Here is a 144,179-nt window from a genome sequence, read left to right on the forward strand (position 1 = left end):
TGTTGATCAAGTTATGTATCGTTGGCCCGCAGCCAATTAATTAACTTGTGTCTGAATTTAGGGTATGGTTGTTCAGTTCTGAGGTCGAGTGGTAACATGTTCCAGCAGTAAGCAGCTTTGACAGGAAAACAAGTTCCTCCCGTGGTTGAGCGCTTAAACCTAGGGGTCTCTAGTTTAAAGGTGTTAGCAGATCTTGTGGGTCGCCCGGAAATTTTCCTCGTGATTTTTTCCATAAGGTACGGGGGGCTAGGTTGTTCAGACATTTAGAGGTGAGGGAAGCTGTTTTGACTAGGATTCTAACTGTTATTTTTAGCCATTTAACCTCTTCCCTGAATTTGGCAACGTGCTCTCTATGAGGGATGTTTAGTGCTGCTCTCAGGGCATTGTTCTGCAGTCTTTGAATTTTGTCTGTGATGTATTTGTTGGCTCCTGAGTACAGGGCATTGCAATATTCTAACTTGGACATAATGAGAGCATTAGCTAGAGTATTGCAGCTAGCACTGGAGAGGTATGGTCTGGATGCGCGGATGAGTTTGCAGGTGTAAGTGGTGGAGGAGGCGAGGGAGTTGACCTGCTTCTTGAGAGTGAGGGAGGAGTCCAGATAGAATCCAAGGGTTTTAATCACAGGCATCACCTTGATAGGGTTGTTATCAATGTTGAAGGATGTGTAGTTTGGGCTGAGTTTTTAGATATTAGCTTCAGAGCCTAGGATTAGTGTCTCCGTTTTATCGTCATTCAGCCAGAGTCCATGTGAGGCCATCCATCCCTGAATGAGGGTGTATATCTTGTTCGCCAAGGCTGAGTCTGTCTCGTAGTCGCCCAAGAGGGGTATGAGGATCTGGGTGTTGTCTGCGTACTTCGTGTAGGTGACACCCAGTCTGTCCAACTTGTCAAACAAAGGCTTAGTGAAGATGTTGTACATGGTGGAGGTGACACAGGATCCTTGTGGGACACCACATGTTATTTTGATAGGGTCAGCAGAGTCTGAGGTGGAGAAGACTCGCATAGTACGGTTGGCTAAGACGGATTGGACCCAAGCTATGGCATCTCCAGTGAAGTTGGTGGCAGATTCGAGCTGGTTGCACCAAATCGAAAGCTGCTGACAAATCCAGTAGGAGGAGTAAGGCTGTTTTCCCATTATCCTTTAGTTCCTCAATTTGTTTCTTGAGGTCTAATAGTGCTGTTTCCGTACCGTGGAGTGGGCGGAAGCCAGATTGCTGTGAGCCAAGCAGGTGGTTAGCTTCCAGGTAGTCCTGGATTTGTATGTAGGCAGCTCTGTCTATGATTTTAAGAAGACATGGCACAGTGGTGATGGGTCTACAGTTGGTGGGGATAGTGGGGTCCAAAGTTTGTTTTTTCAGTAGTGAGAGGACCCAATATTCTTTGAGGTTGGTGGGTACCGTGTTAGATTTAAAGGAGGAGTTTATAAGCTTGGTAATGAAGAGAGCTAGATCCCTAGCTGCGTCCTTTACTATTTGTGCTGGGCAGGAGTCGCCCTTGCAATTTGACGGTTTGAGGGACAGTATTATTTTTTCTGTGTCGTTTATGGAGATGGTCTTGAATCTGAAGGGTGCGGTGAATTTATACTCCTGAGGTTGGGGTATTTGTTGGTCCGAAGGTGACAGTGTGGCCTTCTTTTTTGCAATTTTGTATTGAAGCAAGGACATTTTGTTAGAGAGGGCATTTTGTATGTTTGTGCACCAAGCTTTGTTTTTAGGGGCATTGTCTATAGGTTGAATAGGTTGAATAGGGGATTCCAGTTCACAGAAGATGGCAAATAACTCTTTAGTATTAGAGTTAGCTTTTGCGATCCTGTCGATGAAGGTGTTCTTAGTTTTTATTTTTTATTTTTTGAAAGATTTGGCGAATTCAGTTAGGTTATTTTTGTTGTTTTCAGTGTGTGAGTGGCGCCAGATAGATTGGAGCTTTCTTTTTTGTAATCTTAGAGATTTGAGGGGGGGCGTGAACCAGGCATTTAGTTGGGCTTCCTGTTTAGCTTTGCGCAGTTTGATTGGGGCAGTTGCGTCTAGTGCTTACTAAGGCGTCAGGGTTGTTACTTTCCAATCCAGATATGGCTGGGAGGAGGAGAGGGATAATATTTTCAGCAATCATATCCTTCTTGCTTCTAGTCAGGAGAGGGGGAACCATATTGTTGATTTTGGGGCTCAGGAGATCTAGTGTGGCGGAGAAAGTTATTAGATAATGATCAGTCCATGTTTGTGGAACGATATCTGTAATGCTGATATTCAGTTCAGATACCCAGTCGAGAGTCCTTCCTTTGACGTGGGTAGGGGAGAGGACTTTTTGATTAAGCCTGTGGTCGTTGATCAAGGCTGCAACTGATTCTGCATGTTTATTGTCAGTTTCATTAAAGCTGAGGTTAAAGTCTCCCAACAGTAGGGGTTGGGAGTGGTCTTTGGTGTTGTTCGCTATAAGGCTAGTTAGATCGTCTTCAAAGGTGTCTAGTGGCCCAGGAGCTCTACATATCAAATGGATTGAGAGTGTGCGATTATTAGAAAGGGGCATTTTGGCTGAGAGTGTTCCACAGGATGGGTAGGAGGCTGACGTGGCAAGTCTGATGGGAAGGGTGGATTTGAAGATAATGGCTAGTCCACCACCTCTGGCATTTGGCCTGTCGGCTTTGAGAATTTGGTAGTTATCAGGCACTGCTAGCATTAGTGTTGGTCCTGCAGCCTCGTGAAGCCAAGTGTCCATTATGGGCAGTAGGTCCAAGTTGTCATTGTTTAGAATGTCAGCAATTTCTGTGGCGTGTGCCACCACTGATCTTGCGTTAACAAGGGATCCTATTAGCCTCATAGAGTTATTGTGTTTAGTTGTTTGACAAGTTTTGGGTGGTATGGTATCTGGAGTTGTGCGAGTTTTAGTAGAGTTTTGAGCGCCGGTATAGGTGGGTTGCTTGACCAATCGAGACAGGTTTTTTGGCTGGGTCTTGGTACGTCTATTGGCATTATTCGGATGGTTGCTTACAGGTTCATAGATGCTGGACAGTCTGGACCTGAGTCTTAGGTTTCTATCCTTGGCCGGGCTAGTTTTGATAGTATTGGGATCAAGGTGACTTTGATAAGGCAGATAGGGGACATTTCTGTCTATGCCAAGAGCATCCTGTGTGCTGGCATTTAGGTATTTGGTTTGGGTCGCAGATACATACAGTATTATGTCTTAAACGCTGATGCCTAAGACACTATTGACTAGAGAGTGCAGTAAGCTAATATTCAATGCATTAAGTTGTAGAAATACAGTGAGGATGTTCAAACATGCTGGCATCTAAATTCGATTTTGGCGCAGGGGGTCCAAAAACACTAATGACTGGAGAGCACAAAAAAGGGCTAAGACACTAGTGACTAGGGGGTATAGTAAGCTAATATTCAATGCATTTAAATTGTAGAAAAACAGTGAGGATGTTCAAACATGCTGGCATCTAAATTCGATTTTAGCGCAAGGGGCCTAGAGCACTAATGACTGGAGAGCACAAAAAAGGGCTAAGACACTAGTGGCTAGGGAGTACAGTAAGCTAATATGCAATGCATTTAAATTGTAGAAAAACAGTGAGGATGTTCAAACATGCTGGCATCTAAATTCGATTTTGGCGCAGGGGAGCCAAAAACACTAATGACTGGAGAGCACAAAAAAGGGCTACGACACTAGTGACTAGGGAATATAGTAAGCTAATATTCGATGCATTTAAATTGTAGAAATACAGTGAGGATGTTCAAACATTCTGGCATCTAAATTCGATTTTCGCACAAGATGCCTAAAACACTAGTGACTGGAGAGTGACTAGCGGTGCACTAAGCTAGCATTCAGTGCATTTAGCTTGTGGAAGTGCAGTGAGGGTATGCATGCAACTGACATCTAGATTCGATTTAACACAAGAGGTCTATAGCAGAGTAGATATGCTCATAAACAAGTACAGATCAAACAAGGGCAAGGAACCGGCTCTGGTGGTGGCCGGAAGTGCTGAGCAAAGCGAGGTAGAGAGCCCAGCATCATGCGGAGCATAGTCTGTGGCTCGGGCAGATGACCTTAGCTGCGTGGAACTATCCGTGCATATGCGGACCAAGTAGACACATGTGAGTGGCATTAGGATAGCGCATGCATATGTACTTTGGGCGCTATGGCGCGCACAATGGGATTCAGCGGTGTGTGGAGTGTGCAGACCAAAGTGAAAAGAGGGTCGACATTACAGGCGGTCAGGCAACAGTTGTACAGTACGAGCAGAGTTCCTGGCAAGTAGCAAATGAGCAGGTAGTGACAGGCATGGACAGGGAGGCTGCCTTAGTGCATGCCTTCGTGCAGCTGGCTTGCGCCTTCCGGTCGTGGGTTGGCTGGGAAATGGAATTAGGCAGCCAATAGTGTGCGAGATGAAGCTCGCGTGCACTCGGCCAAGGGGAGGCATAGGCTAGAAAAGGCAGGCGGCCATCTTTGAATGGTGGCTTCTGGCGAAAACAACGTGGATAAGGATGGTTACATCTGGGTCACAGCAGCTCCTGGACTCAAGGGGGATATCACAGAGGCCGTCATGTGGAGTGCAGGCATTGCGCAAGCATCCGCAGATAATAAAGATATAAACGCAATTTTCGAGCATTGTGAACGCGAGCCAAGTGGCCTACCTTCAAACAGGAGGAAGCTCCTGCTTCACTCCCAGCTCCAGCACTGCTCGTGCAGTGGAGGGAGGAGTCCATGTTCCTCGGGGTGCCCTGTGCGAGTGAGCAGGCACAGGCATGGACAGGGAGGCTGCCTTAGTGCACGCCTACATGCTGCAGCTGGCTTGCGCCTTCCGGTCGTGGGTTGGCTGGGAAATGGAATTAGGCAGCCAATAGTGTGCGAGATGCAGCTCACGTGCACTCGGCCAAGGGGAAACAAAGGCTAGAAAAGGCGGGCAGCCATCTTTGAATAGTGGCTTCTGGCGAAAACAACGTGGATAAGGATCGTTACATCTGGGTCACAGCAGCTCCTGGACTCAAGGGGGATATCACAGAGGTCGTCATGTGGAGCGCAGGCATCGCGCAGTCATCCACAGATAATAAAGATATAAACGCAATTTTCGAGCGTTGTGAGCGGCGAGCCAAGTGGCCTACCTTCAAACAGGAGGAAGCTCCTGCTTCACTCCCAGCTCCAGCACTGTTCCTGCAGTGGAGGGAGGAGTCCCTGTTCCTCGGAGTGCTGTGTGCGAGTTCATGTCAACTGTTTTGGAAAAACTTAGTTTTGTTGCAAAACTTCATAATTTATTAGTAAATACCATAAAAACACATATTCTGCTTCATGCCATGTCCGCAATATGTTGCACGGCTGTGTGGCAATTTTCCGCCATTTGCACAAATAAGCAAAATAATCATGAACATGTATTTTACTAGGCACATTCCTAATTTTATCTTCCACCAGTTCGCCAACTCTTAAATCGGGGACATGTTCAGAGCAGCCAGGAACACCTTTTAGCTCGCCATTGCAATTCCCCAAGTCTCAGGTGGATTCATTGTATTTCAATAAAATGGCCTGGAAATAGCCTAAAAAAATGACACATCAATCAAGGAAGTACGACTTATGGACACTGAGAAAAATGCCTACGTGATAATAGTCCTTTTAAATGAATAGCAAATCTTCATGTTATGCAAATTGTAGCTCTCATGTCCTCCAGGCCATTGGCCTCTCTGGGCCAGTGTTTTGATTAGTCTCTTTGTTGTTTAAAGTGTAGGCTGCAGATCCAAAATACCTGGGATGCACCGGCCAACACAGCGATCCCCCACTGTAGACATCTGGCACACTGTTCTCTTATCTGAAGGGGATCACCTTTTTATCTGAAAAAATTCTATTTTCCGGTATTTTTTTTCCAAGTTCTGCCTTGATTGCAGCCCGTGTTTCCACACCACCTCACCATTAAAGTCATGCACCAGCTAGGGCCATTTGTTCTGCACTGAGCCCAGCCTTCAGAAACAGCAAGTCTGGGGAAACTTTTTTTTTAACACCCTTCAGGCAAGCCACATTGTATTGCAATTGTAAGCAGCTGGGATGCACAAGCCAGGCTTTCAGTGGGGGGGGAGTCCTTTGTGAAGCTGGACAGACGAAGGAACTGTTAGCATGCTCGTCATGCTGTATCTTTCGGCGATCTTTGATACAGTTGACTTTGAGACTCTCATTTTAAGGCTGTCATCTGTGGCACAGATCTCAGAAGAGGCCCTCAGATCGTTTGTGTCCTTTCTGTCTGATAGATCTCAGCAGGTGAAAATGTGAGATTTTCTCTCAGAGACTGCACCTGTTGAGTACGGCTACCACAAGGGTTCCCGCTATCGCTTCTGCTATTTAATATTGAAATCCAAACACTGATGAATATTTTTTCTGAATTTGGGTTGTCAACCACTCATATGCGGATGACACTCAAATGTATGTGCAACTTAATCAGCCTTTAGAAGCAGTGAATCTGGTTCTGTCTTCTGCCAGCTAGATTGAGAGATGTATGCTGGAGAATAAACTCCAGCTTAATCCCTTAAAAACAGGTTATGTGATGATTCCTGCCCCTCATGTCCCCAGCCCTCCAAGATGTCAGGCTGGAGCTAGGCCACGATCACCTACATGGCCCTCAAGGGCCTCTCCATCCCTCCAAAGAGACACTTTAAGTCAGATTTGGCGCTTGTGGCACCAGACTCACTCACTCCCATAGGATAACATTGGGGATTGGACTTGTAGTGCATTGATGGGGACAAGATGGATTCCCCCACATATTTCGGATCCCAGAACTGCATGTGCGGTCTAGTCTTTTGGGTGTGGTTCAGCCCAGAGACACCTGGGATACCCAGAGACTATTTAAGCCACACCCAGGCTGAGAAACATGCTTTGCGTTTTCTGCACCTGCAGCGTGACACTCACCGTGTTCGGATCGGTCTCCAGTAGGCCTGCATCTTTCTTCTGCGCTCAGCTCCTGCAAGAACAAGAACACCGTTAGGAACAGCCTTACCTTGCGGCGTTTCTGCCCATCATTCATCGCTCCTTCTGTTCTGCGGGCATCTTTGGTGGTGTCATTCCCATCCAGGCACTCCGCTTCCTAAGGAAAAGGGAAAAGAACAGAAAAAAGGCATTAGTAAGCATTCTGCAAATCTTCGCTTATTTTTAAATACTGTACGAGCTTCAAACGCTTACCTGAATCCCAGCTGCTCTGGGGGAACTCTGTCTCCGGAACTTCTCATCCATCTGCAAGAGGGTAAAGACACTCCAGGTTAGCGTGGAAACATCTAGAGGCGCCGCATACCGCGCTCACCACCGCATTTGTTCTTCATAACCGGTATCCATGCTGAGAACGTTGCGGCACCTAAAAGACACAGAAAAAGATCTCAGTTCAATACAAATACGAAAGGGGTGCATCGCGCATCACGCTCTCACTCACCTTCAGCGCTACTCATCTCAGCAGCACTCCGCCATCCCTGGACGCCGGCCATCATCCAAGGAAGGAAAGGAACAAAGTTAGAGAACTGTTCAAAAGACTCATTATACTTACCTGTCGGACTCTTGCCAGTGAAGTAACTAAGCAGCAACGAGCCTGCATCAATCAACGCGCCCCTGCACTGAAAGCAGGACGGATAGCACACTATCCAAGAAAACAAGGTGAGCTGTGGATCAAAGAGAAGGGTTGGACCCCGGCGAAGAAGGGGTTCAAGCACACAGAGATAATAGGGAGTTAAACTCTACTAATCCTGTGTTTCAGGCCCAGTCTCCAGTCGAATAGCATCCAGGGAAGGGTTTGAGGTTGTAAGAGGTCAGAACAGGCTGAGTGATGTCCCTGTGGATACCAGGTGAGCGTTATAGGTTATCATGCTGGGCCCAAAGAGATTGGCACGAAAGATGGTTCAGGACACCCTGCGCCCCTCTCTATTTGGTGTTCCTACCAGGAATTCAGACACAGTGAAGAACTTAGGCTGTATCTGACAGTCAAGTATGGACTGCAATTCACAGGTCAGCCAAATAGTTAAGTCAGTCCATTACCAACTGAGACTACTAAAACCAGTCATGTCTCTTATTGCAGAGAAGGATTGACCAACAGTGGTCGGAATACTTAACAAAGCTAGGCTCGACTACTGCAATGCCCTCCTTATGGGGGTTCAAACATTTCAAATAAAGAGACTTCAGGTAGCTCAAAATTCTGCTATCAGACTGATCTTTTCATTAAGAAGAAGAACTGAAATCTCTCAATATCGAAGGAAACTGCATTGGCTTCTGGTTTCCCAGAGAATTCTGTTCAAGGTGCTTTTTCTGTTGTTTAAGTTTATCAATGGGATGGCACCAGATTACTTAAATGCAAAGATCCAGCTGTATCGCCCGCAGCGATATTTGCGCTCACCGGATAAGCAGCTCTTGCAGGTCCAATTGGTTAGAACAACCACCTCGGGAGAGAGAGGGTTCTCTTCCTTTGGTCCCCGAGCTTGGAATGCTCTTCCTTTGGAGCCTCGATGTCTTGATTCCCTGATGATTTTTAGGAAACATCTTAAAACCCATCTGTTTCCCTAGTTTCTGGTCTCCTTTAACGTTAGCCTGTGCTACTGTCATACAGCCACAAATTGATTACGAGCATATCTGCGCTTAAATGCATTTTTGGCTGGACCCTCTGGGGTATGCGCGTTAAGCATTATAAGTCATCAAATCAAGTTTGCCAAGAGACCCACCATTTGTCCTTGGCTGAGAGGAGCTCACCTATTGCATTTCCTAACATCAGCCTTTATTCTCTGACACTTTTAATTATCTGCTGTTTGTTTTTATGCTGAAAATTGTCACAGTGCACCCCCTTTTGATGGGTGACCATTTCAGTGAAAATGCTGCATTCATGTCTCTGCCAGCAATGTGATGTTCTTTTCAAATATGAACTTGGATTACATTTTTGTTTTGGCTTTATCTGGATTTCAACAGCAGACAGACACCCACATAGTCTGCCTAAACAAGCCCATTTTCAGCGTGAAGGTTTCTGAATACTGGCAGGTCCTTTTCCCTGTGGGCCCTTCAGTTCTGTTGGTTGGGCGCTTTTATTACACCCCGCAGTCCCCCCGTTCATCCATGATTCTTTCATGGGGAAGAGCAGGGCAAAGTGGGGTTTTCATCCAAAGTCCCCTTTTGATCCTATCTTTTTCTTTCTGTTGGAGCCCATCCGGCTCATTTTCCTTCATTACAGAGTGGGCACTCCAGCCTCCCCTTCCGTCTTTGTGTTGGGGTGTAGCATGGCACCCCCTTTCTTCCTTCATTAGGGAGTGGGCACTCCAGCCTCCCCTTCCTGAGTTGGGGGTAGCATGGCACCCCCTTCTTCTTTCTTTCTGGGGTACCTAGGGTTCTCACCAGACCCCACTTTTGTATACAGGCTGGAAGTGAATAGAGTTAACTATCTAACAATTAGACAAAAAAGAGGCTCAGTACTTTTTACACAACATATTTCCCCAGAAGATGGATATAGCATTTGAGAGAAAATATAGTACATACCAATAAAGATAACATTTCAAGACTTCCAATCGAAAGAGAACAACATTACATAAAACTAGACACAACATTTGACAACATCAATTCAGCACATTTGTTTAACATTTCCAAGGAATATTAATTAAACTTCTCACCTGTTTTAATTCTCCATCCAAGGTTTTCACTCCTTGGATGGTTCCTCTGCTCGTCTTTCATATGGCTCGTCAATCAGACATAAAGCATGTCTTGGATGACAGCTTTTCAACTGATTGATTTGGACCCATATTTCTTCAGTCTGTTCTCCTTTTGGATTGCAGATCTTGTAGGCATCTACAATTTCAAAGGCACCACACCAAGAAGTAAGACATTTCTGCTCCTTGGCCCTAATTCTTTTGTAAATGGTACAGCTAAACTATATCACCTACTTCATACTCTTTCTTGGTGGTATTTAGATTATAATAGGTTTTCCTTCCTTCAGAGGACTTTTCTAAGTTGTTCTGGGCATAAGCAAAAGCATGCTGGAGGTGCTTCCTTAAATTTTTGATGTACTCATGAGAAGTGGACAGATTTATGAGTCTCTGCTACTAAGTTCTGTAGTGCAGATGCTGAGGTAACACCATTTTCCGTCTGGTCATGAGCTCAAATTGAGACATCTTTGTTGCAGAAGATGGTGTAGACCTAATAGCCATCAGGACAAGTGGTAGTCGGATGAGCCAACTGGGTACAGAATCTGCCACAATCTTCTTTAAAATACTCACAATTGTTTTGTTGTAGCTCACTACACTCACCACCCCCGCTTGAGGCCAGGCAGTAGGCAATGCAGAGTTTTCTTTTTACCCCTAGAATCTCCCACATCTTTGCAATCTCCTCACTGGTAAAATGGCTTAATCGGTCTGACTCAATCCTTTGCAGGAGGCCGAAACGAGAGAAGATTTGGTTGATCATTAGTGCCTCAGCTATCTCCGCCTTACAATTTGGGGCTGGAAGACACTCTACCCACTTTGTGAACAAGCATGTCACAGTCAACATGTACTTGGTTCCTCTAGAGGAGCAAATCACTGGCCCGGTAAAAAAGACTTGCAAATCTGAACAAGGCAGTGTCATTCTCCTTTTTTGTAGGGGAGCTCTTTGTGTGAGTGAACTAGTTTGAAATTGAGCACCTGTCATGCCTCCCCCATGGAAGGTATGGAATCGCTGGAGGTTCCACTAGTTTGCCGACACGTTTTCATCAAGTTGTGACTGAGCGGTCTAGTTTATTCTAAGATGGCCACCACCACTATATCCTATATCAAATGGATTCAGCCGGTGTGTTGCAACCTTCGACTGTTTGTCGGTTAGACGCTAGATTTGTTTCCATTCTAGGAGCTAATGCTCCTTTTCCTCACTTCCTCTTTGTTTTTCCTTGACTTGCTTCAAAGCGCTCTTTCCCGCCGTGAGTCCTACTTGCACACTCTCTCCTTCTGGCTCCCGTGTGCTCTCCCGATCATTCGGCCTCTCTCTCTCTCTCCCTGTCATTGGGCTCACCTTCCCAGGTCTCACCCCGGTAGCTCTGGCCCCGCATTTCTATCGCTCTGGATACTGGAATTCTCTGTTCCATCTCTTACCTCAATCCTTACCGTTCTCCATCATCTGCTCCTGCCTCAGTCCCGAAAACTCCATTGTTTTAAAGTCCGTTGGCTTCCAAAGGGAACCCTTTTGCATTCTAATTCTATTCTGGATGCTGCCATCTCCTGAAGCAATTCATAAATTTCATAAATTCATAAATCGCTTCATACACTTGATTGGAGTCCTCAGCTTGTCACTGGATTCTTACTTCCTTCAACCTCCAGGATACTAACAGGGTTTTTTCAGCCAGGAAGCTTTTTCCCTTTCAGTTGAGGGGCATGCTCCCGGAGAATCCTCGCTGTTGGGTGTTTCCCAAAACCCAGCAACGTGGCCTCCTGAGGAGAGCGCCCTTATTAACATGAGAAAAAGAAAGACAAGAAAGGAGAAGAAGATTAGAAGGAGAAAGAAGACCGAGACGCAAGACAGCTCCACAGAAGACCAACGTGAGAAGGAAGGAGGATGGAAGCATCAGGGTCTGACAGCACCCACAAGATAATGCTTTGGATAAGTGGCAACCTCGGGCAAGATTTCTAATGTCGTGTGAAACCCCCTATGACAGGCAGTGGCTGCATAATGGGCGTGTTTCAACATCAGGCTTTCGGAGTGAGATAGGTACCACTCACTGGTCACAGCCAGATAGGGGTCTCCTTACCAACAAACCGTCTTGGATCCAGAACATCTTGGACAACTTCATCAACACCCGGAGATCCTCTCTACTGGTACAATCCGACTCGGTTAGAGGAAAGCTCACGGGGTCTTCAATGTGTCGTTAATATTTCCCAATGATCAGGTCCTGTTTCTGTGCAGCGATCAAGTCTGCATATGGGATATTTTTGCCCGACTGTGCTGTTGAGAGTTTGCTATTAGCACAAGTCTGTGACCTGGTGACAGCGGCAATTTGGATTTCACCCAGCATGGATTTGGTTTCTATGAAATCCCCCTGCAGAGCTCCGGTTTTGGTAACACAACCTACACAGTTCTTTGGGAGTAACAAGTGCAGAAGGAGAAAATCACATGAATGACAAAAGAGACAAGTAAGCAGGCCACATAGGGGAGACGATAGCCTGTCTGGCCCTCAAGAAGAACACTCCTCTACACTCCCCTCTCTGGGCTATTCATTGACCACTCTCCCATTATTTTTTGCATCAAAATATCCTGGTCTGAAGAAATGTTTTTTAGGGATCCATATCTTTATACTCCTTTCAAGCATCCTGCTGTTTTTACATGCTAATCTGTAGTCCAGGTCATGAGCATGCATAGTCCACTTGGACTGCAATAAATCCATCTTCCCTCATTTCTTCTATGATTCTTTGGGTACAGGAACTTTGTTCTTTCAGGTGCATGACTACGGGCCTTTACAAAGTCTCTAATTTCTTCATCTGTAAGGTCTTTGTGCTTCCATTCTGGGTCCACATCAATCCTGATTTTCTTCCCTACGGCTTTCTTTGCTGTCTTCTTACATTGCAAGATTATTATTTTGTTCACACAAAATCCAAGCAATATCATCACTATCAGGGCTCAAAAGAAATTTGAAAATGTCTGCCATCCATTGTGGAATCCAAGAAAAAAGTGATCCAAACCAGCTATCATCAGCAATATCTTCCACTTCTTCTATCATCTGGCCATGGAGTTTCGTCAGCATGTCTACGGCCTCTGTCAAGGTTCCATTATCATCATTGTGAGAAGGTGTGAATGTACAACATGATTCTCCTATTTTTGCACAAATGTCTCCATTCATAGCTGTGGTCATGTCTAAGACATATCTATTCTGGAGAGTCATTGGTCGTATGGATCTCATTTCTTCTCTGATTGCATTGAATCCCTTTATAGTCGTATTGATTGTCTGCAGCAATTTCCATCTGGTTATCTGTAACCTTTTGGTATTTGCTCCAACCTGGATTTTTGGCATGAAGAACATTGTGAACACTGAAGAAATCTGGGTGAACAATCTATGCTTATAAGGAATAGTATGAAAAGCTTCTATTGATTTTGACAAAAAATAGTTCTCTCTCTTTATTCTCTTAATTGTTTCCATAGATCTCCTCTTCCTCGGGTGAGCATCGGCTTTCGGAAAGCTGTCAAGATTCAGATCATTCTTTAGAATCACTAATGCTGGAATATGGACAATCACCAGTGTTCATATTCCTCCCCAGTTTTTTGGTATTCTCATATATGCTTTGGATCCACAAGCCTAATAATAGTCGACGATGACTGCTGTACCTATCTTCATTCCTGGTGCCTCAACTATTCAATCACATTTCTTATTCTCTCCCATTTTCCTTGTTCCATTGTTTCTGAAACACAACTTTGCACTCTCCAATGGTACTATCTGCAAGGGGCCTCCTCTGTCTTCGACCCATGTCAGTAGTTTGGCAATTTTCAACCATAGTGATTTGCATCCCACTTGTGCATTCCAAACAGTCGATTCAGGAAGATTAGCTACCATCCAGGCTCTGCAGATAACTACTCCTTCTCCCCAACCATCTGGTGATAACACTTATCCCCAGACCTGCATCTGCCCTCTGTTCTTCCAGTGTTCAGTTTCTTTTGCAGATTTTCCTGGACTCTCTAATTTTTTGTTTACTTCCCATCTAATTCCAGCTCCTTTCATTCAATTTTTTTAAATATCTGATCACATGATTCTTCGTATGGGCTCTGTCCCTTTTCTTTGTGTCCTGGACATAGTCATCTTTGTCTGAATCTGTCCATTCACTTGCTCATTTGAAATATGCCATTCTTCCCATGAATCGGCCTCTTGTACTACAGAATGTTAGATGCAGTATGCAGTGTAAAGTCGGAACATCTATTTCAATGGCTATGAAGATTTCTGATTTTCCCATAATATATGGCAGCAGTGCATAAACAAAGCATTCGTCTTTTGACATTCTTGTTCCAACTTCTTTCATATGTTAATAGCATATGTTGTTCCCCAGGTGTGCTGTGCTGTCCAGGTAGTTGTTTATTTCGTAATTATCCCCTGGGAGGCTTCTTTTAAGTCTCATTGTTTTCTTGTAATTTTTCATCACTACATCTTGAAATGCATCAATGTAGCTCTTTCTGGTTGGAATGGGTGTAAGAACCTCCATCAATGCCCTTTGAATAGGAGACATTTCAAGCAGTCTCTCTATCCAATGGTCTTTTCCTAACTCTAGCAAGTGAAGGCCATATGGATTCTGCTATAATGTCCCCTTGTAATTTTTCTCTAACAGGTAACTTGGGTTTCTCTGCCCCTGGACTAGATAAATCTCCATGTGTTATCTGTGTAGATATCTATGACCTTCTTTGCATGTGAACGATTGTTAATAAAATCCATCTGTAGCTCAGGTAATTTGTCATCTTTCTTAGGGACAGGAATGACCACGTAGGGTCTGGGTTGCCTAGTATTTGCCACGTGCACAGTTTCTTTCGGCTCAGGAGAATGCACTAGAGTCTTAGCTCCATTTGTACCAATGTAAAGTGAGGTGCGGACAGTCAGTGAAAGCAGTACGATTATAAAGAAAATGCAATTATAGATCAAGCATATGTAGGTTATTTTGCAACATTAGCTTCTTGGACACCGTGAACGTCTGTTGTCATTCGGCATCACAATCTGACTGTTAAAGTTCCCCATTTTTATTGCATAAGGAAAGAAAAATGTTATTTTTTTTTAATATATCAACATTGTGAACAGCTTCTGAAAACCACTGTCTTTATTTAGTATTTCCGTCCTTGATTAGCTGGTTGTTTGCTGGATGGTCAGAGCAAACTCCCAAAGTATTCTTGAAATCAGTTTTTTAGCTAGATGGACTCGTGAAGGCTTCCTCACTAAAAAGAACACCATCTCAGTTAATCTAGGGGATCTGAACGATGTAGACCATGTCCCAATCGACACCTCTAACCTTCTTCAGTCCAGATGACATGCTGAACTTTTTATCAGCACAAACCAAAAAGTCTCCCCTTGATCAGTATTTCTCGATCTGTCCCTCGAAGGAAAAGTCCACATCATTCTATGATTTTGCACTGAATAAAAACTAAATTGGATGACAATACTCTCTAGGATTACATTTAAATTCACAGTGTTAATGGGATCTCTTAAAAACGTGAGTACATCAGTGTGCCTTCCAACAAGATGCGGGTACTCCTCGATCAGATGAAAAAACACCATGCTGATTAGTCTATTAGCGGCTTCAGTTGAGATGGGCATTTGTCCCTTCTTCACTGTACTCAGATAACTGCAATATTTGCTCAGCAATTACTATAAGAAACCTTCTTATAAGTGGACAATTTTTAGGATCACGCAGGAAATGAGGAATGTCAGTAGATCTCCCCAAGCTGAAAGGAAGTATGCGCAATACAAACTCGAAATAAGCCAAAACGAGCTGTGTAAGATCATTGCTTGAGATAACCATGGAGTAGTTCAAACAGGAACTCAGTATGAAAGGAATCAGGATAGTGCTTTCTTTTCCAGTTGTCAAAAAGACGCTGTTGCCCTGGCATATCCTTCTTTCCCTTTTCTAAAGTTTTTAACAAGCTATTGTGGCTTGGGTGCTACAGATCTTCCCTTGACTCTGCAACTGGTGTGCACAGTGTTTGAATAAGTTTCCTTCACCCTTTGTAAATTGCTAAAAGGAGTCTCCTGATCAAGCTACAGTCCAAAAAAACTTTAGTTTTCTATTTGTCAGCTTCTGCATCCTTTTTCCTTGTCATGGATCTTGTCTGCACGGGCTGTGGTTCTTCCCTGATGCTTGTACTTGCTTCATCGTGTAGAGGTGCGGACAGAAGGGTCTCTCCAGCAAAGATCGTGATGTCTCCCAAGAAAATCCAAGCTCGCCTACCCTGCACTTTGACAGCAGATGGCGTACCGTCTTCACAATGAACAGACCGTTGAAGCATGGTTCGTACTCACCTTTTTATTGTGAGGTTGCGGATCAGTATTGCATCTCCTGGGAACAGTTGTGGAACACATAGTTCTTCATGTTGCTTTGTTGAAGCATCTTCTTCTGTGTTCTGTACTGCCCAAAACTCTCCTCGTAGCTGCAGCTGGCTTGAAATGACAGAAATACTTGACGTCACACAATTCAAATAGTCACGTAATTCCAATCCTTACAGATCTGCAGTGGGCTGAGCATCATTTCTAACTCCGGTTGGAGGCATTAAAGGTGTTCTCATCTTTCTCCCTGTCACTATCTCATGGGGTGCGAGGTGGTGGTCAGAAACTGGTTGGTTCCTTAAAGCATATAACGCCAGTGGTAGGCAATGCAACCAGCCTTTTTTCAAGGTAAGCTTTAATTTGGCTATTCTTTCTTTAAGCAAACCATTGTGTCTCTCACATACCCCATTTCCCTGCGGATTATGCACAGATGAAAACTTGTGCTTTATACCAAGCAACAAGCTAATCTGCTCAAATATCTGATTTACAAAATGAGGGCCATTATTTGACCTCATTACCTCACATACTCCCATTTAGGAAATAATTCCCTCACTAGGAATTTGGCTGCACATGTGGAGTCTGGGTGTGTGCAGGGACCTGCTTCAATCCACCTTGAAAAGGGACAGACTACAACAATCATGTATCTATACCCATTACATACTTGCATCATATCGACATAGTCGATATGTAAATGCTCAAAAGGCCCATTGGGTCTTGGAACAACTCCCCTAACTGTGCGCAGTGTATGCCCAGCTGTGAACTTTTGTCACACAAGACAATTCACTATATAGAATGCAACATGCTCCAATAGATTCGGTATGAACCAATCCTCAGCAATTGTTGCAGCAAGATTCTCCGTCGTTATGTGCGTGAGGTGGTGTAGCTGTTCCGGCACCACCCTCAATAACGCTACAGGCATCACAGGTTTATCAGTGCTGTCTTGTCACCACAAGTCCTCAGACGGGTTTAAAGCTAACCTTAAGCTGTGAACCTCCTTGCGACTTCTGCGCCCTGATACCACCAGGTCTGGTGTGCAATACAAATCTATACACAAACAACCAAACAAAGAACACCCTCTTCACGCCCATAAATCTTTCTCATCTTGAAGTGCCTCCCTTGCATCGCCATTAATTAGGTTTTTGAAAAAGGATTGTACTGTTCAGACATATTCAACCTTGCAGTCATCTTCTCATTCACATCAGGTGTCTCAAATGTCATAATAGTTTTTGAATATACAGCTAATTTTGCTTCATCGTCTGCTACTTGATTCCGACGTGAAATAAAATCTGTCTTTGTGGTGTGAGCTGCGCATTTGACGACCGCAATGCTTACTGAGAGTTAAAGTGCTTTTAGAAGCCTGTCCAATAAGGATGCTTGTTGCACTGGCGTACTCTCCACTCGGAGGTAGCCCCTCCTCTTCCAGCGCACTAACCCTGCATGCACCGTTGATGTCACATAGGCGCAGTCACTATACACTGTTACTTCCTGGTCTGCATGTTTCTCGAGCGCAACAATCAGCGCCACTAATTCTGCAGCCTGAGCTGAAGAATGAGACAGTAGTCGAGCACTTACCATCTTTTGAAACTCCCCATTTGCCGTGTGTATTGCCACTGCAGCGCCTGTATAGCTTTGTCCATCCGTTTGATTGTTTCTCGAAAAACCGTCATTAAAAATAATTTCTCCACCTGCCAATACATTTTCTTTTATTTTTGGAATTTCATCATAGAACTCTTCAAAGTTTGCACAGTCATGCGCATGCTCATCTTCTGCTACTGGCTCAGCTATAAACATGGCTGGATTCACTATTCTGCATCAAACTGTTTTAATTGTTGGACTTGAAATGACTACCTCATAGGCGGAAGCCCTTTGAGAAATTAACTTGCCCTTCAGTTTTTCTAAAATGACAAAGAGTGCGTGCTCAACAAATAATGTCATAGAACATCCCATTACTATGCTTGCAGCTTTTTCTATGGCAAACGCGGCAGCAACCAAACTTTTTTTGCACGGAAAATGAACCCTCATTACCGGGTCTAAGAATCCACTATAGTACACAAGAGGCTTGTATCCCAGGGTGGTTCTTTGTGCAAGTACTGCTGTCATGACAGCACCGTCTGTGTGCGAGAACAAAAAGAATTCCTCTGCATAATTAGGAATCCCTAAAACTGTAGCTGTGCAAATTGCCTTTTTAATTCATCAAATCCTTCCTCCATTTCCTCAGTCCACACAATTTTCTATTGTGCTGCCTGTGCTTTCTTCAAAGCCTGTAATAAAGGCCTTATGTATGAACTGCAGTCCAAGACCCATGCTCTGATATAATTACATAGTCAGAAGTGACCTTCTTTGCCTCATGTGAAATTAATTGACCTATATAAAGCACTTCCAGTTGACAGTACTGTAACTTTATCTTGTCAACTTTATATCCTTTGTCAGCAAGTATGATCATTAGTCGAACAGAGTCACGCCTGCACTCTTCCTCTGAGGTGCTGCAAACCAAAATGTCATCTATATATTGTAACACAACCCTTTCTAACTCAATATTGCTTAAGTCCTTTTGAAGGACTCTATTAAAAATCAATGATAACTCATAATACCCTTGTGCTAACCTGGTGCTTTTCAGACGAGTTTGTCTGACGTAAATGACGTAAGGTCCTGCTAGTCTTTGTGCAATGGGATTGAGAAAAACACATTTTTTAAGTCAACGACAGTGAAATATCGTGACTCAACACGTATGCTAAATAAAATTGTCGAAAGGTTGGGAACTAACGGGAATTCTGCCTCTACAATTCTGGTTTATTGGTCTTAAATCTTGGATTAGACGCCACAACCCCCCTTACTTTTTTGATTGGATAAACTGCATTATTACATGTTGACTCTGACCTCACAAGGATGCCTTGATCCATCATGGTGGAAATCATCTTAAAAATACCTTCATCTGCCTCTTGATACATGGGATACTGGCGTGCTCGAGGTAAAATTGCTCCTGGTTTCAATTTAATTTTCACTTCCCCAACCCCCTTTAGTAAGCCTACATCATAGGGGCCGGTAGTCCATAATGAAGCTTGCACCTTTGCCATATCTTCGTCGAAGTACTCTGGACGCTTCTGTGCTAAGATCATCCTTTGAGGTACTTCTCATTTAATTGTTCTCACCCAATAAGTGATACTCATCTCAAATATCACCTCATCAGTTGGATGATCACCAAATAGCTCATCATCAGTGAGGTCAGTCACCCTATTTCCTTCCCCTTTGGCATTCACTGTTCACCATCTTCTAACATTGGGATCAGTTCCTTCAAGTAAGGCCACTTCTCCTTGCACTAGGGCTGCTTGTGTTTCTAAAGGAAAGATTCGCCCTTCTTCTTCATGCATAGGTATTTCTGGTCTAAACAGAAATTCATCAGGTATTCTCATGTCTCTATCTACTAGGCCTGGAAGCCACGTCAACAAAAGGTGTACTCCATAATAAAATACCTCTGGCTCTAAAGATATTGCTGTCATGGCTATCTGTCCTGAAAATGCCATGATGATTTCAAGCACATTTAAATAATGCATTCCCGGTGTTTAACATATTATACCTTTGTCAGTAAACAAGATCGTCATGTTCAATTTTGTCATCAAATCTCATCCCAGTATATTGACAGGTGTCTGCCTGGAATAGAGCAAAGGCACCTTCATATAGAATTCTCCAATAGAGACTGGTAGGACTTCTGTAAGAAGAACTCTGCTGGTAGCTCCTGTGAATCCCTGAGTGTTCATGGCATTGCCAGACATTGAACATTTTCCCTCTCATATGCATGAGCGAGTTGCCCCTGTGTCAACCAAAAACGAAAAAGCTTTGCCTCCTATATTGATGTCTATCCTTGGTTCCTCATTAGGATTCGGCGTCACTGATAGTATTGAACACATCAGATCTCCCAGTGAGCTGTCCTATTATGGGTATAGTCTCATTTCATTACTTATGAATGGATTCCCTCCATCAATAGTGACACCCCCTATTCTAGTATTTTTCTGTTGAAGCTGCATAGGTGACTGCTGCAACTCTCCTTGTGGTAGGTTAACCACTGCCTGCTGTGTTTGCACACTCTGCTGTGCTCTCGGCGCTTGCAGCTGCATTGTTTGATCCTGCGCAAATCCATCTCCGTTGTGCTGTGAATATGCAGGTGGATTTGACATCTCTCCTCTTAAAAACTGGCCATTTTGCACTACCCCTTGCCTTCTAAATATGCGAGCAAAGTGCCCTGTCATTCCACAGGTCCAACATATGGGCAGAGGTCTCTCAACCTGCCCATTTTGCATATTTTGAAACCCACCTTGATTGCTCTGGACATTTCCCTTATTTTTCTGCCAATTCCCTTGATTACTTTCCCACACTCGTCCTCGAAATCCTCTTCCTCGCGGAGCAAACCCATTACCTTGATCGAACTGCCTTTGATTATTCCCCATTGGAATGTTCACTATTTGTTGTGAATTAGAACTGTCTATACTACTCAACATCGCCCCTTCCATAGCATACTTAGATAATTTCTTCTGCACTAGCTTTGCCTCCTCTCCTTTGCGAGCATCGTCTTTCTTGTGATTCTTTTCTTGTAATAGTTTGCAGTATTGCGCAATGGTCAGTTAAATTTCCTACCATGGTTTTGCCTCTATCCCCACTAACCTCCTGAGCTGCTTTTGTAATGGCTCTGGCAGCCCTTGGCATAATATATGATAAAATACTGGAATAGATTACCCCCAAGATTTCTGAGTCTCCAAGGCCCAAGATTCCTGAAAATTTTGAATTTAAACTAACAGGTCATCCCCTTCCTTCATCTTTTTCGTCATAATTTTTTTTTGTATTATTTGATTTGGCTGAAAAATTCAACCTTTCAAAATTACAAGGCCGATTCATGGAATTAATGTGCGCTGAAATTTTCAGCGCAAGCGTGCGAAAGCGTGCGAATCACAGTGCCAGTGCGAAAATCGCAGCGAAACCCGCGCATAGCGATTCATGGAAGTCTGTGCGTGTGGAAATCCATGGATGTGCGCTGAAATCCTGTTCGGCGCACGCTAGCACACATGCCTTCAAACAGCGTGCGCTAAGCGCACAGCGAAAGCGCACATAGCGTGGCGCACACAACAAAAGTAGGCGTAACACGGGCGTGACACGCGGAATGGGGAACAACGCGTGAAAATGTGGGCGTCACGGGAGAAGTACAGGAGGCAAGTGCGCGGAACGCCCACACGCTCGCCTACAACACGTATTCATGGAATCGAATAGGGCAAACCAGCGCACGGGCAAAGATGCGCACAGGCCTAAACACGTCCGCCACACGAAGGCAGGCGGTAGCGTCCCTGCGCATGAAAAAAATGTGCGCTAACAAAAAGCACGTACATACAGCTATGATGAATGTCCCATTCTGTGTCCCTCTAGAACAAATGACATGCAAAGGGGTACGCGACAAACACGGACACTCGCTGTGTGAAAAATTGCGTGATCGTGTATTTTGGGGGTGCGCGGGAAGTTTCACACGCGATAGGCCTTGGGCGAGTGGGGTACGTTTATAACTGGGGTTCGCATGGAGTTTCACATGGCGATTGGCCCTGTGCGAGTGGGGAACGTGTATTTCTGGGGTTTGCGTGATGTTTCACATGCGATAGGCCTTGGGCGAGTGGGTTATGTGTATAACTGGGGTTCGTGTGGAGTTTCATACGCGATTGGATCCGAGTACGTGTATGTCTGGGGTGTGCGGGAAGTTTCACACGCGAAAGGGCCTGTGCGAGTGGGGTACGTGTATTTCTGGGGTGCGTGGGAAGTTTCACACGTGAAAGGGCCTGTGCGAGTGGGGTATGTGTATTTCTGGGGTACGCGTGGAGTTACACACGCGATAGGCCCTGTGCGAGTGGGGTACGTGAATAACTGGGGTCCTCCCATGTGTTCCCTCTACACCCTCCACGGCCCCTGCAGGCAGCCCACACCACAGGGGACTACCCTGCACCCCTGGTTATATCCCGCAGGCAGCCCATCCACCATGGGCATGCCCCCCAGCCAAGCCACATGTCACCTTGCACTACTGATCACCAAGCATGACCCCCTGCAACCCCACCCCCCAGCAGTGCAGAGCACCTGCCAGCAGGCCCCCACACAAGTCCCCCTGCACCCCCATCCCCCAGCAGTCAGGGGCAACTGCCAGCAGGCCCCCACACATGTCCGCCTGCACCCCCACCCCCCAGCAGTGCAGGGCACCTGCCAGCAGGCCCCCACTCATATCCCCCTGCACTCCCACCCCCCAGCAGTCAGGGGCACCTGCCAGCAGGCCCCCACTCATGTCCCACTCATGTTCCCCAGCACCCCCACCCCCCAGCAGTCAGGGGCACCTGCCAGCAGGCCCCCCACACATGTCCCCCAGCACCCCCACCCCCCAGCAGTCAGGGGCACCTGCCAGCAGGCCCCCACTCATGTCCCACACATGTCCCCCTGCACCCCCACCCCCCAGCAGTCACGGGCACCTGCCAGCAGGCCCCCACACATGTCCCCCTGCACCCCCACCCCCCAGCAGTGCAGGGCACCTGCCAGCAGGCCCCCGCTCATGTCCCACTCATGTCCGCCTGCACCCCCACCCCCCAGCAGTCAGGGGCACCTGCCAGCAGGCCCCCCACACATGTCCCCCAGCACCCCCACCCCCAGCAGTCAGGGGCACCTGCCAGCAGGCCCCCACTCATGTCCCACACATGTCCCCCTGCACCCCCACCCCCCAGCAGTCAGGGGCACCTGCCAGCAGGCCCCCCACACATGTCTCCCAGCACCCACACCCCCCAGCAGTCAGGGGCACCTGCCAGCAGGCCCCCACAAATGGTCCCCTCCGACAGGTCATCACACTCCAGACCCATGCCCCTCATGGCAACCCAAATCCCACCCCAGTCCAAACACCCCACATTGAATTCCCAAAGTCATGAAAGAAAATACATAACCAGCATGGCCATGAATCTATGTCCCTCAGACCCACGCAATGGTGACATATGACTGTGAAAAGATCAACATTGTGACATGCACAAAACAAATGAGATAAGACCACATCAGTAAAGTATATAATAAATGTGTATTCAATAATTAACCAAATTAATAAAAAAAAATCACACAATAATGGAAATAATGAAGAAAAAGCTGCATGTCCAAAATATTTAAAAAAAAATGTGTGAAACCAGAATCCAAATCAATCCAAAAGCAAATGGGTCCAAAGAGTCTGTCCGACCAACCAAATCCAAAGTGTAAAAATAAGACACATCCATTGCTCCATGGTAAAAATGAAACTTAAATGAAGTGAAATCCAGTGTAGAACTATATACAAAGTACAAATCCAGGGTCCATGAGCCCAACCATTGAAAGGAAACCTACAAAAACCCTACCTAATGAACAACTATATACAAAAAGGTGTGGCATTGTCCAAGCGCCCCAAATGAAATGAAAACCAAAAGGAAACCTAACACTAATTAACTATATACAATGGCAGCGGGCTAGTCCGACGGCTCACTTCCTGATTTCCCGGGCCAGGGCATCATCGAACTCCTGCTCGATGTACCGGAGGCGGTCCTCTTCTAAGGCCCTGAGGGTTCGCAGGGACGATGACACCCGGACCTCCAGGTCCCTGCGAATTGCCTCAAAGCATTCGGCCTTCCTCAGAGCCCTTTGGATGGAGTTCTCCCCCTGACCATCGTGAGTCGTGCCTCTTCCGCCCGCTGCCGCTCCACATCTATAGCATGGCCTAACCGCTGCCACACGGAAGACACTTCCCGTCCTGGGTCCTCCTGCCCTCCGTCCGATGCCTGCCCCTCCGATGTCAAAGGCCCCGAGCCATCATGGCTCCCACCTTGTTGCTGCTGTGCCTGTGCCCGTGCCCTGGCTCCTGCTGCCTGCACATCCTCCTCCTCCGGCTGGGGTGCAGTTGTTGAGGTGGGCACCCCTGCTGGACGTCCGACTCCCGACTGTGGCAGGGATGTGTCCTCCACCAGCCTGGCCGCATGGTCAGAGGCAGCTCCACAGGGTCCCCAGGTGATACATGGGTGGGAAGATGGCATGGAGGACGACTGGCGCATAGGGGGTGTAGGTGAGGAGGGGGTCAAAGCAAGATTAAGCAAACGGAGAAATCCGGCCTGGGTGACCTGTCCCAGTAGGCTGATGTGGTCAACGAGCCATTTGAGATGACGTGCAGTCTCCCCATGAAAAGATTGCAGGTCACCTCACATGTCCCGTTGACACAACGCCACCCCACCCAGGAAAGGCTCAACCCGGTTCCGGATAGCCACGTCCGCAGGGAGAGGAAGGCCAGTTGTAAGCAGATCCCCTCCCTGAAAACTGGTCTGGATGTAGGCATCCCTGCTGGTGCGGGATGATGCAGTCACAGGATCGGGGACAGGATTACACACAGGCACCTCCACAGCGGCCTGTGCTGCCTCCTGTCCCTGCCCCTGCACTGCACCACTGGCACCAGTGGAATCCCCACCTCCAGACCCCGTCTCTGTCCCTTACGCGGCCTCCTCCTCCACCAAACCCCCACCCAACCTTGATGACTCCGTGCCATCTTCTGCTGCCCCTTCTGCTGCCGAGGAGTCCAAATCCGATCTCCGCCTCTTGGACCTACCCTCAGCCGCTGCGGCCTGGGAGCGGCACCGGACTCCTCACTCCCTGACGAGATCACAACCTGGGAGGGGAGCCGGGCCTTGCTTCTCCGGCTGGTGGTGTGATCCCCGCCGCTGTGCTCCACAGCACGCTCTCCGGCCTCTTCATCAGTTGATGCTGCAGACAGGGAGAGATAGGAGACAGGCATCAGGACTCTGTACAATGGACTGATACACACATGCGAGTTGCACATGAGTGGCAGTGTCAAACTTCAAACATGGCATCACAATCCCCAACACACAGGCATGTCAACTCGCACACATGAGCAATTCCACAGCCATATGGCAACAGCCAGCACCATCCATACACATACAACAGCATGAACAGCCAAAGGTGAGCCAGACATCAAATGAAACACAGGGAGTGCACTAGACATGCACACACGCCACCACACTTACATGCATGTGTACACCTCCACCAACTGTCACAGTGATGAGATCGGCATCCATGTCACATCTGGCAATCAGTCTTCTACATATCAGTGTCCCAAGCATCCATGTTGCATCACTGTTGCATCCTTGTGAAATACACACACATGCACATGTACACGGTGCAGATACATGCTGCTGGAACCGACATCCATGTGTGACACCACAACCATGCCAACTTACATACACAGTCATTCAAACATGTGTGCTCACACATCTGCATTTGGCATGCAAGCTTACACACACATGCACCATCCATGTGTCTCACACATGAGAGGACTTGCATGTGTTAGCCTCACGGCCCTGTACATACACATCCATACATGGCCCTACAAAACCACATGTGCAACCTGCACACTACTGGCACACCACCATACGCACAGCTTGCAATCAGTATGCATGTACACTTACCGCTCGACTCCAGACGGGTCTGCATCTCAAGGACCTGGACATGGAGCGCTGGGGGTATGCGTTCCAGGACCCTCATTTGATGTTCCGACAGGTGCCCCCGGCGCCCCTTAGCATCCGCTGCCTTCAAGATGCGCCGGGCCTTGTTGAGGGTTCTGGACCTGAAGTCCTCCCAGCGCTTCTTGACATGTTGGAATTTGCAGACTGCCACCCCCTCCGAGTTGATGGCAGTCACAATGTCCGTCCAGATCCCGGTCCGTCCTTCCTTGTCGGCGTGCAACTTCTGAAGAGGGCATCATACTGCCCCAAGACTTGCTCCACCAGGACACCAACTTCGGTGGCAGTGAAGCTGGTGGCCCTCTAGCTCTCTGGCTGGGGCTTGCCAGTGGTCTCAGATGGTGGTGTGCCCAACATGGCAACCCCAGAGGCAGGTGTGGGTGGGCAACTGGGTCCTAAGGCTGGGCTATGGAGCGATGGTATCCCAGTCGGGAGTCTTCAGTTCCAGCAGGGGTGGTAACAGCAACTGCACCCCTGGCTGATGTGCAGGCAGCAATTAGCAGGGCACGTGGGCAGCAGGCAGGCAGCAGCAGATGGCAGGTGGGAGCGTGCTCGGGGCTCTTGGGGGCAGAAAATGGCCTTCAGGGCAGGAGCATGGTCTTCCGTGTGTTTTCGCGTGGCCAGCTTGATACGGAGTGATTTGGCACGTGACAAAAATTGCATGTCAGCGTGTAATTCGAGGAAAGGGCCTTAACGCTTGAGGGCGTCAGCACACGCACGAGATTCCATTGGACCAAAAGCCCTTAGCGCGTAAGCGCGTCTGTGACGTATCGCGCACGGGCGTTGCCCTGGCAGGGCTTGAAGATCCCACGTGGATTTCCGTTGCTCTGTATGTGCTTTTCGTGGGGTGCGGTGCGTGGGTTTTCCAGGCGTTGGGGTTCACACGCTATTACTTCACAGTGGGTGGGTGTTGGATACGCGTTCTTCTACACGCAAGGCAGATGGTGAGTGGTAGCCCGCTCGCTCGCCCAGGCCCAATCGCGTGTAAAACTTCCCACGCACCCCAGAAATACACATACCCCGCTCGGCCGAGGCCTATCGCGTGTGAACCGACAAGAAGTACAGATTTCACCCACTCGCTCTCCACGAAAAGCACGTACAAGAAAATGGTGTCCTACAGGTACCTTTTAAACCGGCCCACACGTACACTTCACTTACGCGTGTACACGCCCTTTCATCCAATTACACGTGATGCCACTCGGACGTGCAGTTTTTCCACATGTGCTCTGTCATCACGTGCTATGAGGGAAACGCTCGCGTGCGTAATGTAACTTACGCGCTTACGCGCTAAGGGCCTTTGGTCCAATGAATCACGTGCGTGTGCTGATGCACTTACCTACTAAGGCCCTTTCCTTGAATTACACGCTGACGTGCAATTTTTACACGTGCCAAATCACTCTGTATCAAGCTGGACACGCGAAAACACACGGAAGACCACGCTCCTGCCCTGAAGGGCATTTTCCTGCCCCCAAGACCCTTGAGCACGCTCCCACCTGCCATCTGCTGCTGCCTGCCTGCCTGCTGCCCACGTGCCCTGTTATTTGGTGCCGGCACATCAGCCATCTGCAGGGGTCCAGTTGCTCTGTCCACCCCTGCTGGAACAGAAGACTCCCGACTGGGATACCATCGCTCCACAGCCCAGCCCCAGGACCCAGTTGCCCACCCACGCCTGCCTCGGGGGTCGCCATGTCGGGGCAAACACCATCTGAGACCACTGCCGACCCCCAGCCAGAGGGGCAGAGGGCCACCAGCTTCAGTCAGAAGGAAGTTGGTGTCCTGGTGGAGCATGTCCTGGGGCATTATGATGCCCTCTTCGGAACATCATGCGCCAACAAGGAAGGACGGGATAGGATCTGGGACGACTTTGTGGTTGCCATCAACGCGGAGGGCGTGGCAACCCACAACATCAAGCAAGTCAAGAAGCGCTGGGAGGACTTGAGGTCCAGGACCCTCAACAAGGCCCGGCGCCTCGTGGAAGGGGGCCGGGGCAGCATGAGTACCATCCAGATGAGGGTCCTGGAACGCGTAGGCCCAGCACTCCACGCCCAGATCCTTCGGAGGCAGACCCGTCCGGAGTTGAGCGGTAAGTGGCCAAGCATTGCTGTGTGAGACAGGGCATGTTGCAGGGTGCTGGTTGTCTGATACTTGCCTGTATGTGTGACATAGGCCATGTACGTATGTGTGTGTGCAGGGACATCATGGTCATACATATGAGACCAGTAATGTGTGAACCACATGGTTGGTGCATGTGTTACAATGCAAAATGCAGAGCAGCATGGGGAATGCACACATTAATGCATGCCTGTCTCTGTTATTGGGCATGGATGGGGTGTGAGAGATGGGTGCTGCTGTCATGGACATGTATAGTGTCCATGTCTGTGTGTCTGACTTGCGTGTCTGTGACTTGGAAATGCCATGGATGCATGACACATGTCTGTGACAATGTTCAGATTCACTGATGCAGCCTACTCATCCTTGTATCCACTGTGTCTGGGATGTACGAGGCCAGATGGATGAAACTAGGGTGAAGTGTGTGCATGTGATAGGTATGACCCATGATGCATGTGAGATTCAAACCAGCATTGTATGTTTCAAGAATCCTTTGGACACGTACGCTAATGTTCATAGCATGCGCCATGCCTGTTACTGCATGTGTTTTGCCTGCACCGACCCATGTGTTGTGGAGGGACATGATGAAAGTGATGTTTGACAGTGCCACTCATCTGCTATTGCTTCCTGTCTAGGGGACCATTGTACAGTACCCTGATGTTTGTGTTCTATGTCTCCCTCTACACAGCGGCAAGTGATGAAGAGGGCGGAGACGACGCTGTGGAGCAAAGCGGCGGGGATGCCCCCACCGGCCGGCGACGCAAGGCCCAGTCACCCTCCCAGAATTTACCATCGTCCGGGAGTGAGGGGACTGGTGCTGCGTCTGCCACTACGGCTGCAACAGAAGGGGTGGGTGAGCTCCACAGGAGCTTGCAATGGCAGAAGACAGTGTGCAGCCATCCAGGTTGGTGGTTTCCACAGAGGAGGAGGAGGCCGCTACTGAGCCGCACATGGGGCCTGGTGGGGGTGGTACCACTGGTGCAAGTGGTGCAGGCCAGGGGCAGGAGGCAGCACAGGTCACCGCGGAGGGGCCTGTGCATGTCGCTGTCCCTGACCCTGTGACTGAACCAAAATGCACCAGCAGCGATGCCCTATCCCAGGCCCATCCGCAGGTAGGAGGGATGTCCATGTCATCTGACACTCCTCTACCTGCGGACGAGGGGACTCCTGGCCGTATGGAGAAGGTCCTGATTGGTGTCGCGTTGTGCACGCGTGACATTTGTGATGATGTGCGTGCTTCCCGGGTGTGCATGGTCGGGGGTTTTGTACATGTGTCAGCCACTCTGGCTGCCCTCTCCTCCTCTGTGGAGATTATGCGCCAGTCGTTCTCCATGCCGTCTTCTGGCCCAGATGCCACCAGGGCCCCCTGTGGACCTGCCCTGACCAACGCAGCCAGCTCGGTGGGGATCCCATCCCTGCCACAGTCGGGAGTCGGAGGTCCAGCAGGGGTGGACACCACAGTAACTGGACCCCAGCAGATGGAGGATGTGCCGGCATCATCGAGCAGGGCACGTGTACGACGGTGTCGGTGGATTCCATCAGCCTGGATGCCGTCGTGCTGGCAGAGGCAGTTGTGTCAGAGGCAGTGGCAGGCTCAACGTGGGAGGCATCATGGCTCGGGGCAATCTACATCAGAGGGGCAGGCATCGGCCGGAGGGCAGAAGGACCCTGGAATGGCAGTGTCTTCCGTGCGGCAGCGGTTGGGCCAGCAGATAGGTGCGGAGCCGTCGGTTGGCGGAGGAGGCACGGCTCACGATGGTCAGGGCGGAGAACTCCATGTGCAGGGCGCTAGGCGGGCTGAGTGCCTCAAGGGAATTCGCAGGCAGCTGGAGGTGGACATTATCCCTGCGAGACCTCGGGCCAGAGAACAGGCCCGCCTCCAAGACATTGAACAGGAGTTCGATGATGCCCTGGCCCATGACATCAACAAGTGAGCCATTGGACTTGCCCACCGCCATTGTATATAGTTCATTAGTGTTAAGTTTCATTTCTTTTTTCTTTCATTTGGGGCGCATGGACTATGCCCCACATTTTTGTATATAGTTAGTAATTAGGTAGGTTTCATTGTAGGTTTCATTTATGTCGTTGGGCTCATGGACCCTGGATTTGCTATTTGTACATAGATTTACAGTGGATTTTTCTCCTTCATCTTTATTTTTCTTCACCATGGACCAATGGATATTACGCTTTTCTTTCCCTTTGGATTTGCTTTGTTGGACAGTGACTTTGGACACATTTTCATTTGGATTAATTTGGATTCTCATTTTTTTTATTTATCATTTTTTGGGACATGCTGCATTTTCATTATTATTGGCATTATTGTGTGTTTTTATTTCATTCCCTTCATTTTGACTTGATTACATTTTTGTTTCTTACTCCAATGTGTGGTCTTCTCTCATTGGTTTCATGCATGTCACAATGTGGGTTTTCTAAGTTATGTGTTGCAATTGTGTGGGTCGGGCAGACTTGTACTCATGCGCATACTGCTTATTTGTGATCTATCATGTAATGGGGATTTCAATTTGGAGTGGATGTAAAGCTGGGTTGGGTGTTTGGACTGGGGTGCTGTGGGGTGGGATTTGTGTGGCCATAAGAGCCAGGGATCTGGATTGTGATGACGTGTTGGCTGGGGACATGTGTCAGGGCCTGTGTCAGGGCCTGCTGGCAGGTGCCTGTCAATGATGGGGACATGTGTGGGACATGTGTGGGGGCCTGCTGGCAGGTGCCCCTGACTGCTGGGGGGTGGGGGTGCAGGGGGACATGTGTGGGGGCCAGCTGGCAAGTGCCCTTCACTGATGGGTGGTGGGGGTGCAGGGGGACATGTGTGGGACATGTGCGGGGGCCTGCTGGCATGTGCCCTGCCCTGCTGGGGGGTGGGGGTGCAGGGGGACATGTGTGGGACATGTGTGGGGGCCTGCTGGCAGGTGCCCCTGACTGCTGGGGGGTGGGGTGCAGGGGGACATGTGTGGGGGCCTGCTGGCTGGTGCCATGCACTGCTGGGGGGTGGGGTGCATGGGGACATGTGTGGGACATGAGTGGGGGCCTGCTGGCAGGTGCCCCTGACTGCTGGGAGGTGGGGTGCAGGGGGACATGTGTGGGGGCCTGCTGGCAGGTGCCCCTGACTGCTGGGGGGTGGGTGCAGGGGGACATGTGTGAGACATGTGTGGGGGCCCGCTGGCAGGTGCCCCTCACTGCTGGGTGGTGGGGGTGCTGGGAGACATGAGTTTGTGATCATATTGCAACCTGACTGCTGGGGGTGGGGGTGCAGGGGGACATGTGTGGGACATGTGTGGGGGCCTGCTGGCAGGTGCCCCTCACTGCTGGGTGGTGGGGGTGCTGGGAGACATGAGTTTGTGATCATATTGCAAACTGACCGCTGGGGTGTGAGGGTGCAGGGGGACATGTGTGGGGGCCTGCTGGCAGGTGCCCTGCACTGCTAGGGGGTGGGGGTGCAGGGGGACATGTGTGGGATATGAGTGGGGGCCTGCTGGCAGGTGCCCCTCACTGATGGGTGGTGGGGGTGCTGGGAGACATGAGTTTGTGATCATATTGCAACGTGACATGTGGCTTGGTTGGGGGGCATGCCCATGGTGGATGGGCTGCCTGCGGGACATGACCAGGGGGGCAGGGTAGTCCCCTGTGGTGTGGGCTGCCTGCAGGGGCTGTGGAGGGGGTCGAGGGGACACCTGGGAGGACCCACACTGCCAATTCACGTGTAGGACTCCCCGCGCACCCCCAAAATATGCGTTCCCCGCTCTGACAGCAAAATCGCGTGTGAAATTTCATGCGCAGCCCAGTAATATACGTACCCTACTCCAATCGCGTCTGAAACTTCCTGCGCCCCCCTGAAATACACGTACACAGGCCAAAAATTGTGTGAAACTTCCCGCACACCCCTGAAATACACGTACCCAGCCCAATCGCGTGTGAAACTTCCCGCGCACCCCTGAAATACACGTACCCAGCCCTATCGCGTGTGAAACTTCCCGTGCACCCCTGAAATACACGTACCGAGGCCAATCGCATGTGAAACTTCCCGCGCACTCCTGAAATACACCTACCAAGCCCAATCACGTGTGAAACTTCCCGCGCACCACCGAAATACACGTACCCAGGCCAATTGCATGTGAAATTTCCTGCGCACCCCTGAAATACACGTACCCAGGCCAATTGTGTATGAAACTTCCCACACACCCCTGAAATACACGTACCCAGGCCAATCGCGTGTGAAACTTCCTGTGCACCCCTGAAATACACATACCCAGGCCAATCGCGTGTGAAACTTCCCGCGCACCCCTGAAATACATGTACCAAGCCCAATCGTGTGTGAAACTTCCCGCACACCCCCGAAATACACGTACCCAGGCCAATCGCGTGTGAAACTTCCCACGCACCCCTGAAATACACGTACCCATGCCAATCTCGTGTGAAACTTCCCGCGCACCCCTAAATACATGTACCCAGGCCAATCGCGTGTGAAACTTCCCGCGCACCCCTGAAATACAAGTACCCAGCCCAATCGTGTGTGAAACTTCCCGCGCACCCCTGAAATACATGTAGCCAGGCCAATCGCATGTGAAACTTCCCGTGCACCCCCGTAATACACGTACCCCACTTGCACAGGCCCTTTCGCGTGTGAAAGTTCCCGCAAACCCTGTAATACACGTACCCTGCTGAAATTGCGTGTGAAACTTCCCGCAAACCCCAGTAATACACGTACCCCACTCGCACAGGCCCTTTCGCGTGTGAAACTTCACGCGCACCCCAGTAATACACGTTCCCCGCTTGGCGTTTGCTGTTTGGCAGCCCTGTAAACTGGTCCGGGGTTAGCGCAGCCCTTTGCGCTGAATTGGGAATTTTGATAGCTTTTCCAAGCGCGAGGGCGTTCTTGGGGGCGTAACTGGCGCTGCTGCAGGGTGCTGTGCCACTCTGCGCCACGGCTGGTTTTGGAGGCTAAAATCCATGAATACGCTGTGCGCGGAAATCGATTTTAGCGCACGCGGCTGGCGCAGACATTCGCACGCGCACACTGTGCGCCAGCTTTGTGCGCCAGTTTTGTGTGAAATTCTATAAATTTTTTAGTTACAATATAATATAACACCAACAAATACAAAATAATGACATACAAAAGAATAAGAACAAATCATTCTGAAATCATTCTAAAAATTCTAAAAATATTAACCATAACAGAAACACTATTAAAACAATTGACATAAATCAATACTTAACTTCACTTCAATACTTCAATACTTCACTTGCATAACATATGATGTAAAAATCAATATAAGGTGATTTTCAAATGAGACCAATTCAATTAAAAAGCACTTATATGGTTGAAAGTTCTCATGTCTCATCTACATAACGAACATAAGGTAAAATTGTTTTTGTGAATTGAGTTAGTGCAATATGTATAACAGTTCTATTACTCGTGATTAGGGAACTCCAAATTTCATGAGGCGAACGCATGCATGAAAATTGCATTAAATTTCGAAAATAATGTTCTCGTAATCCAGTTAGGGCCGGGCATTCGCCTATTAAATGAGATAAAATCTCTAACTGCCTTTCATTGTTACAAAATCAACAGAATGCTTGAGTTTTAAGGATTATACCTCGTCTGACAAGAACTTGATTTGTCGGACACAGATTTAAACGTAATCTCAACATTTCAGAACAAACAAAAGCAGAGGGATATTTTAACAGGTTATATCCCATTTGTCTGAATTTCTTATGGGGGAACAGATTCAAATCAAAATCTACATAACCTGTACAGGTCTGCTGTGTTACAATCCAATCATAACGATACAATTGCATCTTAGCTTTGACAGAGTTGGTAAGCAGTAAATCAATTGATATGCCCGCATCAACAAGGGTGTTTTGAACAGTTGTAACCCATTTTTTTTTAAACTCATCTCTCAGTGAGCACATATAGGTCGCAACTGCGCCTAAAATGTTAGCTGACTGCAATCCTAATAAAAGCTTGCGATAAAGATTGCACAACTTCCAAAGTACTTGCCCAAACATAGAAATGAAACCTAGTTCATATATAAAGAACCAGATCGGGGTGCAAGTTGGAAGACAAAAGACTGCCCTCCAAAACCCTCCTTCCAAGCAATCCCAAAATTGTCTCGTTCTTGGCAACAAAGTTTCAGCACCATTTTTTTTTTGCGTGAAAAAAGTCACGATGTGTGCTGAGGTAAATTTACCGTACTTAAACAATATGATCTTAGCTTGAGATATCAATGTCATTGTTTTAGCTTTTATAGTGTCGTCAATGATCTGATTTGTACTCCATCCAGTAAACGGGAGACCTAAGTACTTCTAGTGGGGCACCACCTTTAGTGGTGTGTTATGCAGAGACCACTGATAGTTTGCCATTTTGGAATTCGACTTTCTTTGACAGATCGCTATTTGAGTTTTAATCACATTGATAGTCAAGTTATTCTTGATGACATAATCTGCTAATTTATTCAGCAATTCTTGTAGACTTTTCGGGGTCTGTGACACTAACACCAGGTCATCGGCATACAGAAGCCATATCATCTTTTGTCAGCCTAATTTCGGAGCGTCTGATACGGCATCTTGTAAGGATATACCTATATCCAATCAGAAAAGATTAAAAAAGGTTGATGACAATATACACCCTTGTTTTAAACCTCTTAGGGTCTTAATTTCAGCTGATAATAGGCCTTCAAGTGAGAGTCTAACTTGAATACTCATGTTAGTGTGAAGTTTCTTAATCACCGTTAAAAGCGAGGAAGGACACCCATATTTTTGTAATTTATGAAATAATAGAGTCCGATCTACCGAATCAAACACTATACGAAAGTCTACAAAAGCCATGTAAAGCGATTGACCGATGTCCAGGTATTTGGATTTTAACATGTTTAATATGATTAAATTTACAGATGTCCCCAACCCCGCCACGAAACCCGACTGAAAAGGGTCTCTCTTACACTCTTGGATGGTCCATAGATTTAGTTCTTGGAGTATTATACGGCTGTACAATTTGCCAGGGGCATCTAAAAGGGCAATGGGTCTATAGTTTGCTGGAAGACATTAATCGCCATTCTTATGGTAGGTACTATATAAGAATGTGTCCATGATGAGGGTATGTTTTGAGTAATACTCATTTGTTCAAAAATTTGAAAGAGAATTGAAGACCACATTTCCGGATAGTGTTAAAAGAGTTTGTTAGAGAGACCATCCGGGCCAGGAGCCCTCGAGTGACTAATTTTGTTAATAAAATAGAGTATATCAGTTTTCAAGATGTTAATATGAAAGGGGGTATCCATGCCAACTTCCGAATATGCCCCTGCATCTAATGGGAGGGCATAGATTTCAGAGTAGTGGTTAATCCAATCAGCTTCCGAGACACTATGTATTTGAGACATGGTCTGAGGAGGGGTTAAAGCATTGTTCAAGAAATTCCATATTTGAGCCGTGTTATGATCACGTGTAGCCTTTAGCATGGACTCCCCAGCCTGTTGGAGAAGTTTAGTGCAATGCCAGCGTCGCCAATTTCTATATGTTGTTTTGTCTTTCATGAGCGCAGCCGCTCTACTGGTCAACGGTAACTTCATTGCTTCACGTTTTTGTGAGCGAAAAGCAATTTTTCTATTTTAGCCTCCTCATTAAACGTATGATTCATTCGCACAACACGGGATTTACTTGTACTTCTTTGAACAAAACATTGCATAAAATTGCAATAAGGAATACCTATTGCTTGATAATTTGTTTGTGAATTTCATTATAGCTCCCATATCGGACATATCCGGATACAGTACTCAAAGTGCTTTCCAAACCCTTGCTCTAAAGTTATTAAATGTTGCCCCATCATGAGCGGTATTGACGGTAGTCACACCCAGGTACCCTGCCATTGTCCATATGTCATCACCTCTCTCACCAAGTATAGTGATAAACAACCCCTTAATATCCCCTATAGCCAACGTATATCCTCCTGTCATTTTTTCTAACTCATGTATCCAATTCCCAGCACCAGCCATTAATCCTGGAAGCTTACACCTTAAATTATCCTTGTCCATCTGGGGCCAAGGTATATACTGCGGCCTTGCCCCTCCCTTTGCTAACAGAGGAAACTGTGAAACCCTAAACTTGCATTCGTCCCCTTTGGCTACTTTGTTTAAAGTGAGGACAATGGTACCGTATTGCCTTCTACCTGGCAGTGATCTAAGCCTACTTACATATGGCGGTGGCGAGTCCCCCCTCACCATGGGAACGCCCCCTAGGTCGACCCTGCCATAACAAAGATATCGACGCTCGAGAGCTCGGAAGACCTGGATCCACCATCTAACTTCCTTTTCTATAGGAACACATCTTTCTGTATCATATGCGTCCTCTCTCTCTTCCCCATGGAAGATTTCCCTCTCGTTGTCTGACATTTCTTGTGCTCAACTCGTGCAACTTTTCTCTTCATCATCTCTATTCAAAGTCAATCTGTCTAGTGTCAGTTCTGTGTATTTTGTAGTACATGAGGCTTCCTACGTGTTGTACAATTGGGCACTCTCAAGATGATCATTTTTTCCCTTTCCTTTTAATTCTTTCTGCGCTTTCATTCCATGATATATCTTATCGAATGGTTCCCCAATACTTCTAGAATCAAACTCATCTTCTAGATCTGCTCTAGAAGGGCCTGGTAATGACTCATATTCTGGAAAGAATTTCTCTATATCTTCCCATGCCACTTCTGGATTAGGATGGCTTAATTACTTTTCCAGGCGATCAAAATCGTGTGCTCTCTGCCTTCTTTTGCGTTCCATATCATCGCCAAATTCTTACCACTGTCTTGCTTCCTCCCTTACCCTGTCCTCTCCTTTTTTCTTCATCTCCCTTCTTTCATTCACCCTTCATATCTCCTCCTCCTTTCGTCTCTGTATTCTTTTGTCCCTTAACCTTTGCTCTTCATCTTCCATTCTTTTTCTTTCTAACCTGTCCCACTCTCCGGTCTCTCTTTGTCTGTTAACGCGTATTCTCTGTTCTTCCGCCCTTTCTTGCTTTTTCACTTGTGCATTTTGATATAACTGTTCTCAATTCTGCCTATCTTTTCTTTTTGTCCCTTCATCTGTGCCTCTTTTCTCCCTTTCTTTATCTTTCTTATTTTGTTTGTCTCTATCCTCTCTTTGCCTTACGTCTTCCATGCTGTTACCATCAAATTTAAGAAAAATATGACCATGCACCCATTCATTCCGCAAGAGAGCTATCTCATCAGCCTTCTCCTTTTCTCCTTTCCATCTTTTTATTTCTCTTCCTATACCCAGGGATGTGCTTACTCGATTGCTTCTCTCCTTATTGCATCTCTCTTTGTCTCTCGGGACTTTAGAGATTATATTTTTCTCTGCATTCTTCTCTGGCCCTTCGTCACTACTTTGCGTAGGTGATTCGTAGTCTGGGTTACTATACCCTGTTTCTGCTTTAAGTTCTCTTAATGGGTATAATCCATTATCTTTCTTATTCTCATCTTCACTTCCAGCTGGGGAGGGCAGAGCAGAAGGCTCTTCACCTCCCTCTTGGCATATATTAAGTATCCATTCTGTAGGATGCGGGTCATCCCGCTTCTGTTGGTACATCTTCCAAAGTTCTAAACTTGCTAGTCTAATGTCTAGTTTCTTTCCTGTATATGCTGCATGCAAATATGTCGTCATGTGTTGCAGAACTACTTTCGATAATAACCCACCCTGCAGCCATGGCATAAACATGTTATCCGCAGTTCCTTTAACTCATTCCCGCACTGTAAGTTTAGGCGCATGTTTTGGCAATTGTTTGCAGAGATGCACAAGTGGAGTAACCTCCTCCATTCTTTCCCTCTTCACTTTTTCTTGTCAATCTCTTGTTTCATTTTTGCCACAGTTTTAATAACAACAATTAAAAAAAAATACACACAATATGAGCAAGCACCAATCTTCGCAAGCTCCAATCCTTTTTAGTCACAGTTGTATTACTTTAATCTTGCTAAAAAAACAACCATCATTTGTGTTTACAAAAACAATCAATATTGGTTTTCCCACTTTATTTCTTATTTATCATCAACCAAATGAAATCATGACGTCATTCATAAATACATAAACAGACAGACAGACTGACATACTTAACCGGTTTACATGTACTTCTCAAAGCCCTTCGTTGGGATCTGTCTTACCCCCTAAAAATGCTCAGTGCGGAGCTTAAATCAATCTCCTTGAGCCCGTCTTTAATCGGGCCCGTGTTCGAAGTCATCCACTACGGGATTTTATATTAAGATTTCTTCTATCGTTCTTTAAACCCTAGTTATGGGGCGTATTCTCTTTATCGCGGTTTCTCTCCCGATCTCTTACTGCTCAGCCACACTTGAGTCAATATTTATTCAATATTTTAACTCTTATTCTCACATTATGTTTATCCCACCTCCCTCTGTTACTTTTCCTTTTTCTCTTGTCACTTCCCTTTATTTACTACGCATGCATCAATTTGCCATTCTCCTCAGTTTCTACTCACCATTCGCATGTTCATCTTCCAGTTCTCGGGATCGCTGCCTTTGTTACCACCTCTTCAAACTGTCGATCGGTCAGCTGCTCGTAGAAGTGGGAGGGGATTTTATAGAAACTAAGGGTCCAGTCACACCTGACTTGCAAGTTATACTTTTTTACACTAACCTCAATCTATGGGGAGTCTCATGTCCTCTCAGCCAAATGGCAAAGCTTGTGCGATATTTCCGAAACTCTAAAGTTTACTTATGTCGATGGGTATTTTAAAGAACCATCCTCTGCTCCCAGCCCCTTTGATGAGTAGCAATTACCATAGAGATGAATGGGGATGCAGATTTTATTCATACATCAATAATCAAGATGACTCAGGTAGCTTGGCAAAAAGGAAGAACCTGTTTTAATATCAACGATCTAAAACAGAGAGTACAATGAACTTCAGCATCCGCTCAATCTTCTTACTCATGCTCTCTCTCGATATTAAAAATAAACAGAGGTTATATTGCGAAAATGTGTCATCAGTGACGTTCTAGCCTATGTCATCCTACGTGGCAAGCTACAAAACCCTATGGAGAAAAATGATGGGCTCTAAACTAATCTCTAAGTATAGGTACCATATCAGTATGGGACTGGGAAGGGAGGTGATAGGATACTTAACATCTGGTGAGGCAACTAAGTTTTTCCCTTAAAATGGCCACTATGAAAATCACTAAATACACAACGTCCCATTGGCTACAAAAACTATAGGACCCTTGATTACACAGTCCCCTACGATTGGTTGGCTTCTAAACCCCCTCAGTACTTTTCCACCTATGTCCAGTAGCGGGCAGGCTGAGCATCCAGGCTGAGCATCCAGGTGAAAGGGGGCTCATCTTGACCTCAGCTTCCTCCCAATTAGCAAATCAGTCCATCCGCACCTTACTGGTCTAGTGTCAATTAAGGTCTTGAAGTTCGGCCTTGGGTTTGTACTGTACTCTGAGAATTTTTAAGGAGGATAGGCACATGCTGCCCTCATGCGGAGGTGTGTCAACCTTGAACGTCCAATTTCATCTTCCACGTGACTGGACACCATGAAATCGGTTTTCTGTGTATTTAAAACATGATTTTTAATGAACCTCTGACGTTTGTTGTTTACTCTATTCCTTCTGATCAGGAAGCTTGTTCTTTCATACAATTTGTTTATCCAATGTCAGTTCATTCCAGTTTGATAAGACCATGGCTTCTTGGCACGTCCACCTCCTTCTGTTGAGATTCACTCGTCTGTTAATTCAATTTTGCTGTTTTTCCCTGCGACATAGAAATGAGACATCTTTGCTAATGTTCAGCACTGCTTTATAATGCGTAGTGGAATCACTCATAGTCCATTCATCCTTTTTAGAGGTATATGATTTGGCGCTTGCCGCAATCTTGAAACACTTGTGTAAAGGTGCGTTATAAATGCCATATCATATCATATCATATCATCTATTCACTACATAGCTAGCCTTTAAAATTACTTCATCTGCTTGTGTTTCTATCTTGCATCTGTACATGTTTAATCTAACTTGATATCTTCATTGTTTCTGCAACATAAGCCTTTTCGCCTTGCTCCCAAGATGACGCTTATCTTTGGTAATTTCCTGATGCCTTGTAGAATGTCTGCACTCCGTGATTTCTGCATCTCTTCTCTATACGTTAATTCAGCTCTGTATAACGTATATCTGTGACAAAAAACATTCTTTATCACTTGTTTCTTTTGTTCATTCTTTCTGCTTCTTCATGAGACTCATTCAAAGAACTGTTATATTTCTTTGTACTTAGATATGGCTTCTTTAGTGGGTACTGTGTCTCCTATATCTTCTTTGCTATGGGCACTCTTATGGGTACAGCACAGAGCCCTCGCTCTGCTCCTTGCTGATTCAACTGCTCTGTATATGTCACATATCATGGTTCCCACTCTATAGGCAACAAGGGCGAGGCTGTTGAAAAGGGGGTACTTGGCTCCTCCTCTACAGTTTCACAGCCTGTGATACAGGAATAATCAGGCTCTGGGGCCACAGAAATGCTGACATGGTCATCCAAGAATGAAACCTTCACAGATTCAACAAAGATTAACAAAATGTCCCCCTAATTAACAATCACCTCTTGCTCATCAAAGCCCATCTACTGGGAGGACTGATTCATCAGTTTGCACATACCATGAACTGTACATGCACCGTCTAATAGCCAACACAAAAAGGTGCCAAATATCACATCTCACCCTGCACCACAACGTTTGAAATTCTATTAAATGTGCATCAACACAACATGTGTGTACTGTTTGATCGCTGTCAGTGTTGTATGAGGATGTCATAACCATGTACTGTACTGCTCCATGTAATTGGTTTGCCATGAGTGGAAAATACACAGCTGCATGCACCGCATGTTCGTTCACTCATATGGCGAAAAGGGCATGGACATGAGATGTCTAAGTATTTGGGAATCAGGCACAATTTGTCCCTCGTTCCAACACATTACTTTTTTGCAACACAGATACAAATGGCTGTACGCCAGACAGAACAGTTACCAGTGCACGCACTGGCACTAGAAGCCAATGTCAGAGTAATACATGGACACATTGGAAGCACCGTGCCTCATTGCAGTGCACATGCAAATAAGTTAGCCGTTCAGCATTCTTTCAAAGCGGCAAAACATCTGACACAACAAGGCCTGTGCTGCAAAAAGCTGTGTACAGGGGTAGGAGGCCGAGCATGACCTTCAAGGAGCAGGCAGACAGAACTGTTGGCGTGCATTCACACCTGAACAGGTAAATCACTAACCTTGCTTTGCCATCAATACAACTCAGAATGCACAATGTAAACGCCAGAAATTGAGAATTAACTGTCAAGCATGGAAATAACAACCTGATGCCAGATACCGGTTACCTCTTCCAGGTCATACTTCACTCAGTGGTGGAAATGGAAAAATATTACTGGGGAAACAATCACCTCTTTGGAGGCGTGGGGCTGTGGGAAGTAGGGGTGGGGACAAGGGGCGTGGCCCCCAGCCAGGTTACGCAACAGTCTTCATAGAACCCAATCCTGACAATTTGCATAACAGCAAAGAGCATTATGGGAACAACACATTGGCCCTCATTACGACCCTGGCGGAAAGTGACTGACCGGACCGCCACAGCGTAAATAGCGTTTCCGCCATTGCAAGAAGGAGCAAAGTGCGGCCCATTCCGACCCATCGGGCACGAGCACCACGGCATGGCGGAAGTGCAAAGTCCGCGATGGCGGAAATGACCCCAAAACGGCCCACACCGCCGCCGTACGGCGCCCTAGGTGCAATACCGCCACCCATCACATCGGACACCGCAGTGTGCGCCTACCGTAAAGTACGGTGACCGGAAATATACGGAAACGGAAGTTAAAACACGGGCCCGGAACGGGAAACAACCCGCCGTACACCTATAAAACCACTAAAACCACACAACCACTAAAATCACCACCCTGAGACACAACCCAACCCGTCATCCACCCTAGCGAAACCAAGAAAAATGGGAAAAGTAGCGAAGAAAGCGTGCGACCGCAAGCGGCAGGTCCACTTCTCCCGTGAGGAACTCACCGTGCTAACAGAGACCCTCCAGGAGAATGCTGCCGTCGTCTTCTCCACGCAAATGACCAGGACGGCACTCGCAAACAAGAAGGCCATATGGGCTCTGGTGGCACAGCGGGTAAGTGCGGTGGGGACCGCACCCCGCACCCCACAGCAATGCAGGAAGCGGTGGGACGACCTGCGGATACGCGTCCGCAGCATACTCTCTGCCAACCGCAACATTGCCACAGCCACCGGGGGAGGGTCGGAATCACCAATCAAGCTGACCCCCTGGGAAGAAATCTGTGCCTCCACCATCGGAATGGAGAGCATAGAGGGAGTCGGAGGGATGGAGAAAGGAGTGCAGACATCCGAAGATTCAGGTAGGTGGGCCTAATGAAACAATGCTAAATCCACAAAGTCCATCCATTCGAAGCACCATGTGTCCCCATAGTGCAACAGAAACACATGTCCAGGAGAACGTCCACACACATTGGCCTGATAGCGCACGTTAAAACCCACAATAAATACATAAATAATTAAAAACCCCTAAAACACGCACTACACGTGCAGCAGGCACACCCTAACTGCAGGCTGCCAAACAACTGCACCCTCACTCCACACACAAATGGAAGCACCTCCAAGGCCCCGACCCAAATCACCCTCAGGTACCACCCCAATGCATGTGATACATTGCCATTCCAATTCCCACAGACCCACCAATAACCCTCGCCCTCCTTTACTCCACCACAGGGTCCGATCCAAACGACGAGCTCCAGGACACCCCTACCAGCACACCTGCAAAGAGGGCCAAGACCGACGGCCAAAGACCCTCCACCTCAGCTGCACGCATCAAGACACGGCAGCAGCACAAATCAAGTGGCAGCACACAGGAGGGAACATCAACAGGCACCCCAGCAGCCAGCATGGCCACAACACCACCACCACAGGTCCCCCCAACGGATGCCACAGAAGGCACTGCCTCCGGTGGCAGCAGCACCATAGGTGACACCCCATTGATGGCAGCATGCTCCGACACAGAAGACGGGGATGTCGAAGTCAGATCCATCCATGACCTGTCCCAATCCCCCTGTCTGTTCCATCCCGTACTACATGAGGATACCACGCAGGGGCACCCACAAGACGACGACTGGCCATCCCCCACAAGCCCTGTGGCAAGGCAACATGAGGACAACAGCCCCTCTGTGACACCCCCGCAAATGGCCATGGCCCAGCAGAGGCAACAGTCCCTCGACCAGTTAATCGTGCAACAGCAGCAACTGGCCACGCTCCTCAAGGACCATGCCGATGAATGTGGGGGCACTAAGGCAGACATAGAAACATCAACTGAGACACTTAGGGCAGAAATGGAGAGAAGTACAGAGACACTAAGGGCACAAATGGAGAGTAGCACCGAGTGCCTGAGAGTCCAAATGGAGAGTAGCACCGAGAGCCTGAGAGTCCAAATGGAGAGAAGCACCGAGAGCCTGAGGGGGGAACTGCATGCGACGTCCAAAGACGTATGTGCCGAACTTGCCGCAGTGCGCCGTGTGCTCACTGAGCTCTCGCAAACCCTTAGGGACATGCATGGACGTGAGCAGGCAGAGACATCATCCGTTGCAAGTTCCGTCCAGGGCAGCCCCCAACGTAGATCTGGGAGGAACCTGCGCTCCACAGGCAGGGGTGCCCCTGATACCCGCAGAGGGGGCTTGCAATAGCGACTGCCCACGGACGATGAGCATCTTTGGACACTGGTGTTCGGGGGGGAGGTGGGAGGGTGGAGGGGGTGTGTTGGGCTCACTTGGGTGGCGGGTCGATAGGGTGTACAACATGATATCACATATGCCATAAAAAGTGCACGATCAACCAATGAGATGTGTGGACATTGATCTTTGTGTACTAGGCCATTATAGGCGTACAGTCCATATTGTGCATGTACCAGACACACACAGTGCCACGCATCCCGTGTCCATGTATCAGCCACCAGGCGTGAGTGCTAGAAGCATGCATCAATGAGATGCTGACGAATGTCACGGCCCTCCGGTGCCTCGCAGACTCCTTGAGGTGCTGCCACATCCCCACCCTCATCATGACCATCATCAGGTGCTTGCAGTTCTGCGTCAGGGGGCATGGGCACATTTCTACGTACGCACATGTTGTGGAGCATGACACATGCCATCACCATCTTTGCAACCTTCTCATGGCGGTACAGGAGTGCCCCGCCAGACCTGCTGAGGCACCGGAAACGGGTCTTCAGTAGGCCGAATGCCTGTTCAATGACTACACGGGTACGTGAGTGGGCATGGTTGTAGTCCTCCTCATGCTGGTCCCGTGGGTCGCGGACTGGTGTGAGGAGCCATCTCTTCAGTGGATACCCGGCATCACCTGTATGTGGACGAGAAACGTATGATGTGGAATGCCATTGCTACGTACGCACACCCCCCCCCCCTTCCTGCCAGGTCATTGCCGAATCACATACCCCACATTATCATGCATGTAATGAGACTCACCGAGTAGCCAGGATCTGTTCCCTGCGTGTCGCTCCATGTAGCGTGGTATTGTAGAGTTCCTCAAGACCATAGAATCATGGGTTGATCCAGGGAATCGGGCACAACAATGTGTAATGATCCTGTTGGAGTCACACACCATTTGTACATTCAGGGAATGAAATTGTTTTCGGTTGCGGTACTGGGCCTCCATGGCATGTGGGACGACCAATTCCACATGGGTGCAGTCGATGGCACCAATGCAACCCGGTATGCCGCCAAGTGCATGGAATCCCACTTTTGTGTTGGTAATTTCCTGCTCCGAGCGTGGTAGAGAGATGTAGTCGTCTGCGTGCTTCAGGAGGGCATCGAGCACTTGCAATAGTGTCCGTGAGAACAGTGGCTGTGATATGCCATGCAACTGTCCGACTGTGTGCTGGTAGGTGCCTGTGGCCAGGAAGTGGAGTACAGACACCACCTTCAGTAGGGGTGGGATGGCGGTTGGGCTATCTATCATGCTGACAAGGTCAGCCTGTGTCATGTCCACAATGGCGGTTATGGTGTCCCGGTCCAAACGGTAGAGGGTGTGGATCTGCTCATCAGTGAGGTTGAACGGATGTGCTCGGAGGTGTGGGATTGCGGGCTGCCTGCGTGGTGGTAGTGGCTGTGCTGGCGGCCCTTGCTGGCCCTGCCTTGGCCTCCTCCTCCTCCTGCGTCTCCTCCGTGCGGCCGGTTGTAGTTGGTGTTCGTCTTCTTCTTGGAGTTGGAGTACTTGCAGTGCTATCAGGTCCCCCAGGGCCAACATCGCGAGTCCTGCCGGTAGCATTTCGGAGTGGTTGTGGGAGGAGACTGGGCGTGAAATGTATGTGTTTCCAGGCTGAATGGCCTCCACCTGTGGTGATTCATTCCACCTGTGCAAACTGCTCTCCCCTTTGGCCGAGCACGTCCCGCGCACAACGCTGCAATTCGTGGAATGGCATCTTGCTATTGCAATCTTGTATTTGTACCCGATGGCCGTGTAACATTGGTTGATATGTTCATTCTGTTGTGGTCCCATTGTTTCACATACCATCTGTGCAGTCGCGAACAGAGTTGTGAAGGGTCAGTGGAACGTAGTACTCGAGTAACGGTGGGCCCTCATTCATCACTGTACCGAGTTGCAACGATGGGCGGGGTGTCCCATTCGTGGGTGAAGGCAGTTGCCATTTTCACACACAGCCGCACTCGATGGATTAATTCGTGTTTTCAAACGGCCACAGACGCCTCTTCGACGTGATGTTGCAAATGAGGAATTCGAAGGGCGGCGCTTTCGGTTTTCAGCTAGCGGCGAGGAGATGCCCACAGGTCTGACTGCATATATAACGTTCTATTGTTCAATGTCCTTGGGACAGGGGCCATGGCGAGAATGCTATGATTGATATGAATAGTATGGGATGCGCAATTGCGTAGTGGACGATAAGGCAGGACGTTCCCAAATACATGTTACTTCACTAGACTGGAATTACGTGCTGGGGCACTGTGGATTTTGCAGGCTGCATAACGCACAGACTCAATGGATATTTCTAATGTTATGTGAGTAAATATTCAGGCGTTTTCATTACGGGATGAGGGAATGATGAATGGATGCATGGGCAGGTGATTTGATACAGTGTTTGCCATGTACAGGGCTTCTTGGGATCTGTCCGCCCCCCCTGCGCTATGTGATGCAGGGCTGCCATAGTGGGACCATCGTCTATCTGGCCTTGTTGAGCCCTCCCTGTCTCGACGCGCCTTCAGACACTTGTGTCCATGCACGTTACCAATCCCATCTGAAGGATTCTGTTTTCACAGGCGCATGCACAGGTACACTCGTTTGTGATGGTGTTTTCACCTCGATATAGGTAGTTATGATTCGCAAGTGGTTTTGGGGTGGTGATGATCCTTTGGAGTGGGCTTGCATGCATATGGCTGTGGATCTAGTGTGATCATTGAAGTGAGTTGTTCGAATGTAGTTCTGATGGCCATTCTATTCTGTTTCTTTTCTTCGTGTTAATCAGTGGAGCAGCATTACGATCTTATGGGACGATCGCCAATGGGCCACATGCCCTTACGCAGTACTGGTGGCTCGGAGCAACATTTCGGCCTTTCAGCTGGACTAGTGCCTCCCCATTGGGACGGCCCTGCGGTTCTGTGCGCTTCCATGTTGCCTTTTCGTACGTGTATGTGGCTCTGTGTACCATGAGGGAACAGGGCGTCACACGAGTAGTGGCTGGTCATTTCTTGCGGATGCAGCCCACAATGGTGAAATGTGTTTTGGAGTTCATGGCCTGATGGCTGTATGGGCTTGGTGATATTGATGTGCATTAAAATTCTATTCTGATATGGGCCGTGTAGCGTTCTTCTTTGCAAGTGATGTGGCATATTCCTATTTGGGGAGCGATGTATTGTGAGGGGATCTGCATTGGGTTCCAGCTTCGGAGTTTTGTTGCGTGGTCCTGTACTGGGCGCGTTTGCCTACGAAGCCTGTGAGGTCAGGGATGGGGGCTGCCAATATGACAGTTTGAATGTTGTCATGCTCAGGGGCGGGGGATTGGGTTTTGTGTGACAGATGCCGGTCAGCCAGGTGGACTGGTGGAATGTTGTGATTTTCTGAATATTGCTGGTCACAGGTGCCTGTGTTTGCGTGCGTTTCTTGGTGGGGGACTGTGGTCATGTCCATTGGGATGGCTTCTGTATTCGTGCCATCTGTGCCCTGCAGCTCCCATTGGCCCCTCTTGAGGTCCATTTGTTCGTTGGCATGCATGGGTGACTTGTGCATTTCACTGTTTGCATTGTGGCTTCGTTGCACCTACGGGGAGTTGTACTTTGTGGGCAGGGAGCGGTGTACGGGCAGTCAGTGGGGCCGTTTACGGTTGATTCGCGATGCCGTACTTCTCACCATGGCGGAATGGTGCATTCCGCCATGCTTGATGGCGTTAGGTACATGTCCGCTGGGGTCGGAATTGGCGTACCGTTGCGCCATGGTGGTGTTTACGGTTTGGCATGGCGCGCGCGCGCGTGCTTGGTGCAGTTAGCGTTGGCGTTCACTACGGTGTCGCTAATGGCATCGTACTTTGCGGTGACGGGTCATAGTCGCACCGAGCGCTATTCGATGGCGGTATTGCATTTCCGCCATCGTTTTCCGAATTCCGCCAGGGTCGTGATGAGGGCCATTGTCCACAATTTTAAATGTTAACCTTTTAAGCGAATAATGGACTCCTCTGTTTTGATTGATCACACTATTCACTCTAGTAAAGAGATGTCTGCAAATTGCAGGACATATATACCAGTTTAGACAACTGCAGCACTGTATGCGAGGCTTTGGCGGTTTTTACATGCAGTCTCTAGTGTCTTCTGAAAGCTCACTGCGTGCAAACAGGTTACTCGTGCGTGTAATGCAGCTTCAGAGTTAGGGTTCTGTGCTAGTCCCTGGGCCTTGTGCAGTTATACGAGCAGACTGCTTTCAGAAGCCTAAGCAGCGCCCCAGGCTGCCGAGGCTTCTGAAAGTGGCGTGCTCGTCTAGGCGCAGGGAAAGTCATACAGTAACACAACCAGATGTTTAACGGCCTGCAGTCAAGATGTCTCTCTCCTAATTGATTGCGGTGGCAGTCAAGTGGCTAGCCAGAATGGCCAGTTAAACCTCATTAACATTGACTCCCTAGCCGCCAAGAGAAGAATACATCTGCAAGAAGGGGCTGCGGTCAGGCCAGCTGGGATGTCCCGAAATGCCCATGTCCTTAGCTGTGCCACCCCTACTATGCGCTTCCCCTCGAAACCTAGAGATGGATGTAATGATTACCTATCCAATCATAATAACCACAGAAACTATGTATATTTTTGGGAAACAAAAGACCACATTTATTGGAGCCAAGCAAACAAATTGGGCCAGTCACAGCTACCCAAGCAAAGCAATGTCCTACAGCACATTCTAAGGTAGCCCTTTAGATTCTCCCAGGCTTGCAACAAGATTTATTGCCCATGCGTGACACTTCTGGTTTGCAAAGTAGAGGACATCCGCCTCTTGTTTGCAACTGCCAGGCAGTACTAGACCCAGGACCACTACATTCAGTTGACAAGGAGTCTCACCTGTCTGTAAGTGACTCAGTGCCCGTCGACAAACCTGGCTCGAGTGCTGCCATTAGGATCCGCTCGCGGCCAAAACCGTAGAGTCAAAGCTCCGCCCTAACTAGGACTGCCCCCTAACTCTGCCACACTTTGGGGGTGGCTCCGCCGCTGCCCCAATGCCCCCAAAACAGTATAAGTCATACTCACCAAGGAACCTAGCCACACCCTGCCTTTTTTAATGGCACAAGTATTGCTGCGAGGAAGACGTCCAGCCCTTTGTTGGGTGGATCCCCTCCATCACCCTCAAAATGTGACGGGAGCTGACCAAAACAACTATGCCTGATAAATCCCATGCCCTCGGATTTTGCAAATTTTTCTAGCCTCCTTATCTTCATACACCTATACTCCTAATGTCTTCTTATGCATATCCTCCCCATTTTAGAGCTGTGAAAACCACCAGGAGGAAAACCTTTTTCCATATGTTTAACACAAATCTCTGCCTTGAGAGGATCTGGTATACGACCGCCAGGACAGTCACTCTCATAACCTTTGTATGGATCACTTCTGATGCCGGTCCAGTGAGAACAGCACACCTCTGCTATCCAACTGCCATGTCAGTTGCACTCATAACCTTTAAATGGGTCACTCATGTTTCCGTTTTTGTGAGAATGGCCCCTTTGGTATCCGACTGCCGGGTCAGTCACTCCTATAACAATGCCTTGACCAATATCAGGCCAATCTACTTCACCCTACTCCCTTTTGGGGGTTAATTTACCAGGGTGCCCCCAGCCCCTATCGTGGTGGGGTATCATTCCTCCTCTGCAGCTAGGCTGATACCTGGACCTGACTCCTGGTGTAAGCATATGCTCCCAGAGCGTCAGGTCCACGTCCCCAAATGCCACAATGTCTTCCTGAACTGCTCCTTTCCCTCTGTGCTTACCGATATATATATATATATATATATATATATATATATATATTACATGGACACGGTAGCGTCCATGTAGTTATGGTTTGGTTGGTGTTTCCATAGGAAGAGCATTTTTTGGGTGGCTTATAACTTCGCTCCCTCTGGACGAATCCTCACCAAAAAAAGTATATGGCCCACTCTGAATTTGTTTGCAAAGTTTGGGGAGGTTTGGTCCAGGGGGGACAAAGTTATAGGGGGGGTCCCAAAACCTTTGTTTTTTCCCATAGACTTAATGGGGAAAAACTTTGCGCACACCTACAGCCCAAACCGCTGGACGGATTTACACCAAATTGCGGCAGGAGTGGGGGCTTGGTCCTGAAAGCGTGCTTTTGCAAATTTGGTGTAAATCCGTCCAGTAGTTTGTTTTTAAATGACCAAAATGTAAGGCAAAACAATTAGTGATATCTCTGTTCGCTCCGCGGACGGACTTCCCTGTTCGCTCCGCGGACAGCGCCCCGATTGGCCAAGCGGCTTCCGTGATGTCCAAGGACATGCAATGTGTTCGCTGATTGGACGGCGTGGTGCGTGAAGCGCGTCAGATTTTTTGTGGTGCCAGCCATCTTGCATTCGCCGACGACCGCGGACAGCGCGGTGAAACTTGGATTAAAAATTGTATTTAGTGGAGTGTGTTGGTGTGTAAGAGTGTTTGGGGAGTACGAGATAGGTTCAATGTTCTGTTTTTTTATGTGCTAGATGCTTTTGTTGTGTTCTATTTGTCTGCGGACAACATGGCTGTTCTGAAATTTTCTATATAAACTAAATGGTGGGGTGTTCTGAGGACGGAGTATGTGTCTGTTTTGATCACAAGCAAGCTAAAATTGAGCTAAGAACACTCGCGGTGTCCTTAAATGTTCGTACATAAACAAAATGGGGGTGCCCTGAGGAGGCTGTCCGTATTGTACTCTGGCAAGTTGAATGTGTTCTAAGAACACTTGCGGTGTCCAGAAATGTTTGCAATTAAACAAAATGGGGGTGTTCTGAAAACGCTGTTAGTATTGTTCGTTGTCAGGTTGAAAGTGTTCTAAGAACCCTCCTTATGTCTGCTGACATTACAATTTCCTATGGGCCTTACCCGACTTTTTGTCCACTAAACAAACGATAAATCAGGCTGCTGTGTGCCGACATTATGTGATAATCCTATCACTTGCCCCATCGACCTGGCTGACCTGCTTTTGCGACACTAAATCATATCTCCCGCCCCTAAGCCTGACATTATCAAAGCATTCATATTCCCCGTCTCTCTCCGTGACCTTACAGGGTGCGTAGCCAAACGCGCCCAGTCATCTCCAGTCCTACGCGACTTTACACAGAACCCGGAAAACAACACAGATCATCTCACAACACAGCGCACCACAATTCGGAATATGAAACTGTGATTTAAAAGCAAACGGCAAGATTGTACATTTCGTAAAGTACATTTATTTGACATCAAATGTTTAGAGAATATTCAGCGATTTGCATTTGTCTTTGCTGTCGATCCGCAAAAGTTCATCTTGAGTCACGCGCTGTTCCTTTGCGCTACACAGGGTGTTGGTTTATGATAAAAGAAGGACTGTGGTCACACTGATAATCGGAAGGCTGTTCCAACAACAAGGCATTAGACCACCATAACGGTTGGTATGTTGCTTCTAGCCGCTAGTACCGCGTAAGGGCATATTGGTCCTTGGCGATTGTCCCATAAAATGGTGAGGGTCATGAAGTTGTTTACTAGGGGCTGCACCTGGCAGTTAAAAAATCCGTCGGCGGGGTCTGAAAATCGTGGCATTGACAGTAGGGAAGGATGTACCTGTTTTAAAAACATAAATTAGTCTAACCAGCCGATCTTCATTAAAAATATTCATTTTTTTTATTAGGGCGTGAAACTATTTGCTAGCGAGGATAGTGCAACGGAGTATGTTAACTTATTCCCACTAGCCCACCCTCTCCCCTCTGCCTTTTTCAGAGCCGTATGAGCGCCAGGGGACCACTTCGGCGGTGATAGTGCGCAGTACAAAACAATATGCCACATTGAACGAACAAGTACAACTTAATCGCGCTTTAACGCCACGCTATTGTTATTATATTCCGGTATAAAATAATCTAAAGGGTACTTACATTATATTGGCATTTTCCATTGTCTACGCGTAATACAGTCCCTAAATACGACTCCGTCTGTGCCAACAATCTTTCTCATAGTGATATAATATATAAAAGCGGTTTCGTTTCAGAATTTTCATCCTTATCGTCTCTTACGTTACTGCACCCCTACTTCAAAAGAAGTCTTTTGGCACAATCCCTGTCTGTCAAGGTCAAAAAACAATAGAACCTTATAGTGCCAGTCGAGGGCCACTCCGGCGCGTGAGCAAAAAATGGAAGCAGCTGACCTTCACTGTGAACAAGCATAAATTCTTACTTTGCCACATTCTGTGTAAAGCCATCCCTGAGAAGTTGCTTTTTACACTCCATCTTTGTATATTGTCTGCGTGCTAATGAAAAAAGTTTGTTAAAGCGAGGTTATGGTTAAGTTGCGCAACTAAAAACCTATGAAATTCAGTGAAAAAACGTTGTTAAAGGGACGTTATGGTTCCAAGTAAAACCGAAAAAACCCTGAAATTCACCAGTTATGGTAAGCTAAGCAACTATAACTCGCGCCACCACCGTGCACTGCTAAGACTAACACCCAGGACATCAAAGATGACATCACAAATGTCATTGATGACATCACTGATGACATCACATGAGTATTTACTTTTCATGACATTTCTGAACAAGGGATTCTTAATATAATGTTGAGAAAAAAGTGTCAAGGATCATTGCAATAAATATCATAAGCTAATTAGTGCATTAAATAATGCATTGATATAAATAGCATTCTATTATGAGGCTCTATCTAGTATGCTAAGCTACTCATGCAGAAACATAGCATTGTGTGCAGCATACATGATGAAGGTATAATATTCATAATGTTGATTTGTTGAACAATGAAATGATAAATGTTTTCTTATTAGAGTTTTGTGTACTGTGAAATATGTAATAAGTAGCTAATAAAACCCATATATTACATAATTGCATTACTACAGAAAAAACACAAAGAGACAAGAAAGTGAAGTAAGCAAAAAAGCAGAAGTAGTAGCAGAAACAATTCATAACCTAACTGATTATTTTCATGCAAATAAATGATTGCTCTGTTTCAAAGCTGCTATTTACCCTATGTATATGTATCACATGATGTGACTGAACCCTAAGGAAAGTAGTGTGAGTACAATGTATACAAATATGAGCATATACAGGGAAAGTACAGCCATAAAAAAACAACAGAACTATCAGAAAGTGCTGATAAGGCTATTGATTATCTTTATGCACAGAAAGGATTGCTGTCTTTCAAGCTTGTGTCTTCCCCTATGTATATGTTTCATATGATGTGACTGGACTCTAAGGGAATTACTGTAAGAACCTACTTGAAGGATAAGTCTACAAATATAGTATGTTTACAATTTTTAGTTCCTGACTGTTACTGAAGAAAACCATGTGGCCTAGATGTGTCAGTAAAGGAAAAAAGAGGGAGCCAGACATGTGATGTCATCATTGATGTCATCAATGACATTTGTGATGTCATCTTTGATGTCCTGGGTGTTAGTCTTAGCAGTGCACGGTGGTGGCGTGAGTTATGGTTGCTTAGCTTACCATAACTGGCGAATTTCAGGGTTTTTTCGGTTTTACTTGGAACCATAACGTCCTTTTAACAAAGTTTTTTCACTGAATTTCACAGGTTTTTAGTAGCGCAACCTAACCATAACGTCCCTTTAACAACGTTTTTTTTACTGAATATATATATATATATACCCTTTTGCTAATGCAATACGGCCATGGCTGTATACAATTATCACTGCACAACAAAAATTTGGCAATTATCTGCCTGGATAAAAAGGGGGAGTGGTCAGGCGTGCCATATTCGATCATGTGACCTATTAATCCCCCCTACATTCTGGCTGTGGTAATGCAACTCGCTGGGCTACCGTACCTGGAACAAATGGTATGCAATACTCCTGGAACCGTATGCGATCCCCAAACTCTGCCACATTTCCCACTTGATAATTAGGCATTCTAACATGCCTGCTCTCTGTTGTCCTCGATCCCGAACCATGCTGTTTACTATTTTTATTATATTATATATAACCATGTTGCTTATTATTTCAATCACCGGCTGCTGTCCTTCCATCTTGGACTGTACACCCAGATCCTACTGATAATCCTTCGGAACTTGTCGTTCCCATAAGCATATTTGACCTGGAACAGCAATTCCACCCTTAATCACTGTGTGCATGGTGTATCTAGAACATGCCGACATCCTAATGAAACCTGGGACCTTACTTTGCAACTGCCACCACACTTTTTTGAACTGCGCCCACTCTCCCCTACATGCACCATTACAGTAATGTTACCTTTTACATGACCATGCAATGTTCCTTGTACCCATTCTAATACCTACCGGGCAAAGGCCTGCAACCTTGGTACCTGAGCCCAACCCCCCCTTTCTAAGATTTGGCCGATACATGATACAAACCTATCCACCGCTCTGCCAGTCCATTCTCCTGTGACATATCCTACATAATTAACAATCACATTAGTACAATTAGACCCCATGAGAAAACTTTCACCAAACATGGAACTGCTTGCTTGGAAAATCCACCTGCATCTCGCTTGTACTTCTCAATGCCTTTTCTCTTTCGCCTGCCCGAGAGGCAGCCTGAACCCAGGACCTAGAAGTTGGTAGACCCATGCTCTACCAGCTAGGCTATTGGGATCCCCAAAAGTGACTACCCTCACTAACAGGTGCGCCGGGTATTGAAACCGCATCCTGCCCATTACACGCCAGTGTCGGGTAGCACTGTGTTATTTCATAAGTGAAATCAATACACTATCTTGCATGCCCTACTGTTATCCATTAATTGATTTTATGAGGCATGCTTCTGGCATGGAACCTGTGTTGCTCAGGTTTTGGCAGGTTTCTTTGTCTGTCGACAATGTTTAATAAAAGATGTCTTGAATTGTGTACTTTGCAAGCCATCTTTTATAAACATAGAAACATATTACATATGTTTCTATGTTTATAGAAGATGGCTTAAAAATGCACAAACCATAGTAAGGTATGCACACTTGTGTCTGGCCAGTAACATGGCACAACGACCCTGAAAGGTTTGGTAAGCTGTGGTACACTCCCACAATGGCATGCCTTTGGTAAGACTTGACAATGGCACAAGCTACTTGTTAATTGAAATTGTGGTTAAGGGGCAATTTAAGGGTCTGGCCAGGAACGCGCCATAACTACCCTGAAAGCTGTGGGACACTGCAACAAGGTACATGCTGAGGGTGCCTGGTCCCAACACGATATCAAAATAAGCCAAATTTAGGGCACACCCCACTAAGGAATGAGACCAGAAGATGAATCGCCAGTTGAACAAAGTTTATATCATGTAAAATTGTGCAGGCAGTGAACTCTGCTGCCTGGAGAGCGCTCTGCCAACATTACAAGGACATCACATTATAAGGACAAAAGTCGTCATCAATGACATCACATTACAAGTACACAATTCTTCAATACAATTGGGACGAGTTGTCTGTACAGTATGGATATGTAGGCGCTAACCGTGTTGGATTGGTTGTGGCTTGGGTGTCATTCCCATTGCATGTGGGTCAGCTGGGCTCATCTCCATGAGGTGAAGGTCAGACTCACAAGATGCAACAATTCTAACTAATCTTGTCTTAAGGAACAGGAACTGAAGGCATGAGACAAATAACTGTCATAAAAGGCTATCATGTAGAGTTCAGTTTGACAAGTATATGGTTGGTTTACCCTTTCGACCTTAGAGTCCATAAACCCTGGTATGCGGGCACAGGTGCCCACCTTGGGGTGTTTTGATCTGCCTGATGCCTCATGATCTAAATCGACATGTGGTATTTCAGCCAGAGGATACATGGCGCGGGGCAAGCATGGCTGTGTTGGGTGCCTGGCTTGGACATCAATAAGGGGTTAGATGTGTATCTGTATCAAAGGGGTCGAGGGGCAGGAACTCTATAAACTGTGGCGCTGGGCCATAGACAGCTTTGTAGAGACTGATGGGCACTCAGGCCAGGGGTTGCTCCAGTCACACGCTGGGCAATGAGCTCATAGAAAAGGAAAGAATACTGTATCTTTGCAACAAGTCGTGGCTGGGCCTCCATGAGAAATGGGTTTGCGCAAAGCTGGCAGGAGGAGATGGGGGGAGGCGAGGCTGGCTGTGCGCGGCACTGGACAGAGGGAGAGACAGCTTTTTTAGAGATCATTGTCCGGCCTAGTAAAAGGTGGCGTTCAGGGTGGCACAAAATGGAGTCCACGGTCTCATCAAATGGTTCCGTCCATCGCATGCATAGATAGGCGAATCGCGGGTACTTCTCCCACCATTGGTTGAACACAAGATCCATTTCATGTGGGAATGTAGAGGGGGTTCAGAAAAATACCTTTCTTCCCTTACAGTGCCTAGGGTAAGACCGGATGATGGCAGAAGTTCACTGAGAATTGAAATTGCGGTGTATGTAAAATTTGAGGGTCTGGAGTGACAGGCGTGTACATGGTTACCAGGTTTGGGGGGCCACATAGGCCTTCAATGGTACAAGTGACTATGTAGTCCTGGGCCACCAGCAGGTTTTTGGGGGCACTTATTGTGCCTGTACTGATCTCCAAAGGCAACTAAGTGAAATCCTGTAACGACCAAAGGAGACAGAAACTCGATAGGATGATTGACATTGAACTTGAAGATGAATTTAGGGGAGAAGCTCAATGCGTCAATGTGTGCATAAAATCACTTTTCCTTGTGAATTTATAAGTGAGACACATTTATTTATCAGCTCCAACGGTGGTCGCAGAAGGGCCTGAGTCCCCCGGGACAGGTAAGTTTCCCAACAATAAGCGATTTGTGACCACCTTTCGATCGGGGCGGGCAGCACGGACTCCCCACAACCAGCCAATGCTAGGCACATAGGCCCTCTCCCCCAACCAGAAGCAGGCAGCCACAACGGCCCAAAAAATTGTAAACTACTGGTTCAGAGCAGGTCAACTTTGAGTACAGTCTGGGTTTCAGCAATATTTGTTTTGCGAACGACTTGCCGCGGCCCAGCACACCCTACTCTCCTACACCCTGCGGGTTGCAACACAAACCCCTAAAACACTGTTTGGTTAAGTAAGGATTTGGCCACATCCACCAGCAGGGACATGTGTTTGTAAATGCTCGTAGAAGTGAGGGGGTACCCACACAGGCTCTGGGAAAGGAGCACACTCAGCAGTCACGTACCAGAGAAGTGAAAAATGTGCCACCTGCAGGACGGTTGGGCAATTTCTGCTGCCAGTACTGCTCTCCATGGGTCATCTAAGTGAAATCATGTTACGGCCATAAGAGACAGCAGTTCTATAGACTGATTGATATTGAGGTTGATGATGAATTTAGAAGTGAATCGTTATGTGTGAGTAAAACCTCTGGTGCTTGTGAAGGGTTACAAAATGAGTGGTGTAATAATAGAAGGTGGTGAATAGGAAGTGATAGAGAGGTTTAGGAAGAGGAAGAGCACAGGTATGGGGGCATTGGGGGCAGCGGGGAAGCCACCCCCAAAGCATGGCAGACTGTCGGGCGGCCCTAGCAAGTGAGGGTTTTTGACGTTGCGGCTGCGAGCGGTTCAGGAAGGACCAGGCTTGAGCCAAATCCAAGTGACAGGCACTGACTCCCCTCCAGGGCACGTTGGCTAGAGAATCTCTTGTCAGCGGTCCCAGAAATATTTACTGACTGGCAGTACAACCAGAAGCGTATGACCGCTTATACCTCTGGCAGACAGGGAATGACACGGGTCACCCTATGCATATAATTCTTTAGTATGTGGCTGGAACAGTCCCATTTTTATGTTGCTCCAAAATAAAACGGTGATCTTGTTTTCCAAATACTTTACAAAGTTGGCTGTGTTTATTGCATGATGTAACTATGACATACTGTGGACACAAGAGGTGGGCGGCGGCCAATGTGGATCTCCCTGCTAAGAGCTGACCGGCCCCCATAGGGGGCGCTAGAGGGACAGCCTACATGGTGGCTGTCCCCTCTGCCCACCTCCTTCCAGGGCTGGTCACCCTCTACTCTTCCGCCACTGTGGTGCAGAGAAGGTGTCCCCCAGGGCCTGACTTCCAGTGGCAGGCATTTGGGGGACGCTTATGAGGTGGGGGGCTGCTGTGGGTCAGTCTGTTTTCCAGCAGACCCCCGCCTTTTGATCCCCACCCACCCACACCCTATGTTAGGAGCATAGAGTTAATTGATAAGGTAAAAAAGGTAAAGGGGGGTAATTGGCAAGGTACAGTGATGCAACCTAGATTAAGAGGTAGTGCAGTTTGGTGAGGCGTTCGCATCACAAATAGGAGTGCAGTTTTGACAGTGTTGCTAATTCTGTATAAATTGTCATATGTATATTGAATTGTGTTGTGGTATTGTGTTTTTAATTATCTTTTTCTGTCACAGGCAGAGTGTCGGGTGCGGGCCTAGCCAGTGAGGGTTTTTGACGCTGTGGCTTCTGCTGTGAGTGGTTCAGGAATAGCCGGGCTTGAGCCAAATCCAAGCGATGGGCACTGGCTCCCCTGCAGGGCTTATTGGCTACAGCATCTCTTGTCAGAGGTTCCGGAAATGTTTACTGACTGGCAGTACAATCAGACACGTATGCCCACTTATGCTGACCGGAAGTACAACCAGAAGTGTATGTCCGCCTATGCCTCTGGCAGACAGGGAATGACACGGATCACCCTAAACATGTAATTCTTTAGTATGTGACTGGGACCCTCCCATTTTTATGTTGCACCAAAATGAAACTGTGACCTTGTTTTCCAAATACTTTACAATGTTGTCTGTGGTTATAGCATGATGTATGACATACTGTGGCCACAAGAGGTGGGGGCGGACAATGGGGGATCGCCCCGCTAAGAGAGGTGCTGGCGTGCAATTGAAAATTTTCCATTTGTCATCTGTCAGAATAGATGACGCTGGGTCTGGGGGACCGAGAGGTGCTCTGGCAAGATGTGTTTTGCTGGTGTGCCACTCCGCCTTGTTCCGGCTCATCCCTGCATTGACCTCACTGAAGATTCTCAGCCCTCCTTCTACCTATTTCAACATTCAACATGACACGCTCCTTCAGGCAGTTATACTTTGTTCTGGTATGTGGGATAATGTTCAGCAGATGTGTCACTCACACTACATGTTGTCCATGTATGCAAGGTGTATGTATGTCTCACTAATGTGTGCGTACGGTTCGCTAATGTAAGTCTTGGCACGTCTCCACTACGCAGCCCTCATGGGCTAGTTATCGCGAGACAAGACCACCTTTGGAGCCATTGTAAAGACCACTCCTACAAACGTTTTGCAAAGCAGAACAACAGGATGCCTTATCCCACACAGGAGAAAGGTGGGGCATGCTGGATGGGAGATACCGCTAACCAGGAGGGCACAGCCATACTCACACTTCGAAAATTGCAGCAGCAATTGGTAGCCAGAGAGAAAACATGTCATCTTGATAGTCACAGATCCGCTTGTAGATGCACTGGGAATAACAGAAGCTGCACATGTTTAGTCCACTAAACACACACAGTTTGAACTGCAGAGCAGCAGCCTGCAGTACGTACACACACACACAATGCAGGTCCCTTGGCCAAGGCACACACTGTCACTGCTAGAATCGACCAGCACAGGACCCAGTATAGAGGCTTGCTGAATAAAGGATGTGGAGGTCGGAAAGCAACACAGGACCCAGCACAGAGGCTTGATGTATAAATGATGTGGAGGTCGGAGCGCAGCACAGGACCCAGAACAGAGGCTTGCCATCAGGGACTTGGCACGTATAAAGTATCTGGAGGTCGGAGAGCAGCACAAGACCCAACACGGAGGCTTGTCGTATGAATGATGTGGAGGTCGGAGCGCAGCAAAGGACCCAGCACAGAGGTTTGCCATCAGGGACATGGCAGATATAAAGGATGTGGAGGTCGGAAAGCAGCACAGGACCCAGCATAGAGGCTTGCTGTATAAAGGATTTGAAATTCGGAGCACAGCACAGGACCCAGCACAGAGGCTTGCCATCAGCGCCATGGCATGTATAAGGGATGTGGAGGTCGAAGAAGAGCACAGGAGCCAGCACAGAGGGTTGCCATCAGGGACATGGCACATATAAAGGATGTGGAGGTCTGTTACATGCATCTGAGAGAAGGCCAGGTAGGTGATATCCATTCGTTCAAGTACATTGCCAAAATGTCTGTCTGTGTTTTGGAATCATAACTTCACCTACAATGAGCTAGAGGTCATGTGGGGGTGAGGTGAGGCTACATATGCACTTCCCAAAGGAAGTAATAAAACAAAAATGCAAGCTGCGGTGCAAGCCCGGCCTGTCCATTTATTGCCAAAAGGGTCACTGCGACTGGTATATTCATAGCTCTCAACCTTTTGTGTTGCCAGGTTGTGTAAAAAACGGGATTTCATTTTTGGCAGGTGAGAGCCCATTGACGTGAATGGGTGTGCAGAGGCCTTAGCGAGTGAGTCCGCTGATTGCAAAGTGGCAGTGTTAGGCAAGATTGTATGCAGGACCCTTAGGGTGCACTACAACAACCCTGACCTCCTGGTAATAGGAACCCAACCTTTGGTATATGCCTGTATTAGACAGGTTGGTAGCGTGATTGAGCAGAAAAGCTTATCTCAAGAGGGTCGATGTGAGCTGTAGGGGAGTTTTACAGAGATTCACAGTGACAAGTATTCAAATAAACTCTTACACACAAGGTTTCTTGAATAAACAATTATTCATTTATGTATCAGTCAGTCTGAATAAGCCTTCCTCAGGAGGGGCAATATAATAGTAACACACAAATACACTCCATAAATACACACTGTTAATATTTCTAAATCAGCAAACACCCTTTTGGGATGGCACACAGAAGTTTTCTACACCCTCAGGTGACTTTAGTAACTAGGACACTGTAGACATTAATATGTCACTGTCAGCATTTAGAATTGACCTTAAGAGTTTGTCAAAGAGAAAGGTTATTTGGACAAAACAAGAGATCTCACAATTATTCTGAAAGCAGGTAAGTACTTTTGTAACCCCCCCCCCAATGTAAAGTTAGTTAACCCCTTCTTGGAAGGAAGACGAAACACAATGACAGGGGGAAGAAGAGTCATTCAGGGAGACAGGCTAGCCCAAAGTTAATTGGGCAAAAGTCTAGGTAAGCTGAAATACTTCTGAGAGGTAGGTAAAAGTCTTTCACAATGTTTTTAGAGTCTTTGTCGGAAAAGATTAATCAATGTAGGGCCACAAGCTGATTAGGCTTAAGCAACCACAGCAAGTCTCCACTGAGAACAAGTGCAGTTATTCAACAAGAGTAACTGCAGAAGATGACTTCTGTTCCTGGGCAGCTCTGCAGATCCCGTGAGCCTGGGCCTCAATCGTGGGAACAAGAGGGAGGACGTCTCGAGGACTCCTGCACTGCAACGGGGCAGTCACCGACAGCAACCGACAATCTTCAAATAAGCAGCACTTCGGTGTTTCCGCTCCTCGCATCTACCGCAAATAGCGCCGCCGTGATTCTTGGCTGTCGAATTGGACTTTCCTTGCATCTGGGGTCCAGCATCCTGTTGCAGTGGCTCAGGCTTGGTCAGTCCTGCTTCCTCAGAGTCTGGAGGATCTTCCTAGAGCTCTCTAGCCAGCTTCCCATCAGTTGCCCCCACCCTCTGGAATGCGCTCCCTCCGCACCTCAGAGCCATTGAATCCCACACTGCATTCCGCAAAGCCATCAAAACTAACCTCTTTGTTTGAACTCTCAAAACCTACCTGCAACGCACTGTAACCTGTAACTACCCAAATGTTTTCAAGTATTTTTTTCTAGGGCGGCTTCAATGTAACCCTCAAGTAAGCACGCTTAACCACTGTTCCAGCGCCTCGATGTCTGCGGGCTGTTTGTGCGCTTTACAAATTCAAATAAATAAATAAATAAATAAAAGCAACACACACAAACTGGTGTTCCTCTCCCTGTCTTTACGGTTCAAGCAGCAACTCTGTGTAAATTCAACCAGCTCCGAGAGAAAGTCCAGGTGGCTTACTTTGGAGTTAATTGGTCCCACCAACTCAAGGGGAGAAGTTGTCCTTGCAGAGCTTCTCTAGTTGAGGCAAATTCAGAGCTTCAGCACTACAGCAGGACTTCACCGGGCAAACCAACAGTCCAGGAGTTGCAGCAGGCATCTCTTCCAAGTTCTGCTTCGGAATCCTTCGTCCAGTTGTCGACTCTGCCTTCCAAGCCAAAAAGCCTTCCCTTTTATGCAGATTTCTCCCATTCATTCCAACCTAGCTGTCAGTCACCCAGTAGGGTGGCTGTCCTTGCCGGACAGTCAGCCTGCCAATCATTACAGAGTGTATTCCTGTCTCCTAGGAGACTAAGCTTGGGGAGTTTTGGGCACCTCCCTCACTTCCTGCCCCCACCAGACACTCTGTAGCCAGAGACGGGCTTCACTCGTGAGCCCTCCCAAAGACAAAATGAACAAAGGGACCAAACCTGGTTTGGCGCGCAGAGTAAATCTCAAAAGCACCTTTACAACAAGAAATGGTGAAAAAAGAAGACCGGGCCATTGTGACGGATAGCGCACCGATGGGTGCTTTACCAAGGCTGCAATTGCAGCCCACGGTAAAAACACACAATTGTGGTAAAAAGTAAACCACTTGTCATGAACCGCCGATTGTGTCCATTCTGGACATCGTGGTCCCTGACTCGTAGAGGACTGAATTCCGTGATCCTTCCAACATGGCCGTGCAGTGTGGAACGCAGCTTACCAGCCTTTACGCGCTACGTTCAACTTCCTACAAAACAGTCACGCCCACACGGCTTTGCGTGTCTCAACGCTACCGCTGAGCGTACTCAGATGTGTGTTGCCGGAGTTCGCTCTGGGTTTTCTTCCGTGTCTTGTTTCCCAAATCCTTGAATCCTTTTCCCTTTCTAATCCCCCTCCTTGAATTTACCCCACCTTGCCTTTTTCCTGGATCTTCTTCTGTGCTCGGGTCACGGCATTCCGTGTCCCTGTGAAGGGGCCCCTGAGGGACCCTCGAATGTGGAAACAAGGCACAATCACCACACACAAACTGATACGCCAGACACGAGGTTGTATTCCCATAATCTAGGGTTTATTACAAAAACAAATAGTCTCAGTTGGCCAAATGGTCCCACGCCCAGCGACGCTTGTCTAACAGACCTCGGGGGACGCAAGAGAGCGAAAATCGTACATCAGTTACATATATACAAAATGTGCATTTTACAATCAGTAATGGCACATTTGACACATTCAATGCCGCCCCTAATTCATTCCCTTTGAAGTGGAGGCGATGATTGACCATGGTGACAAATATGACATTTTAGATCACCATATTTAGTAACAGTTTTCAATCTCGAATTTACAGACACTATTCTTTATTTGTGAGAACACAGCACTTCTGTTTTCATGGACAAGCTGCGCGTAGGGGGACTGGCACATTCCAGGCCTTACTATCTCCTGGTTTCGATTCACGCTCTAGAGGTCAGCTTGCTCTTCGGGGGCTCACAGCGCTCAGAAGGGGTGGGCATTAAGAAGAGCATAATTCAAACCCTTTAATATTAGTTTCATACGTTGCTATTCTTTTAAGGAGACTCACTGGCATCCGTGTACTGATAAGAATGCCTTGCTCCCCGCTTCCAAGGATATGTGAAGGAGGGAAATGGGCTTTTCTGTCTGGCTCCTCGCGCAATGTTTCAACATGTCTTTAATAACCTTGGACCATTGAAGCGAAATAATATCTACAGCAAAGCAGTTTTACATGAGGCAAAAGTGGCGATGGTAAAGAGAAACATAGAGAAAATAAAAATGGCGATTCTGGTTACCTTAAAATGGCCGCACTCTAGTTAAACTAATAGCTACATAATGAGTAATGAGCATATGTTCTTTATACGTTAAATGACGCGGTTGGTCTTCGGCCAACCAATTATCCTGCATAAGTCTTATGTTGGAGGATTGTCTACTTTTCTAGACTGACACCCAAGTTTGGATACAATTGCTTCCTGGTTCCCGGTCCTGGAAATCTGAACGCTGCTTGGCGTAGGATTGCATCCTCAAGCTGGAATCCGAAGACCTGCACACGGGCCTTTACAAATCCCAGACCATGCGAAAGAATGCATCCAAGAAAGTCGCAAGCAAGGAGAAACAGGTGAGAAGGGGAGAGACTTGTGACACCACTGCCACCAGCCATTAATTTTAGAAAGGGTAACATAAAATGTTACATAAGAAACTAGACACAGGGGATACTAAGGTACCCCTTCAGCACCCTATTTTAAGATAGTGTGTGCTGGGTCTAGAAAGTTACAATTTAAACAGTAAAGTCGATTTCACTTCACTGCTCTGGGAAACAGTAGTTATCCAAGAGAAAGGAATTTAAACCTTTGGGAAATCCAAAAGACTTCCCTGTGCCACTGCACTGAAACCAAAAATAAACACAGAGAACACATAGAATTAAAAGTACAAAGTCCCAAAGTTCAGCAAAAGAGCTGGGGGTCTCTAAGGTGGAGGAATTTAGCACATTTCTGAGAATTTTCCCTAACACTCGCCCCCCCAGACTAAGGGGCAGGAGGATCTAATCTCCACCAGGATGGATCTCCTGTTGCAAGTCGGTTAAATGGCCTGCTGAGCATACCAGCAACATTTTGTAACACTTGCTATGGCACATCTTATCAGTTGTTTTCATTTGTAAGCTATATCAGCTACAAATAGTGTGAGGTACATCTTTCTTATTTAATGTATAGGTGATCTGAGTGAACAGCCCCTCAGAAGTTGTGACAACTTCTGAACCTGTAATATGCTTTTTCAAGGGGTCCCTATAAAGAAATCCCTTAGACCTAGATGGGCCTCCATGGTTCCTCACCACCTCTCTCACAAGAGCAGGTTGGGTCTCAAGTATATTGGTTGGAGGGGTTGTGAGCAAGCAAGGTGCATGCTCCCACTTCTTCTGAGATCTCAGTTTACCTTGTTTAGAGGTTTCCCTCCTAACACTAGGATGTATACTGGAGTCTTCAACAGAAGGTCCAACAGTCTCAAGGTGTTTAGCCTTAGACCTAACTTTCCCGGTTTTCGACCAGCTTGGAGAATTACCAGTTCTCACAGGCCTAGGGATCCAACATGTCTATCCGCCTCTTCCTTAGAAGCAGATTGGGCCAAATACTTTAAAATTGGAGTGGCAATGATGGAGCATGGCTTGGGCTCCCATTTCCCTAATATTCTAGCATTGGAGTTGCCTTGGTTAGAGGTTAACTTACTAACACAAGGACTTACAGTGGGGTTCTCTGAAGAGGGCCCCACAGGCTCAGAGTGGTCTCTTAAGGTTGCCCCTCTATCCAATTTGGTTTGGTTCTGTTTCTTCTTACTGGGAGTACAGAGTGTACTGGACACTACTCATAGAGATTTTAAGTCATTCCCCAACAGGACTCTCCCAGACACCTCTTTCTGAATACTGACAGGAATCCTCACTGTCATTTTGTTACACTGAATGAGAGCTGGTAGCATTGGAACCATTTGGACAGGGCCTCCAGCAAATCTAGTGGGACCTTGGGGTGCCTTAGCAACATTCTCCGGCCTGAAAAAGCTTTCATCCACAACTGTTCTGCTGCCCCCAGTGTCTCTCGTGGCAGGAGTGTCCTGGCCATTTACAAGAACACTGTCCATATAATACACATTGAAGTTATCTGGAATGGATCTATACAAATCCATATTCTGATGTTTACATAGACCCAGGGACTTTAGGGATACCCTGGCCTGAACCCCCAAGGGTTCTTCAGCTAGTAGGTGATAGTGGGCACTAGCCATTTGTACTTCTCCCTCAGAGATGAAGGCTAAGGAGGCAGTGCTGACCCCTGCAGGTTTACCCTGGCATTAAGGATCTCCTTTCACATGGTCAGTTGACCCCACAGGCATAGCATTTACCAAATGCTCTCTGGAATGGGGGTTTCTGCTGACCTCCCTTTGGTTGGGCACCAAAGGGTTCACTAGACCTACCAGGTTTCCCATGCAATCTACCCTTATGTGTTTTGTGGACTTCTTATGGGTGGTTGGAATTAAAACTATCTTTATCCTCATCTTTGTGCTGCTTTCTCTGCTCCTTTTTGTGAGTGGCCCCAGAATCCCTATGAGTGGCCCTATTGGCTAACCATGAGTCAGCTGCTCTTGCTAACTTTTTGGGATCAATCTCTTTTGAGTCAGCCAAGTGCTGCCTCAGCTCAGGAGAGCAGGCATCAAAAATATATTCCAACAAAAATAGATTTATCATTCCTTCAAAGGAGTTCACTCTGTAACCTTTAACCCAACCATCTAGGTTTTTCAAACATTCACACACCCAGGTAGCCCACGGGGTACCATCAGTCTTTTTGAGGGTCCTAAACCTCGTAAGGTACTGGGAAGGAGTTTTCCCAAATATAGCTTCACATTTTCATACTCCAATCTTACAAGTTCCCCCACCTCCATTACAGCATCAGTTGCAACATGGGGGAGCCTAGACAAAAGCCAAGGAGTCAACTGATTCCCTGTGAAACCCCGAATCCCATAGTTAAGGTTTCCCATCCCATAGCACCCAACCAATCCAAAATATCAAGTTTCACATCATACATACTCACAGCTTCTTTGAGCATGCAAGGCCTCTTGGGACTGGAAGACCTAGAGGACTCTGGAATAGAACCATTTTCAAGAGACAATTTCTTAATTTCAAGAGCATGTTGCGTTTCTAATTCCCTGAGTTTGATGTCCTGATGTTTGGTTTCAGCTTGGACTTGTAACTTTTTGAATTCCAACTCAAGTCTCATTTACTCAAGAGACATAAATTCTGGACTCATTAATGGACCTTGTGGGGACCCAGTGGCTAAATGTTGAGGTGGAAGGGCCTGTTGAGGCCTAGAGAGGTTTCCTTCCTAAAACTCCTCTTCCCCTTCTGACTCTTCTAAGACATTAGAGTTAGACTACAAATTATCATCCTCATTAACATTTCCCACATTTTCGGGGGTTAGCAGGTGTGACAGGCCTACTACCCAAATTTTGATGATTCAACAATCTTGCAATTAGTTCATTTTTCTTTCCTTTAACAGGGAGATTCCTGACTTTATACATTTCTTTCAGTTCATCTACTGTTAAAATGATCAGGGCTTCCTGACTGAAGTGATCCATGTTTGGCATGTTACAATTGCTGTTCTAGTGGAGCTTAGCCTTGTGAACGTTTTTAGTTGAACAAAAGCAAAGCAAATTCCTAGTGTAACAACTCTAGAATAGATCCCACTTCTGCCACCAGTGTTAGACAAGATTGTATGGAGTACCATTTGGGTGCACTACAACAACCCTGACCTCCTGGCAATAGGAACCCAACCTTTGGTATAAATCTGTACTACACTGGTTGGTAGCATGATTGAGAAGCCAGGCGTATCTCAAGACGGGTCAATGTGAGCTGTAGGGGAGTTACACAGAGATTCACAGTGACAAGTATTCAAATAAACTCTCACACACAAGGTTTCTTGAATAAACAATTATTCATTTATGTATCAGTCAGTTTGAATAAGCCTTCATCAGAAGGGGCAATATAATAGTAACACACAAATAAACTCCAAAAATACACACTGTTAATATTTCTAAATCAGCAAATACCCTTTTGGGATGCCACATAGAGGTTTCCTACACCCTCATGTGACTTTAGTAACTAGGACACTGTGGACATTAATATATCACTGTTAGCATTTAGAATTGACCTTAAGAGTTTGTCAAAGAGAAAGGAAATTATGATAAAACAAAATATCTCACAATTATTCTGAAAGCAGGTAAGTACTTTTGTAACCCGCCCCAATGCAAAGTTAGTTAACCCCTTCCTAGAAGGAAGACCAAACACAATGACAGAGGGAAGAAGAGTCATTCAGGGAGCCAGGCTATGCCAAAGTCAATTGGGCAAAAGTCTAGGTGAGCTGAAATACTTTTGAGAGGTAGGTAAAAGTCTTTCACAATGTTTTTAGAGTCTTTGTAGAAAAAGAAGAATCAATGTATGGCCACAAGCTGATTAGGTTTGTGAAGTAAAGAAGCTGGCAGCAACTCTACAAAAGCAACCACAGCATGTCTCTGCAAATAGCACCACCGCGGTTCTTGGCTGTCGAGTTGGACTTTCCTTGCATCTGGGGTCCAGCACACTGTTGAGGTGGCTCAGGCTCGGTCAGTCCTGCTTCCTGGGAGTCTGGAGGATCTTCCTGGATCTCTCTAGCCAACTTAAAAGCAACACACACAAACTGGTCTTCCTGTCCCTGGCTTTAAGGTTCCAGCAGCAACTCTGTGGAAATTCAACCAGCTCCGAGAGAATGTCCAGGTAGCTTACGTTGGAGTTGATTGGTCCCACCAACTCAAGGGGAGAAGTCATTCTTGCAGGGCTTCTCTAGTCGAGGCGAATTCAGAGCTTCAGCACTGCAGCCGGGCTTCACCAGGCAAACCAACGGTCCAGGAGTTGCAGCAAGCGTCTCTTCCAAGTTCTTCTTCAGATGCCTTTGTCCAGCGGTCAACTCTGCCTGCCAAACCAAAAAGCCTCGCATTTTATGCAGATTTCTCCCATTCATTCCAGCCTAGCTGTCAGTCACCCAGCAGGGTGGCTGTCCTTGTCGGACAGTCAGCCTGCCAATCTTTACAGAGTGCATTCCTGCCTCCTAAGAGACTAAGCACAGAGTATTTCGGCCACCTCCCTCACTTCCTGCCCCCACCAGACACTCTGGAGCCAGAGGTGGGCTTCACTCGTGAGCCCTGCCAAAGACAAAATGAACAAAGGGATCAAACCTGGGTTGGCGCGCAGAGTAAATCTCAAAAGGACCTTAACAACAAGAAATGGTGAAAAAAGGAGACCGGGCCATTTTGACGAAATGGGCTTCGATGGGTGCTTTACCAAGGCTGCAATTGCAGCCCACAGTAAAAACACACAATTGTAGTAAAAAGTAAACCACTGCCACCAGCCATTAATTGTAGAAAGGGTAACATAAAATGTTACATGAGAAACTAGACACAGGGGATACTAAGTAACCCCTTCAGCACTGTATTATAAGATATTGTGTGCTGCGTCTAGAAAGTAACAAATTAAACAGTAAACTCAATTTCACTTCACTGCTCTTGGAAACAGTAGTTATCCAAGAGAAAGGTATTTAAACCTTTGGGAAATCCAAAAGACATCCCTGTGCCACTGCACTGAAGGTGCTCTGTGACACAAAGTAAAGATGATGCCTATGGAGCCTGTCAGACTTCATAAAACCAATAACGAACACAGATAACCCATATAATTAAAATTACAAAGTCTCAAAGTTTAGCAAAAGAGCTGGGGGTCTCTAAGGTGGGAGGAATTTAGCACATTTCTGAGAATTCTCCCTAAAAGGCGGACATCCACCAAAAGCATGTGAGTTGAGTGCTAAGTACATTTCTAAGTGACCAAACGTAACGCACTGCAGTTAAATGAAGGACAATCTCTGCCACTACGCCCAGAGGAAGTCAAGACACATCATCAACAATAGGAATGAAGTCCTGATGCATTTACGAGGCAGGATACAAAGGTCAAATGTTGCGCTTGAGGGACTGCACAAGTTTCAGATACACTACAGGATGCACCACCTTGAGAGCCTTCAATATGTGTCTGGTAAGTATATCACACATGCACATATTCGTCCGACGTGTCCTTATTGCACGTGTGGCCTGGACAACATTGCCTTAGGCTCCAGTCATTGCTTGTTTGTGTGGCCCAGAGCATCATTATTCCTACATCCTGTATTGTTGAGCTTGAATGGAGAACTCTCAAAGGGATTTCTCTATTGTAGATATCCTTTAGAGGCCTCTCAGTGATGTGAGGTTGCGTACAGATCAATGTTTTTAGATAATTAGAGTCATCTTTATATATGAAGCTGAATGTGTGTTTGTGTGTATGTTGGTCCTGCTATACAAATCCACACAGTTGAACCCACCTCTACCACATTTTGCATGGATTCCTCTTTTGTCTAGGGCAAGATCGTAGTCTATGTTTGGATGCAAAAATCGTATATGCAAAAAAATGTTTGGAGGTGCGTATATGTTTGTCCAGCTGTGCAAATCTGCACTGTTGAACCCACTGCTACAAACTTTTGCATGGATTGCTCATTTGTCTGGGGCAAGATAGTAGTCTATGATTGAATGCAAAACAATCACTCCGCAGACACCCTCATTTACTGATGCTCACCCCGATTCACTACAGTAGGTACTAGAAGGAGGCAACATTTGGAAAAGTGTCTGAAGCAAAATGTTCAATGTGTTGGTTATTCCTTTGAAATGTATTACTACTGTATACAGTTCGAAAGTGTTTATTAAAGCATTTTTAAAGGGAATTAGAAATGACAAGGTTACAGTTTACTTAAGTTCATTCACAAGAGGAGAGCTTAATAAATCAATCTTTCTTGGGCATTTTATAAAATGTGCTGAAGCTATTGAGTGACTGAAACATGCCGCAGAAAAAATGAACATCACTTGTAAAAGCTCAATCTGATGCAAACCGAAAATCAATATTTAGAGCTTCTGAAACATAACAACAAATAGCAGCACTGCTTGCCAACCAGAGGACAAGAGCAACTTTCTCCAAGGCGAATGAGATGCCAGAGCAAACTGAAGCAAGACTTACCAAGAAGAAGACAAGAGCAACATCCTCCTGGCACATGAGACACCACTCGATCAGGACACGGGCAACGCCGGGTAACGCAGCTAGTTCTTAATACAGTGCACAGCCCAGGCTGTGGACCTTACCCTTGCTTTCCCATTGCTCGTGAGTCAGGGTTCTTTCCTATCAGAGAGGTTAATCCACGTATGTAGCATGACAGTTGATGGCCAACATGACTTGCTTGATCCATGTCAGCTGACTGTGTAAGGAGTCCACTAGATATTGTGTGAGTGGCTTAGCATGGGCCCACTAGATTTGGCCTTGGGGATGGTTGCCTAGATTTGATGCTTACCATCTGACAAATGTTTTTCTTCCCTCTCGCACAACATCTAAAACAGGTGAAGATGACTCCTGCTCCCACATGTGCCTGTTTGGGGACTACGGAAATCTTGGATTAAGACTCCAAGGATCTCTTTTATCAACTCCCCACTCCCTAGACAAGAGGACATGAGAGAACTCTAGGTTACTGATTTCGGCAGCCTTAGAAAGCAGGAATCCTGCATTGCAGTCTCTTCTAAGCTATGCACTTTTGACATATAGCTTGCACACAGATTACTGCCGGAGGTGCATTAAGCTACTAAGGCATCTAAAAAAATATAGGCCTTGGTTCTCTTCGATGTGTTGTGGAAATCATAATAGTTGATATATGAGAATTGCCGCTCTGGATGTGAAAGCAGAATGTTTTTGAAAGGACGCGCGGCATATAACCCGGTGACCCTATCATCTATCTATTTTCTTTAAATTGACCCCTATCGGCCAGCTTTGCAGACGTTAATTTTCGTCCTGCCTATATGGTTACAGAAGGGTAGGTCGGGTTGACTAGATGTCCTGCTGGCACTGTTCTGGTATTTTTGCCTTGGTCATGGTGTCCCGAGAGTTTACTTTTTTTGTTTTAAAACCCCATCGCGAGATTTGATGGACGGGTAGCGAACGTTATGGTTTTTCCCAGGAACCCATATGCAAATCCTGAAATGGGGCCCGCCGCCACTCTTTCAGCTTACTTTTTATGGCCCATTTCCACCCTGGCCTCTCTCCTCCAATGATAGTGCTGTGCCTGCAACACATCTCGTTACTTTGCGTCAGAACAGGTGACCGACATAGAAGTGGGCCTACAGTTTTAGTGGAGTCCTATTTATGTTTTAGTCCATCTTTTGTGTTTATGTCCACTAAAATGGTAGTTCTACTTCTATGACTATCGCCTGTTCAATTTTTTATTTTGGAAGTATGGTCACCCTATAGTATGGGCCTCCATGGTGAAATGTTCCTATAGCATCCTTGGAAATGGAGATTTCCTTTATAAACTGCTAGAACATGCTGGTTTTACACAGTGAGACTAGCAACCTCAACCTTGTTTTTGCTTCAATGGCTAGAGATACAAAGCGTTGGAAAGATGTCTAGAGCTATGTCAGTAGTTATGAATAATAGTATTGCTTCCATCCATCACTTTCACATTATTTGGGAAAGTGAAGCATCATTAGAAACATGAGGCCTAGCCAGTCTGTCGTCTTCAGTTTGCCTATGTTGGCAATTCCTCCAGTGTCACTGCTGGTGATGTCAATTCCTTTGACATCACCTGGGTCAAAGTTGTGCCAGTGGCCTCCACCCGCCATTGTGATTGTAACACTTTGCACCCCTGGCTTAATGCTTGCATTGTTTACACTGTGGATGTTTTAAATACGCCATTCACAACCAGAGCAGTGTGTACACGACCATCTGTACGCATGTGTTGCAGACGACCCTACGATCATCATAGTGATGTGCTCTTATCACCATCAGGTTTGTATCTGTAGTGCAACCTCACAAAATAGCATGGCTCCTCCTCCAACCTTGTGCTAATGACTCCTAGATTAAAAAACAAGCAAACTGGCGGCTCCAGTTTCTGCATAACCCCACCTCTACTCTGGAACTCCTTCTCTCCCAACATCAAAAATGAACCCGCCTACCAAGGCTTCAGGAAACTAGTGAAAACCTGGTTGTTTGACAAATATTAATAATATTTGCATCAGCACCCACTGTTACAATGTCATGCTTATTGCCTGCTTCTGTACAAGAGCCATGTTACCTCCGGGTTGGGGCGCTACATAAATGTAGGGGCAAAGTGGTGTGGAAGTGGTCCTTTGTGGTCTTTCTCTGACTATTGTGAGTCTTTTTACCATTTCCATCTACAAGGAGGAGCTGCAGCTACCGAGCCGGCAACAAACAGCATTTAACCCCCATTCAGGCACGGAGCACTCGTGGGGTGAAGTGGTGTGGAAGTGGTCCTTAGTGGTCTTTCTCTGACTATTGTGAATCTTTTTATCATTTCCATCTACAAGGAGGAGCTGCATCTACCGAGCCGGCAACAAACAGCATTTAACCCCCATTCAGGCGCGGAGCGGGCGCGGGGCAAAGTGGTGTGGAAGTGGTCCTTCGTGGTCTTACTCTGACTATTGTGTGACTTTTTACAATTTTCATCTACAAGGAGAAGATGCAGCTACCGAGCCAGCAACAAACAGCATTTAACCCCCATTCAGGCGTGGAGCGCACGAGGGGTGAAGTAGCGTGGAAGTGGTCCTTTGTGGTCTTACTCTGACTATTGTGAGCCTTTTTACCATTTCCATCTACAAGGAGGAGCTGCAGCTACCGAGCCAGCAACAAACAGCATTTAACCCCCATTCAGCCACCGAGCGGGCGCGGGGCGAAGTGGTGTGGACGTGGTTCTTCGTGGTCACTCACGGGCAGGCAAGGGCAGGACTGTACCCCTTGTATCCACTCACCACAGGACTTAATCTACTGGAAATATAACAACGCATCACCCACACGGTAAGCAGCGTGATTAAAATCCTGTGAAGTACTAGGGAGACTGCGGGAGATTATTCTCTTTTGATCCCTCATACTAATCTACTATAGTGTGTTCTGCGTAATTGTTTGCACCCGATATGCCCCCCAAAGCAAGGACTGCCAAAATCAACTGTAACTTGAGAAAGAATAAGGGTAAGGCAAAAGAGGATTCTGCAGCCCCTGGCATGGATAGTGCAACCAATATGTCCACAGCGTTGCCTTGCGAACGAGGAACAATACCGGCGCTTTTCCAACGTACTTTGTCTATTGCTAAAGAAACAATGCCTGAGGAGCCTACTGCCTCGAAACATAACGGCACTGACCTGGTGGACATGACAAATTTCGAGGACATAGACAATAATTCCTTATTAGACCTCTGCCTCTCAATCCAACGTTCTATGGCGCCCCCGCCCACTAAAGGAGTAACTCAGAATGAGATCCAAGCGATTACTCCTAAAAAATCAGTAATTACAGTGGAGGCACAGGTCTTATACCCGGCAACCTGCCCGACACCAGAGTGGCTACAGGGCGGCTATCTGAATCACCGGATCTTCAAATACATATTGAAGACTCGACTACTCATAACGAAAGCCGTCAAACTGAAGCCTCTTTATCTAATACAGCTGAAATAGTGTACCTTCAAGCATTAATGTCCTCAATGCAATTCGCCCTTAAAATTCTTCTAAAACTATGCGGAAGAATTCCTATGAACACGGTACTCCAATTGAAGGTCCCTGAGCCCGAATCCTCAACTGACAATGTTATGCCAGGAGATAAATCTACGGAGGTTGCATTGATAAATGCAGAGAATATCTTAACTGAAGAGAGGCCGGCGGCACCTAACGAAAACTCTGTAGCTTTCTTTTCTCAGAAGCAGAAGAGAAAGGCAAAACAGGTTGCTGCCAAAAAAAAACAGGCCTCAGTACCACCGCCGCTTTTGGGATCTGCTAACCCTTTAACTAAAAAAGCCCAGAAAAGAGCCCTCAGGACAAAAAGCGTTGGGCGAAAGGACCAGGAACACACACAAGTTGGGTACTGACTGAAAAGACCAATGAAATATCAGAGGTTAACAGCAGTAATCAGGACTCGGACCTCTCCGTTAGTACTGAAGACAGTGTAAACACATTTTCCACCCCTTGCAGGAACCCCAAGACAAGGAAGCAGGAGTATTCCGTATTGGAGGTGGAATCTCTGGGCACACCCAGGGCACCTTTGCAAGATGGCAATAAAATCTGCATAATAAAACATTTGAATCAGAAAACTAGAGGCAAATGGTTGCCCAGGAATGCAGTGCTTTCATGCTTACACAAAATACCCCAACTCAGAGTGGTTCTTTCCAAAGACGTTTCATTTGTGGAACCTTTAAAAGGGAACAAACCCAATGTAACGGCGTTACATTGTAAGGTTTTAGCCTCAGCACAACTCATCCGCACGCAAAGGACTAGTCTTGCGCAAATCGGCATGGGTGTAGATGTCGATCCGGAGGCGGAAGACCCTATGTTCTCTGTGAAAGTCAATACTTTCAAAAATAATGAAAACAATAAACCCACTTTGACTGAAGGCAAACAAGTGTAAATGAGTGACATACAAAACACCCTTAAATGGCTAGCTAACGCTTTACCGAAAGTGATGCATAAACCCTGAGATAGCTCATTACTGGTGTGGAACACACGTGGATTTAAACATCACCTTACACAGTCTGGTTCTTTATCTCTTATTACCAACCATTCATTTTACATGCTTCAGGAAACATGGTTACTTTCTCCTATTATTATAGATGGATATATGTTATATCACACGTTGGCCTCAAAGGGTAAGTTTGGAAGACCCTTTGGGGGTCTTTTAATTCGGATTGAGAAATCAATAACTTCTAGACAAATTGGTACATTCTATGAAGAATATGTTATGGCCGTTGAAGTCACGCTATTGGTGCAGGGGATATGGGAAAAAATTCTGTTGGTCAATGTCTATAACCCCCCCCCCTGACCCTCCGGTGCCTGCCATAGAGAACATGTCCAGGAACTGTTGCATGATTTAATTGCTTGCTGGAAGAGAGAGTCTGAGGGCAACTTTATAATAATAGGAGGTGACCTGAATTGCCATATTAAAGGGGGTGGTGGAACTATCTCAAAGTAGATTTTACAACTGATTTTAGTCGCATGGTACATAATGTTACCGACCCCGAGGGAAACTGTTGGGCAAGTTTCTTTGGTGGTTGGAATCTTGAAATAATCAATGGACGTACAGGCCATGACTGCCCGGGTAACTATACCTGGAGGGCAGAAAGAGCGCAGATTACCCTTGATTATACACTTACCAGCAGAGAGATGGCAAAGATTGTAAACAATATGAATGTCCTGGCGAATGACTGGAGTGACTATGAGGCGTTAATTCTGAAGATTGGATGTATTGATCATGGCCCGACCATGGGCAATATAGGCAATCTTCTGACAAATCATTCCTCTACCCGATTAATATGGTCTGAAAAGAACATGTTAAGAGCAGGCCAAGTAATTAAAGTCTGGGACATGAAATACTCAAGTCTGTTTAATGTTATGCCATTAGATGACATAGAAAAATGGATTTCTACCTTTTCTGGTAAACACGCCACTTCTAGGTCACTTCTTACAATTAGCAACACGCGTACTGCTCTAGTATTTGACAAAGGTATTCAAGACTCCAAACGTAAGCTGAGAAGAGATATTTGTAAAATCCGAGCAAGTGGCAGTTCAATAATGGACATACACACAGAAATCAGGAAATTAAAAAATAAATATCGGCACTGGTTGAAACTACAGAGGAGAGCAGAAAAACTTGAAAGTTGGCAACACACCGTTAAGGTATTATGCTCAAGGAATTCACGAAATATATGGTCTCTCCTGGTGTCAGCACGGGGGAGTAAGATAATTCCACAGATAATTCCTATAAGTGCGCAAGAATGGGTAAAATTCAATGAGAACCGTAGTGGTAAAATGAAACAGACCCTTTCTCTTCCGCGTAGGAATACTCAAGTCTTTCCTCCTTTCACGGTCCCTGTGGATGATCTAACACTTAAGATCGGTACACTTAAATCCTCCAGAGCTGCAGGACCTAATGGTCTATTTATATATTTATGAAAAAGAATCCCCAATTCTGGGCCAGTCTATTAAAAATTTTGTCTGATAAAATATTTAGGGAGGGCAGAATTCCAGCTACTTGGTAGACGGCGATATTGATCCCGGTGTTCAAAAAAGGGAACGTAACTGAACCTGGAAATTATCGACTTCTGTCAATGCTTGATTGTTCAGGTAAAATGTTTGCCTCTCTACTATTACAGAACTTACAATCTTGGGTAGATAAGAACGGGATCCTTGATCGTTTTCATAGTGGTTTTAAAGCAGGATACTCGACTTCTCATAACCGATTCATAATGAATATCTTTAGAGAAAAGGCATTGCTTCCTAACAATCCACCTCGATAGGCCTTCTATATAGATTTCAAGGCAGCGTTTGATGTAGTGAATCGTAAAATGTTGTGGCAAAAGTTGGAAATTATGTCTTGCCCCGATGACCTGTTGTATTATTTGAATTTTTTACACAGTAACACCTCAGTACAACTCAGATTAGACACAGGAGGCTCTATGACCAGACCGATTAGGCAAAACAGAGGTGTAAAGCAGGGTTGTGTCACTGCGCCCTTGCTTTATAACCTGTTTGTCTCTGACATTCCCAAATGTATTCCGGAAGTTCACAACGGCCTCCCTAAAATGGGATCAAGTCATTGTGTAATCATTTTTGACCACACATTTAGTGGATTACTCCGATGGGCAGAACGGCTATGGGAGTATGCCAAATTAATGAATTAATCATGAATCACAATAAGACCAAAATATTATTGTATTCACACGGAAAGATTTTGTTCTCCCTTGTTCCCCTCCGTTGCCTCGTAGCGCTCTGAAACACTTGTGTACATGCGCAAACAAATAAAATATCAATATCAATGCCCTGTGGACTGGTTCAGGGAGACAGACAGACAGACCATGAAGGTCATAAGGTACATAGGACAAAAGACTCTTGGCGCCATTAGAGGGAAAGTGAAGATCAGTAGAGAATGGCTGCGACATAAGGACAGGAGATAGTATGGATGCGTGGTGACTTAGAATAAGTGAGGGGGGGCGTGGGTACATTGAGTAGCAGGCAGTACAAATTGCATGGGCAGCCTCTGTCTATCAGCCAACTTACGCTGTGTCAATGTCTGTGACAGATGTGTGTTTGAGTCCAGAACAGCCTGGTTAAGGCCACGTGGCTGCACAGCAGTCTCCTCTCTATCTTGCTCCTCTTCATGCAACATGTATGAGTGCACTGAGATGAAGGAAGTAGTATTAGTGTTGATTGCCAGCACATCAAAGGTCTCAGTGAAAGGACAACACACACTCATGGTTCATCCAGCCCAGGGTGACACCAAGGGCTAATAGTGGAGTAATTTCCATATCTAGCACATGAGAGCTGACCTCACCTAAGTATGCTGCATTCGACCAATGGCATCTGTCCATACCACGTCCAATCATACACGTTAATGTTGAATGACATTGTATGTTGCATCATGTTGTGTCCCTTCTTCTTTTATTATAAATCCTTTCTCTGTTCCTGTGTTCTGCTTTTCCTTCCCTTCTTTTTCATCAATAAATATATCTTACCTTCATATATTTGTGTGTGTGTGTAATAACGTTTCGGGTGAGGGGGTGTGGAACAGTGTGGCTAAGAAATGTGCTATTGTTCGTTACTAAATCACAGGTATAGGGGGCATGACGTAGAAGATGTGATCGAACAGGGTATCGTTGTGGTGTTGTGACCCTCCCACGTGTGTTTCCCTTTTAATGTCAAGTGTTCCTCCCATGTGTATTGCCCTTTTAACATGGGCCATGACTGTGTCATGGCCCCAGCTAATAAAAGGAGCCCCTGCAGGCACGTGCACCAGGATGGTTGCAGACTCCCAAAGAGGAACGACTGAGTTCATCTTTCATTTAGGCCTGCAGGCCCACACCTTCTGAGCACGCACCTGCAAGCCATGTTGCCATGGGGCCCTCTCGCCAGCAAGGTGGCAAGGGTCTGCATGTGCTGTGTGGGCTTCGCCCTTCCCCCCAACTAAGACCGGTTGTTCCCCGGCAACCCCCCTAAGGCACTGGATCTCTGTGGTGCTGGTGTCCCATAGCACCCAGAGGGGCCGGCTTGATGCCAATGGCTGGCCCCCACAACAATGGCGATGAAGAATGTGAGCCCTGCAATGTTGTTTGCCTGCCCGATTGCCTGCTGTGCCCTGTTTTAGAAGAAACATAAATGAAGGCAGGCAGGAGCGGTGCTGCCGACGCCCCTACCCCGAGAAAAAGAAATGGAAATCAACTCCTATATGGGGGATATGGGAGCCCCTATGGGGGTTTTTGCTGACAAATCATTTCTTTGCTCCAGCATGCTGTAAGTGACTGCCTGCAGGAGCTCTTATGAAGATCCCGGGCCAGGCAAGGCCGCAGAGATGGAAGGCGCTCCACATCAGAGCTCTGCCGCAATAAAACAGAGTTCTCCAACCCGGGCGAGGGAAGGTGCAGCGCGCGCTTGTGCCCGGTCTACTCCGCAGGCTTAGCCTCCACATGACCGCCGATCCAGGCCTGTGCATGACTATGGGCCAGAAGGGCGGAATAGATGGTGCCCCACATGGAACGATGATGAGCTCTGGTGTCGGCACCAGGCCCGGCTCCAGCAGAGGGGCCAGGGGGGCCAGGCCCCCCCAAGGCTAACCCCTGGCCCCCCCTAGAAATCAGGGCCGGACTGGGAACCAAAAGAGGCCCTGGAAAATGTGATCAAAGTGGCTCCATATTTTGACGCACAGGAAAATATTTCTGCACCAGGGGGCCCATCATATTGAAAACAAGCATTGGTAATGCCAACAGTTTGTGTAGGTATGGCAAGAGCACTTTCCAAGCACCGCCGTATTGGTATTAACTGGCCATTAATGGCAGCAGGTGCAAAACGGTGTGAGTACCTGAGCACCTATTAGCAGTGCCTGGCAAATGCCTAATACTTATATACAAGCCAAAACTGTTGGATTTACCAATGTTTATTTTTAACAGGATTTAAGTGAAGGGCATGCATAGTGCTTATAAATGGAGTGGCTAAAAGAAGACCTGGTGAAGACACTTTTATTACACCAGTAGAGGGTTTACAACTCCAATTAAGTCATTAACTCTCAAAAGGCTGCTTGACAAAACACTGGCAGGCACTTTGAGTGTGAAGTTTGATGGTAAGGCTTGATTAAAGCAAAGTCAAAGAGTTCTCTGGAGGAGGTGTTTTTGGCAGGGAGGGACACGGACCGGGTGGGAATAGCCATAGGGATTATCATGGGCAGTCAATGGGTGGGCAAACAACCAAACACCTACACGCTGGGTGTCCCTCCTCATAGCCGATTTCTCCCCTATACTTTAATGCAAACCTTTTTTGTTTATAGCTGGTGCAGGTGCCATCTATAAACCCAAACAAATAAAAAAACAGCACAGAGATGAGGATAAGAGCGCGTGTAGTGAATATTACAGCAGAGGAATCCCACGGCATGGGGGTGTGATAGCAAATGTGATTTTTAAAGCAGAGGGTGAAATAGTACAGCACAGGGCTGGACGATTTTGCCCCAAATACATATTATGTCATGGGTAGGTCATGCTACAGCACAGCGCTGGCTTTATGCAGGGCTAAGGGATTACATAATATGGAAGGGGATTTTTCTTATGTGGCAGAAATATTACAGCATGGGGTTAGGGGTTTTACACACCAGGAGAACCATCAAGCAGTGGTGGGCTGATGGATTACATAGCATGCACAAGCTGTGGGGTGGGGTGGGGTGCTCAGCGCAGCGTGAAAACAACTGCATAGGCAGGCAGGCACCCATGAATCAGCCGGGAAGATATGAAATTACCATCAGAGTCCTGAGGATTGGGGAGGTGGAGGGGAGGACAGAGAGTGTGTGGAGCAAGGGGGTGGGCAGGGCATAATGTACTAGCCGACGATTGCTGAGCAAGGAGAGATTTAGTGCAGGTGTTTTGGGGAAATCACACCACACTGATATATTACAGCACACCGGCTAGAGCGGTAAAGTGCAGGAAGAGAGGTGCACACCACAGGCAGCTAATGTACCAGCAGAACAGGCCATTGTTACAGCAGGAAGTGGATGGTGAAGCAGGCAGTGAGATTATAACAGCACATGGCTATAAGAGTACAGTGCTGGGAGAGCACACTACCGCCACTGAGAATGTTACAGCACAAGGGGGTACGCACCTTGCTAAGTTCCACCTGCGGGCCTAACATGTCATCTGCACACCCTGCAGCCCCCCTCCATAGCCAAATAAAGTCTGGAATCGCTGGAATGTGTTATTGTTCTCGCAGAGACAGAGGGGCCCAGAAGCATAGGTGCCATGCTAAGGCATCCAAAATACAACCGGATAAGATAAGGGGTTATCGGAGGGGGGTGCTGGAACACCCCCCCCCCCCACACACACATCTCCTCCCTGTCCAGAAACAACATGACCTTAGATCTGGTTATCAGGACAACTCCGGGGGCATGCCGACCTCACCACCTACCACAAGCATGAAAGATCAGACAGCGGCTGGCCAGGATTGAGGTCCATTGGCAGAGCTTCGTGGGAGTGAGTGTGATGGAAGAATGGGGGTTGCTTCTAGACAGGGTTGAGTAACACTGGTAGAGCTGCGTGCGAAGGAGACACTGACTGTAATGGAATAACGGAAGGTGTTGCAAGACAGGATGGAGGGTCCATTGGCAGATCTGAGTGTGAGCCACTGTAATGGAACAACAGGGGTTGCTGCTGGCTAGGATTGAGGTCCATTAGCACAGTTTTTTGAATGGCTGTAATAGAAGCACAGGGGTTACTGCTGGTAAGGGTGGACTAGTAGTGAAGGTCAGATGAGTGTGAGTTGCTGTAATGGAACAGCAGGCGTCAATGTGGGAGGTCAGGATTGGGAAGAGGTTCATTACCAGAGCGGTGTGTCCGCCTCTATAATGACATAGGTAGGGACTTCTTTAGTTCATGGTAAGGTACATTTGTAGAGGTGGGTGTGAGTGGAAATACTGGATTAGCAGTTTAGTTTGGTCTTGTATAGCAGAGCAGAAGTGTATTTTAATAGGTCTACGGGTTGCCAGTATTCCCACTACACCCCGATAACCATCCCCATTCAGTTCAGGGCCAGGGGATCACCTCACAAGGAGCGGCTATTAGGTAAACGGGGTGCTGTTTTAGAGTATAGCTCAGGCAGGGATCATTAAAGCACAGGAAGGGGAATGTTAGAGCTCATGGATAACATATTACACGACCCCGGCCGGTAAATGATTACAGCATAGGGGGAACAAATTGCAGCAGAGGTGGAGAATGTTACAGTCCATGGCATCACAGTAAGAAAAAAGTTCAGCACTTGCATGCGCAGGATAACAACACATGGAAAACATCATAGCATGATGGCTAGAAAATATTACAGCACATTGTAAAAGGTTTACCGCATAGGGTGAGAGTGAGGGTCAGAAGCACTCGGCAGAATGGGAGAGGGGCACGCATATACAAATAATCCCTTACCTTTCAGGTCTGGCTACTGCCCTCAGCTGCTCTCAGCCCCAGCCACAGCCTCATTTGGATCACCTGCTGCTGTCTACTGATGGAGGCAGTGCGGCCCGCCTCACCTGGTTGGTTGGCTGTCTTTCTTGAATCTGTCAGAGCACACCATGAAAACGGGCACAACACACGGCATGGGCCTGGTACCAGGACAGCACTCGGACTGTCTGTCGGCAGTGTCTCTCAGGTGGGGAGTGGCACATTCAATCACGGGCCCAGCCACACCTGCACATGTGACTCAACAGCACAGAGCATACTAGGGCACTTGCGGTTTCAATGCACACACACCCTAGTGCGACAAGAGTGAAAGTCCCAAAATCCATGGGCAGGGGCGGGCCTGGCAGGCCATCAAATCATACTGCGAATGGCCACACCCAGGCTGGCCTGTATGGATGCATATCCCCGAATGGCGAGTGATAGTTTAATTTTGAGTACCCATGCATTATTCCCCCAAGAAAAGAGGCCCTATAGCCCGAGGCCTACCGGGGAAACTCCCGGTCTCCCGGTGGGTCAGCCCAGCCCTGCTAGAAAGGAGACCTTGTCAGTGCTGTGAGGTTTTCTTCCTATTTTTCTTTTTTTCATCAAAAGGCTGAATGTATTTTAACTATACGCAATAAAAAAAAACGAAACATAAACTTTAAAATGCCACTGGGAACCAGGGGATGGAGGGGGAGACTAAGAGGGTAAAAACAGGCTGGGGGGATTTTGCAATTAGCATTCTGAGGAGCTGCACTGAAGGCGGCTCAGTCAGGATTTGTTTGCTTACCTTGGACAATGATTTATGCCCCACAGCCATGAAAGCAGAAATGACCAGGGATGTGGATGGCCATTAACACCTCTAAGTAAGGTAGCACACTTGCTCAAGCAGGCAGCCTACAACTGTCTAGCAAGATCCTGTGTTGCTTATTTAACTACACTTTTAATCTTACTTACATTACAAACCTCTCATTTATATGGTAGCTATTGTTTCAAACCTATCAAGTAGATTTCTGTAATTGAATGTAGGTGTTAATGTGTGGGAATATAACTGTTCCAATCATGCCTAATAAGATGGTTCACTGTAGAAAACAATAAATGGCAGGTGGTGATGCTTGGACAAAGATTTCTGCACCAGGCGCATACATGGCTAAAGACCCTGACAAGTTACATTCACTGGAACACAAGGTACCGCAAGCATTTGTAGGCCTTGTGGTCCAGCAGATTGGGCAGGGCTGTTCACATTAGTGTCAGGGAGGCCAAGGCTGATTGGTAAATAACGGTATGGAAGCCTGACCGAAGCAATGGCAGTGGTTAATTAGGCTGAGAACCCTTACACATTCCATTCAAAGTATAAATTCTGCTACTTGAACTACTTGGGTATAAGTGAAACCATAAGGTTGGTAGAACGAACAATGTAATTCTGGAGGGGAGAGTGTAGTAAAATCAAAGTGATTTGATGTAAGGCGTTGAAGTAGGCTATTGGGTGTAAGCCAGAATATTGTATTGGACCACATATAGGATGCAGAAAGTATGTTAGGAGGGATACACATTCAATGGATGTGTTTGGTCATTTACCCATCCATTGCCATGTTAATCTCTATGGTATTCCCACCAACTACCTGCCCCCTCCCTGCTGAAACATACCCTCTTGGGTACTCTTTGAGCTAGCTCTGTCAGACTTAATTGCCACTGTAAATGAGCTCCTGTTGTAATCAAAAATCTCTTAACATGGTGTGTTTTCAGCCAGTAGATTTAAAAGCAACATGATGTCCTCACATTTGTTCCTTACACTGGAATTCTAAAACAAGCAATCGCAAAGTCAACCATGTTGACATGTGTATAAGTATTACACAGGTATTTTCCAGACAATTACATCATATATGCGTAGGTACTCACCCCATTTTCTAGATGTGCCCACCTTATTGCCAGGTGGTACAGTTATGGCAGTGCCTGGCAAATGTCTTTACCATGTGTATTCAAAAGTCCTAATTTTTGGCTTTGCCAATGTGCGTTGGTTTCAGTTTATCTCCCTAAGTGACAGTATATATGCCCTGATGTGGGAGCCTTGTTTGCAACACCTAGGGACTCAAACTGCACCTCACTGAGTTGGTCCAACAAGAAACTACCTGAACTTATCAAGGTTAGGATGGCAGGTATGGACCAACTTCAGATCGTCTTCTCATACATACTTACCAGTGGGGTTCTGACCTAAATAGTATGCATATTTGTCTGTGTGGAAGCCTAGGCTGCCTGGCCAGAACTTTCCATGAAATGGGCAGATGAGTACTGCCTTATTGACATCATACTATTGGAGTAACAATTAACAATGTCTGTATGCAAACTGAATACATCATGTGTATTGTGGGTCTTGTTTGATAAGTATGATATAACTGTTAGGTGTTTAGGCAGTGCCAGAAATTGAAGTTATTTACTGTGGGATCCCACCAGTGACAGAGGGGCACGGGTGCAGGACTGGAGGATTGTTCCCACTTCCCCCAATAAACACTTGGCTCTCAGAAGATTGATGATGAAACCTTGAAAATAACACAAGAAAAAAGCATTTCTTAATATGTTTCTGGCAACGTATAAACGGTGCAGAACTGTTAAACATAAAAAAGGGTATTGAGATATTTCCTGTAGAGTGCAATCAGAGGTGGATTTATCAGTCGAACAATGGACAAATGTTCGTGGGGCACCCTTGCTCTGCCTTTCTCCCCTCAAAGTCAGTCAGGGCTGCACAGCTCCTCCCAGTGATGCCTTATCTTTTTAACATGTCTCAGATGCAGATTATTTAAAATAGAAAGTGATTAGTGATAGGAAAAGGTACTTTTTTCTTTACATTATATATGCTTTTAATTAGCTATTTAAGTGTGGCTGTTAGGTGATTAGAATTGATGGGGGTACAGAACAAGCTGTGTGACACAATGACTTTGTTATGCATTTCATTTCACTTTGTGTCTGTATGGGATCTTTTGTAAGTTCTGATTAATTGGCATTCTGGAGCTTGTAGGCTTCCAATCAGAACGGGGAACATAAAGCTACAATCATAAAACATTTTACTGCCACTTTTTCCACTCCACAGGACTTGGAAAACGACCACCTATGATTGTAACTTTATTGGTAAAAGCAAAACGATTCCAAATCGTTAATTGTGGGAGAGATTTATACTTTTCCAGACACAGACTACAAAAGTGAAGTGAAACAGCGATTTTGCCTTTGTTTTGCTATTTACTTTTCCATTACTTTGTGGAAACAATTCAAATTGCTTGTAGGGGCCCTTTTGCAAAGAAGGTGCAAACAGTAGCAGTCCCCATTATGCAATTTAGGATTCAAAACAAAATTGACCCAATACTCTTTTCACCTTTACAAATAAAGTTAGCAAAGTATGAAAAAGAAACTAAATAAATGGAATAAGAAAAGTAAAGAGAAACATTGAATACAGAAACTTACAAAATAAACAACATTTTTATTTTCATGGCTTATAATCATTGGTATAAAAATATGCAATTCATGACAATACAAAATGTTTTCCCATAAATCATCCCTATCACTTAAAGTTTCTTTTATATACAGAGTAACGGCTATGGTAAGCAGGACGTAAGTCCCATTTCAAAATCTGTACAAAAGTTGACTCGTGTGCAAAGACCCAGATTTGTAATATTTTAGGTATTTAAAACCAAACTTCAAAAAATATTTGTACCTACATTTCAGGCTATGCTGACATTCTGACTTTACCACTTAACCAAAGTGTGTGATCCTGGGAAAATCAGTTAATCTCACTGTGTGTGTTTCCTGCCAAAATTAGGAGCCCCTAGAAGTGATCCAGATTGCAATATGGTTTAACAGATGGGCAGCGCAGGGGTCAGGGCCAGCCAAGGAGACATACACACATCTTTATTTGGAAAATATAAATCCACATTTATTGATCAAAATTGTGACATTTAAAGTAGAAAGGTAAACATGTCAAATAAGAAGTCATCATGGACAATTGCATATTATAATCAGTATGTACCAGACAATGATGTATAGAGGGTGGCAGGGGAGGGATGGCCCCTCCTCCCTGCCACATCCAACCGGGACTGATGCCAGGAGGCCGGAAACTCTTCAACCTCCACTGTCTCCCTCGTGATCCCACTCTCACCTGCATGCTAGCACTCCCACACATCCTCAACTCAATTAAAATTAGCTGTAATTTAATTTGGAAGAAACTAAATATCCTATTCTCTGATTCAATATTTATCGAGGTGGAGGGGGCTGTCTTTCACAACAAAATGGCTAGACTACAATCACCTCCTACGTGGCCTCCTGGGAGTAGCCACAGCATTCAGGGAGGTATTATTAAGCGCACACTATGTTAGATGGAATAAGGACTGGCGTCCTCGTTGCTCAGGCCCTGCAGAGGAGGAGGTGGCATCATTCTTGCTTCTCTGCAGCTAGGCCAAGAAGACATGGTGGGGGAAGGGTGGGGTAGGTGGGAGTGATTGTAAATGGGAATGGTAGTCAGAGGGAGCTGATGGAATTGACAGGGGGTGATATTGCCACACTATTTTTTCTGCTTCTCCTTTGCTCTGTACTGTTTTTTTATATCTCAATTAAAGCAGTATGTTGAAAAAAAGCCACAAAACATATTTCTTAGGGCATGATTAATTGGGATTAATCTTTCAGACTCTTGTTAAGGGCAGTGTACAGCTTTCATTTTTCATTTTTGGCAAATGTTTTCCATATGGAGATGGGGGAGCATATGGAAGATAAAGTGAGTAGCCAATGGAAGGTTAAAGGAGTGAGGGAGCTTATGGAAGGAAACAAAGGAGCAAATGGAAGAAGAGAGCAGAAGACTGTGGAAGAAGTACTGGAGAGCCTTTGATTTTGGAAGGGATGAGCAGTTGGAAGGCGAGAGCAGATTTCCCACTTGAATGAATTGAGCGAACCTGGGCAAATCACCTCATGTCAGCAAAACCTGGTGAGCTGAACAGGCTGTTTCCAGCTAGAGTCATACCTCTAAACATACAGCTGCAATAGTAGAAAAATACAACTTAAAAAACATGTAACATTTGTTGAACTCATGACAGCGATTAACTACTCCCACCATAAGCTCCACACCCATGCCCCACCTACCCGGGGCCATCTGTCAGCTTTGCCCAAGAATCTATTTGGCTTAAATCTGCCAGGGAGTGCAATCCAAACAAGCATCTTTATCAGACATTCAAGTAGTCTTGTGGATAACAACCTGGGTTTGAATCCAGGCTTCTGCACCTTATAAAGCAGTCTAACAGACTAAAGAATTTAAGGGCAAATTGATTTTACAGATCCAGGAAGACGTGTTTTGCCGGATCACAAATCTGAGAAAAGTTTGGCCCCCCTGGTCACAAACCTGGCCCACCCAGATTAAAATTGCTGGAGCCGGGCCTGGTCGGCACTGGCACCGCAGGAGACCGCCCGGCCCAAAATGATCCTGGGGCACCCGAAAGTGCTGAAAGAAGGCGCGGCGGGTCGCGCAAGCAAAGCGACTGTGCTCCAGTATCAGAGCAGTGTCAAAGGAAGCCCCGCTGAGCGCCGGAGATCGAAGGCCACCGGGCCCTGAAGAGGGAGGTGCAGCGAGGTTCAGAGTATCTTTTCTCCCACAGCCAAAATAGCTGACAAATCGTCTGTCTACCACTGCCAACAGCATTCCCGGGCCGCTGGCGGTTACAGGTGACTTCTGCAATATAGGAGCTGAAGTGTAGCCCCTGCACAGACCCCCGGCCTCTGGCAGCTATTGAACGAGAAAGGCTCAATGTCACCGGAGAATAAAACAAGGCAAATGGTCCTATGAAGATCCCAGCCCTTGTCGGTGCAGATGGGAGCACTCCTATTTTTGGAGCTTTTCGAAGATAAAATGGGGGAGTTAAAGTAACATGGCTGCCCCGTTGGTGAGTCCTGGTTCCTCAAAGTCCAGGCAGTGTTCCAGTGCAAAGCGGCTGTTCCTCCCCCTCCCTGCTAAGTACCACTAGCGTGGGAATGACCAGCTGAGATGCAGAGCATGTTACAAGTTTGCTCACTAGAGACACAACTCAACTATACCTCGAAAAAACATCTGGCCCATAAGTGAATGGCACAGAAAGAAGTGGAATAGAAGTTTGGGTTTAGAAAAATAATGGATTGACTCAACTCCAGATAAAGAAGGCTTAGCTGCATGGCAAAGTACAATACTACACAGGGGGCTGCCAACATGAAAGGCGAGAAGCATGCAATTTCACTGGTGCTATGTGCCCTGGAGATGGGTGTTTCCAGTGAAATGCCAAAGTGGCATTTTAGACTGAGAGGAGCTTACAACAATTAGGGAAGCAGTTAGACAACGATAGCTTGAGCGACAGTTCTTGTTGCATTTCCCCTTCCAGTGTTGCCACTGCCTTACCGCTAGAAGGTTGCCAGCAGCCCGTGCATGACTGCTCTCCGGAGACATGCCATGGAGGGAAGAAGTGTTTTGCCATCAGTGTGAGTGCATGAGGCAAAGAAGAGACTGCCCTTCATCTGCACCTGATGCCTCATACAAAAGAGCCTGGCAAGAAAAGATGCAGGTTTGAGGCTGCAGAAGCATTGGTCCAGTCATGTTTCCACCTCGCAAAGCGAGTACCTACTTCCAACAATCTGTTTGGAAAAGGAGGTGTGAACTTGATCCTGGACTGTGTTGGACGGTAGCGCTCGGTAGCAAACATAAGATTTGTTTCGCTAGATGCGAGAGCCACACTGGAAGGCCATCTGAAAGGCGATAACATGAACAAGGACATCGCTCCATGAACGCACGGCTGTGGCAGCAAAAGTAAATTGAGAGGAGCCCAGTCAGACCCCAGGCCTCTTGCAGCGAAATCAGTCAGGTGCTATGAACAGAGGCCCCGCTGCAGAATGAAGGTCCAGGGCCACACAGCGGTGCTGTATGTCTGCTCCCAACTTCGGAGCAAAGGTAAAAGCATAGCGCTCCACGCCGATGTTTCCCCTTATGCCCCAGCCCACTAGAGGTGACAATCATAAGGCGCTGCTCAGCTCCCTGAAAGGAAAGGAACAGTACTGAGAAGAGTCTGCGGTTGTCTGCCTGGCGCAAGAAGTTGTGATACAAAAAGCTGATCCTTTTGGCTCACAATTGCAGGGTCTGGATGTTGTAGGTGGCATCTTTTGATCCAAGCAACCATGTGCCGTGAAAAGGTACCTTCTCTATACCTCATGCTTGCACGAGTCCTGCTTCGATGTTAGGAGCACCACATGGAGAGAGTGTGTGAAGAGGGAACGGCAGTGCTGGAACTGGTCAGACCCACTACAGTGTGGAGGACATTTCCTTGGAAAGGACAAAACTGCATGAAACAATCCATGGAAAGAGCAGAGGGTAAGAACAGCACCCCTGCTTGGGGGAGGGGAAGATTCGGCCCAGACACCATGTCACCTGTGTGCGGCCAACAAACGTCTTGACACCCGCCACGATCCTGAACGGACGCTGAAGCAAAGTGAACTGGTCTCCTGCAATCCTGCAAGTGCTCAGAAGAGACTCAGCAAACTTGTGTCTACACTACATGCTGTGAGCCTGCATGACATTATGTGCTTAAAGTGGTCCCAGTTAAATGGATGTGAATCTGTGCTCCCTTAGTTTGTAGGCATGCTGGTGGAACTCCCATCTACCCCAGGTTAATAAAGGGTCTTGTGAGCGGTGGTAGAACTGCCAGCATTTCAACCGGGTTCTATGTCATTTCATCGCCGTATATTTCAACGCCAGGCATTTAAACGTGTACATTCTAATGAAAATGTTCATCGAATTTCTTTTTTGTTGGTGTAGGGGGTTCCGCCCAAGCCCCCCTTCCGCCACCTATTTTTACCTATGCCCTACCCACCCAAACCCTCATCTGCCCTTTCTCAGCCTCCACTAAAAAAATATGATGAAAATGTTCGCTATAAAGTGCACGTTTAAATGCCAGGCTTTGAAATATACGTCGATGAAAGGACATTGTACCTTCCACCGGCGGTTCACCAACCACGACTGTAACCTGCTGATTATATTTAGAGTGTGTTGATGTGTGTCAAGTGTCTGCAACTACCCTATGTGTATCAGTGGAATGTCCCATTAGTTGTCTACCCTGCGATTCCCAAGTAGTATATGTATAGTCATTCTGTAACAGGGGAGTGAATCATTTATGGTTCAGCAACATTTGTTTGTTTTTTATGAAAAAGGAGGAGTGTGGTGTTGTGACGCTCCCACATGTGTTGCACTTTTAACATGGGCCAAGACTGTGTTGGGCCCAAGCTAATATAAGGAGCCCCTGCAGGTACGTGCACCAGAACGGCAGCAGACTCCCAAAGAGGAGCGACTGAGTCCATCTCTCATTTAGGCCCTCATTTAGGCCTGCAGGCCCACACCGTGGGAGCATGGGCCTGCAGGCCATATTGCCATGGTGCCCTCTCGCCAGCAAGGTGGCAAGGGTCTGCATGTGCTGGGTGGGGTCCTCCCTACCCCCCAACTAAGACCGGGTGTTCCCTGGCAACCCCCCTGAGGCACTGGGCCTCCGTGGTGCTGGTGTCCCATATCACCCACAGGGGGCCGGCTTGATGCCAATGGTCGGCACTCACAACAATCATGACATGCACCCTCTGGTCTGTAAGGAATACATGTCATGAGTGTGTAATGACCTGTGCCCATGGGCTCATGTTCCATGTATCTGCCATATCTCTGCGTGTATGTTGTGATGTATGGATCAGTGCAAACCACTATCACAAGAGATGTGACAAATGCATTTATTTAGGACGTCCTTCACATGTGGCCAGGAGTGTCAGGAATGGTTCCCCCATTGGTGTCTCAGAATGGCTAATGCAAGAGTCTATTTGCACCCACTATTCACCATATCATCCTTAACATACAACTGGCAGATGTCACTGAGGCACCTACACATATGACATGCTGAGTTGATATATTTGGGCACCTTCCGATCCCCCAATCTCTAGTCCTTGTCTCCAGTTGGATGTTGTGGTTGTGGATGTACAGGTGGCTATTGGCTCAGCTCAGGAACTGCACGAGTGTGTAAGCCCCTGCAACAGCAATTTATTAGGCAGGATTAAAAAAGGCCTCAAAACTGGTGGGCACAAAGTCAGGGTTGCACAGGAGTACACCACCCACGTGATTAAGGATCCTGAAGCAGGACTTGAGAATACCGAAACTTTGTTCAGTGATGCTGCTAGTGATCCTGTGTGCACAACTGTACCTATATGGTGCTGTTTTGTCTGGGTTCTGAATTGGGGTCAGGAGACAGGGATGTAGGTGGATAAGGATATAATGAGTGTAGCTGCACCTGGCTATGAAAAATGCACCTGCTACGTTTCCCAGGTGAGTCTAATCCAGGTGGTTTGGTTGTGAGGGCGTGCGGATGCATGCAGGTTGGTATAGTTTTGTTGTGACCTTATGTTTCTGCACTCGCCTAGCAGCAACATGTCCCCATAGTCGAGATAAGGGAAAGGGCTGGAACCCTGTAAATGGTGGCGCTGGTTTCAAGGTTTTCATTCATTGCAGTGGTGCCTACATCGTAGGCAAAGATGAGTCTGGAAACCAATTATTGCGTGTAGTATTGTTTTTAATGGGCAAGTGATTGCCAAAGTCCTGAGAGCACCAATTGTGCAATTCACATGAGAAAAAAGCCAACACATGTTTCGATCAATGGGTCTTTATCAAGGCTGTGATATCGTGTCAAGGTGAGGGTGCTATTGGTGATGTGGTAGATTGCTGTGAGTTGTGATGTGGTAGTTAAAAACATGGTTGGTTGTAAAAATTATACACTTTCAAGTCACATGAGTACAAACATTTGTCATATGTATAGTATAGTGGTGTTTGGTGAAAGTACCATGACATACATATGCATGTACATGTACACAGTTCAACATTAGTAATAGATCAAATGTTGGATGACCCAGTTAGGTACATATTGACATAAAGAGATATTGCACCAAGGGCGAGAAGAAGGAAATATAATGGGTTAGATAGTGTAGGAAGGTTGTCTAGATTTAATATCATTGAATGTGAAGGGTTTTACCGGTAGGGTATTATGCTGAAAATGGTCTTTGGATAGCATCTAAAGAAGTGCTATCCTCTTAAGCTCCCATCTTCTAATTGTACCTATACAGTGGAACAGGATTGCTGCTGCTACAGATCAACACGGCCAAACATGGCAGACTAGGATGACATAAAAAGCCTTGTTACAACAAGAGGATCAACAGAGCTAGCTTTTCCTCCAAGACCAGATGCAACAGAGAATCACCCCAAAAAGACCTCAAATTGAAACGGTTTTGTACCAAGGAAATAAATAAATTCTGGGAGAGATTTATTCTCCAAACTTACCTGGAACAGGTTAAATACCACATGGACCAAGAATAGTCATTTTTCCAGCCTTTAATAATCCGGAGGACGTGGACCTAGCAGCCAAATGGGAGGAAAACCTTATCACGGGCACCAAGTTCATGCTAGTGCTCCTCATAAAACACGCTGACAGAGAACACAGGAGACTGGTACTGGAAATAGTCAATCTTAAGCAAGAGATCGAAGCAAGCAATGCTTCAGCTACTAATAAGGACAAAAACTACAAACCGACATAAGAAATACTTAAGAACCATCAAGATGAAGTCAAACTTAGGAAATGCAGAGAATTCTCTAGGGATGAAAGGGACTAAAGAGATGACTGATTAGTTACATTCCAGCCAAAATTTGATGAGCACTATATTAATGCATCCCGAGAAAGCGCACCTAACAGCTCACTGGCTAGCTCCGATGTCGATAGCAATACAGACTACACACAAAGGGAACCAACCACCACAGAGAAACTATCTGATGAAGTCACAACCAGTACAAATACCAGCAGAACCAACGGATACCATTTTTAGATCAGATAAAGAGATATAAAAAAGGAACAAGAACTCCAAACCACAAATGTGTACGTTTCCAGTACCCTTTAGAAAATATACCACTAAGGAGAGAAACAAGAGAGGCAAGAAAGGTGGATGTCAGAAATATGACCACAGAGTACGAAAGCGCTATAAGGCTCACAAGATCACACACACAATTGCAACAGAGGGAACCGAGATGCTAAACTTGGTTCTCAATTTATCCAGTTACCCTCTAAAACCGCACAGAGAACAGTCTGCTCGATAAGGGTCTCTCCTTCGCACCAACTGCAACATCTGACCTTATTGAAGCACACTGAGACCTGTTTAAGTACACCAGGAAACTTAAACTGTAAATAAAATTTGTAAAAAAGGTTGCCTGCCATCCGGAAAGGAAGACCAAACCAGCAATCAGCGACATCAATATGGAAAATGTAGAATTCACACATCTCCTTGTCAACTTGTAGAATGATGAAGTCGGCCCGACTCACTCCAAAAGAGATATTTTAAAAGACCTGGACATAGAAGAACTTAATCTGAACATAAGAAAAAATCAAAATACATGCTCAACATACAAGGGGACAACGCGATTGACACCTTTCAACAAGCTGTTACCCGTGACTTCCACAATCTTGAGGACAAAATGAGACACAAAAAAGAAATGAGACATGGCAATCTCACCGTAGAGGAACTACGAGCTCTAAAAGCCCTGAGACAATACACATCAATTATAATTAAAGAAGCGGACATGGGTGGCAACATAGTTATACTCAACAGAACAGACTATGTTGAGATGGTTACAATACACCTGTCAACCCCCGTTTATTACCAACCAATTGCAGCTACACCATTGCAAGACAAGCAAAGGAGATCCTTACCAAATGGACACAAACGCAGAATACTTTCTCATGAGGAACATGAGTACCTCCAACCTAAACATCCGAAAATGCTGACGATTTACTCCCCAAAGTACATAAGACATTTACCACTATACAAGAAGGGTGACACAACCTCTGCGCTATTGGGTTATTGAGCCAATTTCTAAGTACATTAAAAACGTACTTGCCCCGAGGTCCCTAAAATACACTTTACTTATCCTTAAAGAGGTGACTTGGGAATCACATTACCTCCTGGTAACTTTGGATGTCAAGGCACTATGTAGTGCAATAGACCATGCCCTGGCCCTCAAAGCGATTGACTTTACATACGCAAAAGCCTTAGCATCTTTTTACTCCCATTTGGAATTGACTTCAACCAGGTTTACAACAAACAAACCAAAGGCATTGCAATGGGAGCCGCATATGCACTAGCACTGGCAAACCTTTTTATGAACCAATACGAACAGGTACATGCTTTTTCCAATCCAGATTTTAACCATCTAATTAATAAATGGTATTGTTACATTGATCATGTACTGATGATATGGTCAGGTACAACAGACCAACTTGATGCCTACAAAGAATACCTGAATACTAATCAGCTCGGAGTCGAACTCATAGGGACACACAGTGATCATTTCATCGACTTCCCGGACATAAATATCACAGTGGATAATCAAGGACTGAAAACTATCACCAACAGAAAGCATACTGAGGTTAACTCAGTACTGTTTGCAACCAGCTGCCACCACAGAACTGTAATTGACAACATCCCCAAAGGAGAATTTATCAAAGCAAAGAGAAATTGCAGCACAAGGAAGGCATTTGATGCAGAATGCAACCTGTTACACAACAGATTATCTGAATGAGGATACACGGAGGCGGCAATTGGATCAGCTTAGCAACCAACAGAACATGAGAAACGCTACTGACTCCAAAAACCAGAACCAAACCAAAAGAGGATGTCCTTAGATATGTGACTAGGTTTCACTGGCAAAGCCACCAGGTGCAGAAAATACTCAGTAACCACTGGCACCTCCTCAGTTTTGACACAAACATCCAACAATGGATGCCGGCCAGGGCGCAACTGTCATACACCAAAGCGCCCACCTTGCGCACCATGCTCAGCCCATCATAGATGGCACTCACGGCTACAGTGAAAAATAACTGGCTCTCATCAACAAAGCAGCAGGTTTCCACAAATGTGGCACTTGCACCATGTGCCCTCATGCAATGAATGTCAACTCACTCGATTTTATTGACACACACAATCACATAGTCACTCAATTCATGAATTGCAAATTGAAATGTGTCATCTATGTCATTATTTTCACCTGCAATCTTAAATATATTGGCAGCACGATCAGGGAACTGAGAACCAGGATCAGAGAATACTTGGCTCTACTGAACTCACAGGATGCAAGATATCCTCTGGCGCTGCACTGGCAGGAAAATCATCAAATGGACAAGAAAGAGGATATCCAATTCATGGGTCTTGAACTTATGAAATATGACCCTAGAGGCCAATAGGAGGCCAAGCTCATCTGCAAATACAGAAGTGTCACCTTAGGTCTCAACACAGATCACAAGCTCCATGTCTTCCTCTGATAACTATTACTAATGTAACTTTGTATGAGACACCTGATATCAGCACACTATTGGGCGGACACACCCTCTATACCCCTACCTGGACATCCCATGGCCTTCTTCATGCCTCCTCCTTCTCTCTCGTGTGCCCCCCACCCCTCTACGCAACCCCACCTCAGGCCACTCCAACTCCGCCAGCTACACGTTTAAAAACACATGACTCTAGTACTACAGGCATGTTTGGCTGGCCCTTACTGCCTGACCTCTCGTTTTTCTAAATGCAATCCATTCTGCCCGAGGAACACCATTGGCACATCTCTTTCTAACTAGCATGGTTCCCATGTGGGACTGGCCATCCCCACGACACCTTCCATGCTACAGGCCCTGCATGATATGCCAGTTTACAACTTCATGTGCAGACCCCCTTCGCTCTTAAGCAGTCAGACTTTGGCCAGCGTTCACTAATTGGCCAGCTGCACATAACTCGTACATGATTAGCATCCAGCCATGCCCCTACCATCTTGTATGCTCTTAAACAGCCCTGCAGCTGAGCGCACTACCCATTATGATATTGCACATATACAGCACTGTTACTGACGTTGCCAGCTTCCGTTTCCATGGAAACCGATCAACCAATCAGAGCATCCCTCTCAATCGGCTGCTCAGTTTTATAGTTTATCATAAGAAACATCGAAAGATCGCTGTCATCGCCCATCTTGTACACAGAGGCCCCCGTGTCCCCACAGGTAAGTCCAGTCCCCCTCATAATGCTACCTTCGCCCTGCACCTTGAGGATCACCTCATCCCATCGCGAACCTTGATGCTGCGCCGATCCACTGCACAGCGCTTACCTCACCATCAGTTGCTCCCCCCTGTGCCCACTCGGCAAGCCACTTGTGCCATACTACCTTGACACCACGCTTCATTTTACCCTTTAGATGCTATCCAGCCCCTTATCCAAAGACCAATTTCAGCATACTACCCTACTGGTAAGACCCTTCACATTCAATAATATTAACTCTAGGCAACCTGCCTACACTATGTAACCCATTATCTTTCCTTCGTCTCACCCTTAGTGCAATCTCTTTATGTCAATATGTAACCACTTTGGAAGTCTAACAATTGATCTATTACTAATGTTGAACTGTGTACATGTACATGCATATGTATGTCACGCCACTTTCACCAAACACCACTATACTATACATATGACAAATGTGTGTACTCATGTGACTTGAAAATGTATACTTTTTACAACCAACCATGTTTTTAACTGCCACATCACGACTCACTGCAATCCACCACATCACCAATCGGCACCCTCACCTTGACACAATGTCACAGCCTTGATAAAGACCCATTGGTCGAAACATGTGTTGGCTTTTTTTGTCATGTGAATGCCACCATCAAGGCTCTCAAGACTGTGGCAATCACTTGCCCATTAAAAACAATTATATAATATAACTACACACACTAATCGGTTTCCAGACTCATCATTGCCTACGATGCAGGCACCACTGCAATGAGTGAAAACCTTGATAAGAGTGTGAAAAGTGGTGGTTGAAGAGGGGCAATGGACATTAGCAGTAAGAAAACTGCTGGCAGAAGAAGGAAACTGTACTTGCTACGCGCGTGATATGAGCATGTCGGAAAGGCATAGTACACTTGCCATGAATATGCTATGTCTTTTTAAAGAGGGGTGATAGTTGTTTGCAGATGAAGGGTAGTGCACTTGCTATGAGCCCAATACGTGTTTGGGAAGCAGTGTGGTGCAATTTCGATGAGTGAGATATACACTTGTTGAAAGGTCTAATGCACTTGCTTTGAGTGTCATATGTGTTTGTGGATGGAGTAGTGTATCACAACTTGCCTGTAATTCTTGATAACACTTACCTGCAACTTATCTGATTTGACATGGCAGCCTTGCGCTGCACCACTTGCCTAAATGATGCCTTATCTTACCTGAATTGACTTGCAGTCCTGTGCTGCACCATTTGTCGAATTTGCACCACAACTTACCTGATTGACTTGACAGCCATGCGCTGTTCCATTTTCCTATGGGATGTACCATACCCGTAACGTTTCGTGATCCTACATAACCGTATAATTAAGTATGAAAGTAACATTTATGCAACAGTGCCTTGGGGTTAGTGCGCTATACAAATGTAAAAAAATAAATATATTATTTTAAAAATAGTGCATAAGCGTGATGTGTTTGTGGAGAATGGCTGGGGCACTTTCTGCCGATGTAGATCTGAGGTTATCTAGGATAACCACTGACTCGTCTTTGAGATGGGAATTCTGCTTAAGCGTGATCTAAGAGGTTATATAAACATAGATATGTTTGAAGTTGTCAGAGTCCATTCTAGTAGCTTTGTAATGTGTGGGAGACGGGAGACAGGTTGAAAAGGTTCCATGTGTTAATATCCCTGCAAAAATATCGCCATACAAAAATATGTCCATATTTTTGCACCTATATTAAGGCATGGAACCTGCGGGGGACACCACCGCAACCCCTGTATTATTTTGAAAGGAGTGGGAGACACCCCTGCAACACCCGCTCCAAAAAAAACCTAATATTATCCCCACTAAAAAAATCGCCTATGGCTCTTCCCGATGACCATTTATACAGCAATATTTTTGGTTGGGATAATATTACTTTATACCGTTGAAAATTGAAGATCTCAGTTGGGTCCAGGCAAGATTTCCTCTAAATAGGGTTGACAATGCCGATTTAAAAGGTGCTGAAATGGACAAGGAGTAGTTCATAAGATTAAACATTTTGTCCCCTAAAACATTGTGTTGTAGAATAAAGATTGTCCATGATTATAGCGCAAGGTAGTCTTGATTCTATTAAAGACAAAGAAGGCAAGTATTATGCTTATTCCTCTTTATTACTGCTTCCACAGCATTTCAAATTTATAACATTTTTTAACTTTCCAAAACTTATCAACACATTTTGAGTTTCTCCAAGGTCCCCTGGAGGCTAAACATAAAATGGGTAAGTAAAGTTTTAATGTTGAAGAAAAATGTCTCTAGAAAACTACCAATCCCCATAATCCTCGGGTCTCAGGTAGTCATGGGCTGCTCCTTTACCCAATCAAGCTCTGGCATTACTTATAAGTACTCCTCCTTGCCAGTCCAACTCCTTTTTCTTTGGCAGCGAACACCATCATAACTATAATGTCAACAGTCAACATTAACCAACTGATGAACTTCAACATCCACTGCGCCGCAGCTCTGTTTCGCCGTCGAATGGAAAACCCTTCTCTCCGACTTTCATCCTGAAATTTCACACTGGCTCCGCTCAGGTCGCCTTCTGCTCATCTCCTTAAACAAAGGGAGAGGCCATCATAAGGGTGGGTCTTACTATAACAGCTTTTCAACACAGGTTAGCCATCCTGTCCCCTTTATTACACAGGGTGGGATATAATGCTCACCTTTGTCTTTAATGGAATCAAGACTACCTTGCGCTATAAGCATGGACAATCCTCATTCTATGTCAAGACAGGAGGCGAGCATTATGCTTGTTCAAAGCTGTCACTCACAGCATTCGCTATTTGAGAAATCGGCTTGAAATAAGAAGTCTTAAAAGTCAATTTATTAGACCAATCAGCAGATTTAATGATATCTTGCAAAGGCACCCTTGCAGAAAACGCCCTGGATGCCATCGACCCCTTGCTGAATGCGCGCCAAAATGAGACAAATAAATACCAGCCCAATGCATTACTTCCCTAACTCACCTTGCAGTTCTGGCTGTCGCTACTGCGTGAAAGAGTTTCCTGTGCGCAATCAGAAGCTGGGTAACCCCTCTAGGCATTACTGCTGCTGTGGCCACCTCATAGGCCTTAATACATTGTGCAACGCACAGCTTGTTATTATCTGGGTAGTACAGATAGGAAATAATCGACAAGTCTGACTTGGTCCTATGTGCCACGTTGAAGACTACTCCCTCCACATAGAAAACCTTTCTGTCAATCTCCAGCGCTTTCACGTCTGAAACTCTCCTGCAAGCAACTAGGCATAGAAACATGGCCAGCTTTCCTGACAATTGGGACCTCAAAAGGGCCTTGTTGTCTGACCAGTATACAAACAGTTGGAAGACTACTTGCACGTCGGAGAGCACTGAATACTTAGGCTCTAGGGGCTTCTGCATCTTTACCCCCCTAGGAAGGCGTAGCACCTCCTGGAGTTCCCCCATTGGTCTACCCTCCACCCTATCTTGATGCACTGAGATAGCTGAGCTATATTATTATTATTATTATTATTATTATTATTATAGATGCCAATTGTCCTGTATGCATGTCCGTCCCCAAACCTTTCTGCTAAGAAGTTCAGAACGTGCACTAAAGGTGCTGAAATGGGATTAACACAAACCCTGCCCAGTAGTTGGCCCACCGCCTCCACCCGGCACCGTAGCTTCTGATGGTGGAAGGCGCCCAGGAGTCTCTAATACAGACGGCAGTGAGTTATGAAATGCCTGGCAGCTGGCATCGTTGCCCGAAATCCTGCAAGCCATCAGGCGCAGGGTGCCCTCCACTACCAGAGGGTGAAGCTGACCGCTTGGGCCCTGAAGTATGTCTCTCCTGAGGGGAAGCACTCTCGGGAAATCTGTGGAAAGTTCCATTGCTACTGGAAACCATGCCTGGGACTTCCATATTGGAACTATTAGCACTGTCACTGCTTGCTCTGTGCCCACCTTCGACAGTACCCTCGTCAACATGACAAATGGGGGAAATGTGATGCTGGAAATGCATCGGAGGAACAGGGCCTCCGTATCCTTGTCCTTTACTTTTTTATCAAGTGTTCTGTCGTGTTTTCCACACAGGAGTTCATGTGGGACTCCTGGCGGTGCAGCTCTCTCTTTTGGTTTGGTGTACAGACCCATGGGATACCCTTATGTCACCCAGGGGTGGGGATACAACCTTGTGAGCATAGTATATTTTTTTGGACACCAGTGGGTGGCCCACAGAGCAGGGTATGGGCTGGTGGCTTCTCTGTGCTGAATTGACTGGTGCCCTGAGCGTCCTCCATTTTGGGATGCTCAGGCCCTGTCATTGGAATCGGTAGATTCCTGATGGAGACACGATAGCCCCCATGGCCTCTTGCCTTCCATCGCCTGTCACCTTGATCTTCCCGAAGTCACAGTAAGCCCTGACTCTGTCCCTTCCCCCTGACTGGCTGTTGGGTTGAAGGTTGGTAGTGTGGGGAAGTGCTGACCAGAATGGCTGGATCCTTCCCAACGACCGTATGTTGTGGGTACACCTGTGGGTCGGACCTGGGTGAATGGAGTGTGTGACAAATCTACACTTCTTGTTGTGGATGTCTGGTATCTGGTGTTTGACACAATGACTGAGACAGCCCTGCCTGAAACTGGTATGAATGCAGTGTGTAGTGTGTTGAATGGCATGGTACTTGTCCGAATCCACATTTTTTGTTGTGAGTGTCTGGATGGAGAAGAATGGCCTGAATGCACCATGTGCCTGATTGACTGACTGACTGCTAAATGCACTTTGAAGTGATTGGCTGCCTGAGTGTGACCCAGCAGAATGAATGGGAGATCAACAGTATATCTGGGGACCTCTCACTGCTAGGAATCGTGTTCAGAAACTGATGTCCAAACTACGAAGAGTAACTGGAGTGAAACTGAAGCTTGACCTTGAAGCCCTGCTGCAAGAGAAGAATTGCGTTGCTCTTCTTCATCAATCTGAAAGCTGCTGTGTCTCCAAGGACTGACCCAGAGAGGACCTGGTAAGGCGCCCTCTTCCTGAGCTATGAGGGACCATCGTGCACCAGCTGATCTTTGCCAAAGCTCCCTGGTAGACAGACCTACGAAAGGCTGCTGACCGGAGACGGGAACTGCCGTGGTATCCCAAAGAGAAGTGCCTGGACTGTTGTCTACCACCGGTTATGACCGGTGTCGCCGACCGGAGCCGCCGTGCTCCCGTTGCCTAAGAAACTTTCGATTCACTGATGCGCTCGTCTTCACCGCAGCCAGTCTTATCCCGTCAGAGAAGGCCAGGCCATCGACACGCCGAGGAGCATCTGCCGGTGGGTTTCCCGCCACCCAAAGACCACAGAGACGCCAACGACTCGACGCCCTTGCTTGGCCACAGTTCTTCAAACTCTTTGCGGTCCAGAACTATCGACATCGATGTGCCCCGCACGACTCTTCCTTGCAGGACGTTTACGCTTCCCTGTCGATGAGCACCGCTAGGAAAGAAGCTGCCACTTCATCACCGTGGTTCACCTTATTCTTAGGATAGTGACGATCCGTGACCCCTGCTTTAAAGGGAGGGCACTCAAGAAGAGCAGTCGATTCTCCGACAAGGCACGGTACAATGCCAGGTACTTTGGGTTTGCTGAACTATTGGAAAGACTCTTGTGAACAACATATGGACTGGGCTTGTGATATATCTTTATTCTACAGGTTGCCAAGGTGGGGGGATCTCCACACAGCGCTGTGTCTATCGGTAGGGGCCAGTATTCTGCCAATTGTTCTAACCAACTTCTTTCCTCTTCTATCTATTGTTGGTTTCCTTTAGAAATTGATTTGTGTGACATTTAACCGTAGAGTTGATGCACTTTAAAGAGATTGAATAGTAATTGTGTTACCACATAGAACTGTATAGATTTGCTATTATAGATATCCGAGTACTGAGTTATCGTGATATTGTGCATAACCTTGAATATAAATTATATAAAGACTGCGTTTTAACTAATACAGTGTGCAGACATTCCTTTGTGGGTGCTTGGGGACTACACCATACTTAAGAACCAGTCCGCATCACCTCCTAAGAAGCTAGGCCTTGATTGCTCGTCCATTGCTACCACAATAGAGAATCTTGACTGGGGTCCTCTGTGCCTCTCCTCTACCATATAGAGCGCCGAAGTACAGACACCCCCCTCCAGTCTTTACAGGAAACACTTAGTGGACTGCTCCCGCCCACTGCTGCAGAGCGCATCTGTCCCAGCTGCTTCCGTATCTATCGTCCAATTGAAGAACTTGGGGGTTTGAGTATTGAGTCTGGATGCAAATAGATTGGTATCTATGGGCCCCTGTATTTCCTGAATCTGCGTGAAGATGTCTGGGTATAGCTTCCAGTTGATTGTGTCTACTAAATAACGCGAGTTCCAATCCGCTACTAAGTTCTGTGCTCCTGGTAAATATTCTGCCGGTACAGATATCTGTTGTTGCAGAACAGTGGTGCCAAAAGTCTTTTTTACTAACTCCACCAGCATCCTAGAGGAGGTCCCTCCTAGCTTGTTTATGTAGCGAACGGCTGAAATATTGTCCATCTTGAGGAGGATGCAACACTTGGCTCGGTCTCTGGTGAATGCCCATACCGCGAACAACCCTGCTAAGAGCTCTAGGCAGTTTATGTGGAGGCAAAGTTCCTCTTCGGACCATTTCCCTCCCGTTTCCAGATTTCTGCATCGTGCTCCCCAGCCTGCCCTGCTCGCGTCTGAATCTATCATGAGGTCTGGGGTATCGCCGAAGATCGCCCTGCCATTCCACTGTTCCATGTTTTGTAGCCACCAATCTACCTCTGTGAGGGATTCTTGATCTAAGGTGATCAATTCATGGTAATTTAGCCCCCCCTGAGGTGTCTGATCTTCAATCTCTGAAGAGCCCTCTAATGCAGCGGACCCGGGAATATCGCTTGGATTGAGGCTGCGAGGAGATTCACTATCGAGCTAGATTGCGAAGCAAAATAACCTCTCTCACTATAACTGTTCTCAGTTCCTTCTTTATGGCTTTTATCTTTTGCGTTGGCAATTCTAGAGAGGCTTGCCTGGTATCTATAACGAACCCTAGGAACTCTATCATCTGTGCGGGTCGCAGATCTGAATTTTCTGTGTTCAGGAGGAATCTGAGGGAGGATATTAGGCTGCTTACCCACGCAGCTTGATCTCGCAGGTCGCTGGCACTCTGCCCCAGGATGAGGATATCGTCTAGATAGACTATTATCTTGATACCTCTCTCTAGGATGGCTGCTGCTACTGGACGCATAATCTTTGTAAAAGGCCATGGGGCTGACACTAGGCCGAAAGGGAGGCATATGAATTTCCAGATCTCTGCGCCCTATCGAAATCTGAGATATTTCCGATGCTCTACCTCTATCTGAACCGGACGAGCCAGTCTCCTGTCCTAAGTAAATCTTGTAAATGGTGTATCCCTTCCATCTTGAAGTGCCTGTACGTGATCCACTCTTTCAGACTCTTCAAGTATATTACCGGCCTGACCGTCTCTCCCCTGTGCACCAGGAACATGTTGCTGAGGAACCCTTGGTCCACCTGCCTTTCCTACTCTATCGCCCCTTTATATGCTAGTTTGCGCAATTCGGTGAAGAGCAGCTTTCGTTTGTCCTGGGGCAGGAACATGGGCGGCGGCTGTCTCGCTTGTGGGGGGTAGCCTACAAATTCTAGCCGCATGCCTGATATCGCTTGCAGAACCCATGCATCATTGGACAATTTGCGCCATGCATGCAAAAACAACGGCATCCTGCCTCCCTCCCTCGGGGCCATCTGCGTAAGGGTACTCACCGCCTGGTGCACTTTGCTGCCTGTAGGCGCCTCTTCCTCTTCGATTCCTGGGGAAACTGGCTCTGACCGGGAAAAATGTGTCTTGCTGGCGACTTTCCCGTACTGTGCCCTGGGTCCCTGGGGCCTCCTCTGTGAGCCAAAGCACCAGACGCCCAGCCCCTTTGCCGTCCAGTCCCTGTGAAAACCTGCTGAGGGAATATCCTTCTAATGGAACTTCGCGCCTTCTCTCGGGCAGAAATATGCCCCGACGAATTGCACCATTACTTTGGCAAAGGTGTCCCCAAACAATAGACCTTTAGCATCCACTCCTGCGTCAGATGAGGCTAGATCGCCGAGTTTGTCATCTATTTTCAATAGAACGCCTCTCCTTTCTGCTGACAGTGCGCAGTTCGCGTTCCCTAACTGGCAGAGTGCCCGTTGACCTCAGCTTCCCAATACTCAAGCGCCACTTGCGTGCCTGTGTCCAAGGCCTTCTCGGCCAGGTCCATAAGTTTCGCAAGAAGACTTGCGATATCCAAGAGTTTGCCCTGGCTTCTCCGTCATGCTCTGTCCACCCCTTTCCTTATGTCTTTTGATGCTTTGGTGATAAAAGTCACCATTTTAGGATCTAAATCCGGGTTATCCGAGACTTTGCCCAGCAAGTCAGGCCCACGGCACTCTTCCCTCGTTCTGGACTGGACTTCTCTATCCAACGGCCTTCTCATGTGCTGAATCATATACTGCGCCACTCTGGGGGATTGCTCCCAATCCGTGGATCTGGGGTGCCTTATCGACTCCGGGTCGAGCATGCCAGTCAGACCCTCATCCTCCTCTGGAGGCTGCTCAGGGATGATGGGTCTCTGAGGATCTTCCTCTTCCTCCTCCTCCTCGTTGTCCGGGGAGTACCCTGCGTCCTCTCCTTCTTCTTCCCCTTTATTGTACACCCCTGGGGCAGGGGTTTGAGAGCCTGGCACTGTTGAATTTTTTAGAAAGGCTTCTTTCAGCCTGGAAATTGGGTAGCCCATCAGTGTGGCTCGTGGGCATCAAAGAGTCTGTTCTCTTCCGAGCCTTTTTACTGACCTGAAGATCAACCCCTCTCTTGGGGTCTCCAGCTGAGGTTCCCTGTCTGGGGCTGAGCGCCCTTTTCCTGGATCTCTCCTGCTCTGCCTTTTGCTTGCTGAGCATGGCTTCTAAGTGGTTCAACCTTTGTGCTAGTGGCAACACTCCTACTGCCACTGCCTGTGACAAAGAGTCACCCAATACTTTTTTAAACTATGGGAGAGGTCCTCTTCTACTTCTGTGGGCTCCTCCACCCACTCCTCTGAGCTCCACTCATGGGATGTGCTCCTGGACACTCTCGGCTCTTGACAATGTGCAATAATGTAGTGCCCGCCCTCACAAGCTATCTCAGACCCTCAGCTGATTGATATGCCCATGAGGTATCCGCTTCGCTCTTTGTGTTTAGTTTTTTTTTTCTTCTTTTTTTTGTTATTCTTCCGTACTGTATTCTTGCACCATCTGGGAACACAAACACCTTTCTGAGGCCTTACGAATTTCTGCTGCGCTGTGCTTGCCAGGACTTTCTCTCATTGAATGCGCTCTTGCGGGGTCCTAGACCCAGTCGGGTGCTTCAAGCCTTCTCTAGAGCAGTTACTTTGCTGCTCCAATCGTTGTAAATACCAGGAGACGGGGCCGGCTGCCTCACGCAGGTACGATCGCCCGTGGCTCCGGCCCAACCTCTAAATGTGAAGTGGAAACACACTGAATAACACTGGCGAACGCAGCGCCTGCGACTCTTATATCCCGCCTGTCTACGGGCGCTCGACAACGCACGGAGATGGCTAAATTACTAAACCATCAGCGCTTATATTATCCAACGCGCACGCATTACCTATAGTATTTACAGGGTATTATTACATCTAATACGTGCATATAACTACATAACTCGCTTCAAGCGAAGCTCAATCCCACTTATCTTTGTGAAGCAGCAACAAAGAAAGAGGAGTTGGACTGGCAAGGAGGAGTACTTATAGGTAATGCTAGAGCCTGATTGGGTAAAGGAGCATCCCAGGACTACCTGAGACCTGAGAATTATGGGGATTGGTAGTTTTCTAGAAACATTTTTCTTCAACATTAAAACTTTACTACCCCCTTTTGTGTTTATCCTCCAGAGGACCTTGGAGAAACTCAAAATGTGTTGACAAGTTTTGGAAAAATAAATAATGTTATACATTTGAAATGCTCTGGAGGCAGTAATAAAGAATAATAAGCATAATGTTCGCCTCCTGTCGCGACAGATAATTGGTACATATATCTCTAGGGCACATAAATTGGCAGGGAAGCCGGTACATCTTTTTTAAGTATCTCCCATAGAAGAAAATTGCTCTTTATTCATGGAATAAAATTAACTAAAAAATAGTTCATAGGTTCACAGGTTAGGGTATCAGGTTTGATTAGAGTGGCAATGTTTGGGCTTTAGTTTTTATTCCTTCATGTAGTTTAGGGATTTTATCTTCATAATAGCTTGAGGTTTTAAGGGCTGAATCTCTTTTCTTGGCATCTGAGTCTCTGATCTCTCCTACAAAGTTGTACCCTCAAGCTCACTTTAATTATAGCATTGACGTGAGCTTTCTAATATTTAAAGCAAGCATTGCAAATGAGTAGTGCAGTGTGAGTTAAGGTCTGATTTGCAATGTGCAGGATTTTGTTTGTATTAGTGTAATAGCTCAATGAGACTGAGTGTTCCTGTTACTTAATATTGGCATTCTACAAGTTTGGTGACTACTTTTGTTACCTTTGGATTGGGTGTATGCAATTTAACACTGACATTCGCCTTGTTTTGTTAACTTTCCTTGTGTTATCTTTGGACGAAGTGTTTGTAACTTAACATTGGCATTCACCTAATGTGTTAAGCTTACTTTTGTTACCTTTGGATTGTGTGCTTACAGGTAAAGATTACCATTGCCAACATACGCAGGCTTCTCATGTTTACATCAAGTAACCTTACTATTGTTTTAATTCTTTGCTTGCACTGATTTCCTTGTTTTTTTTTCAATTCTTTGTTTGAGTACGTGCATGGGTGACTGTGTTTTACAATGCATGTTTGTGTTTGTTCTTTACAGTCTGAGTTTTGCACAGTGCATGTGTGTGTTTTACAGTGCATGTTTGTGTTTGTTCTTTACAGTCTGAGTTTTGTACAGTGCATGTGTGTGTTTTACAGTGCATGTTTGTGTTTGTTCTTTACAGTCTGAGTTTTGTACAGTGCATGTGTGTGTTTTACAGTGCATGTTTGTGTTTGTTCTTTACAGTCTGAGTTTTGTACAGTGCATGTGTGTGTTTTACAGTGCATGTTTGTGTTTGTTCTTTACAGTCTGAGTTTTGTACAGTGCATGTGTGTGTTTTACAGTGCATGTTTGTGTTTGTTCTTTACAGTCTGAGTTTTGTACAGTGCATGTGTGTGTTTTACAGTGCATGTTTGTGTATAGTTTACAATGTGTGTTTTACAGTGCATGTTTGTGTGTTGTTTACAGAGTGTGTGCGCAGTGTAGTGTAGCAGATAGGGCGTTGGGCTCTATCCGTTGGTAATTGTAATCAGAAATTCCCCTAAAGTACATACTTTTGCGGTTGCAGGGAATATTGATTTTATGATGTGTTGGTAGCTACTGTAGTCTCTGCATACACATTCCATGCCTATTGCTATGCATGTTGTCTATGTGTATTGTTCCAGCACGTTGTCTGTGCATACTGCATTCACTTATAGACTACAGTTGCCAACATTGTCGGCATACACAAATAGCACTTGCCATGAAATGATGAACACCACAACACGCTTTAAAATTGGATGAGCTAAACTTGGGATGTTCACATTGTGACCAGCATGGCACTGAGGATGAGTCATGCCTACACCAACAGACATCAGCACCAACAATAGCCTGGAGGGCCAAAAGAATAACCCCACCATTCACGGGGAATATTGTGGACATCAATACGTTAGAGGAACACACATGTAAAGAAACAAGAATACAACAGTACATATACTCATAAAAGTGCAGTAAGTGCTGAGGCATGTCCGTACTAAAAATACCATCACACAAATAGCCAGTGTGCAACAAATACATGCACTTCATTGGCCGTATTCCTTAACGCTATCTCTTGCGTTCACTTCTCGCCATGGACTAAAATCAGGCACAAGGTGAAACTACTACAGGACCTATGGGTATAACATAAAACATGCTTTTCTTTTTTTAACACTACGGTTTACATTGCCGTGATAGAGGGGTAAACTAACCATGTGCAAAGTCTATTCTTCTATGAGGACTTTATATCCTGGTTCCAAAGTCGAGTTCTCGTGGTTGTTGCACCTTGGACACATCCTCCACTTTGTTCAGTGTCAGGGTATTTAAAGTGCATGACATGATTCTTTCTTAGTCTTGATCTCCTCCTGGGATCTACGGTCATGGTCACAACAAACTCCTACCGGTCAAACCTGTGTGATTCCCCTTGTCCCAGGGGACATCTTTTGCATATATTTACAGGCATGTCTTGTTCTCTAGCCCACTGCAGTGCTTTGCAGACTTCAGTTATCGTGATTAGCCCAGTAAATGGCCTGTCCTGGGTTTTAGCACTTCACAGGCTCTTATCCAGCTCTCAAATGTTCCAGCCTCTGCCACGTTCAAGCCCCAGCAGAGTTGCAATGCCTCTCTCTCCCTTTCTCTAGCTCCACTAGTTTGAGGGCTACCACCAAGATCTGGGTTATAACCCAGGTAGGTTACTCAACATTCTGATGCTTCTCAATGTTCTTAGGGTCTTGCCAGCTTCAGGGTTATTACCCCCTGCAAGTCACTTGCACCAATCTCTCATTGATGTCTACTATGTTGCAAAAACTGGTCTGAAGGGCCCAACAACCTGCTTTTCTCGCTTACAGGGAACACCTCAACTCTCTCTAATGCCATCCCATCTCTTGCCATGATGGCTGCCTTTTGCCTCCTTTTATCTAACTACCAAAACAATAGACAGGATTTTCCAGGGCCCTGTGTGCCATGCTACTGGCTAATGCTTTTTAGGCCCACCTCCCCCTCTGTTTTCTTCTGTTCTCTTGCTTGTTTCAGGGTTGTGCATTCCTATCTGTCCAGGAACTCTGAAGGCTTGATTGAGGTAGCCCCCATTGACTTACGGATCAAATTCTAGCTGCCATCTTTGAACCAGGCAAGTTGATCATGGTGACTAGTCAGTCCCACATTCCAGCTCCCTTAGCCACTGGCTAATGTATTTCTGCACTAACCTCACCCTCACTCTGTGCACAATCTCTTTGTTTTCCAAGGATTTGCGAGAATCTGCGTTAGCCTGGGCTAATGTCTGTGCTCATCGGGTAGTCTTTAAATGCAAACTAAAGAATGCTCCTGCTCTGTGAGTGGTCTTGTGGAGGGCACCCAAGGTAAGTGATATGCTCCGTGCATGTCCTGTGTTGCTTTATCAATCCCTGTTTATGTGTTGCGTGCTTTCACTCCTTGATGGCGCTGCACCTCTGTGATTTTCCATGAGGGATCTTCCTCTAACTCTCCTATAATATGTCTCATGCTTGGTTCAAAATGTGGGCTTTCTTGATGGGTTAGGCTGTAGGTTTGGAGAGGAGAGAGTGAGTGTTATCTGGGGGAGCTCAACAATGCCTCCTCTAGGAGTCCCTTTGACCTCCAGGGTTCCCCATTAACTATTAACGACTCCCTTACAGCTGACAACATCCAACAGGCAGATGGAACCAGCATGGGATGACTTGTTCTGAGGCGGATGTGTTTTCTATAGGTCATTGTGCATGATGGCCAGAGAAGTGCTCACTTGTCATTCTTCATGCGTTTTGCTGAGGGCAGTGCATGCTGGACTCCCATCCCATGACAAAGTTAGTCCATGACCCATAGGTATGCAGAAGTTGTTCAGGCTTACTGGTCATTTGTGCCGGTAGATTTTGAAGCAGGTGTGCCTTGTCTTTATAGGGCGAGTAGTTAGCTGAGTTGTCTGATGACAGTGATAATAGCCTGCATTGGAAGTTCACAATGGGGATCACCGATGATAGTGTAAAAAGCGCGTCCAGGACATGTGTATATTAATGTAATGTTCGGCAAGGTTTTCAGATTGTTTGTCCAAAGATGTTCCTTTATTTAATTACTTGTATTCATTTCAGTAGCAGAAAAAAAGTCAAATTCATTAATAGATTGGGTGCCATTAATTGAGAGATATCTTAATTAATCAATAGCCTTAGTTCCATTAACTAATTCATGAATAGGAAACACTGTTTATAAACGCGTTAATCGGGCAAATTGATGAGAAAGGGTGAGATAGTCATTGTTAGGTGGGACGCTCCTGTGTGCGTTGCCCCTTTTAGGGGATGTGTTTTCTTTATGTGTATGGCCCCTTTAAGATGGGCCATGACTGCGTCATGGCCCAAGCTAATAAAAGGAGCCCCTGCAGGCACATGAGATAGAGCGGCTGCAGACTCCCAAAGAGGAACGACTGAGTCCGTGTCTCATTATTGATGTAGGCTTACACGTGGAGGCCCAGGCCTGCACGCCCGGATGCCGTGGGACCCGCACGACAGGATGGTGGCTGAGGTCCACATGGTCACGGGCCTGGTAGGCGGTGCCCCACCCAGATGGCGCTGGTGTCCATAGCGCCGAGGGGCCTGCCGGATACCAATGGCAGGCTCCCAACCCCCACACATAGTGGGCCTGTGTCGTGCTCACAGAGAGAGCACTCCGGGGCGCCTGCCAGATGTCCATGGCAGGCGACCCCCAACAATGGCGACGAGGACCATGAGCCCGCGTTGCTCCCCCTGCTGCTAGTGAGTGGTGGGGGGGAAGAAGGGTTTCCAGCCCCACCGCGGCTTCGCGTGGCCTGCGCCTCACCGCCGTGGCACTGGGCGGTGTAGGCCCGGGCTGCCCCGCGGTGAGGCATACATCCGGTGGCATTCCGCCGCAAATAAGATGAAGGTGAGGTGAGCCATGGCGTGTTTCGCCCCGGCCGCGGCCCTCAGTGGTGGGGCTGCTCGTGCGGCCGGGATCGGGGCATGGTGGCACCCCTGACTCCTGCGACGTTCGTTTTGTGCAGGGGGAGGGGATGAACACCACCCGTTGGGGTGGGACATTTTGCGAATTATTCCCCAGCATCCTGCCATGGGGAGGATGAGCGGGTGTGCTCCTGGAAATGCAATGAGCGGTGTACGCCACAAAAGGAGGGGCTGATGGCAGACCCCTGCGGCATCCGCTGTGCGGAGCCGCCATGTCGTGCCTGTGGCCCCGGTGCGCCTGCCGTTGCAGAGGCCCAGTGGTCATCTCGCCCCAGCGACTGCGGATGCTGCTCCAGTCGGGAGCAAGCAAGAAGAGGTACGGTCGCAACGGCAGTGGTGCGCCCCGCCTGGGAGTCGGACTGTCTTCCCCGGCCGCAAGAAGGTGGAGGCCGTGCTTGCCCGCCCCCGTGAAGAGGATAAGGAGCGATGTCTGCCGCGAAGCGGGAGGCCGTGCTGGCCCCGCTGCCACGAGAAGGTGGAGGCTGTGCTGGCCCGCCCCCGTGAAGAGGATAAGGAGCGGCATCTGCCGCGAAGCGGGGGGCTGTGCTGGCCCCGCCCCTGTACGGTGGGTCCTCCCCGGCCACAGCCCTCTGCGTGGAGGGTGCTCGTGCGGCCAGGGGAGAATCCAGTCTGCTGCTCCCTGCGGCGTTCGCTGTGCTGTGGGGGGGGTGCCAGCCTTAATAAAAAAAAGGACGCTGACAACGCATGTGTGCTGTTCCGGCACCCCTCCTCGGGGTGCGGGGATGCCGGGCAGCAGAGAATGTCGTGCTCCAGTCCAGAGCGAACAACGGGAGGTGGATTCCTCCTGCAGGCGGCAGTGCTGACTGGTGTTGTGCCACCGCCCGAGTCCCCACAGTGATCACAGGCCAGGCAGAGTGGTGGGATGCTCCAGTCGGGAGCATGAGGATAAGAAAGTACCCGTGGAAGATCCCGGGCCGCTGCGGGTGAATGCTACTGCGCTCCGGCGGGAGCAGAATGGAAATAAAATACACATTCGTGCTCCCTGCTGGAGCGTATTCAAGTACAGCTGATGGCCCTCTGACAAGCATGGGCCCGGTGGGGAAATAGAAGAAGAGCTCCAGTGGGAGTGGACGCCTGGAGGTGGGTTTCCCATGCAGCAACAGCACAGTCATGCGTGTTGCAGTGCTGTTGGAGCCCAAGAATTATTCTGGGCTGACAGGCGGTGTGAAGTTAGGTGCAGAGTCCAATTCCCTGCAGAAGACCATAACGCCCATATGACGGGAAACAGCAACACCACAGCCTATCAGTCAAGAAAGATGGCTGTTTTCCCCCTAAGAACTGCCCAGATATCCATACAATCTGGAGAGGACAAGAAAGGCTAACCTCAGGTATACCAATGAGAAGGGCATTACGGCAAGATCTGAACTTGAGGCTATCCTTCCTCGGGTGCTGGTGCAGTCATCCTTTCCTACTATGGGGATAGGTCGTGAAGGTCGGCGGGAATTGGATGAGCAGCAGCCCCCACAGCAATACAACCCACACCCAGACCTGAGTGAGGTGGGCAAATATGGACCACCAAATGCTTTTGGGGATTGGCTGCCTGGAGCTGTGTCCTGTCATCAGCTCGAGTAGAGCACAACAAAGAATGCGGCCACAACAAGCGGGGGAAAATGCCCCATGTCAACTGAGGCAGAAATTTGGCTCCGAACATTGGAACAATATGGTAAGACTCCGAGGCCCAATGGCAGCAATATGTCACCAAAGCGGAGCATTTCCAGCAGCGCCAGGATGGTTCTGCCACGCTCCGGCTCATCAGAATTCCACACCTCGACAGTGGGATTTCCACCCTCATGCTCATCAATCTGTTCACTGGACACCGCACTAGCAGTGCCATCAATGAGGCGCTGCATGGGATATGAAACATTCTGTGCTGCCGGACACTCAGAGAAAGATCAGGTGTCATTGCGCGCCTGCTATGCCGGTGATGTCATTCTGTGCTGCCGGACACTCAGAGAAAGATCAGGTGTCATTGCGCGCCTGCGGTGCTGGTGCTGTCCATCAAGGGATGTAGTGCTTGCGGGGCAGGAGGAGGAAAAGGCCCTCCAGCACCGGGGAAGTGGTGCGAGGTGCTATCAGGTGGCTCGAGAGGGTGGCTCCCACCACATACCTGTGACGCCAATCCAGCCCAGCGGTGGCAGCCGGGTAAGACCTGGTACACCGTTACAGTAGTCTGAGGGGAAGGCCAACCAGCGCAGAGGTTATCGTCTCCCGGAACAGCACCATCAAGCATAAACCACCCTGCCCACCATATTGGTGGCCCTGACTGCCTGCCACTGAGGACACCCTGGTGGCCTGTTGCTGATGAAACCTTGCGCGCGATGCCGTCGAAGGGACAAGCTTGACGGGGCTTGGGGAAGATAGCTGCCGGAACCCCTGAGTTCAGTCGACAACTTGTGTCTGACCAATTAACCAGGCAGCTGTGGGCCCTAAAACCAAGAATCAGTGCATCAGCCGAGAAATGGGTTGCAGCTCATCATGAGTGCTTGTGCGCCCTTCTGTGCCCCTGGAGGAAAGAGATGTGCCAGATCGGGGGAGCATCGCCAACAAAAAGGGGTGAGTGATGCTATATCACCCTGTACTTGATCAACAGCACATGGAGCAGCCTGGATGCCCCGCAACCTGCGTCTCGCTGCTCTGCTCGGACCATCAAGGGACTAGGCCGATGTGGCCCCTGGTGCCCGCCAGGTGCGGCTTTGCCGGCCGTGAACTATACCATCAGACTAGGCCGATGTGGCCCCTGGTGCCCGCCAGGTGCGGCTTTGCCGTCCGTGAACTATACCATCAATGGACCGGAACTCGGGAAGTGACTCCTGAATGGATGCGGATGGGAGATGGACTGGTCTCATGCTGCCCTGCGATTGTTTAAAGAGGACTCAGTAGTCTTGTGTTTTGATGCTGTGAGTGTTTTGATGTTGTGAACCTGCATAGTAACTATATATTTTAAGTAGTTTCAGCAAAGAATAATAGGGTGAGGCTGTGATCCCGCAGTGGCGAGGTGTGCATGTAATGCCAGCCGCCAACCATGGCATTTGTTTGTATATTTCCCGTTCCGAGCCCCAGGTTAATAAAGGGTTTTGCAAACTGTGGTGGAACTGCCCCCATTCATCTGGCAGCTCACCTGCCACGACTGTCACCTGTTTCAGTGTGTTAGAAATGGGTTAATATATGTTAGGTTTGTAATTAGTATGCGTTAGGTCTTTAATGGTTTGAGCAGGCGGAGTATGTGGCGGTGGCATGTCTCGTTATTTGCCTGCGCAACAAGTTTTAGACCGACAGCTATGTCATTGTTTTGTATCAGGTGGAATGCCTGTGTGTTTCAGCACTGTCTTGTTTGTTCATTATGAAAAAGGAGGAGTGTTAGGTGGGACCCTCCTGTGTGCGTTTCCCCTTTTAGGGGATGTGTTTTCTTTATGTGTATGGCCCCTTTAAGATGGACCATGACTGCGTCATGGCCCAAGGTAATAAAAGGAGCCCCTGCAGGCACGTGAGATAGAGCGACTGCAGACTCCCAAAGAGGAACGACTGAGTCCGTGTCTCATTATTGATGTAGGCCGCAGGCCTACACGTGGAGGCCCAGGCCTGCACGCCCGGATGCCGTGGGACCCGCACGCCAGGATGGTGGTTGAGGTCCACACGGTCACGGGCCTGGTAGGCGGTGCCCCACCCCGATGGCGCTGGTGTCCATAGTGCCGAGGGGCCTGCCGGATGCCAATGGCAGGCCCCCAACCAGCACACATAGTGGGCCTGTTTCGTGCTCACAGAGAGAGCACTCCGGGGCGCCTGCCAGATGTCCATGGCAGGCAACCCCCAACAGTCATGACAGTCGCTTAATGGGAAAGACGATGCAGACTCTGAATGGTGCGCATGCACTGCTCGCTTGTTTGCAAATTAGCTTTGAGAATTCAGAATGTCTAAATGGAGACAACATGTACAGGCATATGTATGCATTGCGAAAAATGCTGGGCCTCCGGGTTTGAAACCCACAGCATATTTTGAGTCGGTACATTTTCCCCTGACAGGTCTGCTTGCTCTCTCTTGTCAGAATGTGCCAAGATCATAACCCCTGCCCCACCATTTAAAACCCGAAGTTCTCACCGTGTTGTGCAAGCGCGTTACCCTGAAGGCGAAATCAAGCCCAGCAGTTTCTTGCACTCTGACGTACAGCTGGTATTGTGCAATTTTTCATAATGTTTCTGCTTTTGGTGTTTTGTCCCAGCCCGGTTCCTCTTTACTTTACACATCCTCGTCTCGGCCATTCATTACCATTACTGAGCGCTCGTTTCCCTCATTACTGAGCACATACTTGTTCCAAACCCTCATTAGTATTACCGCTCGCATCCTCACCCTGGTCTTCCATTAACACTAACACGCGCATATTCGTCCCGGTCATTCATTACCATTACTGGTTGCGTCTCTCTCCACTCCCCCATTACCATTATCATGAACATCTTCATCCCTGTCTTCCATGACTGCATTTATCCACGTCCTGGTCCCTTAATAAAAATTAATGCTCACATCCTTGTCCAGCTCCCTCATTACCACTGCCATGCACATCTTTTTCCAGTCCCGTGTTGTCATCCCTGTCCCTCTTTACTGCAGGCATCCTCATTCCAGGCCCTTATCATAATGACTGCACCCCTCCTCTTTCTGGTCCCTCATTACTGTGCATATCCTCTTCCGGAATCTCATTATTGCTTGCATCCTTGTCTGGGGTTCTCATTACAGCAGTCACCCTCATCCGGGTCCTTAATTGTTATGAGCATCCTCGTCCCAGTCCCTAATCACATTACTTTGTGCATACCAGTCCTAGCCACTCCTTACCATTCCTAAACGCATCTTCGTCCCGGTACCTCAGTACCATAGTAGAGTGCATCCTCATCCGCGGCCCTCCCTACCGAGCATAACCTGCCTCATTCCATTATTACAACTTCCATCCTTGCCCTGTCCCTAATCGCCCCACACATGCTGCTCCCAGTGCATTGCTACACCACACATCCTGTTTGCAGCCTCACATTACTATTACAGTGCACATCCCATCCCGATCTCTCATATCCTTATGCATCCTCATTCCTATCACCATGCACATCATCAGCCAAGTCCCTCATTATCATATGCACCCTCATCACAGTCCCTCATTACTGCGTGCATCCTTTCTTCATTACCACACATAACCTCGTACTGGCCCATATTACCACTACTGTGTGCACCCTCGTCCCAGTTCACCTTAATCTTTGTACCTCATTACCGTGAACATCTTCATCCTGGTCCGGGTCACTCATTACTGCACAAAGCCGCATCCCAATTCCTCATCACTGCATGCATCCTCATACCATTTCCTCAATACCACACACATCCTCATCCCAGTCCTTCCTTACGGTGTGCATCCTCATCCCGTTCCTTGATTAAAATTCCAACCTGTAGCCTTAACCCAGATTTTCATTAGTACTTTGAGTTGCTGTGGGGGGGGGGGCAGAGGGGGCTATAGCCCCGAGACTTTTGGTTGTAGCCCCGGATAGAAGCCCAGGAACTACAACCAAAAGGCTAGCTAGCCCCAAGTCCAGACAGTCTCACATTAGCGAAGCCCCAAACCTATTCCAGACCTACCAACAGGGCCTCTTTGCGTCATGCAGCTCAGGCGGCTGCCTGACGTCAGTCAATATTAGGGTGTTTGCCCGTAGCAGCGGGCGGGCGCCATACTCATGTCGGGATCACCCGACTGGCTCCCTCGGGCGGCGCTCACGGCGTGGGTGAGGCAGTGGGGGTCACCCCACTGCGCTCCAGATCACTGGAGGCACACACGTGGCTGGGGGCAAGCAGCACACGGCGGCCCCGGATCTGGGGGCGCTCAGGCCGGGGTCACAACAGCAGCCATGATCACATAGCCATGGGATCACCGTGGGGTGGTGTTGCCCAGCAGGGACACCATCCTCGAGCTGGGCCCTGTCCTTGGGCCCAGCGCATGCAGTGTGGCACCAGCATGGTGCTTCAAGAACGGCACTGGAGTCTTGTGATGTCTGACTGACAAGCCGGAAGCAGCTCGTACTTTTTATTAACTTGGTCACATGGGGAACCATGTGACCAAGACACACACACACACACTGGGAGATACCATGTCTCCCTACAGGGGTGACATGCAACACTCCTTTTTCATAACGAAATAAATGGAACACCATAACATAATTCACACTCTCACTCTACAAACCATAGCTCCCACACACATGCACCCTTTATTAACCTGGGTGAGTGGGTCTCATATCATTAAACGGCACCACCATGGGATCCTGGCACCCCATAAAGCCTTCACATGTACAGATGTCTACCGCTTTACATTTCCCATTGACTGGGCCATTTTATGCAAGTCCAAGGCCTTCCGGCACCCAGTCTCACTGGGGCCTTCTGTGGTGTCCATCTTGCGGGCCTGTGGAGTGGCAGGAAAACCAGGTTACACCTTCGCCCGGGCTCGCTTAGGACAGTCATAACACAGTTCAAGAGCCGACAAAGCCGCACCTGGGGAGGCCCAGGGGCCACATCAGCCAAATCCACAGTCTGAGGGGCGCCTGTGATGGTCTACTGGCACCTTGGCAGCAGGCCCGTTGTTCGACTTCAGGCCCTCGTGGGCCGGTTCAGAGTCCAAGGGCCGGCAAAACCGCACCTGGAGGCCTAGGGGCCACACCGGCTATGTCCACTTCCATGGGGGGCAACCCGCGGCACGGTGCTGGTGATGGATGACCAGCCACCCCTCACACTTCCCCTTTCACATCGGGGCTGCTGGCATGGTATGGGAGGGCGCACAAGCACTCAAAAGAGCTGCAACCCTCCCTTGTCTTTTTTTTTTTCCTGTAGGTGCCTGAGCTCAGTGTAATACCTTGACCAGATGCTGGGCTGGTGGGCAGCGCAACTTAGCATGGCCCTCTCCCTTATTACTGTGGGGCCACCGGGCACTGTGACTTTCTCTTGCCTGCAGCCATGTACACTTGGACACTTTGCCCATCCAAGCTGACATCCCGGCTAGCCTGCGGCCAAGGCTCTTGCAGATGGCCACTGTCTTGCTTCACGGCCAGCCTGGCCATCTTCATGTCCCCACCACTTATCGATGGCAGCATCCCTCATGGTGGCGGATGGAGGTTTTTTTAATCTTTTTGCAGGGACCACTGTTCTCATTGCCCCCTTCATGTATGATGGGTTGACAATCTGCCGCTCTTCCGGGTGTCTGGAGAGCTGTGGCTCCCGTTTCCCCAAACCCTTTCTTCACCACCATGGGCCCGGGTTGCTTGCTGTGAGCGTGCTGTTTGGCCACTCCCCCACCTTGGTTCCGTGGCCGCAGATGTTATGGAGGAGCGGCCCCTCCTTGCGTGGCTGGCGCAGCCTTCCACACTGGCCCTCTCTTTGGGCCGCTCTAGGCTTCCCGTTTCACCTTTTCCGCCGCCGCGGCCCGGTATGTTTAGGCCACGCCCCCTGCGTTGTTGCGCCCGCTACGGGCCTTTGTGAACTGCTCCATTGCGCCGGATGCCGCATGCTCCAGTGGGAGGGGAGGGAAACGCCTCCTCTTTGCGATGCATCTGCCAACCTGCTCTGTCTCCCGCGGGGGACGGGGCAGGCATCTCGCCAATGTAGATTCCTTTGCGGGCCCAGTTGGAGTTGGGGCTGCCTCATTTTTTCACTGCAGCGATGTTAGCCGCTCTTCACTTCCGCGGCTACCGGTGGGTCAGGGGCAGCGCCTCCTCTTAGTGGTGCCGATGCCGCATTTTTCTTTTACTTTCAGTGGAGGGGGCAGGGGGTGCAGCAGCTCACGCGGCCGATGCCGCAAATCCTCCTTCACACGGGATGAGGGCAGCCGCTCCTCCTCCCGGGGCCACATCTTTTCTTCCATGTGGCGCAGCCACCAACTTGTTCTTTCTCCAGCGGGGGACAGGGAGGGCAGCTCGCCAACCTTTCTTCTTTGCGGGCCCAGTTGGAGATGGGCCTGCCTCACCATTTCTTCTTCGGGGCACGCAGGGCCCCTTTCCTCGTCGCCATTGTTAGGGGGTCTGCCCGGAGCACCGGGTGGGCCCCATACTCATGTTGGGATCACCCGACGGGCTCCCTCGGGTGGCGCTCAAGCCGCGGATGAGGCAGTGGGGGTCACCCCACAGTGCTCCAGATCACTGGAGGCACACACGCGGTTGGGGGCACACGGCGGCCCCGGCTCTGGGGGCACCCAGGCCGGGGTCGCAACAGCAGCCATGATCACATGGCCATGGGATCACCCTGGGGCGGCGTTGCCCAGCAGGGGCACCGTCCTCGAGCTGGGCCCCGTCCTCGGGCCCAGCGCATGCAGTGTGGCACACACACACACACCATGTCTCCCTACAGGGGTGACATGCAATAGTCAGCATCTAGGGGGCGCTGCACCAGTGTGGTGCTAGTGCATTTGTTATAGCTCGCCTCGAGCTGGTGCTCCTGCAAAGTCGTATAGTTAGTAGAAGACAGCGCGCAGCCGCCCTCGGCCATCAGGCAGGGCAGCAATTTGCAAATGAGCAACATTTGTTGCTTTATTGACTTCCAAGTCCCCAGGTGGCGCCAGCACCGTCGGCGCCAACCAGGCCCATGGGCGCTCATGCCCTCCTCCAGGTAGACAACTCATCCCCATTTGTTTATATGCAAGTTGTGGAGATAGTATGTTAGGCGCGGGTTGGGGGGGTGGTGTGTGTACATTCCAGCGCCTAAATCCTTCTGAAAAGCCTCTGTTATGAAATGAAACTTGATCCAAAGAAACACTGAAACACTATGTATTGTAAAAATAAAGGATTTATTTAAATACAGGTAGGCCCAGATAAATCTAGGGGTACGTAAGTACTAAAACATTATAAGAAATCACAGTATAAAAACACAACACTATACTTGAAAGCACACAGACCCAAATATAAACCTTATTTGGAACACCTAACAGTAGTTCTAGGGAAGTCAAAGGGCCTCATTATGACCCGGGCGGTAAGGGATTACCGGTACCGGTAAGGGCACTGGTGCCGGTAATCCCTTACCGCCCAATTGCGAGGTCCCTTTTCCGGGTCCCTACCATAACGGCTGGTTTTACCAGCCATTAAGGAAGGGACCCGCAAAGGGACCTCAGAGATAATTACGGTACCGCAATTTGCGGTGCCGTAATTACCACCTTCCCCATTTCCATTGAGACCTATGGGGGCAAGAATGGGGAAGGGCCAATGGGGAATTACCGTCTCGCCAACCTTGGAATGGGGCGGTAATTCCGCCATTCACCATGACGGAATCCGGCGTCAACCATGGCGCTAACAGCGCCATGGTTAACGCCTGGGTCGTAATTAGGCCCACAACCTTGTTATACACATTTAGTATAGGTCAAGCCTATTCTTTGGGAGTAAAAGACCAATGGTTACTTCAGATTACATTCAGTAATACAAGGACAATAAGCCCTTCCAGTTGTACAGTGACTCTTGGAACAAATCACATAAACAGTCAACTGGACAACATACTTTGGTGAATAGTGAAACACTTATCCTACTTGCAGTAAAAACCTATAACTACTTTTGTCATAACACACAGTTATACCAGGTGAGTAAAACCTAAGGATTTAATATACAATTACAGATTTTTGAAATCCGGGGACCCCAGTTTGCGGTAAGCAATAACTCTGGTAACTTGTTTTGGATGGCACACAGCTAACATAAGGTAAGTAAAACCCACATACTTTAACTTCCAATGAAAGAGAAAGTAAAACCCAATGTCACACTTTACTGAATAGTTATTCTAGGTAAGAAACAATCTAATGTTGACTTATTAAGGACAGGCTAGCAGCAAGTCAGGGGAAGCAAGACCCAGTTGGGGGACACTCATACAGTTATCCTAACAGGACTAACCTGGTGATACCAACAGTTGGAGGACACTCATATAATTACCCTGCAGGAATAATCTGGTGAAACCAACACATTACTTTTGTAAAGAGGCACAACCTAATCACAGGAGAGTAAAATACCTTCACATCTACTTTCTATATTAGACTGGCAAAACAGTGGCTAAGGAAGAAAAGATGTTAACCATACTTTTAAGAATAGTTCATCACACATTCAAGATCAGTAAGAACCTTTGTAACTGTTCACTTTTAGAATAACGGTTAGCAACCAACTCTTTACAAGTAAGTAAAACAATTGATTTCTTTTCTAGGCAGAAGTCCCAATCCCTTCAAAGTCTTTCCCTTATTCTTGGAGCATGAGTGTTCTCAATGGCAGAAGGGGGTCACTAGGACTAGTGACCAACAGGCAGTGTTAGAATAAGTTCTTTAGTATCAAAAGTCAGAGTTCCTAAGGAAAACTGGGCAAACAGGTGTGTACATTACTTTTAGAGTTACAAGAGGGTCCAGGGGCTTCACAGAAGACACCCCAGCAGGATTCTAACAGTGCGACTGGGTGCACTGGATGAGGGACCTCCCACTCACAGAAAACACCCCAGGACTACACAGAAATCCCAATAGGCTTAAGGAAAGTATATACCCAAGCCAACACAGTACCTCAGCAATGAAGAAGAGATTGCAGCAGGAGAACTTCAGGGACTGCAGCCAAATACCCGGTCAGTGGATTCCTTGTCCTGGAGACTGAACACAAGACCTAAGAAGGGACTCTGCAGTAGGGATCGATTAAGAAGGCTCTAGGCAAGATTTCTCTCATGGCTGAATGCGGTTCTGCGGTTTTCGCGCCTTTTCAAGGAGCACAGAAGAAGACAGAAAATCGTGGTTGAATTCTTGTCATTTTAAGGGTCCAGCACTCATGTGAGGGGACTTTTTGGACTTGATTCGTGTCTCTGGAGATACACGAGTATGCCCACAAAGTTTCAGCGAGATTCGGAATTCAGAAGATCATGCACCCCACAGTGGCTTGAGGTCCCAGGGTATTAGGGTATTGCAAGAACGCAAGGTTCCAGCAACACGTGTGATGGCTCAAAATGCCAGTCATCTTGAGTCTAGTGGGCCTCATGAGGCTCTGGGTTCGGGTCATTGTTTTCGGAGTCCCCAGGTCGATTGGAAGGAAGGGCTGCAGCAGGCTCAGGTTACACAGCAGGCTCTCTGGTCACTGGAAATCGTCTCAGCTGCTTTTCCTTTGTTATCCTTTCGGTTTTATATTCCAGTACTCGACATGACTTCAGCTTCCAGGTTTCCAGTATTTATCGGGAACTACAGCACAACCTCTGCATTCTCTCCCCGCATTTTATGAGAAAGGGGCGTCTGGTTGTCCAATCAGGACAGCCAGCCCCGCACTGGGATTAGTCCCAGTTGAAGCAAGGCGTAAGTCAAAGGAGGAGAAGTTTTGGACTCCTCCCCCACTTCCTGTGCTTACAGACTGACTGGAGCCTGGGTGGGGTGTTCAGGGGACTCCCGCCGAAGACAAAACTCACACAAAGGAATTTCCCACCGTGGATGTCAGGGGAAGGAACAAGAAACGACAAGAAACACTAAAATGTCAGGAAAGGAAGACAGGGGCCATTTTGGTAAAATTAGCACCCTTAGGTGCCTTGACTGCAGCTGTGATTACCGCCCACGGTAAAGGTGCACCAAATTAGTAAAAGGTATCATGGCCACCAGCCATTAAAGGTAAGCTTGTCACTGTAACAGAATTGTTACAGTTTTAATGTGAAAGGGGATACATTGTATCTCCCCAGCACTCCACATAAGGTGGGTTGTTCTGGTTTCACAGAATAAAATGTAAAAGGGATCCAAGGATCCTTTCTACCCTTGGGAACTGTAGTTCACTCAAGGTTAGCACAAGAAAGTTAAATGGGAAGCCCCTAGGGCAACCCAGCAACAACAGCCACCCATTGCCAATAAGTTGTTAAACATTATAACTTTAAAAAGACACTATGGAGAGTCTTAAAAATGACACCCATAAAAAGAGGTAAAGATTAGGTGAGTGTGGAAAAAGGTTCCCACTCACTGAGGTATTAATGAAAAATATCCCACTAGAAAAGCAAAATATTCTGGGGTTGAACCAGGAAAAGAAGATTTACCAGCTCTGTGGAAATCTTACCGAACACTATGCCCTGGTGGAGAGAGGCCTGATGTATGTACAACGATGTGGGAAGCACTTATGCGAGTAGTGCTACCCACTGACAGGAAAGCCAATGGACTTAGAGATGGACAGTGGTACGCACTGGTGGAGTGGGCATTGAGGGAGGCAAAGGAGACAGCCAAGGTATGTACACGCTCACAGTGTGATTGGTGGCAGACGGGTACACTATTGGAGAACGTATTACCGCCACAAAAGAGACGATAAACGGATGGATTGTGAAATGTGGCCACAGGAGAGCATCAACGATATGCACTGATTGAGTGTTCAAGTCATCAGAGACTTGCACTGATAGAGTGCCCATGTCATCAGAGACAGACAGGGCTGGGAATTTCTCGAGCAAGTGTTGATGGTTCGGCAGATGCAAGTGATTACGTCGATGTAGCGAGTGTTAATTCTCCAGAGGGGCGGACTGATGGAGAGGGTGCTGAGATGGCAAGAAGAGGGCAGCAGAGCACACTGCTGCAGTGGTGCTGGGGACTCAAGGGACATACACTGGAGCATAAAAACAGAGGCCAAAAGAGACAGGAGGGAAGATGTTGTGACTGAGTAGAGTGCTGATGTGACACAAGGCAGGCGACAGAGTATGATATCGGCATACGCACTCATGCTATATGAGCCCGTTATAATTAGTAGTCTGCACGGATGATCGAGGGAGGAGACTGCATGATGACCGAGGCAAGAGACCGCACAGATGCCCGAAGTAAAGACTGCACCCGGTCGTCCATATCACTTTGAAGACTCGGTTGTGGCGGCGTGCGGCGGAGAGCAGGCTGCAGTTTAGGTCATCCAATACACATCACAGTGTGGGAGCAGGCCGGGCTGAGGCAACCCTAGCCCTGCCCAGCCCTGCCACTCCCAGTGATTTGTATCACTGACTGCTGCTGCAGGCGCCATGGTGTCAGGCAGTTGGCCGCAGGCCCGCCACATTCATCAAAGAAAGGTAACACTTCTCTGTTCCCTTTATCTTCATCCGCGGCAGGCCGGCTGGGCCGCAAAGGATCTGTAAGCGACGAGGCCCTGGGGGCCGGTTCTTGAAGCCCATGCCTGGGCCGGAGTCCGGCCCAGGTGGGCTTCAGGAACCGGCTCTCATGGCCTTGCCTGTCTCATTATGATTTCGGCCCGTCCACGGGCCAAATGGCCGACAGGCCAATCCGACCCTGGCTCTCATGTTACTCGAGACAGAGACAGAGTCATTCAATCATGATGATTCTTGTACAAATGTTTCTTTGCTGTGATTAATTCTTCAGTTTTATAGTTATTTGTGTCACCTTTCCATTCCAAAAGTTATTCACGCAAATGCGAAAATGTTTGAAAAAGTATTTTAATCCAACATTAAACAAATATTGTAATTGGCTTTTTTTGGGCAGAACCATTCCTAAGTCGCAATGTGGCTCAAAGCCGATGCATTTCGGAGTTTAGCTCCATCTTCAGGGCTACATGCATGTTAGAACCATATCCTTAAGTAAAACAAGGGATATCACATTTTGTATTATGTACATATCATGGTCAGCCATTCATCACAGAAGGAAAAAAGAAAAAAGAAAGAAAAGAAACATAACAGTAATGTTAGGGCACATTATTAATTGCTTCTCCAAAGTTCTGTCTGTATGTAAACAATATATAAGTTTGGTAAATCATACCTTATACCATGAGCCTTCTCACTGTAAATCAAACAGATATCTATTTTTGACGACTCTGTACTGTATGTAATAACATGTCAGTTACTTTTCTAAGACAGAATGGTACCTTCAAAACTGCAATTTCAGTCTTCGGAATCATTCCGTAAACTGTGAAGATAAGGATTGTGTAAGTCTACGTTTAAGTACAAAGTCGTATGTGTATCCTAAAAATTATAACTATTTGCTGATGTGTCCGACTTACCTAGCTGCTTCAGCCTTTTCTTTAACGCTGATGCCGCCCATGAGGGCGTGCATCATCAAGAACCGTTCATATGATTACTATGGAGAACAACTCTAGCCTTGCGCCATGTCAGCAAATGTGCTGACCTGGCGGCGCCTCATGTCCCGTCCTCCATTGGTAACAGGATGACGGGATTAGGTCTTCAACAGTGTTGTGGTGTTACTAAGATAACACAGCAGTTACCAGAATCAAATACGTGCTATGTTTGTTCGCTGTAATTCTACTTGTGCAACAATCACAAAATATGATAATGCCGCCCACGAGAGCCACTTCGTCAGCAAGCATAAATATGATTCCTATGGAGACCAACTCTGGTGTTGCGGCATGGCAGCAATGCCTTGGATCCCGTTCTGCCATGGTGACGGGAGGACGGGATAAGGTCTCCGACAGTAACTATAGTAACGCTAAGGATACAGAAATCAAGTAAAGGGCACTGCTCGTCATACATCTGCTTGTACAGTCATCACAGAATACGTTGATCTAATTAGGATAATACCTAGGTAAACCTCATGCATGAAACCATGTCAATACATCACAATTCCTTGTGTACTGTATATTGATCAACATTTATAAATGGGAACTTGTGCACAGCAATTCAAACAACTCGGTATGTCACTCACAAGGTTCTAATGATCATTTTGCCAAAATCCGCATCACAGTACCTACGTGAACGAGCTGGTAGCTCCACAGGTTGAGTCACAAAATGCGTCATATTATATATTACAAAGACCAGTCGTTCATATGAGCGCCAAAAGTGTCTCAAAATGATCCACATGAGAATACACAAAAGAGACTGACCAGAGGGAATTGTTCTGGATAGACCGCGTGCAACCTTACACCTAAGGGGTTAAATGAAGAACTGAACTTTGCATGTTTTTTGTGATATTACTAATTGTGCAATGTTTATTGGGTATTTGGTGGTTCTTTGACCATAAATGTAAGGTATTAGTTACATGCTCAATAAGAGTGTACTAGTATTCCCTTTTGAATGTCTGCATACATTGGCCTAAGAAGCAAATATCTCTTGGTATTCCAATGAATGTTAGTGCTCTGTATATATGTATTAGCAGCCCTAGTTTTACCAGTGGAAACATTGCTTTAACAAGGAGACACTTTTGGCACTCACATGGTCTTTGAAATATATGATATGATGCAGTTTGTGACTCAACCTGTGGAGCTACAAGGTCATTCACGTAGGTACTGTAATGCAGATGTTGGCAAAAGTATCATTAGAACCTTGTGAGTGACATACCAAGTTGTTTGAATTGCTGTGCACAAGTTGCCATTTATAAATGTTGATCAATATACAGTAGACAAGGAATTGTGATGTACTGACCTGGTTTCAAGTATGAGGTTTACCTAGGTATTATTCTAATTAGATCAACATATTCTGTGACGACTTTAAAAGCAGATGTATGATGAGCAGTGGTCCGTACTTGATTTCTGTAGCCTTAGCGTTACTATAGTTAATGTCAGAGACCTTATCCTGTCCTCCCGTCACCATGGCAGAACAGGACGCGAGGTGTTACTGCCATGCCGCAACGCCAGAGTTGGTCTCCATAGGAATCATATTTATGCTTGCTGACGAAGTGCGTCCAACTGGGTGGCATTATCATATTTTGTGATTGTTGCACCAGTAGAATTACAATGAACAAACATAGCCTGTATTTGAATCTGGTACCTGCTGAGTTACCTTAGTAACACCACAACACTGTTGAAGACCTAATCCTGTTATCCCGTTAGCATGGGAGGACGGAACGCAAGGTGCCACCACGTCCACTCAAATCAACCCAGAAGCCTCCAGAAAGCCCTCTGCCCTAGTTGGCACACTTTCCCACTGCTGCTGAGGAGTCCCCCACGACAACCACCTCCTGGGACTTACCCTCAGCAGCCTTGCCGATAGAAGTGAAGCTCCCCCAGTCACGTTGCTCTCTGAAGAGAAGGTGTCAATGGTGGGTGGCTGGTGTTTGCGCTTGCGTGTGGAGGACCTGCCCCTGCTCATCTGGTCCACAGCACTGCACCTGCCCTCTTTGTCAGCTGCAGCAACTGTGGAAAAGGGGACAAACAACATAGACATCAGTCAACAGTGACAATGCATGTTCACATACACAGCATTAACAGTACCATGAATTCTGCACGAGTCAACCATCAACTGCCACACACATGCCCATGCAATCAGCATGAACACTGACACACAAATGTAGGCCCAACAATGATTTACAATCAAGAGACATGCACATGTCAACCCAGCACATTGACGTGAGGCCAAATACACATTTCAACATATCATCACACGTTACTGCACCAATGCCATTGTGACCCAAGTTGAACCTGAAGGCAGGTCCCTGGGAACTGCACCTGGGCACGTGTCTTAGTACAACCAATGCATGGCTCGCAAGATCATATTTTCCGCTCACATTGACATGCAGTGTAGGAAAGGATACAAACAGGATGGCCATGAGGAGTCACGCATGGGACAGGGAAACCTGACAGCCATGGGTTACACAGTGGCACAAAAGTGTGGGATCACAACATGCAAGACTGGGTCCATGCCATTGACACCCCAGAGCAGGACCCTACCGAGAGGTCTGGAGACCTGACTGCATTATTATTACTAGCACTTCCCTGGGACACCTACCAGATCATGTGTCCTGCCTGGCCCTTCAACCTTTGTCCTTGCCTAGCCACTCCCTCAGCAGCCATGCCTGTAGTAACACACCTGCACTGGTGCCCCAAGCCCCCATGCCACATGTCTGTCACACAGGGAGACACTTACCACAGACGACATTGCATTGACTAAGTGGGGTCATAAAGCTTTACTGCAGACAAATGTTGGACCAGCTGCGACTCTGGGCATCTGGTGGGCCAGGCACAGCCACATGGGCAGTCGGGCCTGGCTGAAGGAACTGACTGAATGAACAGATGGACGTGGACCCGTGAGGCAAGGCCACCCATAAGGACACCATCCAAGGTCCAACCTTGAGCCACCAATCCGGTACCAGTGTCTGCTAGAGGCATAACACTGTCTGTGGGGCCAGCTCCATCAAAATAGCTAGTGCCAACTGAGCCTTGTCTGCAATGTTGGTCACATTACGCCGCATTCCCTGTGTTCGCTGTTCAACGAAGAGGTCACAAGCGGAATGATCAGCAGTGATCAGGCGCTTGGCGTGGGAGGTATGGACGCCTATGTCGACACATCTGGTGAGTGGTATTTTTGCGTATCGTATGTGCTGATAATTCTGCATGATATGCTCACGTACGTGTTGGAGTACAGTTGGCTGCAGTTGTCAGACATCCAGGGGCACTTCATGAAGGCTACCATGTACGCTTCAATCACCTGACCTGCATTCAGTGCGTGGTTTCTATGCATGGTCTATGTTGGTGTCACAATACACATCACTGTCTCCTGGCTTTCACTGCTGTGCCAGTTTTCGTTTTTACTGGCAATGGCATGCAACACATATCTCATTGTCCACAATCACAGTGTCATGCATGTGTATCGTCTATTGCGAATGCCAATCAGGACTCACGTAGAATCACAGCAATGTGTGCATGATGTCATAGTCATCCATTCCCTGGCCCTGGCTGCCGCTCGACATGCATGAGCAAGTATGTCTGTGCATAGACGCTTGAGGCCGTGCTCCAGACGTGACAAGATGTGGATGAAAAATAGATGGTTCATTGTAGTATGTTCCACATTCGGAGTGTCAATGGAGCAGTGGCCCGGCAAGCGTACCTTGGTCAGTTCCATGTCAAAGTCTTCTCCCATATGGTTGCGATCTATGTTATTGGCACCAACCACATATCTTTCGGGGGCAATGTTGCAATGGTGGTTGTGGATATCATGGCAACACATATGCCTGCATGAAATTTCGGGTCATCAGATGTACGGGTCACACTTTCACATGTAGCAACAAGAAAAGGTGGGAGTAGAGTAGGGGCGCAATGATGATTCACAGACCTCCAGCCTCCTGCTGTTGGAAATCACTCTCAGTCATGTCCATGTGTATGTATGTACTCTTAATCCCAAAAATCAAGTCATGTTGCATGGCCTGATATGCTCAGCCATGATGGCACAGGTCGCCAAATACCATTGATAACTGCCGTACAGGTCACAGTGCGATGAGTCACGATGTGTGATGTATGTATGGCCAGGCATTTTGTGTCTGTATGCATTGTAATGCACATATTCATGTTCTGCCAGGTTCTCATGCCTCGGAATGTTGTTATCTGTATTTGCGCAGGTGATGATGTAGAGGATGAAGAGGTGGATGAGGAAGAAAAGGGTGGATACACAACAGACCACCAGTGGAGGCCGAGGTATCATGCCCCATGAGAATCCCCAGCTGGCAGACCCTTCAGCAAACTCTTCATATTCTTCACATGATGCTACTGAATAAAATGTGGAGGACTCACTGGAGAGTTCCCCACTCGGCAGTCGAATCTGAGGAGATGAGTGGAGGAGTCATAGGTCCGGTCAGTGGGAAGCCCCATGTCTACAGTGGCTATGGCTGCAAGATCGCCTTCAACTGTGTAGGAATCAGCAGTAGGGGCTGTTGTACAAAAGAGGGTTGCAGACTTGCAGCCCAGGACAGGGGTCTCACTGCGACAGGCTGGATACTGGCATCCCACCACCATGGGCCTCGCACACATGGTTGACATGTGCATGATGGACATTCAGAGTGGAAGCAGCAGATGCTGTGTGCGACCATCCGACATAGCAACGTCATGCAGGAGATGGCCAGGGACATCCATTGCCTGGCTGAGCAGCTGCTTGAGATGCACAGCATCTGGCCTCTCAGGACCATCAGCAGTGGTTGATGGACAGCCTGGTGAGGACACTGCATGTTGAGATGCAGTCCTCAAGGCTCTCCCACACACTGGGCATGGAGGCCAACATCAAAAGCCAGCAGACTGATCTGGCGTCTCTGTTGGATTCCCTGCATCGAGATGCAGTGGCACAGAGAAAAGGCCTGCAGCTGGAGATGTTGGCATCTCAAACCTCCCATAGCAGTGAGATGGCGCGCTTGAGGGGTTCACTGCAAGATGAGCTTTTGGCTACAAGGTCCCACCTATCCCTAGAAATGGACACATAGAGGCAGACTGTCTCCCAGCACACTGATGCATCATGTGTGAGCGCACATGAAGACTCTGTGGCCACTCGGGAGTCAGTTCATCGTGACCTCTCTGCTTTTGGGTTACTCATGCATGTATCGGTGTCACAAGTAGCCCTAGCCAATAAAGACCAGGCTTTGGCACTGCATGGACAGGATGCACCAACACCACTCCCCTCACCACTACCTGAGGATCCACCACAGGATGGCAGTCCCAGACCACCCACGCCATCTCTACCACCTGTGCCCTGATGTCCATTAACCATGGAGGGGGTATGATTCTATTTTTATTCCTGTTTACTTTTTTTGTTCACTTATGTGGACACCCCCAAATCCCCGCCAAGGTGTACATATTTTGATTCACCCCCTTCCAAGATGGACACTTTTTCATTTATCTTTTTTTCACCTTGAGTAATGTGCCATTGCCCTCTCAAGACCTTCCTGTGAGGGCCAAGCACAGTGGAGTCAACTACCGTGGGTTAATTTAACTGCAATAGCCTCACACATTCAGGTTCAGATTGCAATCTACATTGATTTACACATGTACTGTCTGCATGAATAACTATTTAGCTGGGCCAATGCAATGCCCTATCTCATTACAGGTTTCTTGTCTCATCCAGTACCCGCATTCCGTGAGAGGTCCACACAGCACACCTTTACCACCCCAGTCCCCACAACCGCTGCCGGACACTGGCCCTCCATACCTCAATGCGCAGGCATAGCGTTAGGTAGAGTCAGAGCAGAACAGCTCTGCCAGCAGGTAAGGTTGTGTGTCAATCATGTTAATGGCTGGTGACATATGTATCTCACTAGTGGCATGCATTGGCACATGTAGGGTTTGCATGCATCATATGATTTGCTGATGGTGACTGTCACTAAAGATGTGAGTTGGGCCAAATGTTTGTGTGTGTGCATGTCCCCTTGATCATCCATGCATGTTCTTTCGGTTTCTGCTTGGACTTCCACAAAGGACAGCAGACTCAGAAGGCTGTGCTGCGCTTATCCTCCTTGACCCATTGGCAGCCTCTGACACTATCAAGGACAGCAACCTCATCAACAGGCTTAACTCTCTAGGTATTGTGGACTCTGCATTAAAATGGTTCACCTCTCACGTATCTCAACGTTCATGATTCTTCTTCCTCACACACTTATCCTCTCCCCCCGCCCTGTCTGCAACAGGGGCCTGCAGGGATACTCCAAATCCACCCTACTCTTCAACCTGTGCCTGAGCCCCCTCCCAACCCTTATCTGCTCACATGACCTGTCCTGCTACAACTATGCAGATGACACACAGATCCTTCCAAGGTCCACCAAACCCCTGCCCCTCCCAAACCTGACCTCACCTCTGGCCACACAGATTCAGAACCACTGCCTGACAGCTAACCACCTCCTCCTAAATTCTGGTGGAGGTGTAAACCTGATTTGCGGTAATACATCACACTTCCACCAATCCCCCAGGCCCCCCGGCTGTGCTCCCTAGACCCCACTCCAACAGCATCCAACTCAGAAATGGACCTTGGATGCGCCATAGATTGTGATGAACACTCTCTCACCACATGAAGGCTGCTTGTAGATCCTGTAATCTACACCTCCACATCCTTAGATTATCCTTCCCTTGCCTATTCTACCCTCACTGAGTCACAGCAATATTTTTTGTGCAAAAGCATTGTAATTACAGCGCATATCCAGCACGCTAGCTTGTAGTTACACCTGAACATCTTACCGCCTGCTGCATAAATTACTGGAGTTTTTGGTCATTTTTCCTGCCTATCTGCTAACCATGCGGTGCATTCAAGATGGCTGCCTCGCTGTTTTGTTTGTTTAAGGCAGTGTGCCTAGGCTGTCTTATTTTGCCCTGCTCTGGCTTTGGCTGCTGTCTGCCTTATTCTGGCCAATTCGGGACCGGCAGGCTTTAGCCGGGCCCCTTCACCAAAGACCCACTCCTAAGACCCCTGTCTGCTCCTTGCCCACTACCAGAACATTTCTTGGTGTCCTCTCTGCGCCCGATCACCTTAACTACGATGATGCTGCCACCTCACTCATCTAATGAAGTCCAGACTGCCTTTACATTGTAACCTCCTAAACTATGGGTTAGTTCCCTCCTTCTGGACTCACTCCTATCACCTTTGACTATCACTGTTCTTTCTGCTTGTTTCTCTCATGTTGTCATTCTGATTCGCAGTGCTTCTCAAAACCACTTGCTAACATCTGAATCCCTAATTGGAAAGTCACATTTTGCAGTTTTTGCCTTTTGCTTGAAAGTAAAAACTTTGCTGTTTTTGCTTTTTGCTTGAAAGTCAAATGTTGCTGCTTTTGTTTTTTGCTTGAAAGTCAAATGTTGCTCTATTTGCCTTTTGCTTGAAAGTCAAATTTAGCTGTTTTTGCCTTTTGCTCAAAAGTCAAACTTTGCTGTTTTTGCCTTTTAAGCCTGAAAGTCACATTTTGCTGTTTTTGCCTTTTGCTTGAGTCAAACTTTGCTGTTTTTGATTTTTGCTTGAAAGTCAAATTTTTCTGTTTTTGCCTTTTGATTGAAAGTAAAATGTAGCCGTTTTTGCTTTTTGCTTGAGAGTCAAACTTTGCAGCCCATTACTAATTTCTCTGTACTTTGCTTGTAAACTGTTGCTTCTCTGTAACTTGCCGGCCCAGTGACATTACCACTCTCTTTTGTTCCACACCTACCTGCCTTAGCCCCCACTGCTTCTCCCTCCTTTCCTCGCTTCCACGCCCATGGCGCTTCCAGTTTATCCTATCTTTTCAAACTGCTTCTCCATTGACTATCCTTCCCTTCTCACTAAGTATGGCAGGAAGAAGTTCAAAAAGGATAATCCTGGTCTTCCTATCACCGACACCTACTCCAACGCTTCCTCCAGGCAGACCCTCACCGACATCCTCTTTGTCGTTCCTTCGCCTGATCTATGGACTCTTCATATGATCTCTGGGCTCTGTACTATATCCTCCTTTCCCAATAATTTTAGCACTCGCTGGGAAGTTCTCATGGCTTCCTTTGCCTCCTCTAAAGTCATCATTAATGTCTACCTTAATGGCATTGTCATGGTCCAAGGCCCTCAGGCCAATGTCCTCCTCTTTAATAGGCGATTCCCTCGTCTCATCAATTTTCTCTGATCTCCTGCTATCCCCTTCTCTCCCTCCTTGGCTACCTTGTCCTCTCACTCCTCCTCCTCCTCCTCTGCCCCTCCTAGGGCTCCTTCCCCTCCACAGGGCGAACCTCTGATCTGTACCCCTCCCTGGAAGGTCTTTAAGGCTGGCAACCTTCTTCATTTTGCCACTCTCAACACTCGCTCTGCTGTCAAACACTCCTCTGACATCTGCCATCTCCTTGAAGACCTAGACCTTGATGTCCTTGGTCTTACTGAGACATGGTAAAAGGCCAGCTCTGTCATGAGCTTTGACACTCTCCTCCCTGATAGCTACAAGATCCTCTCCGCACCCAGATCCTCCCGGCCCGTGGGGGGGGGGTGTAGCCCTGATGTTTCCTGAGTGGATTCCTGCCTCTATCATGCCCACTCAGACCTACCCCTCTTTTGAATGCCTTGTCTGTAGGCTCTCTCTCCTAGCCATTCTCTTACCATGGCTACTATCTACCGGCCTTCTGGTCAAATCGCCTAATTTCTCTCTGAGTGGGAGGACCTCGCCTCCTCCCTCCTGGCCTCTACCACTCAACTTCTCCTCCTCAGTGACCTCAATATCCATCTAGACTCTCCTTGTTCCTCCTCTTTACTTTTCCGTGACCTCTTTGACTCCCTCTCCCTGTCATTCCTCCCCTCTGGCCCGACTCACTCTGCAGGGCACACACTCGATGTCTTGATCTCTTCTGACCTCCCCCTCTCCATCCCTCTGACCACTCCTCTGTCTTGGAGCAATAATTCCCTCCGCTCCTCTCATCTCTCCCTCTCTTCCTCCCAGGCCAAGCCTTCCCCAACATTGCCGCCTACCTTCTCGGACATCCTGCCCATGAAGCGTGTGTCACAGTGGCGTAACAGGGGCCCCCGCAGCCCCCGCGGTGCGGGGGGGCCTGCGGTGTGGGGGGCCCCACCAGCACATGGCTGGGAGGGGGCCCCAGTAAAAAAAAAAAAAATATATATATATATTTTTTTCTAAAAAAAAAAATGTTTCTTTTGAAATTCACTCTGCATTCATAAAGAACATTTCTGTAACAGAAATAATTTCTTTATGAAGGCAGAGTGACTACAAAAAGAAACTTTCTTTTTGAAGTCTGAGGGCCCCCGTACCCCATGACATGGAAGACCCTAGGCTGGAGCCCTCCATGTCATGGGGTGGGGGGGGGACCCTATGCCTTCAAAAAGAAATTGTTTGTTTTTGAAGCCACTCAGCCATCATAAAGAAATTATTTTGATTATGGTTCCGTCCTTAACTGAAATAATTTCTTAATGAAGTTATAGTGACTTAAAAAAGAAACAATGGGGCGCATTCTGACCATGCCGGTCCGGAAACAACGGTGCTGGTAAGCTTACAGGCACTGTTTTTTCCGGACCGGCATATTACAGGTCTGCCTGGTGGGGCTGCCTTGCCCGACAGGTCTGACCCTGCCAGACACAGCAGCCACGGTAGGCAGACCTGTCACGGAAGCACCGGCACCTTTAACAATGGTGCAGGTGCTTCTGTGTCCCCATTCCCGTGGAGTCTGGGGTTTAACGAAATTACCGGCACCTGATTTCCCAGCCGCCGGACTTGAAATAGCACGGTGGGACCGGGAAGTCAGGCCATAGTAATTTTTTATGGGTCTGGCGGCAACCCGCCGGTAGCACCGGCACGGTTACCGCTGGGCCCGTAATGAGCCCCAATTTCTTTTTTAAGTAATAGGGCCCCCCCCTCAACTCCATGAGGTGTGCGTGTATGAGTCTATGGTGAAAGGGTGCACACTCAAATGTATAGCCGGCTGCCTGTGTGTGTATGGTGAAAGGGTGCACACTTAAATGTATGGGTGGCTGTGGGGGTGTGCCTGCATGGTGAAAGGGTGCACACATAAATGTATGGGTGGCTACCTGTGTGAGTGTATGGTGAAAGGGTGCACACTTAAATGTGTGGATGACTGGGTGTGTATAAGGTGAATGGTGTGTGTGCTTGTGTACAGGGGCACAAGAAAACCTTCATTTCGGGGGGGCTAACCCTTCAAATGTTGGGAGAGGCGCTAACTTCATATGCGGTGGGGAGGGGGAAACTTATTTGTGTGGGCGCATCCAAATTATTTACGCATTTTAATGAGACTATTCTAGTGCAGATTCAATGTTACAAGCAGTTAGCTCTCTCCTATAAGTCTCCTGTTCCCTCTCTACCCTTCCAATCACTCCCCTGGCATGCAAGTACTAAACCCACATCACGATTTCAATCGCCTAAACAATGTGGAATTTGAATGCAGGTACTAACAGTGAAATGCTTTACGTTGGTAATTGCTGGGTTCTTGTTAACAGCAAAAACCAGGTGCCGTTTAAAATCTGTGTCCTGTTCTGTCTGGCAACTGCTCTAAAGGTTAGCCAAGTTGAGTCAATATAGCCCAAAATGTCAGGGGGGGTAGTGCTGAAGCCCAGTCAACTCAATGGTGTTGCGCTACTACTTGTGTTTAATGCCTTGCTTACTCCTAGCCCTATTCTTCCTCATCCCAGTACTTATATACGAGGCAGTACGTGTGTTCGAGGCACTCTGCCTCATACAAAGGTAATGGGAAGAGGTAGAGGTACATGGAGGTAATGCCTGATTTAGCTACCTGTAATCTTCATCACTCCTAGTCCCACTGTTCCTCATCCCAGTACTTACCTATGAGGCAAGGAGCCTCATACGAAAGCTCTGGGACAAGGAAGAGGGACGCAGAGGTAATTCTGGGCCAAGGAGCTGATTGTGGAGGTTGGGGTGGTGGGTGGGAGGGAGAGTGGATGTGTGGGGGGGCAGGATTGTGTGATAAATCATAATGGTTGCCCATGTCCAGGCTAAGCAGGCATGATATGTGGTATTAGTGGCTAGAGAGGCATTTTGATTTAGCCAGTCTAGTCATTCCTCAGTTTGGTATGACTTTCTTTTAACTGGACATTTCTGATAAAGTAGTCCTGCTAAGTTTAATTACCTGGCTAGATTGGCATTTGGGTGCTGCCAGTCTAGCCATTTCTTACTGCGGCATTGTATATTTTTCTGGGCATCTGTGATAAAATGATATGATGTCATTGAAGTCATTTATAATGCGCCTGTACACAAGTGTACACAAGGGAGGGATGATAGAGGGAGGACAAGACAAACAATCTCACTAGGCCTTGTGTCATTGTGAGAACGAGAAGTGCAAGGGAAAAGGGAGCAGGGAAGTGCAAGTGAGAGGGGAGGGGAAAACAGGGCAGCAATGCTCTCAGTAAGTGCAGCCAGGGCAGAGCAGCTATTGGTTGTGCAGGAGAACAATGGACTGCAGGGTTACAGTTACAGCCCCTAAGTGCATGGTAGGCCCGGAGGCAGTGCAAGGGTGACCAATCAAGAAAGATCCTGGACTCAGAGAGACTCTGAGGGTAGCCAAGCAGCCAGTCAGTACAGCAGACATGTAGGTCAGGTAGGTCAGCAGGGGGGGGGGGGAGAGCGAAAGCAGCAGAGAAGAGGAAAGCTTTTAGCTGCTTCCGAAACTTCAGGTTGTCCGCCTCAAGTTTGAGAGGGGCAGGGAGGCCATTCCAGTTGGAGGCACCAGCAGAGGAGAGAGGTCTACCCCCACTCTCTGCCTGGAGAAATGTCTAAGCCTTAGAGAGTTGGAGGTAGCTGAGTGAAGGGTTAGAGAAAGAAGGTTTTTTTGGAAGAGGGCATTGGATTTAGTGTTGGCACTGGCCCCAGAAAGCCTTGTGGGCAATGCAAAGGTTCTTGAACTTGATCCTTGCAGCCAGTGGAGAGATTTCAGGGCTGGAGAAATACAATCCCAGGGCTTGAGGCCAAGGCTAAGTATTGCAGTCCTGTTCTGGATTATTTGCATATGAAGGAGACTAGAGGAAGACAGATTGAGAAAGTGGCTGTTGCAGTAGTCCAGCTTAGAGACAGTGAGCTTCTGGTGGAGAGTGAGAAAGGGAAGAGTCCCTTTGAGGAGGAGCAGCTGGTAGTGGGACTTCTTGGTGATGTCCGAGATGTTAGGAGAGAAAGAGAGTGTGGCGTTGAAGATGACACCAAGGTTTTTTGCCTCGCAGGAAGGCAAAGGAAGAGGGCCCAAGGTGGTCTGCTATAGTGAGAGAGGAAACACAGTGGCAAGGGTCCCAATGAGAAGGATCTCTGTCTTACTGGCATTAAGGCAGAGATTGTTGGAGGCGCACCAATCCTGTATCGTGGATAGACAGTCAGGAATGAGCAAGAGAGGAGAGGAGGATGAGGGGAGCCTGAAGGAAAGCTGAGTCATCCGCACAACACTGAACGTTAGAGGATAAGGTAGAGATCAGGGAGGCCAAAGTGGCCAAGTAGAGGTTGAAAAACCAGCGTGAGAGGATAGAGCCCTGGGGAATGCCACAGGTAGAGAGAGGTGGCGGAGAGAATGGGACCACGATCGACCTGGGAGCGGAGTGGCGGTCCAAGTGGAAGTAGGTCAGTCACTCTAGGGTCTGATCTGTGATGCCCAGGTTCTCACAGAGTCGATTGATAAGGATGTCGATGTTGACCCTGTCGAAAGCAGAGGAAAGATGAAGGATGAGAATAGAAGGAATGCTGGAATCAAGGTTAGAGAGCAGCACAGGTGTTAAGGAGAGCAGTTTCCATGCCTCTGGCAGCTCTGAAGCCAGACTGATGGTCATGGAGACAACCAACAGATTCAGTGTGGAGAGTAAGCTGGGAGATGGCAAGCTTTTCCAAGAGTTTGCTCAGGAAAGGTGGAGATTGAGCGATAGTTTTCCAGCAGGTAGGATCAGCAGACTGCTTCTTGAGGAGTGGGTGCACAAGGGAGTGCTCAAAGGGAGAGGGGAACATTGCAGTGGCGAAAGAGTGATTACAGAAATCGGTCAAGGCTGAAGCGAGGGTGTCAATATGGGCTTTGATGGTTCTGGAGGAGCAGCGGAGCACCTGTTTGGACGACACTTTCATAGATCGGACTTGTCTAGAAACCTCGTCAGGTGTTGTCAGAGAGAAAGAGGAAAAAGGAGGAGGAGAGAAGAGATGGCCAAAATGGGCCGAGAGAGGAAGAGCACATAGAGGACAGGATGTCCTGAGATTTAGCAGAGAAATGAGAGGCCAGAGCTGTACAGAGGCCATGGGAGGGAACAGAAGAGGTATAGACCACAACAGGATTGACCAGTTCCTTGCAGATTTTAAAGAGTTTGGCCGTGTTGTTCGAGGCCATGGAGACACATGCTTTATTGTGTGCTCTCTTCTTGATGAGTGTTATTGCTTTGACTGGCATTTTGCTGAAAACATTCTAGGTATGTCTAAATGTGGCCTGGCATTCTGTACTATAATGTTATTACGTGTTTACACTGGTCTACATTGTGCAGCCAGTTGGAAGCATTAATGTTCCTGTGCACTGTTGGTGACTTGCATGTATTGGATTGTGTAACCCTACAAAACAATTGCAAACACTCTGGCTTTATAGCCAATTTATCTCAGAAAGTGTGCTGTATATTGCATTAAAACACATATTTATATATTTTTCCTAGTGCAGTGTGCGGCATACCCCTTCAGCAGCACGTTCATGGGTATTGTGCAAGCGTGACAGTCTAGGCCGGCCCAGAGTGTGGCGCAACCCGTTATTTGTTGCCGAGTTGGGGGGCCCCCTCAGCATGGCTCGCAGGGGGGCCCCCACATTTTGTGTTACGCCACTGGTGTGTCAGTTGGGGCTTTCACCACCATCTTCTCCCCACCCTCTACCTCTGGCTGACTCACATCCTGACACAGCCCTGTCTCTGCTCTACTCTTCTATTTCTGATACTTTTGATGCATTTGCCGCTGTCATGAGGATTCGCTTGAAGCCCAAAGCCAAGTGCAATTCCTGGTATGACTCGGACCTAGCTACACTTAAAGATATGTTCATCCTCTGACAAACTGGCCTGTCACCTGCTCCAAAGGCAATACCGACTCTCTGTCCTCACCACGAAGAGAGTCCACATTCAAGTCCGTGTCTCTGCGGCATCTACCAACTCAGCCAAACTCTTTAAAATCTGCAAGGAGCTGGCCAACCCTGCTGCAGTCTTTATGCCTCCTGTTGCCTCCCAAGCTCTTTGCAATGCCCTTGCCTCTCACTTCATCTCAAAAACCCAGGACATCCTGTCCACCCTCTCCTCTCCTCCCCTCTTCTCCCCTCTCTGTCTGTGAATACTGACCCTCCTTCAGCCACCCTTCAACCCTCTTTCTGATCCTTTCCTCTTTTCTCCCCTGATGAGATCACTAGACAAGTCCGATCTATGAAAGCCTCATCCAAACAGGTTCATCCCTGTTCCACTAAAACCATCAAGGACCACATTGATACCCTTGCTCCAGCCCTTGCCGATTTCTGCAACTACTCCTTTGCCCCATGACCCATTTTCTCCCCTCTGAAACACTCTCTTGTGCATCCTCTTCTCAAGAAGCTCACAAATGATCCTTCTTGTCTGGCTACTATCGCCCAATTTCCATTACTCCTTTTCTGGGCAAACTCCTGGAAAAGCTGGCATTCTCTCAGCTTAACCTTCATTTTGATTCTGTTGGCTGTCTCTATGACCATCAGTCTGGCTTTAGAGCTGCCAGAAGCACGGACACTGCTCTGCTGAACATCTTTGAAGATCTGCTCTCCAACCTTGACACTAAAATTCCCTCTGTCCTCATCCTACTCATTCTCTCCTCTGTCTTCGACACAGTCAACCTTACCATCCTGCTCAACTGTCTCCGTGACAACCTGGGCAATACCAATCAGGCTCTGGCCTGGCTGACCTCTTTCCTCTCTCATCAACCCTCCCAGGTCCAACTTGGGTCCTTCCTTTCATCTATCTCCCTTTCTACCTTTGGTATTCCCCAGGGGTCTAACCTCTTTGCCTGGCTTTCAACCAGTTCCTTGGCAACTCTTGCGCACTGCATTACCATTTTCTGCTACAATTTCTAGTGCTAAGCTGACGACACTGAACTCATCTTCAGGCTTCTCTCGGCCCCCTTCTCCTTCTCTCATCTCTGATTGCCTAACTGCAGGGTTGGTGTGCCGCCAACGATCTCTGCCTGAATGCCAGCAAGACAGAGATCCTCCTCATCTGCACACCTTCACCCTCCTTTCCCCTCACTCTCTGGCCAGCCTTACTTGGACCTCCACCTACCCCCGCCTGCGAGGCTAACTACCTCAGGGTCATCTTTGACTCCACACTTTCCTTCTCCGCCCACATCTCTGATGTCTCTAAAAAGTCAAACTTCCTAGTGTGCCTCCTTAAAGGCACTCTGCCTTTCCTCTCCTTCCCCCAGAAGCTCACTGTCTCCCAAGCTCTGGTTGGTTGGACTATTGTAACAGCCTTTTCTAAATCTACCAGCCTCTACTCTGCGCCCAACTAATCCAGAACAGGACAGTGAGACTTGTCCTTGGCCTCACGCCCTGGGATCTTATCTCTCCAGCTCTGAAATCTCCCCATTGGCTTGCAGTGGTGCAAGGATTAAATTCAAAACCCTTTAAATTGTCCACTAGGCTTTCTGGGACCTAGGTCCAAAATACCTTCAGTTATCTCTCTGCAAATACCTCCCCGCTCAAGCTCTTCACTCCTCTACCTCTAACTCCCTCAGGGTCAGTCGTTTTTCAAAGAAACAAGCTGGGGGTTGATCTCTGACTTCGGCTGGGGCCTCACTCTGGAACAGACTCCCTGCCACTCTGAAACCTGAGGAGAATCATCTCTGGTTCCGGAAGCACCTCAAGACCTTCCTCTTTTCTTCTGCCTTGGCCCCCCCTCTCCCTTGCTGATCTGTTCTCTCTCGGCACCGTGCACCTGCCCTACCCTCTGTCTTCTGGTCCCAGGCACTTGCTCACCCTGCCACCCTCCCGCACTGCCTCTGTGCCACCCCTTGTACTGGGATCTGTATCTGTACCCATACAGTCCCCGCCTTTTTCTTCCTGCACTTACTAGACATACCCTGTCTGCTGCCTTAAACCCAGCACTTGCCACTTGCTGGCTGCACTACCACTGTTTGTTGCCTTTATTATTTATTTATTTATTTATTTATTATTTTTTTATCTGCTTTCTCCTTTGCTCCGCACCTTTCACTTCTCCCCCCTTCCCATGCACTTTTCCCCTCTCCGTCTCCCATGCAGTTGCACGTTCTCAGTGTCAGTGGGCCTAGAAAGATCATTGTTTTGTTCTCCCCTGTTCCCCTCCTTTGCCTTGTCGCGCTCTGAAATACTTGCGTATGAGCGCAATATAAGTAAAATATCAATATCAATGTTGGCTATATTTTTTCCTGTCTAGACGGCTCTTATTCCATTTATGTGAGCGCCTCTGCCTATAAGCTCAGAAAGATACAACAGACCCAGAACAACGCAGCCTGCCTCATCCCTGTACTCACTCCCATGGAACACATGCCTCCAGCACACCAGGTGCTCCACTGGCATCCCATTGGCTGACGAACCACCTTCAGGCCGCCTTTGGCATCCCGACATATGCTCTTCACGAGATGTGCCTTGACTTTCTCCAACACTGACTCATGGGCTACCAACAAAACAGAAACCTCACTTTAGGCTCTGCACTTATCCTTGTGATCCCTTCCTTCAATTCCACCAGAATAACAGGTACCTCTTTCACCGTTCAGGCGACCACAGTCTGAAACTGCATCCATCTCAGCATCTGCCAAGTGGAGGACCATGTTACCTTCCGGAATGCACTAAAAACCTTGCTCTTTCCTTCCCCAAGCCGGACAAAGGCCACACCCCATGCAATGTCCTCACACAGTTTGCCCTGCTGGGGGAACTCTGCCGGCCCATGGCAGTGTTGTACTGCATCTCATGCCGCTGTTGCTTTTCAAGAGTCCAGCTTGTTTTGGCATGCAGGGTGCCTGACCAAAAGGAGTACATCATGAGTTGCACACAGATGGCAAGGCAGCCTTCCCATATGTCTCCCTGCACTCCACTTGACTGATTTAGCAGACTTGGACCATCTAGATTTGTACTAGTTGGCACATGTGTACACCTGAATGCATTTACCTTTGTTCCACATACAAGTCACTTGTTAACTGGTTTTCTGTATGTTTTCGCATCTTCATGACTTTTTTTCCAGAATTGTTCTTCATATCTTGCACTGTAAATGAGTGCACAGTATGTGACTGTATTCGTGGGCTCATGCCTGGGAAACTTCATCCCCTCCCCACAGCATCTGTTCATGTGTTGTCCCTGCAAGTGTTTACAATACACCCTATGATTCCCGCCCCTTCCTGGGAACAGCTTATCCTGGGGGTGGGCTGTGATTGAGGGGGAAGAGACAGCTAGGGAGTGCTGACCTGTCCATGAACTATTATGACCAACAGCAGGGGTAGGTAGGTGAGGCAGAGTCTGGAGTGGGGTGACACACCCTTATATGCGTGGGGATTGAGACATGGGTCTCTTTCTGGCCATGATGTGTTGACTGTGTGGATTGGGGACTGAGAAGTTGAGGAGTTCCTTTCAATAGGTGCCCACCTTTTCCTGTCTTCCCTTCACCCTCTCCCCCTATTGTCCTCCATCACCCACAACATGCTTTATTTGTCCATCAGTGTACCTCCCGGCCTCTCTGACCCTGCTTCCTCCTTTTCCTCTCATTCTGTCTCTGTCTTTCTCTCTTCCCCTTCTCTCAGTCCTCACCCACTTTAACAGCCCCCCTCACTCCCCAACAGCAAATCTCTTTCTTGCTCCCCGCTCTAACTCTCTCTCTCTACGCTCCCCAGCTGCCCATTCTTCCCTTTGTCTCCTCTCTTCCCAGTCCCTCCTCCTTCCCATCAGCTCCCCACTTGAACTTTCCCTCTCCGGCCCTGACCCTCCACCCTTGGTGTCCCATTCCCTGCCCTGACTTCCAAAGTTACCCAACAGGCCCCCTGGCAACCTGACAGTGAGTGAGCCAGACGTGTATGCCTGCCATCATTGCCCCACCTTGTGCCTGCATCCCAGGGCAGACTAACTCCTGTGTCCAGAGTGCCTAACGTACTCTGGTGGCAATGTGTTTGTTTACTTCACTGCCCGTGATTACTCTGCTCCTGAGTTCCGATTTTGGTGTATTCTTCGGTACTCAAATTCTTCGATGTAACCTGCCTGTTGTTGCGAGAGGAGGATCCAGACCATCTGTGCATACAACATACCCTCATCGGGTTGGTGGATCATTGGTCCTGAAATGTGTCTCTGCCTGGGGTCATCCACACAGCCTTCCCCATTCTGCAGTGCCTCCCACATTCATGGCCGCAGTTGTAGAAAATTGATTCCACCCACCTTGGGACTCTGTCAAAGGAATGTCCACTCGGGCTTCCCCCTTACATGTTGTTTCCCCGCTATAGACAGAGCAGAGGCTGAGCATCTGGGTAGCTCACTGGTGGCATGTTCCAAGTGGACAGGGCTGGGTTTTGTTTGCCCCAGTGTGGGCCCTCTCTGCCATGCTGTTCAGATTCGCCAACAAGCACCAGTTCAGAATGACCATTCTGTGGGGTGCCAGCCCCCCCCCCCCCCGTCGCCACACTGGTGGTGGTGCATGGTGTGAAACTGTCAAACCTCCCACTTTCAGTTAAGCCTGAGTCCTGTCCCTCCACCTCCACCACCACTCGCTTGCAAGCTGGCCTTGGTGATTGGAGGTAGGATATCCACAGGTGACACATTGTATCCCCCTTTCCCCTACCTTTATAGGTTTTCTTAAAACATTTTCCCTCATTGCCCTTCATTCACACCATTTACAGTACAGTAACGCGGAAGAGGTGACTAGGAGTAGTGCACACTAACATGCCATTTCACCACTCTAGTACTGAGATGAGGAAGATGCCTGCATACTGTTATGAGGGTCAGGCATGTCCAGGAAACTCCACTAAGTATGGTCAGGCAATTTGGGCCTGAGGACTCAAACCTGCAACCTGTCAATAGGTTCCAGGTGTATAAAAGGTGGAGCCAGAGAGATTACAAGGAGATGGACCAGCAGGAGAGAAACCGTGCCGAATGTTTCAGACCTAAGGAGAAAGAGATCCTGAAGAAGAGGCAGCCAAGTTGGATACTGTTGGGAAACCAGAACTCTGGCAAATTTTCCCAGAGGAACTGTGAAGCCGAGGCTCGGCCATGGAAAGCTACAGTGGAGGGAGCCCCGCTGTTCAGTGCTTGCAGCAGGAACTGCTGAGCACGGAAGAAAGCCAAGGGATGCAAGAGATTAGCAGCATCCCCAGGTAGGAAGCAGAGCTGCGGCAACACACCGAAGGTGAGAAGTGAACTGCAAGCGGGACTCACAATCCGACACTGAGCCGGAGATGAGAAGCAGCCACCCAGAAGAGAGTTTCTCATATCTGCGGTACATTGCCGATGTGGCCAGCAACGATGGACAATTTTCATTCCTCTGCCATCGGGATGAGGGTGGGATAGGTGCAGCGAGGGCTACATTAATGTCTCCCTCTTGAGTCTTTTTACCTAGATACAGGTCGGAAGACCGATTTACACATCAGGAACGCCACGGACCTCCATCAGTGTTTCCTCTAGCTTTGCCCTGCCAAGGCATTGTTCACCATCTTTCGGGTCTAATCACACATGCTCATGCTCCACTTCCCCAACAGAGCAGGCTAGGGGGCCCGGTAGTGCACCCACCCCAATGCCGTAATGGGATTCCAC

This window comes from Ambystoma mexicanum, chromosome 13 (assembly GCF_040938575.1).
Source record: "Ambystoma mexicanum isolate Mex_15411 chromosome 13, UKY_AmexF1_1, whole genome shotgun sequence".
NCBI classification, from domain to species: Eukaryota; Metazoa; Chordata; class Amphibia; order Caudata; family Ambystomatidae; genus Ambystoma; species Ambystoma mexicanum.